The sequence below is a fragment of the Neodiprion fabricii genome, chromosome 1 (assembly GCF_021155785.1).
Source record: "Neodiprion fabricii isolate iyNeoFabr1 chromosome 1, iyNeoFabr1.1, whole genome shotgun sequence".
In the NCBI taxonomy this organism is placed as follows: Eukaryota; Metazoa; Arthropoda; class Insecta; order Hymenoptera; family Diprionidae; genus Neodiprion; species Neodiprion fabricii.
This window is the reverse complement of record NC_060239.1, coordinates 28,851,941-28,996,119: the sequence shown is the minus strand read 5'-3', so window position 1 is coordinate 28,996,119 and position 144,179 is coordinate 28,851,941. Positions and strand designations below refer to the sequence as shown.

The 144,179-nt window shown below is 41.5% G+C and overlaps 6 protein-coding genes across 17 annotated transcripts; 5 read left to right on the top strand and 1 right to left on the bottom strand.

Moving 5' to 3' along the window:
• The first annotated feature begins 25,577 nt into the window (after positions 1-25,577).
• Positions 25,578-32,062, top strand: LOC124175441 (odorant receptor 22b-like). The gene is made up of 8 exons (XM_046555705.1): positions 25,578-26,273; positions 28,484-28,599; positions 28,682-28,777; positions 28,853-28,952; positions 30,509-30,625; positions 31,000-31,155; positions 31,300-31,434; positions 31,805-32,062. Exons 1-7 carry the CDS (start codon positions 25,671-25,673, stop codon positions 31,360-31,362), a joined length of 1,251 nt encoding a protein of 416 aa, XP_046411661.1. The 5' UTR covers positions 25,578-25,670; the 3' UTR covers positions 31,363-31,434; positions 31,805-32,062.
• Positions 32,063-33,806: 1,744 nt separating this feature from the next.
• LOC124175432 (odorant receptor 67c-like) lies at positions 33,807-39,521 on the top strand. 2 transcript variants are annotated; one of them, XM_046555681.1, is made up of 7 exons: positions 33,811-34,764; positions 35,922-36,037; positions 36,120-36,215; positions 36,313-36,412; positions 36,976-37,092; positions 37,443-37,598; positions 39,198-39,521. In XM_046555681.1, exons 1-7 carry the CDS (start codon positions 34,165-34,167, stop codon positions 39,309-39,311), a joined length of 1,299 nt encoding a protein of 432 aa, XP_046411637.1. In that variant the 5' UTR covers positions 33,811-34,164; the 3' UTR covers positions 39,312-39,521. The 2 variants fall into 2 exon arrangements, with proteins under 2 accessions (XP_046411647.1, XP_046411637.1); XM_046555691.1 differs by lacking the exon at positions 36,976-37,092 and having other exon boundaries at positions 33,807-34,764.
• A 2,096-nt stretch (positions 39,522-41,617) lies between these two features.
• On the top strand, positions 41,618-47,077 carry LOC124175475 (odorant receptor 10a-like). Of its 3 annotated transcripts, none has more exons than XM_046555780.1 (7): positions 42,220-43,639; positions 43,756-43,871; positions 43,961-44,056; positions 44,116-44,236; positions 45,251-45,367; positions 46,350-46,505; positions 46,641-47,077. In XM_046555780.1, exons 1-7 carry the CDS (start codon positions 43,058-43,060, stop codon positions 46,701-46,703), a joined length of 1,251 nt encoding a protein of 416 aa, XP_046411736.1. In that variant the 5' UTR covers positions 42,220-43,057; the 3' UTR covers positions 46,704-47,077. The 3 variants fall into 3 exon arrangements, with proteins under 3 accessions (XP_046411755.1, XP_046411736.1, XP_046411745.1); XM_046555789.1 differs by having other exon boundaries at positions 42,221-43,639; positions 44,137-44,236; XM_046555799.1 differs by lacking the exon at positions 46,350-46,505 and having other exon boundaries at positions 41,618-43,639.
• Positions 47,078-51,110: 4,033 nt separating this feature from the next.
• LOC124187878 (odorant receptor 4-like) lies at positions 51,111-53,228 on the top strand. Its single transcript, XM_046580065.1, has 7 exons — positions 51,111-51,818; positions 51,879-51,994; positions 52,251-52,346; positions 52,415-52,514; positions 52,598-52,708; positions 52,826-52,981; positions 53,068-53,228. The coding sequence occupies exons 1-7, from the start codon at positions 51,111-51,113 to the stop codon at positions 53,131-53,133; spliced, it is 1,353 nt and encodes a 450-aa protein (XP_046436021.1). The 3' UTR covers positions 53,134-53,228.
• A 725-nt stretch (positions 53,229-53,953) lies between these two features.
• Positions 53,954-57,251, top strand: LOC124175447 (odorant receptor 22c-like). Of its 7 annotated transcripts, XM_046555726.1 has the most exons (8): positions 53,954-54,103; positions 55,023-55,444; positions 55,566-55,681; positions 55,764-55,859; positions 55,944-56,043; positions 56,284-56,400; positions 56,773-56,928; positions 57,061-57,251. In XM_046555726.1, exons 1-8 carry the CDS (start codon positions 54,040-54,042, stop codon positions 57,121-57,123), a joined length of 1,134 nt encoding a protein of 377 aa, XP_046411682.1. In that variant the 5' UTR covers positions 53,954-54,039; the 3' UTR covers positions 57,124-57,251. The 7 variants fall into 7 exon arrangements, 6 of the variants coding, with proteins under 6 accessions (XP_046411682.1, XP_046411691.1, XP_046411673.1 ...); XR_006869169.1 differs by lacking the exon at positions 53,954-54,103 and having other exon boundaries at positions 54,742-55,444; positions 55,949-56,043; positions 56,284-56,380; XM_046555735.1 differs by lacking the exon at positions 53,954-54,103 and having other exon boundaries at positions 54,742-55,444; positions 56,284-56,380.
• Positions 57,252-63,393: 6,142 nt separating this feature from the next.
• Positions 63,394-127,209, bottom strand: LOC124175416. 3 transcript variants are annotated; one of them, XM_046555654.1, is made up of 8 exons: positions 126,646-127,209; positions 103,327-103,591; positions 91,754-91,949; positions 69,497-69,952; positions 66,217-66,423; positions 65,794-65,978; positions 65,235-65,708; positions 63,394-65,144 (listed from the first exon to the last, which is right to left on the bottom strand). In XM_046555654.1, the coding sequence occupies exons 2-8, from the start codon at positions 103,537-103,539 to the stop codon at positions 63,942-63,944; spliced, it is 2,934 nt and encodes a 977-aa protein (XP_046411610.1). In that variant the 5' UTR covers positions 103,540-103,591; positions 126,646-127,209; the 3' UTR covers positions 63,394-63,941. The 3 variants fall into 3 exon arrangements, with proteins under 3 accessions (XP_046411610.1, XP_046411627.1, XP_046411618.1); XM_046555671.1 differs by having other exon boundaries at positions 65,794-65,957; XM_046555662.1 differs by having other exon boundaries at positions 126,914-127,209.
• Between the last annotated feature and the right edge of the window lie 16,970 nt (positions 127,210-144,179).

Here is a 144,179-nt window from a genome sequence, read left to right as displayed (position 1 = left end):
CAACACGATTATCGAAACGAAATAAATTAACCAGTTCAAGAAAATGTTTATTCGGCTTTTACATATCTATGGTGTAAATGCAATATTCTAAGCGAACACTTTTAATTGATAATTATAGTTCCAATATTGTTCCGACGTAAATAGAATCGTTCCTTCGTACGATTGATTATATTTGCATGAGTTTTGAGTGAGCGGAAAGGTTTTTTGAAGATTTGATTCAATATTTAAGATTAATGTTTTAGGATAATTTGCTTTGTGACGAGAACTTATAGTTCCAGCAAGGCGCGAAGGAAGCCTTTGACTCTGAGGCTGTGAGAGACTAATTTGACTAGTAAGTGTTGCAGCCAAAGGTAGAGTAAAATTAGCGGCAACAAAATTAGCGGATAATATTTGTCTAGATTATTTTCTATTAAACAGTTCAACCTAACCGAATTATGTAAAATCTCTTCAAAAACTCATAATATAACCTAACTGCTGTGAATTTCAAACCAACTTAACTTTAATAAATCTTCATTCGACAATAGATATAACTGTAACTCAAATGAAGTGAAAACGTTGCGGAGGTGGAATATTTATATCAACTCTTAAAAATGCCATCATAACATTTGCTCCGGCTTAACAATAATAAATAATTAGCTACGAAAATGAAATTGAAGATACTCATCAACGTTTGATGGTACGCGGAAGATATAAGACCATATTGAAATGGCATCGACGACCATCTTTGATCATCGTGAATAATTTTCATCTAACTCCGCATCGAATCAACAATATTCAATAATAGTTAAATTGATCGACAATTTTGTTTCCATATTTTTTTGTTTGTAACGAAAGCAAGAACGATCGAAACGCCACCTTCTCGTCTCAACATAACTTATAAAAATAAAATATATAATTTTTTTCCAAGAGCGATTGTTTCTAACTTGTCCGTGCGAATATATGTTTTAATGTTTATTTAATTAAATATAACAAGAAAACGTACCAATATTGTGCAATACTCTGAAAATTCTGTTCTATAATTTTACTTCTATAGTCATGGAAACGAACTAATAATTAACGATGAAAAAAAATAAATTGTTGACAAAAGATTTACTTTCACAAGTGTATCTTGTGAATATTATTTAAACTTTCCTATTTGCACCATGGCAAAATAAAAACAATAAAAATGTCTCGGATATTAGAATAGTTAATAGAATTTCACAGTTTACAATCATCCCAAATGAACTTTAATTCCCGGTCTGAAAACTAGGTCGCCGTTATGAAGATAGTTTACCTCGTTAGTAAAATTTCACAACTCGTTAACGTTTAATTTTCTACTCAAGCTAGGCCAATCTTGTATCAGCCCTTTGATGTCTGGTCCACGGAAGAGGCAAGCCGTTACTTTATTCCGATGAAAAATGTCGCTTCTTTTTCACACAACGTCTGACATTTAATAGAGCGACCTGAGTTTTCGGGTTTAGTTCGGGAAGATACCGACGTCATAGGAACAAGAAGGATAGACGAAGCAATTGAGACGAAGCGTATGGGTGTTATCTAGGAGAGGCAATAGCTCAGGCTACCGCAGTGGGAATGATAAGATAAGATTCGGCCCCAAGTGTAGATAAACCAACGTCGGCGGTATCTCATACCACCGAGGCTAACAACCCGTAAGAAATGACCCTTTATTCTTAACATGAACGCGGGTCGGGCTCGACTTCACACTCTGGTGGACTGAAATATTGATATACCGAAGAGTCAAGCCGCGCAGCGGCTGTTCGGTCACGTTTCTTCCTCCGAAACACGCGCAGATTCATCAGTGTCTGCAGTGATGCGTTATTGCTTCAACGCACCGAAATACACCAACAAGTGAAAGCTCCGATCTAACGAAGAAGGTCGAGTGTCACCGATCCAAACCCACGAGCACCAGTGGTAGCAATTTTATGAATTAATTGAGCAGCTCTAATACCCGGATAAGTGGGGTAATCTGTAATGGGATGTACAGCTCCGGCATGCAGAGTCTTAGACCTCGTTCGGAGCCTCGGGCACGTAGTAAACTTCAATTTAACTTAAGCTGGTAGCGTAAGACGCGTTCTCTACGTAAGGGCGTACACAGATCCGTCAACTCTGCTGCAGTTATGTTGGCACAAGCCGAGGGCATTACTGCCTTTACATACTACGGGTTTAGGGTCTAAGTACCCTGGGCAAACTTTGGTTTGACTCCTGCCAAGCCAAACGAATAAATTATAACTGTACAATCAGGAAGTGCGGAGCTTGACGCTTGCAGACGGAAATGGGCGGTTATCGATCTGTGAGAGTACAAGCACGACGCAACAACCCGACGGTTCAACAGGATATTCGCATGTTTGCACCGACGGTGGCATGCGACTCGTCAAGCTTTGTTCTTCGCGGAACCCAAGTGCAGAACATTATTCAACGGCGATGGGGAGCACAATGGGCAATATACACGGGGAATAATATTGTTCAAGGTTCAAAGGGGCGGGTTAACATTCCACAGCTTGTGTTACACCTCGCGTATGGAGGAATAATAAAAAATTAATGACCAGCAGGCGGCTTCCACCTCCCTTTCGACAGCCAATGTTCAACTCCATTTGAAGTTCTCTGACGTACGTGTATTCACCTTGGTTCATGACGAGGCACGCCAGAGTTTTTACACCCCTGTGATAAACCGGTGAACGAGAGGAATCCGGAGAAATTAATTCGGGCAGTCAGTTGATGAACACTTTTCACTTCCAACGTTTATGCAAAGTTGGAGTGATTACGACTTTTAAACGATCTTTTTCATTGCGTTTTATCAACGAACTGCGAATCACCGGACCTCTATTTCTGACGAAAGGAAACGGTGTCTGCATAACTGACAGAGAAGGGAAAAAAAGAACGACGATCACTTGATAGGTTACATTACTGCTCAAGCACTTGATAAGCACTTGATAAGCACAACTGTAGTTTTTGTAATGGTAAAGCTTTAAGGTCTTTTAGTATGAACGCCGTGAAAATACCCTGGAACTCAGGCTTCAACTCTCTTTGATTAGCGCAGTAAACCACAACATATAGTCCGCGAGACTTTAAACGGGGTGCTTGGACTCAAACTTCATCACCGAGAAGCGACAGTCCATGGAATTTTAAGTAATCCAATCGATCTTTGGTTCCGAACGTACCATCGTCTATTCTTCTTTTCTTCCTCCTCTGCACTTAGCCGGTATCACGGATCGCAATGCTAGGCTCTCCACTTGAAAAATAATCGGGATGAAGGAAGCGCTCGATCTGGTTAACGATCATCGGTAATTGGTGGCTATTGTCATCCTTTGTCAATAGCCCGGAAGTTAACGACTCGTCGCTAAAACTGATCGAAAATTTTCAACTTAGTCAGAACGATTAATCGGGACGCGAAGTAATTGAGAAATTTAATGATTACAGCCAGTTTGCGATGGTATATTTCGATGAACTTCGTGAGCTATTACAGCGGATGAAATATGTAGACCGTAAAGTTTGTAAATCTGCTTTCCAGCTATCGACCGGGGAGTGCTTCCAGGTTAAAAAATTCATCGTGCTGGCTACGCGACACGGAGCTATTATGCGACGGTTATATACCGACGACTCCGCAATCTGGGACATCGTTGTAGACTGGCTGACAGAAGGTTCTAAGTCTGAAGAGAATCTGCTGACAGATAGTCGTTGGCCCGGAGAGAATGATCACTCAGCTTTACATCTTTCGGATACTTTGTCGGTCCGATAGAGCGGTAAAAGTTATCGCGACCAGCGTGAGATTTACCCGGGATTTCTTGATATGATGGTTGATCACGACGATCGATCCGATAGCCGGCTTTCGAAACACTGACAAAGCTGTCCAGATTGAAAAATCGTCTTTCCGGTTTGTTGGTTGATAGAGCGACTCCGTGTCTTCGTGTTCAAATTGTTAGCATAATTAAACATCCGTGGCCCTGCTGAACCGAAATTTTGTTTTGCCTTGTTATCTAATTCGGCCGTCTTACCTCATTCAGGGTTGAAGATTCCTGAGCCATTCTTACGGGGTTGCGAACGACGGGGTTCAATGCGAGAAACATCGATATTGCAAGGGTGGGAATAATCGGATCAAATTTTCGCGGACCGCAAGTCGCTTTCAGTCGCCTTTACCGTAGCCTCAACACTCGTGCGTATAACAAATCATTCCGAACGTTGGAAGCTTCGATCCTTCGATTCTTCGATCGTTTCACGGGAAACTCCTTCTATTCTACGTTCAGAGATTGGGGTGGGCCGCGAGTAATGCGGGGTGCAAAATCCTTCTTAACGTATTTCCTCGCGGGTGGCTTAAGTTTCTGCGAAACGCTACGTACCCCGGGCGTAATCAATCTCAATTTACGGAAAAGACACAGGGCGCTTTGGAACCTACACCAGATGCATTATTCACCCCCGCGAAGTAGAGACGCTTACGCAACGGTGCAGCCACGGGGTTCTGTCCTCTACGTGTCGACCTCTGCTTCCTCCCCGGCGACGCAGAGGATGCTAAATTGCCGCCATTGTACTTTTAAACGCGGACTAAGCAATTATTCAACGATGACAAACGCCTGCCCCGTTCCCCGGGGGCATCGGGGATTCGGGTGTCATCGTTCCTTCTCCACCCCAACGCCCGACATCTATTAGCTTCGCGGAGGTTCAAGCGTTCGACTCTCATTCCATTTTTTACATTTACCGATTCATTATTCACACCTTTGCGGTCAGAGAGGTTATAAGAATGGTGAAAACAATGGCTGTCGCTCGATTAAAGTTGGCGGTGTCTTCTTGAGCAAACGGGTCTCAGAGCGCATCGAAGCCCATCATCCACCAAACAAGAATCCCTCGGATGAAGCTGTGTGCCGTCTTAATTGCTCGGTGTGTTCTAGAGATTGGATGAGCAAACTTGCCACTCGGGGCTCCATCACGCCGCCGTGGCGGGTTCTTCATTCTCGTTTTCGTTGCCGAGCTATTTTCTGCCAGCCCGATACCCTCGTACATGGAATTGGATTAAGCGATTTGCCTTATGACGGAGGAAAGGCAACAAGAAATAAAGCGGCAGCGTCGGGGTCGTGAAGAGAAGAATAAAGAATCTAAAATATCTGAATATAATATAAAACACAAATATTGTATGCGATAAAATGAGTCATAATAAAGGATAAATTGAGTCGCATCTCAGATGCCGCGGCACGGAAGAGAAACGGTGTTTATTGAAAATCATTACCCCCCCTGGAATATACGAGTCCGTTGCACGCCATTGAAATTTCACGCCAGCGCTTCGAACCGTCGAAATCTGAACCCGACTGATTTAGACTTTGTTTAAGACATCGAGTTATAAATTCGGTTCGGCAGGAGACTATTTTCCGGAGAGCCCGATTCGGTTGTGATTTCTTCATTTCCTTAGGCGGACAAAAACTGTTCGATTAGAAAGTCACACGAAGACTTTCCTGCCGTTTTACGCGCACCATGTTTCTCGTTTCGAATGTATTGTCGTAATAAGGAATCGAGGAACCCCTGCCTGTTCCGGGAGGACAATGCGCAATAATAAATCGCGTCGCGAACAAATTGCATCGGGAGGAATGGCGGAATAGCGAGAGGACAGAAAGAGCCACTCCGCCAGATGTATAGAGTGCGCCTGGAAACCAGGACGCGACTATGCAGCTTTTCCGAACTAATTTCACGCTGTAGGTAAAAATAACAGAGTTCTTATTTTCCGCAGGTTCGTACGTTTAAATAATTTGCGTCGTCTTTGCGTACAGTTTAAAACTAATTCGAAATAATACGCGCCTCGCACCTCGCGCAACGATCGCATTCTGATCGTAATATACTCCGCGTTAATTATGTTTGCTTTCTGTAAACGGAAACCACCCTCCCTTGATCTATAATTACGTGTCGCTAAGATCTATTACGCTCACGAACAAGAACCAAAGTTTTACCTTCAAGACACATCCTCAGACACTCGGGACGTACATTTGTCGGTGAAATACCCACGCGAGGCTGTGCAGATAAAGAAAAAAATAATTTCTGCACGAGTAAATACACACAAAAGGTTCTGTTTTCCTCTGAGAATAGAGGTTGTATATTTTTGGGTAAAAAAACGTTAGGGTCTCGAATAAAAGAATTAAACCAAAATATATTATTCAGGCAGCAACAATTAGCTCAAAGCCTAAAGCCTTAAGAATTCGTTCGGCGAATAAGAACGAAGTGGGATGAAATTCAACAAAAGGAAACCGCAACGCAGATTACATCCGAAGAAATTCGAATGCCCTAAAAGCAGAAAAACTTGCGAGGCGAACTCCCGAATCTTACAATGAGCGGCAGGCGCCTCCCTTAGAATGAAACATCTTCGTTTTACCAACTGTTGCGCGATTTGAGGTAAATTTTCCTCGATGATTTCGCAGAGGTGACGACCCGCAATGTCACACACGTGGGTGCCTGGAACCTGGATGCGAGCAGCCAGGTGGGTGGATTGCTTATTTACGTGAGAACGGGGGGGCTGAAAGAGGGGATGAAAGATGAATTTAACACCGAGAATATAACAGGTCATGTAAACCGCAGCTATTTTAACGGACAAAGGATGCTGGTGGTTGTGCGTTCCAACACAGGCGATGCGTAACGGCAAAGTGACAAATTACTCGAGTTTATCCGCAGCCTTTATCGCCAGAGCTCACAGAGGGCTGGGAGAACTCGCAGCCATCCATCATACCGGTGCTAACAATACTTACAATGTGCTTCTGCCATCGTATGCTTATACGTACATACCTATATTCGCCTACTATTTATCTTTCTCTCTGCCCACCAATTTCACCTCAACGCCCAACCAAGCTGCAGTTTCGGACCATCCTGTTTTTGAACTTGAAGAACAATATTGTCATTCAGCTTGGCTTCGAGCGAAGGCATTTTACTCTTTGGACTATGATGTCAACCACGCCTGTGTCTTGTTAAGGGGAAGTTTTGTCGGACAATCACCCTATCCGATTTGTTTTACCTGTGCTGAAAAAGCAGGAGTAAAATTTTCGAAAACCTTCGAAACATCGTTGTCTATGATCCTGTTTTACAACTCATGTACGGATGTGGCTAGTGAAACACTATTATGCGTTCCATTCAAGACTGCGCGCTTTTCAATGTTGCGGGTACCTCCACTCGGATACTACCATACTTGAACAACTATTTGCCCCGAAGGACCCTGCGAAGACTTTGACCAATTGGTCACAAGATGTAAAACAAATATCCTGACCACAGTCTCATAAGTTACGTATCATGGGCTAGCGACGGTGTGTGATTAACGATTTCGATTTCACTTGGAAATGAAAAAGATAACTGGTGTGCGCCTATGTACATAAATGATGAAAATCGAGGTGCTTCGCATCTTCTTGCTTTACTGTCAACACCATCTCCAAATTCCGGGGCGCCAGGCGCCACAGCGTGCTTTGTCGGGTCAAGAAGAACAGTAGGTTTCCCGTGTCAAGGGGTCAGATGTATACGAGCTAGTATATAATTACGTCCGCTGAACCCTCGTTGTCAACTTTGATCACAGTCAGCGGGTCTCCAAGTGAAACCTTGAGATTCAAACTATCCCGGAACGTCGACGAGCTGTTTGCCGAAACACGCTTCAGGAAATGGCAATTCGGAACTGCCGGACAATTATGTACCCGCGTTCTTGCCACGGTACCCAACGTCAGACGGCTTCGGCCCGTTTCGTTTGTTTCAAACAGGATAATGTTGTTTTCGAATTTCAGCACGCAAACGTGCCGTGAGGTCGTACAGATGGTTATATTAATGTATCATTCACCGTCGACAACGGGCACAAATACGTCACAATTCGACATGTAACGCTGTCCTGATAGTGAATAGGAATTGTCCAAGATGAAGTACATGCTGATGAAGCATAAGGGCTGGAAGATCAATTAAGCCCGGCCATTCCCAAGCTGTCGAGTAACGATAACTTTTCCCAGAGTTCGCTCAATCTCGACAATTGACGCGACGTAACGCGAAATTCTTAGGGTACAAAAATAACCCTCTCCTTTCGTATACCGTGGGTCTGTTCGAATTGTCATCCGAGACGTGTTGGGCCGAAAAGTGTCGCTTCGTGGTGTAGAAGTTATTTGCGAAATAATAAACAGTGACAGAGCAGTGAATTGGGCGCAATTAACTTGATCCATTTTCAAATAATCGTGTATGCGATATACTCTTGAACGTAGCTTCATTAGACGACGATACTGAATTGAACATGCAACGGGATGTGGCGTACATGTACATATATGCATATGCCGAGCTGATTTGAGAACCCAGATCTAACCAATTCTGAAAACTAGTCAAGTGCTTGTAGTAATATTAGAAAAATTAACCAGCGAAAAAGTCACACTTTTTCTTGTGAGAAAAAAACAAAGCAAATAGCTTGTCTGATCTAAGAAACGAATATTCACATTATCGAGACTAATTTTCCTCACCGCGAGGAAGTGTTCTTTGAAAATATTGTAACCTCGAGGAAAACTTCAAAGACGTAGAGCGACTCTGCTGTGGTGAAAAGTAGCGATCTCGAATGCTTTAATTCCGTAGTATACGTAGCTATGATAAAGGTATCATAAAAGAAGTAGAAATCAATCGGAGATTCGAGCCACTCGGGTGGATGTTCCAGACGTGAAGAAAGAAAGGTGACACTGTTCGTGAGAGCTTTTATTCTCACAACCGAAGGTTCTTGAAGCTCCATTATCAGCACGCTTCATCGATTGTTGGTTGTACGAGAGAGGAGGAAAAACAACGGGCCACAATCCGGGAGCGTTCAGAGCCTTTTAAGATAAGTCTACAACCTCTGGTTCCTCGCTCTCATCTTAAGGGTATTACCCGGAGTTGCGAGAGGTATTAACTTTTATTTGGGAAGTTGGTTTATTTCTGCGTTTTACGGCAGCCTTCAGCACCGAAGAAGGAAGGTGCATAACATACCCGGGTCCGTCCAGGATCTAGAATAATCTGAATTTTACCACAGCGATCGCGTCGCCATCGATTTTTCACCATTCGCGGTCTTTACGGAAACGTTGCTGCGACTCTACACCAGAAATTCGAAGGACCAAATCCTTCCTAAATTATAGCAATTAGAGTCGAGAGTGGTTCTGATATTCTCTCCCACTCTCTGACTCGGGGAGTATTGCGCCGATTTCTGTATGGATTAAGAGGGTGCCGAGGCACGGGCACAGGCAGTGCCCAGATCCATAGAGGATAGGCTTCCGCGAGAGTTGGCTTTTCGCCAGAGTAGTCCAATATTGTAGCGGTAGACAGTCTGGGATACAGCCACGTAGCACGGCACCGAACATCGCGGTGTATACATCACGTATATCGGAAGTATATACGTGCTGTGTTATGTGTCTAGATGACGTAGCATACTGTCTTACTTAGTCAGCGCCGTCTGCACACTAGTGCAACAGGATCGAGTCTACGAGCCGGCCACGAGCATCGCCCGCTCATCGTCAGTCCCTTAATTTACTACTTGGAGAAGTACGATGAACTTTTTCCAGACACATGATCGGCGCTATATCTGCCGGTAATCAAGTCCTTGTGCCGTAAATCGAAATATGTCACACCGCTGCAGCCGGTTTGCCAAATGCTGATTGGCGATTGGATTGCGACAACTGGGTCAATGCGAAATTGAGAGACAGGCATTATATCGCGGCTGAATGTGTATGTATACATGTAGGTATGTAGCTTGCGGCAACAGAGCTCTCGGGGATTCTGCACGGTGCTATTTTATTCTCTACACATATCCCGAAGAATTCATGAAAATGAACCCCCGCGGCTTTCAGGTCCCGTAATGAGTAGGTAGATAGGTGCCTACTCTCCTGCCTACCTTTGTGATTTTTCATTCTCTGCGGAGAGATTGAACGCTCCAATGAACCTGGACACGTACATATGCGAGGAGTGCTATTGAAAATTCTATGGAGGTTAGGGCACGTTCTAGATTTTGGAGGCAAATATTCCCAGGCCTTTGTAAAAGCTTGAGCTCGATGGGTGGTTTCTGGTAACGATCAAAATACGCTTCGTTCGAGCGATAATAAAAATGAAAAGAATTGCCGAAAGAATGATTCTCTGATGCAAGATTATCTACTTTTATTCCAAGAGAGTGTGAGGTAGAGAGAAAGAGAGAGAAGAAACGGTCAGTATGAGATATTTTTCGGGCATTTCAGAGCAATTTGAGAAAGCTTGTAACTTTCCTTCCCCGACTTCCTAAACTCGATTTCTTCTCGAGCGACGGTCTCATTCCGTCACTTTTGCACTTTCCCAAAAGTTCTCTCACCCCGCGGGTATCGAGGGAGGTCCAACGAAATGCGACAAGGCCTATGAAAGCACCGCCACGTTTTAGGCGATAAATTTTCAGGGAACAAAATTATTCGACCGAGATCACTCGGCGATACGTGAAGGACTATGTACGTATATGTATAGTCGAACGGCTGAGGCTGTAGAATTTTAAATCAGTTCCGTTGCTCTGTGCGTTACACCAATCAAATCTCAGTTCTTGGATGAATAAAAAGAAAAAATGTGACCGTTCGTCCCAACGATATAGGTACTGCATAAATATTATCCGACCATTGTTTTTTCTCTACTTTTGAACACATATGATACCGCACGTGTTTCGAGTGGGGCGTTTATAATGATTATCAAGTCCATAAACTTTGATGTTGGGAACTGCAGAAAACTCATTCACGCCGGAATGCGTAATAATTTTCAATGGACTTTGCGACAACGGATAGAGAATCGCGAATATTATACGACTGTAATTATAACAGCCATTGGTCGCTAAAAGTTGAGATTTTTGTCTGCAATTTTCTTTTTTTTTTTTCTTCGCCGAATGTAGAATATGAACTTGCAATCGATCATAGATTTCGTTATACGGTCCGCTATGACGGTTATTGCATCAACTAATTTCCAACGGCCGTCCGTCGATTCATCTTGGAAAGACAGAAATTCAATTCATCGAAAAAGAGTGCGAATTAAATTCCCGTTACTCAGAAGTTGCTTCGAGGTTAATAATAAAAAACTTTATTGCATGCTTGCAGAAAAATCATGCCGGTAAATCGTTTTACAATTTTTCGATCGTAAATTTGACCCCTTCTTTCTTTCACCAATCGTGAGAGTTAATCTACTGCAACAATATCTCCCAGGGATGACCCATTTCCGGTCGTACGTCAAACGGCTCTTCCATCGTCCCAACATCGTAGATTTGACATTTGGCCAAGGCTGTGGTCGAGGGATTCGCTGCAATCTGTCGCTCATCGATTTCTGGGACATAAGAGGCGCGGCTGAAAGGCAGGCAGTTGTCCCAGTGTTCAATCGAAGCGAAAATTTCGCCGAGGAAACCCTTTAGATTGAGTTGAAAATTCGCGTTGAAGCGATGAAATAAGACCGTCCGACGTTCTCCGCGGGGATAAATAATTTTCAATCCCAGTCTCGAGGGAGTAAATTGAGCTCAGACGTCAGAGGGTTAATTGCACGAAGCGAGATCCCTCGAGCGGTATTTTGCCGGTCGCATCCGGGGCAAGTCATCGAGAACTTATGCTCCTAGTCTCTTCTCATTTACCCGTCAATCAAGATGGAGAATCGGGCGGACGGGTGCGAAAGAAAAAATATAGAATAAAAAAATATCCTCCTCAACATTTTGTCGTCGGTGAAAGCTCGCGGTGATGGAAAGGCGCCCTACCTTATCGATCCATCATCCGACGTCTGTCTTATCGTGAATAATATATGTCGGCCTAAACCTATAAGCCTTGAAATATCAAAGCCTAACCTTCCCTAAAATCGGGGGTTGCCTTCACATCTGAAAGCTTTAACTAATCGGGTCTCCGATGGAAGCGAGCGAAATTAATTATTTTGAACCGAAATGTATCATGCCGCGAGACCCTTTTCAATTTCTGAATCATCTCTGCAATCATCTCGTGAAATCTCATTCGTTCGGACAAACAGCTGCGTACGTCTCACTGAGATTACATAGAGACGGACGTAACTTTTCTCTCGCACTTCTAAAATACTTCATTTCAATATCATTTTTTATACCGTCTGTTATCGGTATTCGTATTCTCAGGACAAAAATGCAAAATATAACTTTAGTGGAAAGTATTTCTGTGAAAATTTGAAAAACAATGTGACTTTAATTTCCTAACCGCCTTAAATCTTTACCCAAGATAAGCGTAATAATCTGTAACTGCTCTTTGATTGTACCAATTTTTCGAACCAATGCGAGAGAGTTTTAATTTCGTATTGAAAGATATTCAATATCGTCTGGTCATTTTTCTTAGGTATTTATTCCGGTTATGTTTTGTGTAATAGCTCGATAAACATTATTTGAATATTTCGCGATAGATTTTACAATTTTCGAATAAAATATTTATAGAAAGAAATAAAATCGGAACTGTGTTCACGAGACTAAAATCAGAGATCAGAGTAACCTTTAGCAAATATGTTTATGGCAGCGTGTTTTTCCACCTGAAGACAAGTCCTCTGATTTTAGCGAAAATGTGATTACGGTGCATAAAATAAAATCCGTACGCGCAAAACAACGAGAGTTTAATGCTTGCGGCGGGGTTTCTAACACTTTTATTGCATGTGTGCGTGTCTGTGTGTACACAGCTAATGGGTACAACCATCCTGTATTTGGCAGGGTGTGCGTCGGGAACAATTAGTTAGGGAACGTAAAGTTGATGGTTCAGGTAATAGGTGCATAAAAACCCCCAGGTGCTAGAGATAAAAGAAGCGTATATAGAACAGGGTCAAAGCTCGGATAGAGTTATACAGTGATCCGATCGAATCAAGCCGCAACATTGATCCCTACAGGATTTGAAGCTTCCGGGTATTTCATAAATTCATTTACTTATCATCTTTGGGCTTCTGCAAGCTCAATGGAGGAGTTATTGCCCTTTGTTCAAACTTCGTTTTGTCATTGATGAATTGACAGACGTTTGTTAGTATATTTATCTCTGCATTATATACTCTGGCAATGCTCAGACACAGCTTTTCGATGAATGCTCTCATTTTCTCTGATTCCCGCCCGTGATCAAATTTGATGGCCGACTTTAATTAAGGCGAAAAGCAGTTTCGAATAGAGTCTAATCACCGTTGCCTAAGGTCCCAGATTACGATAAAACCGTTGTAAGGATTATAACCGTTCAGAAACTGTATTGAAATTGTTTGGCAGCAGCGCGGCGTCCGAATCGAATCTGGCCTGAGAACTTACACGCAAATAGCTCGAGGTATAATTTTTTTTCAGCTATAGGACAAAGTTTCAGTTAACTATCATCTCTGTATAATTTTTCTTCCAAACGATTATAACGTGCTTGGAAATTTCCGAGAAAGTTGTACTTCTGCTCCTTTACATTACGGCGCGAAATTGGTTGAGCCGTTTTCTTGCCCGGGAAAACGAGGCCAATTGTTGCTGGTAATAATTTTTCACTGTGAAAAGTGAATTTCGTCCTCACGCAATTATTGAAATAGATTAAATGCGAAATCGGGCAAGTTCGCCAGGGGACCGATACTTCGTTTTTAAGGGGTGGATAACGCGGGCGGTTCAACCGCCCGTTTAGGAGGCCGAAGTAATCGCAAACAAACTCAACTTTCTAACTGCCAGCACGGGAATTTGCCGCTGAAGGAATTTTGCACGCAACATGATCTCAAAAGTCAAACGATTAATCAGACCCGTGATTTATCGTCGCATTTTGTCAGATTTTCGAAACTACCGGGACCCTAAGAGATTACGTTTCTCTCTCCCCCAGGATCACATTGCTCGAGTCGCTGATCACTTTCGCCTCTTGACTTATCTCCGAAGACCAACAACTCTGACAGTATCTTTTCAGAAGGTTGGTTGTGTCAAAAATTAATACATTTTATTAATTTTTTACGGGATAGATCTACATTCGTTAACTATCAATTTATTGTATTCGTAAGTTACGGGGATCGTTTCAAAAATACAAGAATATAAAATACTGGAATTTGAAAAAAAATCTCACACATCGATGCTTCGGTTAGAATCGTTTCGTGATCGTTGAAAAGTCTAGTAGATTCATTCGATTTTACTTCACGATGACACATTTCATTCAGAAGATTATTTTCCTACAACATGACTAAGAAATTTTTTGTTGTTTTTGTATTGCCAATTGTTGATCATAACAAATGTTGGTGCGATTTTGTAATAATTAATATTCAACGATGCCAGCTGGGTAGTTGAAGTGTTTCAGTTAATGAGTAGGAAAAAGTATTCTGACTAAAATGTACAATAAAATCGAACGAATTTACTGTATTTTTAATAATTTTGAAGTTATTTGAATTGAATGGTCGATATCTATTCGGTGTTTTTTTTTTTTTATTATATTTTAATGAGATCTTGGTGGCTAGCGACTATATAAAATAATTTGATTAATACCCAGTGTAGAATTTATAAAAAGTATCGATTTTTGTTCAACCAGCCTCCTTAAATTAACTGTTATCAGATAATAGCTGCATACGTATCACGGTCACGTGAATAACGATGTTTCGTCTTATTTTTTGCGTACGTTTTCTTTTTCTTTTCACGCATAGAATAATATATAATATAAATATTAAAACCCACCCAGCTCTGGATCACGGAATCATGCAGAGAATACTGACAATTTTTGAATACCGCTCCAAGGATGTAATTTAAAAATATGATACATATTTACGTATTCTATAGACATCCGTAGCCCTATGTACTGGCCTTTCAATATCCCCCCTCCCTGACTATTTCGATGAACTGATCAAATATCACGTTCGGTACACGCGACAGGAATTTTTCCGTCCGTCAATATCGCGGAGCGTATTAAAGCTACCCATACTACAGCCTCTAGCAGTCCTGAATCGATCTTGAAAAATTCGGGTAATATAATATCTGCTACCTTTTTAAACGGCTAATCTCTTTCCAATGCGTTAACGGTTCGCCAGATTTCATAACGTATTCAATAGACTAATCGCACTTTTCACAGGGTCTTTATACGCGAGAACTGGTAGAAGGGAGAGATTTATTTGAACCGAAAACCAGATAACATGGAATAACATTGCTGATCGAAAAACGCGACTTTCACAGTCATTCGACTCTGCCTTTTTCACCGATCACGGTCGCGTTGCTATTCAGTGATCCTTGAACATCTCCACTTTTCACAGAAGGAAAAGGATGAGGAGCAAAAAGAGGAATGGTAAATTAAAGGTACGCATAATTTCGTTTTGCCGAGATGCAAGAACCATATTTAGGGAACACAAATTGTGAGAGTAATTAGTTATAAGTTTCAACTTTTTAATCCAGTAAAGGCAAGGAATTGGGCACATCGATTTACCTGAAAAGTTAAGTTACCCATTCGAAATTGGTATTAGTATTTCGTATTGCTCAGAATATAGACGGCAACAGTATAGAAAATCACATTTTTGGGGAAATTAATAATGTAAACAAATCTAAAAATAAGGTTTCAGTAGGCTGGTTGAACGGGAAACTGAAATATTTATAAATAAAAATCTCGGTTGAGAATACAATAGATCTTTAAAAATGAAGAGGATCTGAATCAAAAAGGCTTTTTAACCGAAATATACAATACATTATAGAAGGAACAGTTGACACAAAAAAGTCAAAGTACAAAGTCATAAAGTTATAAAAAAAATTGTAAAACCCTGATTGAACTGCAACAGCAATGAGAACTCGCGATTATATTTCTATTACTAAGGCTTCCACATTTTGTCCGTTCTCGTTCGTAATCCATCCGTGCAGATCAATAATTTTCAATAGGGTAAAAGACTTGTAAATTATTATTTTCTAACTATCGCGAAATTCATTATCCGTATATCGCGCTGTTACGCTTATACCAATACAACGTAAATCCAATTCGTTTCGTCGATAAAGAATAAGAATCACAGACTGTGGAGTACGGGAAGAGCGGGAAGCGATATAAATTTATTGACAAGTGGTCCGTATCCGGGTTCGAAGTCGACATTGAAAAACGTTCGAGGATCGTCAGAGTCCGCAAAGTGTTATATCTGTTGTAAAGTTTTTCGAGTGAACGCCGCTCCGCAGAAACAATCCCCCCCATTCCATTTCCGTTCACCAAAAAAAGATTAGTTCAGAATTACGTACTAAGCTGCGACTTGATGTCACGGTTTCGGGACACCGATACAGCCGAGCTTTGCCAAAGTGGAGAAGCATCTGGTTCCGGACTCACCGTCAGCCATCCCACCCCGAACTCTGACTCCGTATCGAGCCTTGGGGAGGAGATCGGTCTCCGCGCGAAATCCTCCCCTCCCCCCCTCTCCCCCCCCCCCCCCCCCTTCCCAACAACAGACCCTCACCCCTCACTCTCAGGCCAATGTGGTGTAGGTACACCGGAAGCTTGCGAAGGCTGCGGTACCAGCCTTACAGACCTTCCTGCAAATTCAAATGGACGGAGGTGGCTATACGGGTGGATGCAATCCGGTTGGGAATAAATTCCGCGGTTCGCCCGATCGGGAGATTATTCCACAATTCTAGAATGAAGATAACGAGAAAATAGTAGAAGTAGTATTAACGGTTTTTATCTATATTTTTCTACCGTTTAGAATTATTCTGATACGAAATATTTGACGCGCAGTAAAATATCGCACTGTTACATCAAAGATGCGAGAGGTAAGATTTATTGGTGTGCTTTAGGCTAGTATCGGGTTATTGGATCGTGTAGCGGATTTTCACACTTCGATTCTTCTTCTTCTTAATTGTTGTATATTTTTGTGTTCGGTAAATCAAATTCCCAAAATGTATAAAGTGTTTTCGGAGAAATTCATTGCTCGGATTGTATCTGACGATGAGATGTTTCCAGTGATCATTTATCAAATATGGCGATCAAATAGGACGAAAGATACTTCTTTTTATGTAAAAAGAATGTGATTGTGACAATAATTTGGGATATTGAATGACACGACAACTGTTTGAATGAGCAGAGTATTTCTTTCAAAATATAGTTCCATTCAGCTAATCGTGTATAAAATGTGTATAGCATTCACTATACAGACAATGTATTTTTTTTTTTTTTTGTTTTTTGTTCGTTGGCAATGCAGCGATGGATTATTTGCATCGTTCGACAAGCGGTTTGTGACTAATTTATTATTTTGGCTCAGTAGGATGAAGCATTCGTCAACCATGTGAACACAGATTAACGGGGAGCTCGTTTTTTTACGCAGGTAAACAAAGTCCGCTTACAAGAAAAATTAGTTTGGTCTCCCCCTTTGATTTTGTTGCGATTCATGTATATTGCAGAACGTCGAAGTCTCAAAGATACGGATTGTGTTTTATCGGCGGAAAAAGGATTTAACGAGGTGAAAATGACTCCCGAAGATGAGCACCGAATGGAATGGTTTCTCAATTTTGGATAGAAGCGCTTAATGTATTTGAATGAAAAAGGCGCTGAAACGTTTCATTCATCAATATAAACATTCGAGCGTTGGTTTCATTAAAATACATAAAACTCATCAAGAAATTATCCCGTTGGGTGACGATTTTTGGGGGTTATTTTTACCTCTTCAAACCGTTTCTCCGCCGATAAGATAAAACGAATATGTGAGTATCAGTATTCAATGTTTTACAATATACGTGACTTACATCGAAGTCGGATAGGGACACCAAACCAATTTTCCTGGTTAAAATTAAAATTGACGATGAGATGCTCCGCGATCTCTGGGCTTGCGGATCTCCGGATATTACGCGGGTAATACAGAAATGTACTTCCTCTCATAAGTTTTCCAGTTAACTGAGTATCCTGGCATACACCGGTTATACATAATCGACCGGACGTTCTCCTTGCCTCTCGCGATCTCAATATTTCGCCTCGTTTCTCTCCGCGCTATCCGTAGGTAAACTCGATGACGTCAGTTTTACTAAGTTCAGTAAGCTTCGGATACTAGAAAATGGGTCCGTTGCAAAAATTGATGTCAAAATTGATTAAAATCGGACCGCGTCGACCACGAAAGAATAATTTTTGTGGGCGATTTGGAAGTGCCACGTTCACAGTGTTGGATTGACATCAAATTATAGTTTACAGCAGTCCCGACCGCATTTTTTTCACAGTCTACGCATGAAAATATGGCCACCCAATCATGGCGAGGGGCATTGATCGCGGGATTCTGCTGAGAGTCGATCACTCGAGAGAGGTTATCCAACCCTTCGAGAGGACTCAACACGTTCGTTTATTAACTACCCTCCCAATAGATCCTGGCGTGAGCCGTTTAAGCCTAATTGATACGCGTTGTTAGAGTGCGTAAATGGGGTTGGAGCTTCCCGTGGTCAGTCATGTATCAGACTGATCGCTTGTTGACCTTCGAAAAAGTTTCGATTACACTTCAACAAATTTCAATTTCAATATTTCGAAAGTCTTTACAAAGGTACTGGAGTGTTTATCACGGCAGAAATTCAAGTTCGTCGCGTTCGATTAAAAAGAGTTGATTTTCATTCAGAGGGATAAAAATTATTCTCTTCAATCAAATGAATGAGAATGTCAGTGATGGTCCCGTTTCATTGTAATAAATTTATTGTAATCTTAGATCCGAAACAATTAAATTGCAATTGTTGGAATATTGTCGCGTTATTAACAGATGTCTACGTGTGAAAAAATTTTAAAATTCATACAGCAACGTCAATTATTAATCGTTTGGATGAAAACTGCTGGATAACTTGACAAGTTCGATCCTTATGTGAAAAGTTAAAACTGTGTTACTTCTGTTTGTCTAACCGACGGCAAATAAAAAAAAGTGGTAAAAATTTTTTTCTCTCAATCTACTCTAAGCTCAGTTTCTCCCTCTGGTTGCCTTTGAAAATATTAATTACCGAAAAAAATCTTCTGAGGTATCTATCCGACAAAAAATCTAGAACGAAAAATCAACTGGACGTATAATAAAAGCTTGAAATTATCATCATCCAACACAGAATTTTTGCTATCAATTCGCAACCAGCTTATACAAAAGCAATAATTGAAAAGTTATTTAACAAACGAATATGGAAAAGCACACGAGTGTCTTCACAATCAGAACAATCCTTCCGTAGGAGGTAAACAAAATCCACAATTTGCATGTAATGCCCCCCCGTTATTGTGCTCTTATTACTTTCGTCGAGAATCGCGGCGTGGCTCGTTTCGCATATCGCATGTTCGGCCCGTTTCTCTCTATTTCTCTCGGTGAGGTCCGTGCAACGCCTCGACCACTCTTGTTTGTAATCTTCGTACTCTTGACAAATGACCTGTCCAGCCGCGTTATACCACGCGAATCCTCTGCCTTGATTGTTTTCTCCAATTCCGTTCTGCCCGCCCGAGGCAGTCGGTAGCTCCCGGTAAACCCCTCCACATGTAGTCGAGCTGCACGTATTCCCGGATAAAAGTGAGCCCAAACATGTACATGTACGCTGGTTATATCCGCGTATTTCTCGCCGACTTGCAGCGTTGGCTTGCGAGCACAACGGAGGGTGAAATAAGTGTAAAGCTCACCCCTCGACATCAGAGCCGAAAATTTCATACGTCAAACTTCGTTGGCAAACAATGAAAAGTTTTAAATTACGCCAAAGCAAAGAGTGTGCAAAATAAGGCTAATAATAATGATCAAGCTACACAGAGAGAAACGAATTTAGTATACCAAAGTATACCGGTATACATAATTGCACGGATTGCAAAAATTGGGATATCAAAAAATAGTGTGACACAAGTTGGAAGATTCATTTGTTCCGTGTGGAATTTTCAACCGACAATCAATCTGCAATCGAATTCTCTATCAGATTTGATTGCAGGCAAAAAATAAGAAAACCAAAGTTTTTCACATTTATGACTTTTGAATGATAATGACTTTTCATTTTTATACAGGTACTTGCTTAAAGGATAAACGAAAATCAATTGCAACAAGGACGAACCGTTATTCGTATAAGATCTGCACGTTTCGTCAATCGCTGGGGTATGTACGAAGTTCAGGTCTGTATCAAGTTGCGTGGCAACGAAAGATATGCACGGCAGGATTAATCGAAAAGTTTTGTAAAATGATTGCTCAGCGCAGTCGTCGAGTCGGCGATGCGCCAGGGTGTAATCGAGCCATAGGTGGGGAACCGTTCGCATTACACCACGTCATTCGGTTCCCTGAGTGGCCTCATTGCGTCATTCGCAATAATATTTTATTCAATGCGGCTCGAAGTTTGCAACTCTACTCTTGTGTACACAGGCTGCATCCGCAATTATTTCTACACGAACGAAAGGGTTTTATCGTCCAACTTGACTGTACTCTAGAGCCACGAATTACCAGTGGAAAATTGCGAGTCCAGTGATCAGTTCACATATATACTTTGAAAGAACTTTTTCCCTTCCTGATATCCGGACGGATAGTAAAGTTAGTTAATTTCATATGAATTATGAGCTGCAGAAATATACATTGCTGCAAATTGAGCAGAGTATAAAATTTCCTGAAATACGTCAATGCTTATCGTATTTCTCCGGACGATGGATATAATTTTACGGCGTACAGTTTATGATGAATTTCAGTCAATTGTTCAGTCATTACAAATTTAATTTTTTATTCCCGTTCCGATTTCGATTACTAGTTCCGGAAAAATTCAACAGTTTGTTGATAGTATTTTAATTGCAGAATCTAATCTTATGGTGAAAACAGATTCAGATGAATACTCACTGGTTACGAGAATGAGTATAGCTTTGAGTTTTCACAAAACGATACAAATCTTGAATCTCAAGTCAAAATTTTGTTCCGACTTTGTTTAGAAATTTTAAAAGTTACGCTGTGAACCTTACACAAATTTTTTAATGACATGAATACATGCTGCGCGAAATCAGAGACGTAGTGAAAACGAGGTTAAGAAATTTCGTTACTTCGATATTTCTTTTTTTCGAATACGATATTACTCGGTATGTGTGAAGCAGTTTCTTCATTTTTCCAATCATAACGTATTGATATGAAAATTTTAGAGCCGCTTTTGAAGATGCCGGGGAAAAAGCTTGTAGAAAAAATTATTCCAAAGTCTTTAATGGCGCCAGGTGTTTCAATTTTCATTTCATCTTCAGGAGTGAATTTGAAATGCACCGATGCGTCGGATTCTGAGTACCTCGATCAATTCCCAATTTCGAGGAAAAGTCCACGAGATGCTTCCCGACAATGATACGAATCCCTTAATTAACGCGTTTTAATTTTCAAGGGGAGTGTAAACTGAAAGTTGTCTCAACGAAATCGTTTCAAGTTCTAAGTTCCCATGCTTTTCTCCTCATCAGTTGGCAATTCGATGAGTCTTGAGCAGTGAATGTTGAGTTCCTGAAGGAGCGGTTTTGTTTTCACGGAGCATAAGGGGGAATGAAAGGATTAAGTTTCACGAGGAAAGTATGAGGAAAACTTTCTCAAGTGAAGAAGAAATTCTACAGTAACTCAGAAATTTGCCAGATGACGTTTTGTTATCTGTTGAAAGAAACTTGTCTACTGTTATTCGTTGTTCGCTATTACACGTGCACTACGTCTCATTGCCTTCTGAGTGTGAGTTCACATTTAATCACTTGTCAAACTTCATCTGGAATTGTTTGATTTGCGAACGATTATTCAAATACAAAAATTACTATTCCATACATTGAATATTAACCAAAATGGTCATTTATTACTGATGCAGTTTGCTTTTGTCTTTTTTACATTGATAAATAACACCGGTCAACACGAATTTTGAATCCGGGTTCCAGACGTCAAATTGTGATTCCTTCCACGTAACTGATAACGGAAAAAAATAATTTTATCAGATAAGGTTTGATTTTATAGAAACCAAAACGATATTTCGAATTTAAAAAAAAATTACATATTCTTACATCATCGGTCGATAGAGTAAATCGGCGATTCTAGGATACAATGCGATAGAGGAATAATAGCTGAAGCTTCAGATTTTACTTCCGGTACGTCAACCTTCGCAGTCGGCTTAAGTTTTTCGGCATGAGAATGAATCTTAGAAAGGTAAACAAGCCTTCGGTGTCATCGCGATGCATTGCGTCAACAGAACACTTCATCCTAAATCCTTCGCCGAGTTTACGTCTAGGTAAAGTTATAAGCGAAACTCTCGGCTGTGTAATAAAATTCATCGAGTCACGCGGCGCTATAAATATTTATCGGGCTCAATACGATCTTCGGGACCCGGCTGCCGGCGATACGTGGATTTTTATTGATGCGGGAGATCAGCCAGACCGACGAGAAAAACCTTGGAATTCATGCCAAAGTCTAGTCAAGATCAGACGATCTCGTGGTATCCGCAACAATATTTCAGACCAAGAGCATCTCTTTTAAGGGTTGTTTCTGAAAATTTTAGATTTTATTTCTTTTCAATAACTGAAAAGTAATCAGTTCTCTTCGTCTGTCGGGTTATTGAGTCACTCGGACTGAGAATATATTATCTTCTTAATACCACGGATACAAAAACAATTTGACGCGGAGAATGCCGGAGAAGCAATGTAAACATAAACTGTTACGATGAGGTTACGATATTCGTTAGGGTGTTTCTGACCATCAGTCACTTGGACATATCCGAAGAGTCGAGACGGTAATTCCTTGCGCGATAAAAGTGAAATAAAATGAAATTAATGCCAATTCACTGTCTTTCTACAAATATTATTCATCTTCTTATACCGGACATCGTTGATTACGGATGTCTCTATTTTCCTCCGGCATTGGCTTCTGACGCGGTTGTTGCTTGCAGTTATGAGAAGACGTGAACTCTAATTATGTAACGAGAAATTGCCGGTAATAATTCTTGTAAAATATTTGGCATCGACGCGTGGAATTGTCTATCTCATCCAAAATAGCCTTCAGTAAAAATGATTACCGACGGTAATACCATTTCAATGAACTTCTGTAGGTATTGTTACTTTCTTGATTAATCAAGTGGCGCGTTGATTACCGGGACCGGTGTCAGTGCGAATAAACGTTAAACACTCGGGAGCCGAGTGTCGGGAAATGAATTCTGTGGGACGAGCAAACACTTGGTGCAGTAGATAAAGCCCCGGTCAGGTCAGCCGCGCAGCGCGGCGCATCGAGTCGTCTGCTGCAGTGGGTAAGTTCGAAAAGCTTCTTTGACGGTGGTGGACTCGTTAGTTACCAGCGGAAGTGTAAAGTAATGAGTTCTATAAGTCAGGAATTGAGAAAGTTCATGACAAGATATATACCGCTATCCAAATACTCGGGCTTTTCTCGCACAATGTGTCAATTTTGATATGAAAACTTTTGCCGGCAGTAATTGTGACCGCCTTTCAACTTGGTCATCGGGTCTTCACCTGAAAAAATATCGGAATTCTGTCATGTGAAAGTATGAATGGTGTAAGGTACAATTCGGTGCTGAAATATCGTATTTTGAGAAAAGAAAAACGCAACTGCAAAGCAGAGCTGCGCTAATACTGGTACAATTACAGATGTATCGGTTCTTCTTTTTCTCTGGGCATTCAATTTGAGCTAATGGCCGTTCTATCATGGCCGTGGAGTTTGGAGTTCGTTTCACGCAGCGTGCGTCTATCTCACAAAAAGTTGTATTCAGAGGCTGAACCGTGGGATCAACTAATCATTCCGGAAATATGACACAACTCATTATTGGCATTGCGAGAACTGACAATATATTTCTTCAGAGCAAGCTCCCCAGTCTAAAAAAATCCATCAACACTCGCATTTCGAAAATCTCACCCGAGCTATCGACTATTTGTTTTATGATCGTCTCAATGCTCGACTTTCGTTGAGAGTACGTATTAATCTCAAAACTGACCATTCAAATCATAGTTAATGTTTGACTGAGAAAGCTCCTTCTAAAATCGGCTGATAGCTGTAGTTTCCGCAGATTTGGTATTTTGGTCTTGCAAGATACGACGGGACGGGCAGATGGATTGATCTCTTCTTGTCGTTCATGTTTTACCATCTCCTGTTTCCGAATTACGTCAAAACCGTCCGAGACGGATTTTCTTAATGACTTTTGATTTCCAGAAAATTCTTTCCGAAAAATACACAACCTTTCCATTTTACAACTTTTTTATGGAAAACGAGATCTAAAATACTTGATCCTAAACGGCAAGTGGAAGAAATCTGGAAATATTAGAAGCTGTATGTTTGGTGGCGTGGAAGTAGGAAATAATTCGGCGACCGGTTCGGTGGGGGTCGCTGTCAAACCTTGTTAACGTTCATTTGGACCACCCCGCATGTAGGTACAGCGATTTTAATGATTACGTGTTCAGAGTTCTTTCTTCTTTTGTGAGATCATTTGCAATAGCTTGAGATTGCGATCCAATCTCTTTAGCTTCCTCGTAAAAAGTTCTTTTCCACGTAGGAGCGAACAAGCTTGATCAAAATAGATCAGTTTTTATCAGCTATTTGGTAAGCCGTTATAATGCATGAGTCATTGATGTTGATATTCACTAGGCGGCAGCTTTCCAATACTGTTTGTGTTATATCTTTGTTTGTAGCGTCGTTGTATCTTACTTTATGTCAAACGAGCTTAGTAATTTCATTTCCCTGATTTCTGCCAGTACATTATCGATGCTAGTTTTCCGTGATTTAGATCAAATTGCATCAAATCGAATTTTTTCACAAGTATATCTCGTGAGGTCATACCTGATATATAAAAAATTAGCCGAAAAAATTAATGAAGATAAAAGGCCTTGGTAGATACGTCATTTCAGCACTAAGATGTATTTTTATTCATCACATCTGTAAATGGTACAATGTTGCATCCGAGGTTCTTGTTTAGCTCTCGTAGACGACGTAAAAATATTCTAAAGATGAAAATCCTCCATTTTTAGAAAAATTTTCAAACAATTTCGTGAAAATTATAATATAAATATTCTTCCATAGAATATAATAATATAATATAGATATTCTTCTCGTAAAAACAAAAAATATGCACATCCGCATATCAGTTATTAGACGGCTATGCTTGTCTTACGGGGCTTCCCATCCGAAGCAAAGAATTTCAGATGCAAACATTTCACCTACACATTATATTCTTACTGGTGCTTGAAGAGACAAAAATTCTTAACACATTATGGATAGTGTTTTGTAAACAATGATTAGTTCGGAGTAATAATTTCTGAAACACGAATAGCGAATGATGACGATTGAAGTTGGCGGCGATTCCGTTCAACAAACCACAAAGCTACGTAATCCATAATAAGTCTTCGTATAAAAATATTGACCGATGTGCTATGTCAGAAAATGCGAAAGAAACGAACTTTTTCGTGAAACGCATGGAGAACGGTTTATTTCTCAAAATGTGTAACGAACAACCGATATCTAGGGAAAAACGTTTTATACAGTGACGCGAACGAACCTCTATCGTACCTTTTTACTTTGAGGGTCCGTTTTTTCTTCAACAACTCGGGTGCTTTCAAACTTTGAAGAGTATGCAATTCTGACATAAAACTTCACCCTACTGACGGCCACAATTATCAGAGAACTGGTCGCATCAGTCCGGATATAAAATTTATGAAGCACAACCCTAACCCTTGCATCTTTGGAGGGTCTGTTACTCGCGACTGGCAGAGCAAGGCTTGCCTCACTCATACCCAGGCAACACGCAAGTTTCATTCCACACGCTCGTAGTTCCATCGGCCAGTCGCAGACGAACCTCAGCGAGAAGAGGATCATATCCTTTCGGTTTATCGGATTTTTAGAAAGTATCATCTGCGGAAACAGAAATGTCGAACAGCAGTAGGGCGAAAAGAATACTGGATCGCGATAAGTTCAGCGATCAGTTTGTCACTGCGATTCGCGCCTTACGTTGCCTTATGATTTATATGGGAATTTGGCCAGAAAAAAAAAATGAGAAGCTGTATACTTTATTGTGGTACTTCCATTCGACAATTTTTTTATTTCTACTTTCCGGTTTAGTGTGTGGCCTCGTCATAATTAGACACGACATGAATAAAGTTCTTTCCAATTTGAGCGTTACAAGTGGGTTAATATATTTCATTGGAAAGTGGTTCACCTTTTCTTGGCACAAAGTACTAATAAAGAAACTAACGTATTCTATGGATGAAGATTGGATCAACTTGGCAAATAAGACTTTGATTCAGGCTAGCGTACCAGATTCAGTACAAATAATGATGAAACACTACGGATCCTTAAATATTTACGTTTACATCATCTTGTTTGTGTTATTTATCGTCGATACAAATTTAATCGTCGATTATCTTAGAGCTACAAATCATCACGACAATCTTACAGATCTGGATAACATGTTACCATTGACTCACAGCTGGTATCCTGGTATCGATTACGATCGAGATTACATCATTCGGGTGATTATGAAATGAATAATTTTACTCAAAACTCAAATGAGATTGGATCTGATTTGTATTTGTCGCTTTGAATGCGATCTGAAGCTGTCAATCGTTCGAGATTCTGCCATTGGAGGCACCAGCAATAAGTAGTGGAAACAGAGCGACAATAGTGGATTGCAAAATTATTCGTCTGACAACGATCATTTACGAATTATTATTTCGCCAGAAGGTTCCAAAACACGTTTTAGCTGAGATAAACGCGGAGGCTTTCCCTCTTGGATGAGCTTTTGAAATAAAAAGTTGTCACTAACCTCTAGTTGATCTTAATGATTCATGCTATGCGAAGATCTGTGTGCTCGACGGTGACTGGATATGATATAAATTGACAATATTTACGCATAATTATTCTGGTTGCGACAACTGAATTATTGTCTCTATCTGAACGAATGAAATGTCTGCTAGTACTTTAGAATCGGCCGCTAAGCTTTCGAACTGTTATCTACAACGGGGTTTTGTGAAGGGGTTTTCAAGAGAACGAAGGATAGTTCACCAAGGCCAAATAGGTGCCGGTAATATACTATTTGAAAAAATTCACCACTGCCAAACAGGCGCCGGTGAATATACTAAAATAGAAATGGAGATAGTTTAATAGACTTTCCAATTTGATTTACTCAAGCTTCTGAAGGTAACTTATTTGGTTAACTCGCAATATATAAATTATACACAATGATCAAGTTTATTCAAATTTAAAGTGAGTTGAGATTATAATGATTGGATATTAATATAAAATGATGGTATTCAAGCAAGAAGAGAATTACGACATTTCTTCAGAGTTATTTAATTCGTCAAGATTTGAAAAGATTCTGTGAAATACTCTAATCGAAGGCTTACTTACGACGAACTGTTTTCGTTCAAAGATTTTGTTGAACTGCTCTAGTTGGATGAAATTGTATAACTGCTCTGTTTCTGCATACTGTAACGCTGTTCTGAGCTCATTCTTTAGCGTGTGGTTTTCTAGCGTGCTCCGTAGTTAGTTCCTTCCGGTTTTATGGGAGGAGGACCAATACGAAAGATTTACGTATGTCAAGATGGTATTTTGGGCCTTCATGGTTAGATGAATAGCTGAAGCCGTAAAAGGCATTGTAAAAGAGAAAATGCTTTGACCGTTAGCTTGCAATATCGAAAGGATACCAGTCGTTCTCTGATGTGGTCCATCTGGTACGCACGTGCACGTAAGTCTGTTTGGGATCAGACTGCCGTTAATATTATGTGACTATAGGATTTGCATAAACAAGAATAAACGTTTCTCAAAACGGTTAGAAGATAAAAGAAACCGAAACTTAAAGTGAAATATAAGAATGAGATAAAACGAAATTATAAAAGTTACAAGTATGAGAAAGGAATGTATCAATCCACGGAATTGAATAGGTGATGCAAAAATGAGGCTAATATTCAGAAGCGTTAGGCATCCAGGATGTGACACGTTGATGCCCACGATTCTCTCGGAACAATCGATTTATACGATGATTCATTATTTGAACCACAAATAATTACTGACGAATGTCGGTTTTAGACCAAACATACGAGTAAAGGAACAGGACTCAGAAAGTTTGGATTTGGTATCTTGTTTCGCTTGCAAAACGGCGAAGTCAAAATGAATGAAAATAAGGTCTCGGAAAATAGCTTTGAAGCTTTGAAATCACATCGATCCGAATTTATGATTGATCAAGCTTGATCCAATACTTATTATTAGTCATTAATACCGAGTTCAATTGAAAAAATACCTCACGATGCATTGAGTTTAGCATTTCGTGTTGTCCAGATTTCGATTGTCCGTCAAGACTAGTTGTTAGAATTCGGTATCAGAAAATTCAAGATTTCTGTTCAATTCGATCGATCAAAATCTTGGGTACATGTATCAATTGAAGTCACTGTGAAAAATTAGTTACAGATCAATGAATCATATCGCTTGCACCGTTATTTATTACGCAAAGAAAGATAACTTGAGGAACGATATCGTGGTGTAAGAAATAGACAACAGAAATATATAGAATTTAAAAAAAAAAAAGAAGAAATTAGACTGATTTGTCAATGAGTAACGGAATAATATATTAATTTTCGTGTAAAATTTACAATTAAGATTCCGGCCATTTTCCGAAGGTGCTTCCCGTTAGATAAATGACAGTTGAGTGACGATTCATTCATGTAATGGTATTGTATGATTCAAGTTTTTGGCCGCTGCTCAAATACTGTGTACGACATCATCATTTGTCGTAAGCACTGCAGTAGATGGATTCTTCGTTATTACGGTTCTACACACTACCGGTCAACTCGAGATTTTGGGGTACGTATAGACGCGCGAAAATGTGGTAGGCCTTTACGTATTGGCGGGTGTTTTACTTCACTGATAATTTTACATTTTCCAGACTTTTTATTGAAAGAATGAAATATGATTCACCGGATTCCGAATGCCACAGAACGAATGTCAAAGAGATGGTGAAGCGTCACCAAATGCTACTGAGGTAGGTTCTTACTTCTTCGTTTTGAGGAATTTCATACTATTGGATCTTGTGAAATAAACTCACTTTCAATTCCAGCGTGGCAGACGACATACAGGAATGTTTCGGTGCGATTACCTTTATGCGTGTGTCTATCTCTTTCGTAGGCATCTGTTCCAGCGCGCACACATTTCTTGGGGTAGGTAATAAATTTTTTCATTACGAATATGTTGCAATACTCAAACTGCATCGGTAATTCGAAAATTTACAAGTATGTGATCAGTTTTACTTGGCTCCCATTTTGATATACGATTGTACAACGAGGTGTACAACAATGTCAGTATTTCTAAATTTTAGACCCCTTCAATTTACTTTTTACGAAAAACCTCGTTGAGTGGCAGCACACAATTTCGATCGATACGCACTCAAATTCTACAATCCAAAATTCAGCTATATTCGATAAGTAAATCAAAAATCCATTCGAAATTCAAACCAAATTTCGATCAGTAGACTATACAACAAACATCTTTTATTATAAAAATGCGAAACTGTCACCAACTAGAGAAAATCGTTATTTATTGAAAGTAACAAAGTTATACAGTGAGAATGTTGATTTTCTGAACCTCGATTATCCGAATCATCAATTATTGGAATGATAGAAATAACAGTAATAATTTTTGGTGGTTATACCCTTAAGCAATTATCGTAGTAGATCATTTTTTCAATTTTCATGAAAACCAAAAGATCGTATTTACCAGTACATACGACCTTTTGCTTTTAGTCGATGAATTTATACTTGAGCCGAAGAAAGGTGAAAAGAGCTTATTTTTGCCAAATACGACCTTACGGAATTAGTCAACTCAGGTTTTTATGGCTGAATCAATAGCAAAAGATCGTATTTACCAGTATGTATGAACTTTTCTCTCAATTTCACTGCGAGTCAATTTCAACCTTTCTGACCATACTTTCATATTTTAAGTCTGGATAATATTAGAAAGAAGTGTTCACCCTTTTACCTTTTTCTGCAACAAAGGGTCGTGAGATGGCGCTTACATCCTTATACCAAACATGCGATGTGTTATTTTGTCTGCTGCGGAGACCAGAGTTATTTTCATACATAAATCACTATGGGTCAAATATTTTTTTTCCGACTGCAGTGAGTGCAAAAATCAATGAAGTAATGCATCAACGCGCTTCCGGTGTACCGTTGGGCCTATTGGTCCAATCGTAATGTTTGGAGGGCATTCATATCGTGAGGTACCTGATACATCAAAATAGCCGTTAAATGGAACTTCTGGCGCTAGATCGCTCACCTATAATTAGCGGAATAGTCTTTGTTTAACTATTAATTTGGACAATTATTTTCAATCGTGCTTATAGTGGTTTCGAAATTGAAACCAGAGAAAAAATCAATCTTGGGCTCGATCGCAAATCATCAAATTTGAACCGGACATCTCAGTAGAGCACAATTCCTCTTCTTTACATTTGTCGTTGCGAATAATAACTCTATTCCGAGGTTCGGAATGATTTATTCTCCAGAAATATTGTTGGGAATCTTGCCCACCATCTTTCGTAAACCGTTTGTTACTCCTTTTAATTACTTACATCTCCAACTAACAATAAACAGTAACTGATCTAGACCCAATCGATGGACAATTTCTGACTTATCTCTACCAAAATTACAGTTTGTGAGTGATGCGTAAGTTTATACAGTATTTGATATAGATTTTTCAACTGCAGTGCTATCTGTTATAGGAATTACAAAAAAGTGAACAAAGTCACGTGATTGCGCTGAAGTACGGGTTCGTCTGTTTCACAGCGCTGGCGAATGTGTTCGTCTACTGTTTGGTTAGCGATACTTTGACGAGTCAAGTGAGTATAACAAAGTCTGCAGAATCAAAGACTTCGGAAGAAAATTTCGCAATTCTTATGTCTGTTTTGAATTTATTATTCCGAATGAACTCGTCACGTGTGGCAAAATCGTTTGTCTAATTACGCGCTATTATATAAAGAGACGCTCACTGACCGGAAATTCAGTAAAAGCGTAGTTGAGATTGAATGGTTCGGAAGCGATTTCCGCTATTTACTGGGATACCCTTCGAAATTACTTGCTACCTACTTTTACATGCTTGATTCCGTCAATATTATAGCTATGCATGGGAAAACAGATGCACAGAATTGGTACAAAAATCACGTCCCTTCTAAGTGCTCCGCGTTTTCAACTGACGTAAGCCTTTTCATTCAAGGGTCTTGCTATCAGATCGCACATCTACAATTCAGAATGGTACAACGCTACGTCATCTGTAAATCTCTCGTTACCAATAGTTACGATAAAATCATCCCAACCGATAATAATTAGTGCAGCCAAAATCTTTCCTCTTACGTTGCAAAATTTCACAGTGGTGAGTATTTTAATACTGACATTCTGCGCGTGTTTATATCAATGTACGCTATCTGTAAACGACAATGTGTTTGGTTTGATTTTTTCGGTGGCAAATTATCTCACATATTATGATTAATACGCATACCTACCAACATGCTTACAGTTGATAAAATCGATCGCATCATATATTTCTGCACTGCGAGCAATGAGCGTGTCTCACATCTAGAAATATTCGAGTAAACCGATGGATCCGTACCTACGTGACACAAAGTAAGCGATGAGAACATACATTTATCGGGTGAGTCTTAAAATACACTTACAAATGAAATATGCAGTGCATAATTCGTGCGAACCTAATATAATACATTTTGTTGAAATTCTAACCGGATATTCACTGGCTTGCAAGATGCTCACAACGATTTTTCTTTTAGAAAATGATTTATCGGTTGACGGTTTATTTCATTGATAGAACAATACAAATATCCAGATTTTTCCTCATACACAAACCTGGTAGAAAACACATTTATCGTATTTCAAGTTTCTTTACGATGACAGGTAATTTCTTTGGTGTCCAAAGTAGAAACAGTAAATTACGTCACACAGTCTTTTCTCATGAATATTCATCGATGTTTACTCTTATTCAACATATGTTTTGTATTTCTGCACAGATAATCGAAAATGTTTAGCGCAACCTCCGTCGTTGATAGAAGAAAATTGCACCACAGGCTGCAAAATGCACGTCTACAAAAATGTTTCAAACTGACTGACCAAGCAACGAAAATACGTGTACACGACTTCGGCTAATGAGTATAAATGTTCATTTTTAGTAGTCAAAAATAAAAATTTTACGATTTCACGCACATAAAATTTGCAAATATGCATCTACGTGAGGATTAATAAATGTTCATTTGCATCCAAGAATACAACTTCGTTGGGAGTCAATCTTTTTGCTCAACTCCCTTTGTTTCTCTAACTCATTATTCTGTTTCTAAATTCGGTTGGTATTCATCTTATCTGTCCAAGATATACCCAAGAGTTCACGCAGCAACACGACTACGTAGTGCATTTCAGTGTCGTGATGAAGTTATCCGAAGAAGAAAACGGTAGCCATCGGTAGCTGTTGGTTCCTCGGATGCCGGGATCGCTGTTATTCTGGCACGTTGTTTGCTTGCGCCATAGCACGAAATTACAGAATTCCCAAAGCAAGAATCAGTGACTAGTATTTATGGCCTATCGAGTATCGAATTCGCTCGGATTACCCCGCCAGGAACGCGTTTTTCGGGAGTTTCCGTCAGCCACGTGCCATCGTTGCGGGCCATTCTAAAATTTCACGTTACAGCGTGCTTATCCACGACGCATAATGCGGCCCACGTTCGACCCGGAAATATCGGGCTTTTACCTCCTTGTTACAAAATATGCTATTCACGATTTGCAATGCTTCGAGCTTATTCATTCACACACTTGCAGCAAGTTGCATCGACCGGACGACTGCTCGTGCCGAGATCGAGCTTTATCGTGACCAATTCTCGAATTCGGTGATGTCGACCTTATTATCAAGTACATGAAATTTGCGAAAAGCTCGCATGCCAGCAAGGGCTGTTGCCCGCCACCGTATAACCCGTCAATACTGATAGAATTTAAAATTACTATTTTAAAGAACATTGGTTAACAACAGTCGTGCACGAAACATCGTAACGAGTACTACGTAATATGGAATTTTTACAGTCAGTGCGTGCCGTCACTTATGAATGAATGGATGCAACGTGCTTTCCATCGGAGTTCCATTCTATGTATAACTGTATAGTTATGTAGAAAATATTAGAACGAAATTCATGGTGGATCACTTTACGGGGGATAGTATGACGTCGGTGGCTCCAATTTTGGACCATTGATTCGTGATGTTTTGACCAAAGAAAAGAGAATTTCAAGTATACGAAATGTGTTGTTTCGGCTTCCTGAAGGAGATATAAGCGCCATTGTGGGTTGTCTTTTTTTTTCTTAAAGGTTAGAATAAGTTCAGCCTCCGTATAAGGTACCTTACCTGATTGTCCGTATCTGTGATTTTCGATATCTCGAAAAATTATCGAAACATCAACTTTTACCTCTGTTTAATTTTTGTTTATTTAGACTTGAAAACCAAAATTTCATCATTAAGATTTGGCGTCACGGAAATCGTAATCATGACACTCTATGTAGCCAAGTAGGAAAAACAGAAACAATTTCTTGCGACAGTCGTGACGGAACCCTGCTCAATTTCATTTGAAGTTGTTCGTGGACAAATTCTTTATATGACTACTTTCCAATCTGCACATGATTCGTAGCATCACGTATGTGCAAAGTCAGTTTGGTTTGGCATGTCGAAAAGCAATGACCCTTATGGACAATGTTTTGTAAACAATAATTACTTCGGAGTAATAATTTCTGAAACACGAATAGCGAATGATGACGATTGAAGTTGGCGGCGATTCCGTTCAACAAACCACAAAGCTACGTAATCCATAATAAGTCCTCGTATAAAAATATTGACCGACGTGCTATGTCAGAAAATGCGAAAGAAACGAACTTTTTCGTGAAACGCATGGAGAACGGTTTATTTCTCAAAATGTGTAACGAACAACCGATATCTAGGGAAAAACGTTTTATACAGTGACGCGAACGAACCTCTATCCTGTCTTTTTACTTTGAGGGTCCGTTTTTTCTTTAACAACTCGGGTGCTTTCAAACTTTGAAGAGTATGCAATTCTGACATAAAACTTCACCCTACTGACGGCCACAATTATCAGAGAACTGGTCGCATCAGTCCGGATATAAAATTTATGAAGCACAACCCTAACCCTTGCATCTTTGGAGGGTCTGTTACTCGCGACTCGCAGAGCAAGGCTTGCCTCACTCATACCCAGGCAACACGCAAGTTTCATTCCACACGCTCGTAGTTCCATCGGCCAGTCGCAGACGAACCTCAGTGGGAAGAGGATCATATCCTTTCGGTTTATCGGATTTTTAGAAAGTATCATCTGCGGAAACAGAAATGTCGAACAGCAGTAGGGCGAAAAGAATACTGGATCGCGATAACTTCAGCGATCAGTTTGTCACTGCGATTCGCGCCTTACGTTGCCTTATGATTTATATGGGAATTTGGCCAGACAAAAAACATGACAAATTGTACTATTTATTGCGGTGCTTCCATTCGGTAGGTTTAGTATTTCTACTTTCGGGTGAAGTGTGTTGGCTCACCAATGTTGAGGATGATATGGATGAATTCTTTGCTACCTTAGGCGTGGCATGTGCGTTATTTTACGTTCTCGGAAAGTGGCTTACATTTTCTTGGCAAAAAGTACTAATCAGAAAACTGACGAAATTTATGGATGAAGATTGGATCAACTTGGAAAACAACGCTTTGATTCCTAAAAGCGTACCAGATTCGAAACGAATAATGATGAAACATTACCGAACATTAAATATTTACGTCTGCACCATCGTACTTGTGTATATATTTACAGCCGGGGAGTTCGTCATTGATTTTCTCGTAGCCACAAACCATCGTGACAATGATACAAATTTGGGTAACCTCTTACCATTGACTCACAGCTGGTATCCTCTCGATTACGACCGAGGTTATACCGTTCAGGTATTTATGAAATGAATATTCCGACTCCAAATTCAAATGTATTTAGATCGAATACGCGCACTCGAGGAAATACGTCGCTTTGAATATATACTGAAGCTGTGATGGTAAAAACAAGGACCAAGAAAAGATTTTTCCGTTAGAGGTACTGAGTAGTGAAAACAGCGCAAGGACGATTAGTTGTGAAATCATTCGTCTCGCAGCAATTTATTTACAAATGGTCGTTCCGAAAAAAAATCCACATGATTTATTGAATTGTTGAAATTGTTGAAAAGATTATATCCACAAAAAATCTCAGATCCGTCAGAGCACAATTGAAGGTGCAACCAAGACGTGATACATTGCACATGAAACTACCCAATATTTCAAAGGGTTGAAAAAATATCGGTGTGGAAATGGTTTCGCGGCAAAAATTATCATCGACCGTGCACGTTTCGTCAGGTGCGAAAAATATGCATTTGTTGATTGTTTCGAGAAAATCGTGTTTCAATCGGTTTAATAGACATTGGAGTAATCATTATTTAAGCTAATAATCATTACTAACTAATGCCGATATCAGACGGAAACTTCAAGTACAAGAACAGGACTCAGAACATATGAGAATGTAAAATCTTGCTCCGTTCGCAAAATGCCGTGGCCAAAATGAAAATAGTTAGGCCCTTGTCAGAACAGCTTTCAAGTTTTGCAAGATTCATCAAACACTCAGTCATCAATACCGAGATCCAATAATGAGAACATACGTACAAGGCTGAAATTCAGCATTTCATGGTCTCTCTAGATTTCGATAATTCGTCACAAGCTTAGTGATTGGAACTCGATATCAGTGATTTCAAATTTTTCGTCAAACTTGATCGATCGAAGATTTAGGTACATCCAGCAATTATAGTCATCGCGAAAAATTAGTCATTCAGTGCGTGAGAAAGTACAACTTAAGAAACAAGATTGAGGTATTAGAAATAGCCTACGGAAATGTTTCGAGTGAAAAAAGCTAAGCCGATTTATCAACTAGTAACAAAACAAATTCTTACATTTTTCGTACAAGATCCGCAATTAAAATCACGACTATTTTCCGGAGGCGCGTCCCGTTAGCTATACGACAATTGAGAGACAATCCATTCGTGCAATGATTTTATTCTAAACTAAAATTTGAATGATTCAAGCTGCTGGCCGCTGCTCAAATGATAAGTATGGTATCAGCATTGGTCGGAAGCACTGTAGTCGACGGTTTCTTCGTTATTACGGTTCTGCACACTGCCGGTCAACTGGAGATTCTGGGGTACGTACAGATGCGCAATAACTTGGTCAGCGTTTACGGATTGGCAAATATTTTACCCCTCTAATTATTGGTAATTTTTCAGAGATTTTATTGAACGAACCAAGTATGATCCAATGGACTACGAATGTGACAAGACGAAAGTCAAAGAGATGGCGAAGCGTCACCAGGTGTTGTTAAGGTAGGTTTTTACTTACATCGTTTTCAGAAGAACATTTCGAGGCAATTTATACTATCGAGTCTTATTGTTAGTAAAGGTAACTCTTTTTAAATTCCAGCGTGGCAGACGACATACAAGAATGTTTCAGTGCAACTATCTTGCTGTGCGTGACTGTCTCGTTAATCGGTACTTGTTTCCACGCGCACGCATTTCTCAGGGTACGTAATAAATTTTTCCAATACGAGCTTTCTTGGAATGCTAGAAGCGTATGAGCAATTTTGAAATTTGAATGTAAGCGATCAAGTGGCGAAATTTTGATTTAACTGTTATTTTGGTGTATTATCCGGTGGACAACGATGTGAATATTTCCAAAACTTCCAAAATTTTCTTGATTTAATCGCTTACGAGAAACCCATTTGTGTGTCAGCACACAATTTTTATTTCATTTGAATTACCATATATTCGGACTATGGCTCATACATATTGCCGACAGCAGTAAGGGCAAAAACCAATGGAATAATTAATCAACGCGTTTCTCATGAATCGTTGGACTTAGTGGTCTAATCGAATCTTAACCACTGTTTTCCTTGAACTGATTGTCACTAATATTTTAAGAAGAATTCAAACTAACAATAAATAGTAGCCAATCGAAACCTAATCGATCGACAACTCCTCGCGCATCGTTAGAAAATTTCAGTTTGTGTATTTCAGCTTTTAATTGATGCGTGAGTTTATACAATAATTCATCTGCCTTTTAAAACTGGAATGCTATCTCTTATAGGAATTAGAAAGAGGTGGAGATAATCAACTGATTGCGCTAAAGTACGGATTTTCCTGTCTGGTAGGGCTGATGAATATTTTCATCTACAGTTTTGTTGGCGACAGTTTGACTAGTCAAGTAAGTATAACGAAGTATGCAGAATCAAAGAATCAAAGACTTGGGAACAGAAAAATTTCGTTATTCTCATCTCTGTTTTTAGCTTATTAATTCAAATGAATTCGTTACGTGTGGCAAAATTATATATTTAATAACTCACTACGAAGACAAGTTTTCTGGCCTGAAATTCAATAGAAGTATAGTTGGAATGTTTTGGCAGTGATTTATGCTATGTACTAGAATGTGCTTCAAAGTTATTTGTGGTACTCTTACACTTTCGACCCCGACAAGTATTATGCACGAATATACAAACTCAAAGAATTGTTATAAAAATTTTCAATTTCAACTGTGGCGGGCTTATGTTTTTCAAGGGTCTTGTCATCGGGACGGTTACTTACAATTCAGAATGGTACAACGCTACTTCATTTGTCAAAGGCGTGCTGTCAATAATAACGGCCAAAGCATGGCAACCGATTATAATCAGCGCAGCAGAAATTTTCCCCCTCACGATGCAAAATTTCACAGTGGTGAGTAAATAAGTAAGTTTATTGATTTGTTCAGACAGATATTGTATATAAATAAGTGTCGATTTGACATGAATATACAAACATCTATTCGTCATTCCCTTGGTACGTATGAAACTTAAATTATTTTAAACTTTTGGGCGTTTTTTGCCTGAGATACATAACATATTATATAGTTGAATAAATCGGTAATTTTGTCTGTCGTACTTCGTTGTAAAATTCTTAGCCATGAGCTTTTGTACTGCTGGGATTAGTCAAATCAAGTATGCGCTCATTGCCTTCGCTATATTTTGGACATTCTAAAAGAACATGCGTGAGATTTTCGCTGAGCGACTGGAAGCGCATGATTCACAATAATCGCTGTTATTTAGTTTCGGCTTGTAGTCTGTAATTTTTATCGAAGGAAGATATTGCAAACCAGTCGACATTGAGCTAGAACTCTTATAATATGGATAGGAGAATTTAGATGTAAGCAGCTGTGCTCAGTGAAGTCCACTAGTGGACAGAATTCTGGAGTGGAGGAGTTTTTTACTCTACAACTACCCAAAAGCTTCATTTATTTTTATTCTTTTTATTAGTCAGCGATAAGTATGTCTGCTTTTGTATTCGCGATATTATAAATATTCGATCGGTCTGCCCGATATTCAATCTTACCATCAGTTTAATCATCAGTTTTGTGCATATTTTCGGAAGTCTTTCATCCTTCCTGTTGACTATTTTTGTAATCCAGTTAAGAGCCTTCTCCAGGACATTTGCCAAAATGGGATACTACTCTATTTCGTTGCAAATAGCATAGTTAGCGCAGTGTTGTCTTGGGAGCACCATATTGATTTATGATAAGATGTTGTGTTTCGTTTGTGTATCCAAGTCCCCAGATCTCCACACTGTGTGAAAAAACGCTCTCCACCAATGCCCTGGATAAGGAGTTTACAGTTTCCCAGTCGTTAGAGTTCACTGAGCGTAAAGTATATAGTTTAGAGTTTATCACCGCTTGAGGTAAGCTTTCGATTTTTTTTTTTTGTCAATTCAGCCAAGAATAACTCAGGGCTCGTGAATCGAACACTCAGGTAATCGTATCCTTTAACTATGTCTATCTTTTCATTTTCGGAATTGAATGGCCATTTTTGGAGTTCTTTGTGCACTATCAGGATTTTGGATTTTTGTTTATTCATATTGAGACCACTGGCGTCGCAAGATTATTAATATATTTCCAAGGTCAATCTGGGAACTGCCTAACCTGAAGAATGAGATAACTTTTCGGCTAGGTTGACTCAGATGAATTTGAGTAATCGTGTTCGGGATGAAGAAAAAATTGTGTTTTAGCTGTATTTTGCGTATTATAAGTTCGAAAGAAAACAAATCTGAAATCAGTCGCAAATTTTCCCGGGGAACACGATCCTGTTATTAGTTTTCCAATATTTCTACGTGGAAACTCTGAAAATCGGAAAACACGTGTATCAAAATTGTCGAGACCAGCATTTCGTGATTAGTCGGAAGATAGATAAACGCAAGGGATTAAGCTGTGTCTGTAAATTCATTGTCGAATCGTATTATTAGCAGCAAATTTATTTTTCGATCAAATGTGACCGATCGGAACTTCAGGTATACAATGCGTGCTATGTGCGGACGCCAATGTGTTCGCTTCTGTTTCCTCGGTACCAAATGATCTCGTATAATTTAATCAGAACGCATACCTATATGCTTACAGATGGTTAAATCGATCGCATCATATCTTTCTGCACTACGAGCAATGAGCATGTCGGAAGATGGTCGAGTCAACCGATAAATTCGTGCAAGAGTAGAAAACACGTTTATCGTATTTCAAGCTTCTGTACGATGACAGGTGATTTCTTTAATTTCCAAAGCAGAAACAGTAAATTACATCGCACAGTCCTTTCTCCTGAATATTCATCGATATTCATAGTTATTCAGCATATGTTTTATATGTCTGCACAGATATACGAAAACGTTTAGCGCAACCTCCGTCGCTGGTAGAAGAAAATCGCATCATAGGCTGCGATATACGCGTCTTCAAGAATGTTTAAAACAGGCGATTCGACTTCAGCTAGTGACTATGAATACTTATTGTTAGTAGTCAAGAATTAGACTGCACGACGTTGTGAACACTAAATTTGCAAGCATGTATTTCTGTGAAGATGAATAAACGTTCATTTGTATTCAAGAATATAACTTCGTAACGAATTGACTTTCTTGCTCAAATTTTTTTTTTTTTTCTCAATACGTAGTAAAAGAGCAACTCGTGTCTATTGGACTATTCAGGTCGCAAGTTACAATGAAACCTTAGGTTTTTTTCAACAATTACGGGGTGTAGACGATATTTATTGCAAAACAAAGATGCCTGTTTAAAAAACTTGAAAAAGTGTTGGGAAAATACGAAATTCTGTTGTCATTGCGATCGAAAATAAGAGGATTCACTTGTTTGTGTGAAATGTATTTTTTCACTTTCCAGGCATCACTTTTATCGAGACACATGGTTGCACTTTTGCAGGGATTTCGTTCCATATGCATTTCGAGGTGATTTAAGGATTGAAATTCTATTCAAGTCTTATTGAAGGTCGCTTCAACGTATCCCGCAAAAACCGTATCACCGTTTTTTAGCCATCATTTTTTTTCGAGCAAATTTTTGGCTAGAGAAATATAATATCCCTTGAAAGCACCTCCGGTGCAAAAACCTTGCGCCAAGTACATTAAAGTGGAAACTGCCAACAGAAATTCATTTTGCAAGTTAGAAACCACTGAAATGACAAAGTACACAGTGTTATAGTCTAAGTTTAAAAAATGTTTAAAATCAAACCTTCATATGTGGATACTTTTCTTTAAAAAAGCTTTCTTTACACAAAGTATCGTATGAACTGTAGAGGTCACGTAGATTTTTTCCGCGTTGCCAATTTGCAATATTCGTCCTCGTCTCGTATACGATTCATATTGCAAACTTACATTCAACGTGAAAAGATCTACTTTGCTTCTTTTTCGGATAAAAGAGGAATCTGAACTTGAAAATGAACTTATACGAACTTGCTGTCCGAACAATAATGTTTTTGTCAAAACGCGTAATTTTGTCCGAACACGTAATTTCACTGTCGATTTTGAATGACACGATGAATAGTAATATTTGAAATCCGTCCGTGACCGAAGAAAGTCGAGATTAATTCTGAAGTTGCTTCAACGATTAAACGTATAATCTCATAAATACTAATTTTAGGTGGAGATTGTCAGTGGAAAGAGTTGTGTAGAATTCGTCAATCCGATTCCTTCTGCATGGAAGTTGACTCCGTACAAAAACAGCCATTTATGGTGGAAACGTACCCCTAATTCGTACTTATACACGCCGCTCCATGCGGTGACGTGGTCATCCTTTCATCAAGTAATTTTTAACTTGTGAGACGATTTTTTTTTAAGCTCAATAGCTTAGGTAGCCTCAAACTTGGAACTCTCGAATGCACATTCCCAATTAGTTGAACAAAGTGTACAATTCTGGTACGAAACTTTACCCTACCGATGACTACAATTCTCGGAAAACCAGTCGCATCAATGCAGATATAAAATTTATGAAATCCAACCCTAAGCGTTGCATCTTTGGAGGGGCTGTTACTCGCCACTCGCAGACCAAGGCTTGCCTCACTCATACCTGCACAATTTTCATCCTCACGCTCGATCAACGACCCAACAAACTTTCGTGTACCAATTTTTACCGAAAACCAAATGCTTTTAGTTTTTCTTCTACAGCATACTGAATACGCCAAATTAACATTATTCACTCGACGTAAAAAACACAATTCTTAACTTGATATATCCTAAAAAAGAATGTTATCGAAATGAGAAACAAATTGTGCTCACAGGCACTATTTCTTGTCAAGATACAAAGTTGTCCTGTGACACAAGTTTTTTTCCCTCATTTACTTTGAATCAATTTGAATGCCGAAACGCCAATTTTTTTTTCAAGTCGTACCGACGGTCACCTTAGTAAAGTACCTCAACATTGAATGCCAGCCACCACTACTTTCCGAGCAAGTTATCGGCGAGAGAAGTGATACTAATGGATCCATCCGATCCCTATTTAAACGGCCGCAGCTCGTAAACTATACAGACCAAAGTTTATTACAGCGATGCCGATATAATATTCGTCAGATGTTTAACACAACTTTGTTATAACAGAACTGAACTTTTATACCCATACTGAAAAATGTTAGGTTGTACAGTGAGACAATACACTCCCGATGGTATAATTTCCTTTTCCACGGTCCATTTTTAATTCACCGCTTTGTGAAGCTCCGAACTTTTCAATGCAAACCTGGAATCGGTAAGTTGCACCGAGTCGCCGATTCTGAAACCAAACCTCACCCCTCCAGCCAATAATGTTACCCAGCACATGAAATTCATGCACAGCACCCTTATTGCGCGTATCTCTGCGGGAGCCATCACTTGCCACTGATCGGCTCGATTTGCGTTGTCCGTGTCGATAGAATTTGGAATCCTCATGTGCAGGAACATGCGTCAGTCGTGAACAAAGCATCGTAGCCACTGAACTACTTTTTTTGGTCGTTCAAGCTTGTAATAGTCGGAAAGTATGCAATGCAATATGTCAAGGGATACCTCTGCCCGAACGGGGAAGAAGAACAATGAGCATATACATTAAATAGAGGAAGATGGAAAACGTTCAAGTTGAATCTAATGATTAAGGGAAATTTATGTGTTTTTTCGTAACTGGATTTAAGAAACTAAGGCGCAAAACTTGGAAAATCTAACACGTTTTCATCGTTCTACAGCGAATGAGCTTGTGAAGAGGAGATAATGAACGCTTACCGTCGTTGGAAGTTAGGTTCAATTTAAATTTTTTTGTAACAATTAAATGTATATTTGGATGCTTTTTATTTTGCGAGCAAATCATCAGTTAGAGAAGTTGTACTTACGCATGCACAATGAAATCAGCCCCATGCGCTCGCGCAAAGTTGGGGAAACAACAACGCCTAACAGAATCGAAAGTGTTCAGCTTTACCCACCAGATGCAAGTTTTCTCCACACCACGACCAAAGTCTCCCCTCCATGAAATCATTCCCTCCGCCAAAGCCTACTTTTTATTCAACGCTTCGCGTCGTCCCCAACTTTTCAATACCCATTGGCAATTATTTGATCCGAGTGTGCGATTCTGACGTTCAACTTTGCCGTGATACTCCCGATTCCGTGTGCGCCAGACACGCCGCAGAATATCCAAAATTCATGAACTTCGCCCATAGCGCATGCATCTCTGCGGGGAATATCCATTGCCATAGCCTGATCGCAGTGTGCTTTCTTCGTATTGACAGTATTTCTAATCCCCACTCTGACCGCTTTGGTCAGTCGTCAGCAAAACTCCGCAGCAAGTGCATCAATTTTCGTCTTTTAACGACGAAATTTTCTATCGTAGAACAGCGCAGAACGCAATATCGAACGAGGCCGAAGTCATGATCACACCGAGCAACCATATTTTGAGCAATCAATTCACCAGGGCAATTCATAGTTTGCGTTGCGTCATGATTTATTTAGGTATTTGGCCAGGAGAAAGACATCAGAATTGGTACCTTCTGTTGTGGTTTTTTCATTCGGCAAGTTTAATATATCTAACCACCGGTTCGGTTGGCGGTCTCATCGTACTCAGACATAACGCGAACAAAATCATCAACAACTTGGGTATGTCGAGTCCAACAATACTCATTGTCTGTAAATGGTTCACGTTTGCTTGGCGTAAAAAACTGTGCAAGAGGCTCATGCATTTCATGGATGACGATTGGGTTAACTTGGAAAAAGATACTCTCATCAATAAAAGTGTACCGGATTCCAAACGAATAATCATCAACTTCTACAAGACGACGAATTTTTTCGTCTGCACTTTCATAATTTTGGCATCTGTTGCCACCGTGAATTTCCTGGGACAATCTTTTCTTTCTCTCAATCGACGCGATGATAAACCGAACAAGGACAACATATTCCCGATGCCTTACAGTTGGTATCCTGTCAATTACGACGGATTTAGTTATATTATCCAGGTAAATATGAAACGCAAATTTTGACCAAACTTTAGGATGAAAATAGATTTGGTGCATACTTTTGAAAGTAATAAGAAATAACTTTGTGTGGTTCGTTAAATTTTCAATACTTCAAGTTCCTAGTGTTCGCTCAAATAAGTAGTATGCTATCAACGTTTCTCGCGACAACCGCAATCGATGGCTTCCTCGTTGCTACGATTCTACATCTCAGCAGTCAACTAAAGATTCTGAGGTAGGAAGTGCATGTGTGAACATTGAACATAGATAACATCTGTCCATTTGAAAGAGTTGGATCCCACTAATAGTCTCGTACTCTTCCAGACTTTTCATAGAGGGAATCGTCTATGAACCGTGCCATCCTCAAAATTACAAAAAGAAAGTGAGAGAAATGGTGAAACGCCATCAAGTGCTGTTGAGGTAAGTTGAATTGCGTTGGCTATTGTTTTAAAAAAGCCCTTTGTTCACTCACCTCTCAGAAAATGTCTCTTCAATTTTAGTGTGGCAGCCATGTTGCAGGAATGTTACAGTCTCATTGCTCTGCAGCATGTAATGGCGTGTGTGCTTGCTCTTTGCTTCCTTGAATGTTCATTTCTCATGGTATGTACGCAGCAAATTTTTTCAATTCTGATAGCAGCCCGTAGTCATATTTCCTTCTTGTCGATCTATTTCGCACAATTTACGAGACCAGTAATGAAAAGCCTGCTGTATTCGATTTTCATTCCACGAAATGATATCCTTACAATTTTCCGAATCGGATGTTTTAACATGACCGTCCGTTTGACATTCGATGATTTATGGAGAACACTTCTGAAATATTACATGAAATTTACTGAAAACTAATTACACTTACTCATTTTCGGCGCACTGTAAAGTTTAGCTTTGTGACTTATCTGGACTGTTATTAAAATCTACTATTCTCATGGTCACTGACTGATTCAGAAACACCAAATACCACGACTCACTCACATAAACCAAATATGTTTTCACATAATTGTATTCGAAAATTTACATTGGCTTCGATCATACACAGAATGAATCGCGTGGGTATAGTTTAAGGTGCGCGACAGATGAATCTTTCTCGTTTCCAGTCAATGTAGCATGGCAGTTGAAGCTTGTTCGTCATAAATGATCGAATGCCCAAGACACGGACTGCCTTAGTGCTACCATTGTACAGAGATCACAAAAACTGCCCCGTAAAAATTGACTACAGTATCCTTCTAGGGTAATTTTCAATGCGTCAGGCGCAAGTGACATTATTTTCAATGTAATCTTTATGGCGTATTTTGATAGACAATCATCAGATTGCAAATTAGATAGTAATTTTCATTCCTAATGCTATACCAGAATAATAGTATTATTTATTCTTTCACTAGAAAATTGTGACATATGGAGCTTTTTTAAGAACAGCAATTTATGATGCTAGAATGTCTCGACTGATGTCATAAATATCTATGTGTCGGTAAATAATAAACTTGCCAACTCAGTGTGATAGTTCCAAACAAACGGGCAGAACTCCTCTCGTGAAACTTTGTTGAAAATTACAATTTTATGCCACTGGAAAAAGCCACAGGAGTTTCACTAACAATTCCTCAACACCTAAATGTGGTTTAGGAATTACAAGAAAACGAAGCGAGCAGAACGAGTCTCTTAACGTTCGGACTTTTCGCTATCGGATCGCTGGAGACTGCCTTCATCTACTGTTTTGCCGGTGATTCGTTAACTAACGAAGTGAGTAAGAATATTTAAATCACGATGTGCATTTTTATAATTTGCACAAAAATTCCACTCCCGTTAGGTGCACGGATATTGCGGGATAATCAAAACTGAGAACGATTTTGGAACAAACTGTGGATTTATTGAAATCAGAGCCTAATCAAAATGTAATACAGTACAATTTCGTTCACCCGAACGTCCGTCATCCGAACCCCTATGTCACCTAATCTACGTTTTGTTTCGTCAGAACGTTGTATAATCCGAGAAAGGATCTGAAATTTCGGAATACAAATGTGCGCTGTCAAAAAAAAAAAATTAATAATTAAAAATCGGTTCACGTGTATGAGCATTATTTCGTTGAAATTAACGATATTTTTGTCAACTCTATACGTAAATGGAGTACAAATATAATGCGACGTGTGAAAGCAACAAAGTATGGTTATACCATTAACACAAAAATATATTCACTGCTCTGTTACACGTATAAATAATAAACCTAGCAAAAAATCAATTCCTAGAAAATATCAAGGTGGTGTAACTCCTTGATTCGGATCATAGAGGTTCCGTAATACACAATATGATTTTCAATGCATGGCAATATTACAGAAGAGAAATTAATATTGGTATGATTTCTCCCGTTCCGCCAATTTTTTTTTTTTGTTGTAACATAATTTGAATATAAATCTGCAAACTTGCAACGATCGGCTGACAGGAATTAAATGCTTGCCGTTTAGGAACGAATGTATGGTAAGGCTCAAGTTAGTGACATTCACGTAACGGAACGTTGAAACGAGAATTAGTAATTTGCAGCTTTAGAATAACTGAATGAATTGAATTTACGAAATCTCAGTTTTTAATGCTCTCTTACGATCGACCGAATCTCAGGATATTCTAAAGATGCGAAGCAACGGGTTTTTGTAAAAACGCATCATTACAGTAACAATCTTGAACTTGGTTATGTATTCGCCTGAAATTAATGCTACTCATCATGTTCAAGGGATTCGCTATCGGATTGGCTATCTACAGATGTGAATGGTACAGTTTTACAAGATCGGCGAATCTCTCATTATCAATAGCAATGATCAGAGCACAGAAGCCGATAGAGATTAGCGCCGCCCAGATTTTCCCTCTCACGTTAGAAAACTTTACAGTCGTGAGTACTTGAATTTAAAAATTAATTCGGCCTTTATGTCTGCGTATACTCTTTACGTCTGAATGCCAATTAGAAGTTCTATTACGGCTCTTAAACGTCAAATAACTCTATGACTGGTAATTGTTTCGTTTACAGATTGTCAAAGCCGCTGCATCGTATCTCTCTACTTTACGAGCTTACAGTATGGTGGAAGCCTGAAGATAATTAAGTCAGCCAAACGGTGATGGGAAAAAGAAAAACTCGTGGGAACATTCACTGAGCAGGCTACAGAATACATTAAGTAGAACATGAAATCCAAATAATGACGTGCTTATGTCGAGACTCGTTCGAGTGGTAATCATTCGCATCTCATGAGATTTGTGCGTGACGATTCCTTTGTGCAATCAAATCGGTATTTTATTTAACGACTTAAGCAGAAAATGAGTGATTGAGGCATATTCTACACTTTACTCGCAGGTATATGAATTATAAACGTAGTAGATAATATTTTCTCGATTTTGTAATTTCGTTATTGTATTACCTGAAAAGATTTCGCAGATGTTTCTACAAATAATATATCTATTGAACGTCAATTCAATCTTATAATTTGAAACGTTCGGCGAAATAATTGTCCGTAACCTTGTTCGAACCGTAAGTACAAGGTACAAAATCCGATTTGCTTCACTCGTCGTTTCAAGAACGTTATACGTGGTCTCTGTAACAAGCTGCCATAATACAGTCGAAATTGTGAAAACACGTAGAATGTTCTTCAGCGACCGATAATTTCACTCAAGTCTTCGGAAATGCCTGCCTATCCGCCAATTCATCAGCAATCCGTCGGGCTGCAGTAGTCAAAGCTCTGGTCAAGTCAGCCGGACGCTAGAAATAACTCGTGCCTCGCAAATTCTTAACAGGCCGCATAGTGCTCAACTACTTACCAACACCGGATTATTCTCTTAATTGACTATATGAAATGAGCGACGACAAGATCATTTGCCGAGATGTAGTGTTTATTAACTACACTTATGCGTATTTAGTACACCTTGAAGAACATATTTCCAAAACTGACCTAACTCTTGATGTATTCGTACTAGCTGCTGATCATGTGGTGTAAGTACTGTGCCATTTAGTCTGATGTACGACGTTGTTGCAATGGATGAAAGCATTTGTTGTCGCACGGTAGATGTAATCAGACCCTTCGACGTAGTTTTATTGTACACATGACATCATCGAGGAGCTCAATCACCCTCCTCGGAATTACCACAAATTAATAACGCTCGATAGCCAGCTACTGAATAGGCAATGGTTTTGTGGCATTCTTTGGTATCCTGTAGCAAGTGGCGAGAGTCAGTGCGGCATTTAATGGGATTGAACTTCAACGCGCGCTCCGTGTACCATGATAGATGGTTTTCCAACGTTCTTCGCAGCTGCACATGTCGCAAAATGAAGCAGCAACGGGACAGTCGTTAAGTTCCAAGGTGTTCATAAACGTTTTCTAAAAACTTCTACATACATAAATGCATTTCATGGCTTTCTTTATTGCTGGTGTCAGTTTTCCCAAGCACCGTAATGTTTACTGGTAATATTAAATTACACTCGGTAAAATATTCTCACCGTTTGCAGATGCGCAGCGGTTTTTAGAGGGATCCTGAAACACCGGTGACCATTCACATTTCCTCGGAACGGGATCAACGTACCCTGTGAACGCAGCTTAATCCACACACCGGACCATCATGGCGATTGTTGACACTCACGTGACGAATCCTGGCACGGATTCACCTATCATAAACTCAGGGTGATCGATTGCGGCACTGACTAACTTGAAGGACACCACTTGAACCAATTCGTAACCAACCACTCGCCGAACAACCCGTTGAATATTTCGGACACACCGGGCACGAGCTTTTCGCCATGACAACGATACCGCGTACAGCTTGCGATCAGCTGGTTCTTGAGGCAATGGGTGGCTGTTCCGGTATGCGGTGCTTCCATCTCTGAAACAGTGGTCGAAATCTTCAGGATCGTCGAGGGTGCGCTGGCCAGTATTAAATTGAGGGTGGCATCGGGGGCTGACGGAAGGTAAGGATTTCGCGAATCACTTTATCCCTGTTGACGGTACGCGGTAGAAATCGATGCGTGCTATCTGCTGCCGAGCGAAATGTGCCGTCAGGGTTTGGAAAATTCTCAATAGAGAGCATAGATGGTTATTTCAGTTTCTTACTTTTCGAGCGATGAGTGGGAAAATACCGATAGCGGGACTTTTCGCTCCTTGTCATTCGAAGACAAGATATTTGGCATTTGCTATTTGCCTGGCATCATTCTCTATAAATTTGAACTTTACAGCTGATCAGATTAAATATTAAATTCAAATTGGATACTTAAGAGTCCGCATGTATGTGCGCCGGAAAAATCTTCTCCGTTCTTCGCGTATCTTGATGTTATATATTCGTTATCCTCGTAGTTCAGTGGAAAAACTTTTAAGTGTGGTCTTCGACCGTGCGAAGGATCATGTGATAAATTGGTATTCAAGCCTCGTAGTTTGATCGATGGAAAAACGATGTACGTGGTCTATGAGATTGAAATAATACTCGAAGGAAAGAGATCGAGATTAAATTGAATATTTTACTGTATCAAGGATATTTATTACATTAAACACAAATGTACCACAGTTTTGAAAATAATGATTTATCATTTTGGAGTGTATCCGCGATCTGATTATCATCGCTGCAAACTCATTTATAACTCATATCTCGGAAAGTGTTAAATTCAATTAATATGGAAAATATTCAGTTTCATCGGCACATTACTATCAGAGAAAATTTTGTCTAATGGAAACTTGGGGTTTCAGTGACTTGTTCATTGAAGCTTTTATTCGGAATCGTCCATTTCACGGGCAGACGATCATCATGCGTTAACGTATGACTGTGCATTTATTGATTCACCCAATCCTATTGTGAGAAAGTTGCCTCAGGCAAAAAACGCACCGTGCAACTGAATCAAACCTGTATCCAGACAGGGGAAGGATATTTCCTGGATATTGCGACTCCGTCATATGCGTGATACATTTTTTATTCAACGGTCTGTCAAGTTTGAAACATTTCATTCTGGACTTGCAATTAGTTGTATCAACCGTGCACTTCTATCGTTCGAGTTTGTCGTGATATCTTCAAGTTTGGCGGACAAGGCACACTGCAGGATTTAAAATGCATGAACTTTTTACCCGGTATTCATTCAGTACGTTCGCGGAGGAAATAAAATTTAGCATGGACTGAAATCGATCTGCATGGACCACATCGATAGAATTTATAATTTGGTCAAAGTCGTTGATAACCTAGACTCAGTAATAACGATGAAACGTGTCTTTCAAATTTGTTTAGTTGATTACCCGTAAAAATATGACGGTGAAGCTTTCACCTACAGTGAAAAAGCATTCAAATGACATTGAAAAAATTTTGTTGTTAAGTAAAAGATTGTCGGATAGCAAAGATATAATGGAAATGTACTCTTGCATTGCAATAGTCTTCTTTCATACATACTCATACAAAATATGCAGTACGTTATTAAAGTAAAGTCGTTCGAAATTTTTTGAGAAAATGAAAACCTTGTGGAATAATTTTCATATTTCCTGTTAAGAACTATGACTGTCAGATGATTCCTTATTTTTTTCCCAATCTTGAATGATTCAGTTTCTCTAATATACGATTTATTTGTGCTTCTAGCGATTCTGCTCTTGCACATTTTACAGAGCATTTTTATGCACGCAATACTGAATGGTAGGAATTTCGGCAACTGACAGACCTCTGGTTCTTCTAGGTCTAAAGAAACAGTAAATATGTCTGCAACCAAATTCTTCACGTTATCATTGAAAAATAATACTACCTTCAGTGATCCTCTATTATATGTGGATAATATTTACTCTGCGTTATTATAGTATATCCACTATCCGAAATGAGAAGTATTCTTCCTCTCCCCTACAACTATCACAAGTTGTGATTACAGCTAGTATAATCGAGTGCGTTTCGTCTCTTCGGTTTGCGACTAGTCTGAATCAGTGAATATTACAATAAAACTGCACCAAGAATAAAGTAAGACGTGTGAACAAACGAGAGTAGAAATCTAATCAAAAGAAGGTCGAGTATATTTTCGGAGGAAAATAAAAGAACAGAAGTTAAAGGCCCCAGTAAATTGAATGTATTAATGATGCAAGATTGAAAATACAAATTTTGATTAACAAGTTGCGACAGTCATTTTTTCTACGAATCACAAATGCTGATAGAAATGTACAACTGTAATAATATGGCAAGTAAATTATACCGCTCTAAAATATAATTGCAATCATGAATAAAAAAATATTGCGCAGGTTACTTCAAGAATAACAATCTATTAATCGCCATATGATTGGATTCTCAGTTATGCAAGAAACCACCTGTATTTTTACAGTTAAATTATGCGCTATTCGTCCGAATCGAGATACTTTGAGAAATTTAGTGTCCATTATTCGGCTATTATTTGTCATCGTTTATGGTCACGCAACCTCGTTTATCTAATTAAATTTAATCGCGTCGGTATATTTGTGACTCGATTCATTGTCAGTGACGGCCATAAAGCGAAACTTTTGTGACAGAGATGTCGTCTCATACCGACAATGAAAGTCCGAGCTGCAGCCAAAAATCTGGGACCAAAATGCTCAAAGGAAAAGACGACTTCCAATCGAATTTTTCGAGCCATTTTAGAGACATAAAAAACCTCCGCCAGGTACACAAGATACCATGGATCAAGGAAACGAGTTTTAACACTGCAATGGGGGGCGTGAGGCACGGATTGAGTCTGATTGCATCTTGGCCAATGATGATGGAAACTTGGAGAATGACGGTGATTTGGTTGTTTTACGCTGCCGGATTTTTTGTGTGCGTGTGCGGTTGTTTGGGCGGGGCGATTACGGCTAGGAAGGACCTCCAGCGTTTGGTCGCGGCGCTTGGTCAAGCCATCCCAGTCACGGTGATAGCCATCAAATACGGGCTATTCAAGACGCAAGTGAAGCCGCTGAACCAGATCCTGAAAAGCATGGAATCGGACTGGGAAAGTGAAAACCTGAATTCACGAAGGGACGATCCGGAGGCGATACGACGCCGTGAGATAATGACGAATCATGCCCGAGTACCCAGAATTTTTTTCAACGTTTATACGTCGGTCGTGACGATTTGTTGGATTTTGTTCACGATCGCGCCAGCAACGAAGAGAATATCGTCACGTGATCAATCCGCACAGAATGCCAACAAACTCCCTCTCAATTCGTGGTACCCTTTTCCCTTCAGTCACAGCCCCATTTATCAGGTGAGTTTCTGAGTCGAGAATGATTTAGAGTTTTTTTATCGTGGGTCATTTCGATGCCAGATCATGTACGTGTTCGAGGTATTCTTGGGGAATGTAATGGTCATCGCACACACCGGCATAGACAGTTTGCTAGTTACCATAATTTTTCATCTCTGCGGACAGCTGGAGATACTGCGGTAAGGATGGAATTCAATTCACATTACAGGCTCAGTGAGAATCCTTCCGAGGAATTCTACGAGTTTATTAAATGCATGTTTATACGATGGGAAATTTTAAGTAAAATAAACTTCAGGACTTTCAGAACATAATTGTCTTTATATGATTATTAAGCCACACTAACGAGTTGCACACAAACATCGAATTCTCTTTAAATATTATGAAGTGAGATCTGCTCATACTTTATTTTCGCTTTTTTGTTGATCCTACTGCAAGGAGTTGCATTGAGGAGTTTCGAACTGAGGAACGGAGTGAGGAAATGATGTGGGCCGACGTGAAGTTCATAGTTAAACGACACGAATGGATAATAAAGTGAGTGACATACGATAAAGTGACTCAGAGGAGACGAAGTATTATATTTTAATTTAAATGTTTTCCAGTTCAGCTCGTAGTCTGGAGAAATCCTTCAATAAAATTTTATTCAGCCAGCTACTTGCAGGCACACTGCACATTTGCTTGGCAGGCTTCAGTGTCCTACAGGTACGCTAAAATTTGAAATCGCCTACTCAAAAAGTTCAATCCTAATTCTGCCGTCACTACAATTGGAAAAATATCATTTACAGGCAATGGAATCCAACAACACGTCAGTTTTTGTGAAGTTCGGCCTTTTACTTACAATGGCTCTGCAGCAACTATTCATTTATAGTTTGGCTGGGGATTACCTAACGTCCCAGGTGAACAGTCTTAGATTATAGAACGATGCCCAGAATCGGACAAATCTTAATTACTTCTGATGCGATTTCTGGCATAAGTTGGTGAGCACTTTTTCAGTGATCATTCGTTTGATACAGGGTACTTTGATCCGAGTAGCTGCCTATAAAGCCACCTGGTACAAACTACCACCATCTGTGAGCAGATCATTTTTATTGATCATGATCAGAGCAACAAAACCGATTACACTTACTGCGGGAAAATTCTCGGTCATGTCATTACCCAATTTCACCTCGGTGAGTTTTTGTTTCAAATATTTGGTGGAACGGATTTTAGAATGAAACGACTATTGACGATATTTTAGTTTTAATAAAATTTCCAGCTTATCAAATCGGCGGTGTCGTATCTCTCGGTTCTGAGAGCGATGAATACGGACAATTCTAACTAGTTAGTCAGGACTGTTGAAGCAGTTTAAGATACTTGAATTCTACTTTATTGACGTAGTTAACTTTGTGCTATTGATAAATATTAGGAAATTTGTTAAAGGGCTATAGTTTACTGTATTCATGTCACAAACAATTCTATATTTAATTCTATATTAAACAAAATCATGCAATTGATACATGTCGCGCTCTAAGTAATTTTACTGATCATTTCGAGCACTCTTATTCAATTTGCTAAATACACACTGCAAGGTACTGCATTCAAATAATAGTAGCATGAACATTTGATGGTAACCATCGTCATTCAAACTTTTTCCCTAATCCATGACCAATGATCGATAAAAAAACAACTGTTTGTTGATATTTTTTTCCCAAGATTTATTCTCAAGTGTAGCTGTAAGGAGAGAGATCGTTTGATGAATTTAGCACGGTTCAGTTTTACTTCGACTTCAAAACGCAACGAATATCAAAATTCACTTCAAACATAGTGTTTCTTTTCAGACACTCGGAGTTTTGTTGAATATAACAGTATTGCTGTTGTGCTTGATAGGAAACAGATTTTAATAACACTCACAAAATGGCAATACGCGTTACTTTTGATTTCATCAAGTTCTAAAGGTTTTCCAAAGTTAATTCGTTTTACCACCATACGGTCACATCGCCATTTCACATTATCTTTCAACCAAATTAGCAAGGCGTACGATATCGTGATTGACTGGCAAGAAACAGCAACAATTAGTCTATCGATCAATAAAAATTTTCCCTATTATTGGCGAAATTTCGACCCAAGATGCTACCATAATTAATAGCAGGACCAAACCGAACCTTGTACGTTAGTCAACAAACGAATCTGTACAGCAAGTGAACACCTTTTATCAGTTTAGGAAGTTCTTGAAAGTGAAAAAGTTTATATGAAATGGAGAACCTTGCCCAGATACAGCAACCCAAACGGAACTGAAAACTTAGAAGCTGATGGTGAGTATTAAGATTAACGATACAGTTAATCTTTCTTTATTCTATCTAACCCTGGTAAAAAAATAAAAAAGCTAAACACGTTTTAACAGTTGCATATTACGAATAATTTTGAGGAAAAAAGGTGATAAGCATTTGCTACGTTTCGATTCTCTTATAACAATTGAATTCGCATTTCCTTGTCTACTTTTTTGCGAGCAAAATATCGGCTAGAAAAGTTAAGCATAGATACAAATAAATCAGCTCTATCTGTTGTTACAAAGTTAGTTGAACGTAAAAACTACACATCGTGACAAAATCGAACGTACACAGCTTTACCCAGGCATACGCAAAGCGTTTTACATCAAGACTGAGTCTCCCCTCCATGAAATCATTCCCTCCGCCACAGTCCACTTTTTATTCAAAGCTTTGCGTGTAGTTTCCAACTTTGCAATACCCATCGGCAATTATTTGAATCAAGTTTATGATTCTGTAGTCCAACTTCGCCTTCATACTTTGAATTCTGTGTACGCCAGACATATCTTCCAATATTTAAGATTCATGAACTTTGCCCACAGCGCATGCATCTCTACAGGGAACATCCCTTGCCATTACCTGATCGCATAGTGCTTTGTCTGTATTGACAGAATTTCTAATCGCGAACCTGACTGCGTGGTTCAATCGTGAACGAATCTCCGAAGCTAATAGATCGGTATCTCCTTTGGCCGATGAAATTTTCAATAGTGAAGAGTGCAAAACGCAATGCTGGAACAGTCCAAAGTCATGATTGCACAGGAGAACCATAATTTTAGCAATCAATTCACCACAGCGATTTGTGGCCTGCGTTACGTTATGATTTATTTGGGAGTTTGGCCAGGACAAAAATATCAAAACTTGTATCGTTTCATTTGGTTTTTTCACTTGGCAAGTCTGATATTTCTAGCTTCCGGTTCAGTAGGTGGCATCGTCGTACTAAGACACGACATAAATAAACTCATCAACAACTTAAGTATGTCAAGTCCAATGATACTCATTTTCTGTAAGTGGCTTACATTTTCGTTGCGTCAGAAACTGTGCAAAAAGCTCATGCATTCCATGGACGAAGATTGGGTCAACTTGAGAAAAGATACTTTGATTTATAAAAGTGTGCCGGATTCTAAACGTCTAATCACCAATCATTATCAAGCTTCGACTGTTTTCGTCTACACCTTTTTGATCGTAGCTACTATTGCAACCATTAATTTTGCGACTGATTCTTTTCTCTCTCTAAGCAATCGCGGTAATAATACTGATCAGGATAATCTCTTGCCAATGCCATACAGCTGGTATCCTGTAGATTACAACAGATCGGGTTATATTGTTCAGGTAAATATGAAATGTTAAATTCTTATCAAACGCTTGTACCTACAAACGTAGATATGACACGTAATGCTTAAAGCAGTAAAAAATAGCTCTCCATCATTCATCGGACCTTGAATAATTCAAGTTCTTGGCGGTCGCTCAAATAATCAGTATGGTGACAACATTTCTGGCAACAACTGCAGTAGACGGCTTCTTCGTTGCTGCGATTCTACACGTGAGCAGTCAACTCAAGATTCTAACGTAAGCTATGCATGCATGAATACAAACAACATGTGGCAATTAAAAAGAATTCGATTCCGCTAATACTTTCGTACTTTTCCAGATATTTCGTCGAAGGAATCGCTTATAGACCGTCACATCCCGAACATTACAGGATAGAGATTAGAGAAATGGTGAAACGCCATCAGGTGCTGTTGAAGTAAATTTCATTGCTTCGTTTCCTGATTATTTCGAAAAAAAACCTCATTCCCTTATCGCGCAAGTAATATACTTTTACTTCTAGCGTAGCTGCCACGCTGCAAGAATTTTACAGGCTCATTGCTCTGCAGCATGTAATGGCGTGCGTGCTTGCTCTTTGCTTCCTCGAGTGTTCATTTCTCATGGTAGGTATGCAGAAATCTTTTTCCAGTCTGACGGTACTTCATCGTGACGCCACAAGTATTTTGTAGTAAATGCAGTTACATAATTATAATAAATCGGATAAAAACTTTTGTTGTTTATGCTATCAAGGTAACCGTGAAATCATTTTCAATTTTTACAAAAGAAATCGTGACGCATGGTGAGTTTGTAGATCTTAAATCTTAGACCCCACTAATTGATCCTTTTAATACCAAAATGTTCAGGAACTACAAGAAAATGGAGCGAGCAAAACAATTTTATTAAAGTTTGGACTTTTCGCTATCGGATCGTTGGAGACTGCCTTTATCTACTGTTTTGCCGGTAATTCGTTGATAAATCAAGTAAGCAAGAATAACTGTAACATTATTTCTATTTCTGCAAATCACAAGAAAATCCTGTGTCACATGGGCAAACATTTAGCTCAGGACTGTGGCTACAAAATCCAAACCGCGAATGAATGAGTATTCACAATCAGGATATAAGACATATTGCAAACAGTGCTACGTCAAATACGATTTACGATTTTTATCTGTTTTCCACAATATCGCACTGTAGCAGAAATAATACCTATCACCTTGACTTGCTGAGCTTCTTTTATTTTTAAAAAAGAATGCAAATCTGCAGACTACCTACAAACAGTTAACATTAGTTTAACGCTTGCTGCGCGTAACGGCTGTATTTGCGTTCAATCAATGCATCTTTTCGCATTCAAGGGCTATGCTCTCGGATTGGCGATCTACAGTTCCAAATGGTACAATTTCGAAAGATCGATAAATCTTTCATTGTCAATAGTAATGATCAGAGCACAGAAGCCGATAGAGATTAGCGCAGCCAACGTTTTTCCTCTCACGTTAGAAAATTTCACAGTCGTAAGTAATCTCATTGCATTATCAATTTGTCATTTATATCTCTGCCTACTCCGGCTGACTCTCAATCAGATATTCTATTTTGTTTCCTGAACGCTCAACAATTTTATAGTCGTTATTTGTCTATGCTTACAGATAGTCAAGGTAGCTGCATCATATCTCTCTACTCTACGAGCTTACAGTATGGCGGAAGCTTAAAAAAATTTCATTACAGCCATTCAACGAGTGCAGGACAAAACAAAACTGACGGGAACACCGATTGACCAAGCTGCAGAATAAATTAAGTAGAATATGAAGTGCAAAATAAACTCGAGCATCTCTTGAGACTTGTTTGCATTGTAATTATTTGAACCTAATGCGCTGTGCGGTTGGCGATTCCTTTCTCTATGTGCTTGAATTCCCATTCAGTTTGTCGATTCACATACAAATTGAGTCAAGGAAGTATATTTTACATTCTAGCCATAGGTACGAGAACACCAACGTACTAAAAAAAGTATTTCCCAATTTCGTTATTGTGAAATCCAAAAAAGATTTAGCACATGTTATTGTAACCAATACAGATATTAAACGTGAACTCGTTATTTCAATTTGCATTCATTCGACTAGAATTGAATCTCACGCATATTGCAATCAAAACCCACAATATGAAAATAAAAAGTGTGGCGTAATAGGTATCCACAAATGTGTTCCAACTGCAACTACATGATGCGATTTGCTTCGCTCGTCGTTTCGAGAAAATCATACACCGTCCCTGTAATTACACAATACAGTGGAAATTGTAAAAAACTGTTAGAATGTTATCCGACGACCAACAGTTTACACCCGAGACTTCGGAAATACGCAACTTTTAATTCATAAGCAAATCGTCCTCGCAGTCAAAGTGTCAAGTTAGCCCACCAGTAGGATCGACTCACGCCTCACAGTTTGCCGATAGGTCACATAATAATTACAGTAACCAGATTATTTTACTGAAGAAATCCATTGCCAATGTACAGTGTATTTGAACTTTCACTTCGAAATCTGTGAAAACGATATTGAGATTTTTGATTAAGCATGTAAGCATATCACTTGTCTAATGGCATAAGATCGTAAACACCATTACGTATATTTTTATATATATATATATATTTTCTGTGTTTTTCGGCCAAATACATTGTTCACATTACCTGCTACAGAAAAAATTAACAGCGCGGTCACTAGGCGATACGTGACAATAGTCAAATACATAAATTACGTAAAGAAATTGGAGAAGTTTCGATCCTGGCGTCAGTCTAGGTATGTAATATCTCCGATTTAATTATTCGTCAACGTAAGGCATTTCTAAAATGTTAGTCAAAATTATCGCGAAATAAACTGGAGTGATTCACTATTTCTAGTATGCTTTGTAAAAATGAAGGATCTGTCGTAAATCGAAAAGACGTACGTTTATAAGTTTAATGGTATTGAACCAAAAAAACTATCAAGATGGTAATAGATAATTTTTAAATTAGCCACGTGATCATACATTGCATTTAATATGTATCAAAATTCATCAAAAATTGGTGAAATACACATTTTGACATGTCCTGGTCCATGTCAATAAATAATAAAAATATTTTAGAGCCTTTTGATGTTTATATGTGATATAATTTATTAAACGATTTATATAATTGATCATTTCAATAAAATCTCTTGTTTTTTGAATCCTGTCATTAAAATTTATAGATTAGCGTGGCCCATTCTTCTTTGATGTGAAATATTCTGATCCACGAGCATTATTCCCAATTTAAATTTCAGTCACAAAGTATCCGAGGTTTCAATAACTCATTCTTTCTTCAGACCTACCTCTAGAACAGTCCGTTTGGTCGGAAAATTACATAACGCAAAAACCAGACCGTACTATGAAATTATAACCATTTACCCAGCTAAGAGAAGGTTATTTCCTGGACATTGCAACTCCACCACATACATAGTACATTTTTTATCATTCAATGCTCGATCAAGTTTCAAAGTTTTCAGCGTACATTTGGAATTAGTTGTATCAACTGTGCACTTCTGTCGTTCGAGTTTGTCGTGATACCTTCAAGTTGGATGGACAGGACACAATGCAGAATTTAAAATGCACCAACTTTTTACTCGGTATTCATACAATGCGTCTGCACGGGAAACGCCGCGTGCTATCGATTGAAATTGATTCGCGCTGACTGCATCGATTGAATTTGTAATTCATTCTGAGTTGGGTGGGTTAGTCAAAACCGAAGCTTCGCAGTGAGAGGATCATCCTTGCCAATAGCTGAAAATTTCATATTCTTCCTTTTGCAGAAGGAGAATCCATGTTTATTATTCGTCACACAGTGACTGTCGAAAACCGAAGTATGCTCCAAACGATTAAAACCACAAAGCACACATGGTGAATAAAGTGGCGGTGAATAGACGAAAATTGGGACAAGAATAAAGTAAAAGGTAAGAGTAGATAAGATCAGTAGTGATGTAATTAAAAGAATTTAAAATATGATTTGGGGCGAAAACAGAGGGAAAGACGCTGAAGTGCCTGTGATTTGAATACGTTAAGTATCTATAAGTTACAAATATTACCTTTTATCAATTTTCCCAACAATTGTTTTTCGAGCAAATTATAAAAATTTATAGAGCCGTACAATAGCGATACGATAAACTTGCACTGCTGTTGTAGCGCTGCCATAAAGTGCTATTTAATTTGATGTCTAAAAGAATAATACACAATTTAGTTAAAGAATAATTAAGCTATCATTCAGTTTCGCTGAATTTTTAATCATGTGGGCAACCGGCTGTATTTTTACAGTTAAATTATGCGCGATTCGTTCGAGTCTAGAAGTTCAGATACATATAGCATCCATTACTCACCTATTATTTGTCATTATTTTCGATCACGCGAACTCGTGTATCTGCTCAAATTTAAGCACAACGGTATCCCTGCTGGTTCTCTTATTGTTACTGTTAAAAATCAAGGGCGAAATACTTAAAAGAAAAGAAAATTACAATTCGACTTGCGTAGCCATTTTTGAGAAATGAAAATTGTCCGGCAGATTCAATCGGACTAGAAAAATGGGAATCTAAATTCATCTAAGAATCATGCCCGAGTACCCAGGATTCTTTTCAAATTTACTGACGATTGTGATGATTTATTGGATATAGTTTACGATCACACCAACAACCAGGCGAATATCGTCACGTGATCAATCGCCTCGTATCCTTTTCCCTTCAATTACAGCCTCCAAGTACCAGGTGAGTTTTTTTTTTCTTTTATCAAGGCTCATTTCAGTGCCAGATTAATTACGTGTTCGAAGTATTCTTTTGGACTGTAACGGTCATCGAACACACCGGCATAGACAGTTTGGCAGTAACCGTAATTTTTCATCTTTGCGAACAGCTGAAGATACCGCGGTAAGTATGGAATTTATTTCACATCGTAGCTTCAGTGCCAATTCTACCAAGGGATTCCGCAATTCGATGTCAAATCTTCAGTTTTTAGACCAGCAATGAGGGTATCAAATGCACGGGGATGACCGGTTCATTCACAATGGCACTGCAGCTGAGTTATAGTCTGGCTGAGAATTATTTTACGTCGCAGCTGAATATTTTTTTCATGATACCCTGAATCGAGCGAAAAATTGATTACTCTTAATGTGATTTCATGATTAAAGTGGCGAGTACTTTTTCGTAGGGCGCTCTGATCCAAAGGGCTGTAAATCATCTGTAAATCCACTTGGGACAGGCTAACACCGCTTGGGAGTAGGTAATTTTTTTTTGGTTCTTTTCAGAACAACTAAATCGATTATACTCATTATTGAAAAATTTTCCGACGTGCCATTATTCAATTCCATCTCGATGAGTTTTGAATTCGAATATTTGATGTAGTAAAATCTAAGAGGGAACAGCAATTGCCGATATTTCACGTTTGGTGATATTACCAAGTGATCAAATCGGCCGTTATCATATCTCTCGGTTCTAAAGGCAATGAATACAGACTAGTTAAACTAACTATTCAAGAGTGTTAAAGAATTCCAAAATACTTGAATTCTGCTTCAATCGCGAAAATAGTTTTATACTCCACGTAAAATTTTGGAAAATTACTTATCAGTGTAGTTGTCTGTGCTCAAATAAACGTATATATAATAAATGTACTTAAATAAACGATAAAATTCGTATCACAAACAATTACATGATCAAGTCAACTTCTATTTCGATCGTCGTTACACAAAAAACATTATCAAGTTAGTCATAGTATGCAAATTAATCATTTCTCTGAGTGAAGTATGCCACCGCAAAGTACATTCAATATCTGTCCCTAATCCGAAACCGGCAATCGATGCGGTAGCTTAAGCTTGTTGACATTTTTTGCCCAAATTCACACTCGGGCGTAGTAGTGGGGGCGGGAACTATTTACAAGACTTACAAGGCACCGTTCAGTCTTAATTCACCTTCGGAACGCGTCGGATGTCAAAATTCACTTCGTACAAAGTATTCGTGTTCGAGACGGTCGGCAATTGATCGTAGTAGCAGCGTTATCGTGATTCATGGAAAACCGATTATAAAGCGACTGGTTTATAGAGTGAGAGACAATCAAGCTTCCAATTGTGGTACAGAATTTGATTTTCTAAAATGGTCGTAAAAGTCGAACACTGTGTGAATCTCGTCAACCGCTTTCTCGCCAATACGCCAAAACGAAGAGTGGGCAATTCAACGCGTGCCTGTGAGAATACGCCTAAGCAACAACAAGCACACTAACTTTCACATGTTTGCAGAACGCGAAAACAGACGCAAGAAACAGTGTAGAATAGAAACATGCTTCCGGATGCATTAGCGTCCGACAAAGCTGCACCCATCTAGGGATTCGCGATTCAATGTATTGTGGAGGCAAGAAGCCTCCCATAATATAACGTTTTCTCCATAAGTGTATCCTCTCATAATTTATCACCACCAACAGCACATAAATGCGACTCGGTTTCGCGACTTTGGTCCTTACGCACGTACGTTTTTATTGTTCTTGCTCACCATGGTGAAAAGCTTATATCATCAATTCAGTGCAGTGAATGTAGTGATGATGAATCGCTGGCGAATTCGGTGGGATTTACCGGAACGAGAGGAAACATGAATCAACGACTAGAGGTGAGTGTATACAATGTGTATTCATATATTTTATTGCGTACTTCCATTATTATATTAATAATCAGATTATACAATCGTATTCTAAAAGTTAGTTTTGATGAAAATAGAAAGAGATAGAGGAAAAAAATTGTGAAAAAAAGTGGCACCTCTACAAAAAGGTAACGCTACGATTAACATGTAATTAATATATATGTTATAAGTAAGAATGTACAAAATAGTACCTACGCACTTAATTATATGCAAACGCGTCTCAAAATAATTCCTACCTTACCGTAGCAATTCTTTCATAAAGAATAATAATTCGATTTTTTATTCAAAAATGTTTAACCTTCGCATTACAATTACGGTCGCCGTGTTCACGCTGAGTCGCATCGTCTCGGGGATGATCAGTTTTCAGTATCCCGAATGTTTTCCTACATCCGTAATGGACTTTGGCATGAACGCGATGTAAGGCTGATCACACTCCGAAGACGTTGCCCGCAAGCATGCGATTCAAGATCGCTTTGATGTGTGATCAGGCTCACAGACGATTAATTCAATATTTACTACAGTTTTGGCACTTGGATATATAAGATTTTCGATTGCACTATAAATCGGTATGCATCTCTATACCTACGTAACGCGTTATCATCGGCGATAGGCCCTTGATTGGACCGTTGCAGATCAAAACACCGACGAGGGTAGCCCCCCAGGCACCAATCATTTTTCGCAATTAAAAAGTTGCATTTTGTTGCTCCGTATAACCATTTTCTTTCAATGTAATAATCGTATTGCGGTGCAAGATAATTATTTCGCAAGAGATAGAAATCGAACGGCAAAAAGAAAAAAGAAAAGAAGAAGAATGAAGTTGGATCAACGTTACCTTTTTCCAAAAGTTGAGATACGGTAACTTCGCATTCGTTCGGGAATTTCAAATCTGTCCGAGGTTTCGTTTTCATTCGTTCGATGTTCCGCGTTTGACGAAAGGGTAAACGACTATTTTCATGTTCTGCTTCATTGTGATGCTTTGACAGACCACTTTCACCGGGAAAGCGGTGCAAAACTGCGTGGGCAGCATGGCAAGGAACTCTTGTTTCAGAGTCGGCTGATAAAACGTGCGTATATCTGATTGTCGGTCCGGTTACTGTAGTTGCGATTTGAGTTCTGTTGCATTGTATAAAAAATTGAACAGCGGGACTGATGGAAACAATAGTACAATTAACTTAGGAGTATGAAACTTAAATGAATAGCTTAACGATATAGTAAACTAAACTTAATCATACGGATGACGATGGATATGGTGTGGTTTTGCCGCCCTCCACGAGCGTGTGAATAATTGTGCTGCGCTTATGACGCTAAAGCTAATTTTCGTTTCTTGTATTCTGTTTTTATATAAATAGTACATTTGAGAAAATGGGGTTTTCCGATCTGGTCGAACACTAGATGTATGTCACAGGCAACTGAGATTAGATTAAACGAGCGTTGGAATGGCTAGCTATGCGGATAAATCTAGCGGGAATATTGCTTTTTTATTTCCATTGCAAGGATTCCGAGTTTACTGGATCAATAAAAGCAAATCTGTAGGATAGCTCTAGCCTTGAAACACTTGAACAACAGTTTTGAGTATATATAATATATATCATACAACATATATACTAATCAATATAATACGGAAAAATTCCACGTCAACTTTGATTGTTTCGTAAATTTTCAAATAACCGTTAATACAAAGCTCGTATAGATTAAAAAGAATAGTATTTACATAATTTTTACTCAAACACCATTCCAATTTCATGTGACAGGAAAGCAATGATACATTCCTGGACTGGTTGTTGCAAATATATAGTATCAAAACAAAAACAAAAGGAAGAAGAAACTAATCTCTCGTCTATAAAAACTGGCCGGCGTCTTTACACTAAACCAAAATCCGTGTGAACTGGCAGATCGCAGTTATTTGGCTTTTCCGCAGCCGCCATGTTCACCTCGACCAAGGTGTCGACGCTGTTGATTGAGCAGCCCTTGAGAATTTTCTGGGCAGCTAAACTGGTGAACTGTACCTGGAGGTCGCTCAAGCTCGGATACGGATAGAGGTCACCGCGACTCGGTGATTTCTTTAAATTGGGTTCAGAACCCTGAGGTACGCGCTGTTTGGAAGACTCCAAATTTTCGATATAAACGTTGTTGAACGAACCTCCAAAACCGTCGAAGGACTTTGTGGGTGACGGAGGGTTCGAGGCCAGATTGCTCTTGGAGCCCGGTCGCAGTAAATTTCTGTAGCTGAGTGCGTCCTTTGACAGAGAGAGACTCAATTTCCTAGAGTTGTTCATCGCGTCGTTCGTGTTCTTAGAAGTCGGTATTGTGGAGGGCGGGTTTTCGTTTGGGTGAACCAGTGAGATTTTTTCAATATGAGGTGAACCGTCGATTAAATGGGCCTGGCTGTTGTTAAGATGATTCGTTAGCTTTAGTTTGTTCGGAGGATCCTCGTCGACCTTCGGCTTGTTTTCCTTGTCGGATTCAGATGCTAACCTGACCTCCTTGTAGCCATAGAGGGAGGTTGGTCTCTCCAGTTTGATCGGCTTGTAACGCTGCTCGTCCACCTTCATCGACTTCAACTGCAAGTCCTCGTCGATTTTGGTTTTGTATAATTTCTCCTCCCCCATTTTGACGATTGTCGGCTTGTAGAACTTCTCGCCGACCGTTTCCTTCTCCTGCTTATCCTTCGCTGACGTTGACTCTTTGCCGGCGTTACTCTTGTTCAGTCCGTTCTCGAAGGTGATGACAGACCTCATCGGCGAGTTGTTTTGATGCACGTAGATCTTGGTACCAGGCGCCCCCGATATCGTGGTCGTTGTACTGGCATTCGAAGCCAACGTCACACTGCTCTGTACCCTTTCCTGGGGTGGACTTGTTGGGCTCAGATTCGTCGATAGCTGAAGTGTAATCGAATTCTGCGCCTCCTGCAACGGCGTGAGAGCTCCCTGCTGGATGATCTTGAGAGGTGACGACTTTGCCGGGAGTGTGGAACTTTTCATTGGCGAAGATGAAAGCTTGCCGCTCGATGTTGACTTTCCACTAGAGTGCGTCGAGTGACTCGACGAAGTCTTCTGGAGTACCTGAAACCATCACGTATGGCATAATCAATTGCTGAACGCGTGATCATCGCATCAACGCATTCGTCATCAGGGATCGCGCGTATTCCTTACCTTATGCTGTGGAGAACTATTTGAGGACTTCGTGCCACTTCCAGTTGAGTCGTGGCTGGGTCGTCGGGAGCTGTGACGAGTGCTAGATCTACCAAGAGTACCAGTTTTCCCAGGACTTCCATTTGAGGCTCTGACGGAACCGGAACTTCCTCCACTTCTGCTTGGCGACGAGTTCGCCGAATGTTTTCCCGTCTGTGTTTGGCCTCGGTTCTGATAAATGTCCTGCGCTCCACTCGGTGGCAGGACCGACGCTCTCGACGTGCACCGACTCAGGCTGGAACACTTCGATCTGGGCAAAGTCGAACAAGGTGATCGATGACGCCTCGAACTTCTGGGCGTCGAGTTTGCGAGCAGGCTGGATGAGTCACCGCTAGCTTGGCGCCGGTGGCGCCTTGGAAGCGTCGCTGATCGGGCGGAGCTGGAGTCATCCCAGACTTGAAAACTGGCCTGAGACTGGTCCAAGCCTTCCATCATCTATGAATATAAATTTAATCGTTGTATAAGAAAACAACACCCGTATAAATGCATGGCCAGTGAACTGGCCTGCTCTGATATTTACCGAAGGACTAGCTGCCCTGGTTTGGGTAGCGACGCTGTGCAGATGAACAACACGAGGGTTGAACCACTCTGTCGGTGGATACTGGGCACTGAAAGTCCCCATAAGCGGACTGCCCTTCCTGCGTGAGCTGCGTCGAAAGAGTCTCGACAGTAGTCCAATTTTCTCTGAAAATATGTTTGAGAAGCCTTAAAAAGAGAGCCGATCGTGTAGGAAAGTTAAGCGCCGAAGGATACTGGGAAGGGTTTGCTATCAGCTAAGGTGACTAGAAGCTCCGCGACCAACCAAGGTGTCATACAGGTTCAAAGGCAATTATACACAGGGCAATATAATGTAGAAAACTTGAAAAGCCAGTTTGGTATACGTTAAAAAATTGCAGAGTTTCACCACCCGTCACCAAATCAAACCCTTCCCAATGGGACTCACTCGTTGGACTGTGAGGGGTGCTGTCTGTGCTGGCGTACTCAGCACTCGAGGAGGTGTCGCTTCTGTCCGGTCTTCGCGGCAAGGATCGAGAACTGCCACTCCTGTGAAGGCGTCTGGCGGACCCCCAGAGACGTAGAGAATGCCTTCGCTCCAAGCGTCCAGGAACTGATCGACACCTGGCGAAGAGGACCTTGTCGTTAGGATTTCCTGAAAAAAAGAGGAGCGGTCAAGATCACTCGTCACTACGGACACCGCATTTTCGATTGACCCATTCACAGTGCAGCTATAAGAGGTTACGTTTTCACATTAGTAAGTACGAATGCATTATCTATGATTGCTGAGGGGCTGACCATTCTGAAACAAAATATACATACACCTGACATCGAGTCTTCGTGAATTCTAATTGCCACGTATTTCCAAATGAATTTACGTAAGTTTAAGTGCGTCTACGTAACTGCTTGACTTCATGAGAATTTTCACCAAGTACACACTTGGCTTCTATTATGATTAATACCTAACAGTTATTCGAGAAGGTGGATATCATTCGCGGATATCAGCCTCTGGGTGCCGCATCAACCCAGCGGCGGTAACTAACGGTAGAAGATGTCGTGACCAATAGCTAATGTACATCGTTGTGCTAAACGCTTTCCAAGCACACGGGTATCAGAGACTCGGGCACAGGCATCGAGCGAGACACACGTGAGATCAAGAGAGCACGGAACAATCGTGTCAGCGAACGTGAGCTCGGCACTGCCGATTCAAACGTAGATGCAGGAAAATCATGGAAATCTAGGACCTTTTGTACGGAGTATCGTATTGGTTAACGTCACTCTGTTCAATTTGCCGCCTCATAGTCAGTTAGGGTTTATACCTACCGCAGACTTTCATGGCTAGCCAGTAAATTCGTTGCTTCCAAGGCATGACCCAGATGTCACGTCGTTTCTTTGTGGAAACAAAAACGATGGTGAACGTAACGAAGTTTTATTTTTGGTGATTCGAGAAATATACGAGCAGCGTTTCAGGATTTCAGGACAGATCAATAACCTGAGAAAATGCAGTGTAAATACATAGTTCACATCATGCTCTTACGAAATTATATCTAAAAACGGGGAAACGAATCTTAATCAAACGGTGCTTGTGTGTTTTTTTTTTTTTTTTGTTTTAATTGAGGTCATGTTCACAGAGGATTGTTTTATTTATTGTGTTTTTACAGTTTTTCATTGAACTCGTAAAAATTTACGACACTGATCATGTTGCAAAAATGTTGTGACTAGGGCAATCATCCTTGAAGTTCTGAGTTTTGGGAAAACAATGTTTTTTGAATTGGGCATTTCTCTGGCAGACTATGTATATTGATGACGGACTTAACAAAATATTTAGATAAAGTTTGAGATTTCCTAAATATTTTCTCCGTTAAAACAAAATTCTAACAACACTGCAAAGCTGCTATACGTGATATGCGTTCCAATTTCATCTAGTTTGTAAAGTTTCTCCAAAGAACCCCGCAGAATCCTTATGGGAATTGGCTCTTGATCGAATTGGCTGAAATTTTAAGTATGTTGTGAAATACAGGCCTCGGAAAAGGGGTGCGCGGATTTTTTGTTATCTCTGGATTACCCGATTTTTACGAATTACAAAACTTCGAGGGGACTAAAATTTATACTAAACGACATACTAAAATTTCAGCCAATTCAACCGAGAGCCGATTCACATAAGGATTCTGCAGGGTCCTCCGTTGATTAGTTTTTACTCCATACGGACTTATCGCTATTCTGCGCTGCCTTTCAACTAAAGCAGTTAGTCGAAAGTGTACAATAACGCGAACGGGATCGTTCAAGTTGGTAAAAAACCGCAACAATTCAAAGAACCTATCCACGAATCTTGTGTAACTCCCGCTTTGCACTGAGATGAAAAAAACAACTCCTCGTCATAATGGGCAAATCTCGACATTGGACATTCCTATTAAAAGCACGACCAATCCAGACCTTGAATGGACCGAGGTATAATCTCAGTCTCTCTCTTATGTGTTAACAACCGCGTATTACGAACAAGTTCCATGGTCTGCGTACGTGCCCGTGAACAAGCGTTCGTCCTATCCTATCCATGCATAAGAAGCTGTCCGCATTGCGGTATGAAGATAGGCGCTCGAAGCGTGTGACGCTACGGGCGCTTTCTCGAGTAAAGTGGTGACTGTAGAGTATGCATGAGTGCACAAGTCGGGGCAAGGTTTCAGAGTTACTCGGGAAGGAGATACTTTTTCGTCCGCAAGTTGGGTATTTTCGCTTTCTTGTGTTTAATGCGCATCACAGCGCTCGGAAGAGAGTACATACAACAACAAATGGGCACGGAGATAAGAATTTAACAGGTGAACGTACGTCAACAGGAAGTTGTCATGAATGTCATGGACGTACATACTCGTGGCAAAATTCATATATGGCTTTATTGTTCAAGATACATTTCAAATTTAGAAACAACTTTTTCTCTTTCCGCATCTACCGATCCAGATTTTCGTTTGCTCGAAATCACATGTAGTGTCCAACAGTTTTCAGCCATTTTATAGCCGCCCACGTAACCAGGATACCATTACAAATGCTCGATTCTGCAACTTCAGGCGTAGAACTGCGGGGTTCAAATACCCGCCAAGGATACCACGTTACACTTCTTCGTGTTCAGATATAGATATAAACTGTTTAAGGTCGTGAACTCTTGTTTATTCGGCTGATTGTGGCCAAACATCTGACTGCAGTCCCACTCGTGGGATATTTCGTAATTTCGCTGCGTTTCTCTTCTACCGTACGTGACTTTTGTACCCGACCATTTACACTAATTTTCGTATGTTGATCTTACCGCATCTAACCTTCAAATCATCGTCAGCTCCTCAAAGGACAGTCTTTTCCTATCTGCTTATTGAATGATAAGTAATGCCATGTTCGCAAATTCTTCTCACCGGCGGTGAGGAATTTTTTTTTTTTTAACGATGTAACGACGCGCCGTTTCATATGGCAAGTAAAAATGCCGCAAACCGGTTATGCTGTTTAAAATAGCCAATGTTTCAGCGCTTTGCTACAACGGCAGCCCGACTTGGGCTACGTCTACCATGATCAACTAGCGCGATGTTGAACTAGAAATTTTCATTCACCTATGCGAAACGGAAAATCCGACATAATCAAACTGAAGTAGGTACATATATATTTATATCTGAATAAAGCTTTATAACTGCACGCAAAAGGAGAACTTGGGAGAAGAGGCGAAATTACGTAATTTTAGAAAGTCCGCATACCTCCACAGATTACGTCTGCCAAATTCGTCTGCACGGCCTGGTGGGTGACGTCACCGTCTCTCAAGGTCAGCATCTCGCCGTGAACCAGAGCCATAGCTTCGTCGTTGCTCATTAGCATCCCGCCTTGTCCTCTGGAACCGTGAACTTCCCTGGAGTTCCTCCTGGAACTCCCGGAGTCCCGCCTGAGCCGCCTGGTCTCGGGGGTGACGACAAAGTAGCCCTGAGAAGTGTGGTAAATTTTCCTCTCCTGCATCAGCTTGGCCAGCGCGTCGTAGACGAGATCGCGTCCAGGTCTTTGCATCGCCGGGAACGCGTTTCTCAGGGCTGTCCTAAGGGTGTCCAGGGTGGCCGCCTGCCGCTGGGACGTCAACTCGAGGATGGCCCAGCAAAGGGCTTCGGGAAGGGGCGTGAATTGGCCCTGCGACACGGGCGCGACTAAACAGTCCTCGATATCACCTGGAACAGAAGATGAAGAGAAGGTTTCATTATTAATACGGAACCTGGGGCGAGATTTTTGCTCGGTCGGTTTCCACCGCACGTTTCGTCCGTCTGCAGGAACTTGGCCTCATCCCTTCCGGAGCACGTGTCGAGACTCCCGGGATTCCCTGCCAACTTCTGATGACATTACAGAGCCACACGAGGAGAGTCCGGAGACTCGACTAGGAAGTCTGAACACGTTTGAGACTCTGAGCGAATCAATACGTAGCGAAAACACTGCGGTGTGCAGGATGTATGAAACACGACGTATTTATACACCTAAGCCATATCAGCTGCGGGGCGAATTCCGAATGGTTCTGTTCAATGAAAATCAAGTTTCCTTCGAGAATCAGTTGGACAATTAGCTCAGATGTCTTCGGACATTTGTATCTACCTTTCGTGCGTAGAATTTTGATCCCCGCAACTGTTGTTGGATTAATTGTTAATAACTCAAGTACAATGAGACGTTGGCGTTTTGGCATCGCGTGACGAATGGGTGAAATTCGTTTTTTCCATGTCTCTTACGATTATGTTGTATACATGTTGCATACGCATGTCGGATACGTAGGAGAGCAGCCGTGCGACTCTAGGCCTGACAAACCGCGCTGCAAGAAGACGGTGTGTGGCTGGGTATAATCCGGGCAGCGAAATCGTTAAATAAAACAAGACTACAAGCGCGCAATTACCAGGCCACAAGAGTTCCTACCAGGGCTCGCCTTCTTCCTAGCTCCTTAACATACGTAGTGAGTTGAAACGCAGCTTCTGGGAACACCGAGCTGCCAGCATGGACTTGTGCTTGCAGTCGACAGGCGCCGGTAGAACGCGGCTGTTGCGGCGTATGCGCGCCACCAGGACGTCTTAATTAATTATTACAGATCACGATTTATGGCGTGCGAATTGTTTCTGGGGTATAAGCCTGCCAGCGCATGCCACCGTTACGTTTTATACTTTCTAAGGACGTGCTAACAAGATCTCTGGGAACTTGTTACACCGCGCTGGTTACTCCGCAGCCTCGGCAATATCGCAAATCCATTAGATCTGACAAATGGTGCACCGCCGCAAGTGCAATAATTGGTTAGCTCTTGTCGTCGCGTTGCGCGGCGAGGCAGCCATTTGCATTCCCGAAAGAACTCGAGCCCTCCGAATACCAGCGTGACTGTCAGCTCGGCAAATGTTCGCCGCGTGCCGGAAAACGCTCGCGTGACAGTCAGCAAAAATTTGCTATGTGCCAACGTTGAGGTATTTCACACGGTGAGAAAGAGGAGAGAAGAGAAGGACAACGCAATCGTGGCTGCAAATTATCCGCGAGAATTCGTTCAAAGGCCAATCGTTTCTATTGGCTAACGTCGACTACGGGCAATTTTTCTCCGCGAACGAGGTTCCCAGAGATTCGGTTCATCTCGCCAACCGCCGCCCGACTTGCGTTCGAAATCGATAGTCGCTCTTTGGACGCATATCAAACGGTGAATTGGGGTGCGACTCACATCATGGCAACCGCGTGGCGCGGAGCGAACTGCGCCACCATCATGAAAAACACGTTCTCGTAACAGAGACCGTCAACCCCGCAAAGCCGAAATTGTTAAAACTCAGAACGTCGGCCACCCTTCGCAGTCTCTCCCTCAACTACGAACAGGTTTTAACTCCGACAATCCTGCGACGGTAGAATTTCCAATGCTTGAGGCTTAAGCGTGCTTACCATTAATAGGTGCACTTATGTCCCGTCAGGATCGTACGTTATTCCGCGGAAAACACGAGTCACGAAATATTGATTTCGTCATGCATCAGCGCAAACTTGTTACAAGTACAATATAAGTTGAGGGATTTTTATTTTTATTTATTTATTTATTATTTTTTTTTTTTTTGGAATGGGGGATTCGTGACTTTAACCCTCTCGATCGAGCTCGTCACGTTCATTCTGTTCGCTGTGCTATAAAAGACCTGCTACATAGTGCATATATCAGTCTGATCCACCCTTTAATTCTTTCCTTTTCACCCCTCGGGGCCGGTCGCGTTAACAAAGCCCGTCCAACAATCAGGTGGTCGATTCGTGTCCGGGAACGAAGCGCAGGGATCGACCCCTGGTATTTGGTCGACAGTATTACGACTAGACAAGTAATAAGTTCGGGTCGGAATCCAAGAATTGGATTCACTTGGGAGTGTTTTTTTATATCGAGCATTGTACGGCCGAGGGTCTTTGCACCCTTGCAATAAAAAAAAATTGATGCAAAAAATCTCATATCGGTGGAACGTAAATATACCCTGCGCCCGCAAAAGTAGAAGGAATTGCGATTATAATAAAGCGGTGTGGCGTGTCCCTCTGCACGCATCGCTCGTCGACGTGTCTTGAATTCTTATGCACTTTGTTCCGACTTAACTAGACGCTCGGAACTGTGGAGTCTGGATATTTCCAAGCACCAATATTCAAGAGAAGAGAAGTTAAAATAAAACGAATTACAATACGTGTATATAAATCCTCTATGGATACTCGAACTGCAATTAGTTTTTTCAAAGGCTGCGAACTGGGCAGGATGAGGTCCGCAAAGTCGAACCTCGTCAATCATGGATTTCTGTAAGTAGAGATATGGAATGCATCTAATTGATTCCCGACCAAGAGGTACTCAGCTATCCCTGGGGAAATATTAAAACGATATCCATAATTGAGCCTGCCCAGACCCTCAGCTTCGTCATTTGTTCGAGGGATCGGATTCCCAGTAAATGGTATTCGGCAGCGACACCTTGCCGCCGTTCAAGGTCGTCGGAATAACCGTGGCGCCAGAGGTGAAAGAGGCGGATCAGAGGCAGTTAACCAGAGAAACGAATGGGAGGAAATACTGCAGGGTAGCGAACGAGCTAACGAACGTACAAACATAGGGAGAGACGGACGCAGTTCTTTCCCACGAGAATCGGTACGGTGCACGGTATGCATGCACGCATGCATGCATGCATATGTGTACGCACATATGCGCAAGTAGGCATCGTGGCACCAAGGGAGTGGCTCGCCCACGCAGGCCGTTAGACAGCGTAAAAATAAGGAAACTAAAACAGGTGCTTTGTGCCTTTGCCTCTGACCAAGCCTATCGCGCGTGCAGCTCTTCGAGAGATTTTCTCAACCGAACAACCAAATCGAACCAATCCGCGCGCGGTATCGCGTGTCGGGTTGTAAAGCCGGGCAATATCTTGGTGCTAAGTTATGACGTCAAAGGAGTGATACGCCTGCTGAATGAAATCGACGAAGTAGTAAAGACGGGTGAAAAGGTGGACCGAGGGCCTGAATTGAGGAGAAAACGGTGCGCAGGTTGAGCACATTTTCATGGTTGGAACGTCACTCGAGTTTTGTATGAGTTACGACTTCCAGTGGTGCAACTCTCCTCGATTATACCCTGAACCGCGTTATACATCGCCAGATCACGTCAGTCTTCCTTTTGTTCTTCCCTACGCGCAGCTGTTTATCGTCTGAACTGACCTGATTTATCGCCCTCAAGTACAACCTTTGGGTGTCAGGCTCTTGGGAACATTTCATAACCATCTCGCCGAACGTCCGCTGGTTGTTCGAATCAATTGTTAGGCGTTGGCGTAATTGCCACGACGCTCTTATACTTCCAACCGTCCAGCTCGTCTCTTGGTAAATTATCCTTGACACGGTGTCATAAATTTAATAAAAACAAGATTCACTCCATTTTTGCGTGTACTGATCATCCCACGCACGTTTCTTTCACTTTTCACACTTTAAATTCATCATTTCCGGGTGCAGATCTAGATATCGAATGGTCACGATTCAGATTGACCGTGTACAGTCCTTCGAGTATTGTTGATTTGACGAATCAAAACTCCAAATGGTCAAATGGATCGTTATTGCAGATGTTTTCAAATTATTTTTGACAAATTTGTCAGATGCATTGAAAAAATTTTCCCCAGAAACTTCCGAAAATCGGTACCATTGGTAATTCAAACCATTCAACACGTATACAAAAGAGATTCGGAACAATGATTGACCTGAATTTGATTCGTTAGCAAATTCGAGCGGCACCGACGTTGCAGCATCTCGTGGTAGGCGGCCAAATATAAAGAACTGCGGCAAAAGTTGAACCCAATGGAATTTCGCTCGAAAGCCTTCCCACCCTCAGAAATTGACTCGGTACCTGGTTACAGATGGGAAAAATGGTGCCCGGCTAATGCAGGAGTACGTCTGCAGGTCCGCTGCGGACGGCTTCAGACTCGGTCGTGACTGTAAATCACTTTTCCTTTCGTAGTCCCGTCGCCGTATAACTGACAACAACCGGCCTTCGACATAGTTTTATGGATGCCACAACAGTACCGACCCACCTAAGAGAACAGTGTGTATGTAATCACGTAATGCGGTGCCGGTTGCAGCGGGATACGGCTGACGTGAAATCACGAAGAACTCGCGCCCGCCGAGAGCAACTGTCCGTCAGATTGTTCTGGTGCCTTATAATGTGCAGAGCCGGAATTCCGACGTTGCAAAACAGTCTATATACCATTCGTGGATCTGGCGCGTCGATCCAAACTCGCGCTAAAACCGTTTTCTAATCCTGCGGTGACGCGCCGATCGTGATCGTCGTTGTACAGATCGGGTTGACCGTATCTAAAGAGACACTTTACTGTCATGATTAAGGCCGACAGCCACCGATTGATAATGTCAATAATTTGTACCGCGGATTCAGCAACTTTTCAGGGAGTTATATCCCGGAAACTTTTCTTCTTGAGTCACTCTTGAACGACACGGCTGACGATGAAACAGATGAGCTTTTGCTAAACATTGCGGCGTTGAAGAGGAAAGTCGAGTTTTCAAATATCACACGAATCAATGCAAAAGGTCTTGTTTTTTATCTTCATAAGTAGGTATAATAATTAGATTCTTGATGCAGATTTTTTCGTATAGAATGCCAATTTCGCTGTTACAAATCTATAGGGCGTAGATACGTGTATTATACGCGTATATGTTTTTTCGAGCATTGAATTTAGAGTGGCAAAAAAGTGACTCCGATGCGTTATTTGACGAAGTTTTATTGAAACCAAACAAGCTGGAGTTCGCAAACGAAGCTCACTAAACAGCCTGAGAAGTTAGCCGCGTTTTGAGCTTGATCATTTCGAACCTCTACCAGATTTTATTCTCCAGCCAACACTGCCGTTTACCTTAAACTGTAGTAATCAAACTATCTGCGATGTAAGACTTATTTCTTAAAAAACAATAATTAATGTCCATTGTATTACGATTGTCCAGTGCATGTAGTAGCTGCGTTCTACAAAACGGTAGCTCATATGAACCAGCAGCATCGTACATCCGAGCTTCTCTGAAGCTCAAAGGTCTCCCTTGTGTGCAAAGTACAGTGATCCCAGTAACGTCCCATACAAGTAGAACAAATAATTTGAAGAAGAATTATCTAAGATCGAATCCTGCAAGTTCAATATTCTGCGACAGTGAAAACACTCGAGTCGCCACGAAAGAAAAACCAAAGACTCCATGGTGCGAGTCATTAATAGTGGCAACGAACGTGACTTTCCGGATTGAAAGTTCCCGCAAGTAAAACCATGCCGGGTTAGATTTACGCTCACAACTAAATAGATAAATATACGCACGGTGAGTTACGCTAGCGTCGATTCCGGAACGACGACACATACACGCAGACTCCGGTGGGAGGAGACCGTGTAACGTTTCAATCTAGCCCAGATCTCATACTTTCGTTGGACTGCTGCTTCCATCGAGGCAAAAAGCCTGCTCAACGCGGCAACGATAAAAGGCCACCATAATCCTTGGATAGTAAACCACATGCGCTAACGAGCTAGTCTGAAATCGAAACTAGGAACATTTTTGCCATTTCCGCGCTTTTCCTCTCTTGTACTTTCTCGCGTACTTTGCCTAACTTGCACGAAAACTTTTCAGAGATTTAAGTGTTCGCACCGGCTCAATCCCTCGGGCATTGAATTATTCAGGGAGAAGTTTACTCGTGTCGCGAGGACACTTTTTCCTCCCCATTCTAACGAAAAATTATCCAACTCAACCATTACCAAGTGTATAACAAGTACTTCACTGCATTACCATTCGAATCCTGCCATGAAAAAAACTCTTTACTAAGAAAATTTCCTTGCGTTTTTTGAATCCGTTTGCAGATAACTCAGAAATTTCGGGACAAGACGTGTTCTTATTTCCCCGATTTGATCCCACTCTAGAAGCGTTGACGGGGTAACAGAGCTGCAGCGATGAGCAGAAAAATCCTTGACACACCTGCGCCACATACGATCCGAACGATAAAATAACACGTTCAGCAAGTAGCCAGTCATTTTCCGAGATAGAAGCGCAAAGCCGAAGCCGAGAGATGGATATTTTTCTTAAACGAGTATAAATTCCATACGATTAGCGACGCTAGCTTTGGACTCAGCAGCGTTTATCGGTTAACTCATTACACGCTCTAATCACATATATTGCATGATAGTTATACCTAGCTCGGTTTACGAGATGAAGTTTTGAGTGTGCATATCCAGTTCTCCTCTTGCGGAGAATATGAAAGTGCGCAATCAAAATGATGTTGCAACTGTTAACGCGAACGAACGTGAGGAGTCAAAAGTTCATATTAAAATACCCCTGGAAAAGTCAACCGACCTGTGATGATTTTAAACAACCGCGCGATGCGCGCTGTTCTCCACACGCTGTTTAAGATTTCTCCGCATATCCGAGCCACAATGCATGCGCAGTCTTCGGACAAAATCGTGCAGACAAATATCTGCTCGGTAGAAATGTGCGCTGCGGTAGTTATGAGGCCCTGCTGATAGTAAAGACGAAGCAAAAAATGCGCGTAAGAGTTGGCCGACCACGATGGCGCACATGCGATGACGGGAAAGTCGAGTCGAGGAACAAGACGACCGGGAGGTTGACATTTTTTCATCCTTTCGTTACGCGATCATCGATACGGGGACAATGGAAGGACAGAGTGCCACGGTATAACTGAGCGATGAATAACTGCACGGTGCAGAGTGAATCTTAGTATCAACTTCCTGCGGGCGACGCGACGACTGCACGGTCCGACCTTTCGATCCGCAGAGAGTCTGAAACAGTCGGCGTGGTTTTATGCAAATCCGAGACGTGCTCTAGGATGTAAAGCAGCGTCTGTCATCTCGGCGAATGCCAACGCTGCAGCTTGAGCGGGAGCCGCCTTATGCACCCTTCCCTTCGGTACCTGTTACATGACGATATTGGCGAATCGCGCATCAATCGGTTCTGCATACCGGACGTTTATCGTTGTTATTCGCCTTTTCCTCCATTCTCGGGATCGAGAGAAAAATGAAGACGTAAGAATTTCCGGAGAAATTTATAACGCCCCGCGCAGCTCCGTTCTCATTCGCTGGGATGATTTTTTGTTCGGAAAGCCTGTTTCTCCATTGACTGACATTTCGTGACTATGCAAGAACCACGGTACGACGGAGCTTCGGATGACTGAACGGATTACGAAAATCGTACAATCATCGCGAGTAAAATGTTCATTTTCAATTCCAACATGACGTAAAAGACAACAGCGAGACTCTTGATCGCCAATCGACGTCGGATACGAGAGAGAGAGAGAGAAAAAGAGAGAGAGTGATATGGGAATTTGTCACAGTATCTTCGCTTTGTTACTCGACGTGGGCGAATCAACCAGATCCCTCTCACCTTTCCCTTCGCTTCTACGTTTACATCTACCGCATGCTTATACGCGTTTTCTGTAGGCGGAACGAGCCGCTTGGGCAAAGGTTTCAACCGATAGAAAGGTTGTTTCTAATAATAGTTTACTGCCACTTGTCCGAGCAGGTGTCACCGTTGGTTACAAACCGATTTATACGCTATGCGTCAGGATATTTGTTACGTGATAAGAACAATAACGCTACACAGTCGCTTGAAAGTAACGCTCGGTTGATTTTCCATAAATTTTCGTGAAAAATGACGGAGTGATTGAGAAATATATTGTCGATATAAATCATCAATTTGCACTTCGCGCATATACTTATTGGGTTCGGTGCATGGATATAATTATGGCGATTCGCAAAGAAAAAGAGTTTCCGGGTCAATGATTTCAACGAATAGGGTATAAAATGATAACGCCCGAATTTGCTTACCAAGTATCCTGCAGTCTGAGAGTTTCGTTACGCTCTTGAATCCAGAGACGTTTGTTTGTCGAATAAATTTTCTTACGCGGTTAACTCGGAATTATATAGAAGTCTTCGATACCGTTACACACGATGCGTGCGTGCGTGTGTAATTGGCAGGGTATCGTGTTCCTTACATAAGCTATTTGCATTTGATTTGGTATCAGTGGTAGTAACAAAATGCCTTCAAGTTATCACGGACAAGTGGGACCGGCCGTTAGTATTGATTGCGGACGGTATACCGGCACGCATAAATCCCATCGTGAGACTCCACTGTATTACATGGTATATACATTTCTGTATTACATATAATCTGTATCGAGTAAACAGGCAGAGATAGATTATATTGTGCAGGGCAACAAGGCGTACTTAAGACTCGTGCGCGGTTAAACAGTAAATGGTGAAACACATATATCGGTTCCGGACAGGTGATATAGGTGGCGGGTAACCACACCTTATTCGTGAGCCGGTACATCTGATTTCAGTAAGACAATCGTAAAAATAATAAGCGACGAACGGTGTCTGCAGAACGTTTCGCGCGCCGTGCACCAGTCGCAATGTAGGAACTGGCAATTGCGCAATTTAATGTCGAAACTGTGAAATCCCATTGCTAAACATCGCCGTGGACGTACTTTGCATTCTTCATTCGTTAAGAATATTCACCGATCAGCTGCCGATCTGTTGTTGATTTTCATGCGTTCGCAGATTTCTAATCCTTCGTTATACACGTGGTCCACTCGACGAGTGACAGCAAATAGTGGACTTCTGACGGCGAGCAAATGCATTTGAATGTTTCTACGGGCAGTCCGATGCTGTATCGGTAGAAACTTGAAAGGTAACTCTAAACTCATCCCATGTACAGTGCACATGTCTGCCGTATACAGCGCGTACATACATTATACACGCAATCGACAGGCAAAACAGAGAGAATGATTTATTGCGGATGAATGAGTTGAAAGTAATGAGCACAGTTTTTACCGCTCGTTGTCCTTTGTTTTTGTCGGTAACAGGTATCGAGAGCATGAAATCTTCGTCTTCACAGGCGAAATTCACTCGCATACACGTTCTGCAGCTGCTGCTGCTGCAGCTCAGTGATCTCGAATTTTGTCCAAAAATTGTTAATCTTTTCACGGTCACGCTGTCGGGCAGTTATTCTTTAACACGACAATATTGCAGCGTGATATTGCGATGCGGTCATGGAAGAGATATTTCGTTTTATTCGCAGGATGGCAAGTGCAGCCGGTAGGTGAAAGAAATAAGGAAAATGGAGAAATCGACACGGAAATGAGGACATCGCATCTTCAAGCTTTCCACTTGAATTTGCATCGTGCAAAAGTATGAGGGACGTACGGGAATTCGGTAACTTAAGAGAAGGTAAAAAACAGATCGAGGGCGATCGGCGGGCAGGTGAAACGATGACCGCTGTTCGTATTATGCACAATTCCTAGAGCACGCTTTCGTAATTGGCGAGCTGTTGGGTTCAATGAACGAATTTCTGGGCGAACAGGTGATGCACCGAGCGACGGATGAGCGCAGAATTCATTTGCGATAATTCCGTGAGATGTTACATCGCGAATCATGATCGCTGTTCAAAGATATGAATGCATTAATTTTCCGCCTCCGCGTAATAAATTACACCAGTAGCGTTCGCTTCGTAGATGATACATAGGTACTTACATCCGCGAGTCACTGTCGAATGCAAATTTGATATAAATCACTGTCCAAGTCAATCCTGGAGTCTATGGTATAACCTTTGAGTAATCGTGACGAATGTTTACGGCCGAGTACAGTCGTGTCGTGACCACCGGTTCAAATTACAATTCCAACTTTAATCCCGTTTCTAATCGTGAGATCGGGTCCGGTTCGTCATGAGAAAAATTTACCGCGTAAGCCACCCAAAGAGACGCTCACATCCAATCGGCACGGTTTCTAATGTAAAATATTTACCGGGTACAGTATGACCTTGAAATTTTCATCCTACAATTTTACTCGCTTTATAAATACCACATTGGACTGATCGAAACGCCGGCTGATGCAAGTTCAAGTCCAACATTAATCCTCAACAACTTTGTCCTCATACGTAATTCATCACGGCCATGTTATAATTACCAAAAAAATACCGACGATCCGTTTTTCGACATTCTTCTGTGGGCTGGAAGAGCTTATTTGTCACCATTAAGACTGTCGCATACTTATGAGAGTCACGAGTTGTTTTCAGACCTGTGACTACGCGAAATAATTTTACACACCGAATGACGAGAGATGTCGAACAAAAGGAACTAGAATGCTTTATAGCTTTTCGACTTGCCTACCTTATGTATTTTTAAATCATATCTCTCATCACGTCGGCTGCAGTACAATTAATAAAGCAGTTGGCTATCCGTTTCGTGCGACATTGTGCAATTAATCACCGTTTCCAAAATTCGTTCACGACAACGGAGCACTGGTACAGTAAAATAATAATCAGGTCTCTGATGGTCTTGAATTCGGGCCTGTATTCGCGTAGAAATTATTACCATGAAATAGACGAGGTACGAAAAAAAAACGAAATATGTACAAAAAAGAAGAAAAAAACAGTTTTTGTTGCGGATGAAACGAGCCAGACTTACGTAAAATAACAGTTTTCGGTCGCAAAGGTCGTTTTTAACGGTCGTCGAAGCGGCTAAATGCGAAAAATAATACATATGCGGTATGTGGATAAAAAATTAGCAAAACAAGAAAGCCATAATTGCAAGCGATACAGCGTTTGTTACGACAAGTATAGGCGTGTATTTTTATTATTATTATTTTTTGCTGCGAAAGGTGTGTTTTTTTCCCAAGAGTTCGCTCTCGGTGCCGCGATTATGCCAATCCCTGTATGCGTGGAATTATTTATGAGGCGGCATCGCGTGGGCTGGACAAGCAAAGAGAAGTGTAACATTACTCTGTTTCACAGTATCGAAGTTGTCGAGAGAGTTAGGAGGTATAAATGTATAAAGAGTTAGAAACAACCGGGCACCGGCTACCTACACAGTGTCCATTCACACCTGGGCCGCATTCGTAAAGTCCATTGATATTTTCAGTTAAAAATTTACCGTCACCCCCGACCGTAAGGCAAGGCGTATATGTATCCTCTATATATATATATATTATATATATATATATATATATATATATATGTGCATATGTATGTACACATATAGAAGTTGTCGCCAAGTGAGAGAGCTGGGAATTCTTATACATTTATCCCGAAACTGGTTTCAGCGATAAATCGAGGACCGGACACGTCACCAAGCAACGATACTTGTACACCGTTTCGCGCTGCAGACGCGTATTACTTGCGTAAAAGTCATTTTACAGTTACAAGCGCTTTTGCAGAAGAACAGATGATGCTCCCAGGGCGTTTCGGACGCGATATAGCAATAATGGCGAATTGTTAGGTCTCTTCGTTCTTGTTTCTCCTGCGTGACTATGCCGATCACAGATCCACGGTATACGTTAGGTATAGGATGTAACGTTTGCTATTTAACTTTTACTCCGACGAATCATTGCGGACATTTGCCACTTTCGAGATCCTAATTTTGCAACTCGAATGGAGTGTAACAACAAGTAAAAGTGACTCAGAGACCGCATTAGATAGTCGCCCGATACTCCCGAAAGAAATTGTATTATTACGAAAGGTGGGCTCCGATAGTCACCCGTGGACTGGAAATAATAGGTACTCAGATTCTAATTATTCGCAATTATACAGTTGTAGTGCGCAGCCTGTTATAAGGAAGCAATTTCTTCTCAAAATATAAACTCTCAATTGCGTATAGCGTTATTCTATTTATTTTTGATAATGAAAGTAGGTACAAGCGTGCCGCTCTGTGAGGTGCAATTAGGTACCACCGGTCGAAAAATGAAAGTTTGATATATATTTGCGGACAGGCGCATCGCGTTGGCAACGGTGCTTTAACATTAGCTACGTATAATTGAATTCATGCTAGAATTAGTAACAGACTGGCTCAGTCCGCGCCTTGACGAGGATTTGATCTGCAAACTCTTTGCTCAGTCATATTCGTGTGGAAACAGACAAGTCAGCGATAGCGAATAATGCAGCAGGCATCATGGTTGCAAACCTGCAATTGTGTAAATTTGCAGTTTCAGATAAGATTTTCGGATGTATTAATGCCAATGTTGACTGGCAAATGAAGTCGTCAATCCGTAATTAGTGGACGTCATCCAGTGCGAAAGAGAAAGTATAGAGGAGAAAGAAGTAGAGGAAAGCTCGGCTACAGTGTTACGGGATGCTGAAAAGCATAAACTTCAGCGCCATTCCTGCGTTTTGGCATTAAAAATTGAGACAAGTCGGATAGCTGAGTATCAACCTCAGCGAAGCGAACGCGAAGGTTGAGTTGAGCGCAAAACAAGATTACGGTACGTGACCGTGGGCACGTTCATTTTCATTTCATTAAACCGCATTCGGCAAGATAATTGGCCACCCGTACATTTTGACCAATAAAACCGGAGAATTAACCCTGTGCCGAAAATAGAACCATGGAACTGTGATACTCGTATATTCACGGTAGCTGCTGACCGCAAAAATGCTTATTATTAAATTCATTCGCAAGACATAGACGCAAGGCACCGATTTGACTCATTGGAGGATGAAATGAGTTTGTGAGCATAGCGTTATTATCTCACACCGTATTACGAGACCTTGCAATGATTGAACCTCAGCTCATATTTTCCAGCCTGTTTTTACGATAATTGTCCTCCACCATGGTCGCGGGATGACAATAATACGCCATTTTTTCTGTCTCTCGTATGTGCAATTTTTCTGATAACACCTTCTCAGCCGAACGTGTAATGACGTTAGCCGGACTGAAAAGCTATCGTGGCTGCGACTAGTGTAAGGCGTGCATTTACATGTTATCTTGAAAGGAGTAATAATACGGCTATTCATCAATCACACTACGCGCCACCGCCTCCTTGTCATACTTTCCTGGGGTATTAGCCTACATACGATGCGCGATGGACGCATGCAGGGCGGTGTAAAATTGTACCTTTTAATCGTGGAAATCTAGAACTAAGCTGCTAGGGTCCTGTACTAACTGAGCTATAAATCGGATATCGAGCAAGACCTCGCTATTATGGTATGCATGTACATTGTACATATACAAAGATGCATATTTTTCACAAGAGATATGATATCGAACTTTCTTGTTATGCTTTAGACGCGTAGACGCGTGTGTATGTATTTTATCGTTTATGACCTAGACGGTGTGAGCTTTCAATTAGGAAACCGCGGTAATTGGCTAACGTCAATTCCCTCACCTGCGACCGGCGATAATCTCACCTATCACGCAATCCGTTCACGATGTACAGTGCACTCCAAGAAAGTAATAAATTTTATCCGTGATTCAGCAAGTTGCCGACAGTGAAGCGAGCCGTTATTTATGTACATAACACCGGGACGAGAAAACAAACCTATTGATGGCGTTTGCAGCAACAACAAGGATCGAAAAAGTATAAATAAACAAAAAAATAAAATAAGTACCAATATGTACCCACAATCGGATTTCAATCGATTCAATTGTCCTCTACCGCTGATAACAGTTCTTTTTCTTCTTCGAAGAAAAGATACTTCGATCGATTACAGGAATTATTTTGACTAGAGCGAGGTAATATTTCATCGAACAAAATTTATTTGTCCTTATAACAAATTGCCGTGAGATCATAACCCGCGATGCGGAAGCGCTTCGATTCAAGGCTCTACGGTTATTCATCCATCTCATTTCTTATTGTTCATTGTAGTTTGAATAGCGCAACACGAATAGAAGCTTGAAAAAATAGAAACAAAAATTGAAAATGTATGGTAAGAAGCAAAAAAAAAGAAACGGAAAGAAATAAAAAAAATGCAGTACACGCCGAGTTCGGGCCATGTGAAATAGTAATTCGACATCGGAGATGAGGTAATAGTTTTCTTAATGCCCTGACATAACAATGAGATCACAGCCCACGCAAGAAATTAGCAAATACGCACGGAAACGGTCGAGAGAAGGTGTACCGAACAGGCAAGGTACATACGCTAAATTATATTTATCACCTGCAAGGAGAAGGCAGGTAGACTGGTTGGTTTGTATATTTGTTCCCGTCGTCTTGCGACCGGTCCCAGTTTGTCAAACGAGCCAACGACACGTACGACTTTTTTTTCTTTTTTTTTACTCTTTGCCGAAGAGTGGTCCAGTATCTTCGATATACGCTCGGCTCTGATCTCCGAAGATTACGGGGCGCTGATATCCTCCTGAAATTTATGCTAATGCAAAATTTAATCCTTGACGTAAGCTGCAACCAGTTCGCGTACGAGAGTCTCTTCGTTTTCGTATTTATCGTTACAAACTCTATTTTCTCATTATTTTGTCAGTTGTGAAACGTATCTTGAAGAAAACACCTTCAGACGAAGTTGAAGCCGGTCGTTTTTTTAAAAATGTTTTCGATCAATTTCACGGGTAATTTCGCGAGGCAGAAATCGGTGGTTAGAACCAATATCGAAGTATGTATTATGTGCCTCGACCAAGGATAGGAATCCCGAAAACAGCTGTGCGTCCGTATTTTTTCATTTCACGAGTGATTACGGAACTGGTTTTATGAGTCACAATCGGAATTACGATGGCGCCCGCCAAAGAGAAACTCTCGGTGACTTAGTGACCAAAATGACGGGCATTAATCAAACAACACGAAAAAGATATGAAGTATGTATAGATTTTGTGATCGAGCTTGTTCCAGATCCTTGATCACGTCGTTAAATCACGGACGCAAAGGCCAGGCCTAATCCGTCGAATTCGTAACCGATGAAAATTACGTAATAGTTGAGCCATCGGAATCACTGACCTCAATGCCATGATCGGAAACAGCGTCCGAGCGTACTGAATAATAAGAAGAATGAAGAACGAAACGAGACAGTTTGTAACAATACGAGATAGAGGCATGTTCCGAGTTTGATTGATGAGAATATCGTGAGATAGTGGCTCGAGGGGGCATCCACCTTAATTCACTTCGCTGCACTTCAGTTAACTTCAGTTTGGACAGTGAAAGGCATGAAAAGCATAACGTCCTGCAGGTTCACGTATAACGAAACAAACCCTCCACCAACCCGTTGCTGAAACGGTGAGTCCAGCCGAGGTGAATAGGCTACACTTCCTTTTTATCCCCAGCACGGCTAAGCCGCGAAAGAAATAAAAACACCTTAGTGTATTCTCAGCGTGCGACTCCCAGAGATAATAGATAATGTAATCTACACGGAGGCAGAGATTATGCATCCTCGAGATTCACGACAGAGATTTCGCGGTGATCTATGGACATCGGGAACGACGCGGCGACGTAGCGAAGCTCCGGAGAGGAAAAGAAACAACAATCGCATTGCCTAGGCGTCGAGGAAGGACTGCGTTCACACCAAGTGCAGGTCTTCACCCACGTTGAGGAATTGCTTCGGCGATTTCCTCTGAGCATTGTGTGTCCGCGCGCAGCTCGAAGCTTCGAGCAATCGTACGGGTGCTGTTTCGACCGGCGAAATACGGTCCAATTGAACAATTGTCGTCACATGACAGTGGTGGGCACGAAGAGGAATGGGACTGATGGATACGTGACGTCAGACTTTCGCCGGATATTTTCGTGGGAGAGAATTAATACCGCGGAGTGACTCAGTAGAACTTGACTCCAGCTTCCGTCACGACTGTAATACCTTGAAGATGGACAGAAAGAAATTCCCCGTGATTTACGTAAGCAGTGGATGTAGAGATACGATCCGACTCTCTAAGGAATATTGTAATCCTCGGGGCTAAGAAAGATAACGTGCCCACATAATGTATACCTTACGTACAGCTACTCTCGAGTATCGCGTTTTTACCAACGGCAAATGTCATTAGCAAACCTAATTGGCTGATTGGGTGCAGCACTGCTTCTCCGGTGTTTTATGTCGTTCGAAAGGAAAAACACGCAAACCGCGCGAAATTCACCCGCCTTCACTCACTTTCGGCCAAGTCACGCACTCTCGCACCGGAGGAGAGGCTCCAACCTTCCGGCGTTGAATTAAATCTTGGAAAGTTTTCCCACACAAACTCAATCTCCGCACATTTATGCTGTATTCTAATTGATCGAACGTACGTCGGAGAGATCTTCTCACTTATGATCGCAACCGTCAAGAATTGAGCACTCTGTTCTCATTTCAAAAAGCCTATGATGACACTCGAAACTTCTCCAATTTTTTCAACGCACATTCTCCGATTCTATAGAGAGTAGGGAACTGCATAGTATAGATAACGATGCAGTCGAAACCAGGCTACGGATTGACGCGCCCATCGCTTCGACTTTGTCTGGTGCAGTCCACATCCAGCCCCAGTTCCCAGGAGGGACTCTGATCGTTTACCGTAACTCTGCACGACTCTGCGTTCTCTCCGGATCAGCCGTGGTTGGTCATAATCCGTTGGGTACAACCCAATGATTGTCAAATCAGTTTGGCGATTGGAACCCCGGTTTTGCAACCAGCTTGGATCTGGTACCCATCAGAATTGGTGACAGAGAGCGCGGCAAAACGTCACGTTAAAGTCGCACGTACGTATAATTATCTCGACAGATCTGCGATATCAAAACTGTTATCTTTGGATCTCGATACTTCCTAGTTGTCACATCGAATTACAGTTTTGCTATTCGCCGATCCGAGGTCTACCGCGATATGTCTTGAGAGGATAAAAAGTCCGCGAGGTGCGGACCGTCGATTCGAGGCATGTTAATTGCGGACCGTGGCCAGACCAGCATTGTTTCATCTGAAAAGTTTGTCCTCTGACTTCATCCCATTCGTACGGGACTGGCGAATCAAAGGTCAGAGGTGTCACGCCGTCGGTTAAAGGTGATTTGGCAAAACTGCGATGTTGCAAAGCGACTGCCATTACCTATTGGCGTGGAGGCAGGCTCAGTCATAGGAATGCTCGCCTATCTTGTATGATCTAAGAAATCACGTTAAACTACTGTGAAGCCCACACGCGTGTCGCGCATGACTTGAAGAGTGCATAAGGAGGGAGAAAACCAAATTCCGAGGCTGTTATAGGAGTGTCTCGATTCGGTTTCATAAGCTTAATTCATGAGCTCTCCAGCTATCTCTGTCTTGCTATTATACTCACAATTTTACACAGCTCAGAAAGACGTGTGCGCGTGTGCGTTTACAACGTGAGTATTTCGCTCAGATTGAGACTGCCACCGCCTACCGAGGCGCTCGACTATAACTGCAGCTCGGTTTAATGATCGGTCTTTAGAAAGGCGTGTATGAACTACCGGTCTTAAATAATCATTGATTTAGTTAATAATTTCATTCGACGCGGTAGACCGCCTCGGCTTGTTTAATCAATGGGTTTAGCACGATTCAGAAACACAATTAGCGCCGCTGCCTCAACGCACGAAGGCATCAATGGAATTTCAACCCAGCTTTTATCCCGTTTAAAAATTCAATGAAACGACTTAAAAGGTTCTTGTTACATATTACACCGCCTATCATTGCTCTGCATATATACACCACGAATATTAGCTAAGTCGGATTCAGAGAACAGAGTAGAAAACGTGGTTTTCAATCATCTGCTGCTCCAGTATGGGTCATCGATGCATACTCTTTGTTGAACAAGTAGTCACATCTTTTTCCTCGATGAATTGACAATCATTTCCCACAGTCAACTCTATCAACTTTTGAGTATTTCAAATCAGTGAATCAAGATAAAGACCGTAGATCCCTGAAAATTATACACCTTAGTGAACCGAGTAAAATTCAAGGGACTAACCGTTGGACCGAGGTCGAGGAGAATACATAACATATCTCAACTTTCTTTGACCTTTTTCTTTTATCATCGTCACACAGACGAGGCTCTCCATTTCATACAAACAGCCGGAACACTCGAGTTCGACGTTGAAGCATTCACGTCGTATCCAACTCCAGATACAATCGCCGGGGAACTAGGCGAAGAATGGTGACTCTTCAAGCGCCCTCGAGTAGTACAGGCACTCGAGCAGGATCTTTCCAACTCCGATCCTCGATTGTTTTTACCTACGAAGTTCTCGTCCTCTTTATCCCGGTCTATCGAGTAAATGAAAAAATTGCGAGAGGTATGTTTAGCTCGCGTTTTATCAATCCGCTTTGCTGGTTTTAATACAGAAATTGCAGAATTGTCAAGCATCCGCGGAGTGTCGTGAGAGAGTGACCTTATGCTTGGCTACACCGTGTGGATTGCCCTAGGCCCCGCTCACAGTGTCCCACTCAGAGGCCTCACCGCACATTTGATAGAGGATCTCAGATCTGACCTAGGTAATTACTATTAGCTGGCTGGATGCACGCGTTCGCCTATGTAACGAGGGCAGGACACTTTCAAACGCGAGATGGTGCGCCGAAGGAGAGACCGTACTTCCACAACGTCGCTCCTAAGTCGTGAACAACGTCTGCGAACCGGGCTCAAAGGTCAGTGTCAGAACTCGTGTTGAACAATGCAAAGTGGATTTACACTTGGTGCGGACAAATGCACGTTGGTATACCTATTTCCATACGGCACTCACCTTTCCTGCCCAAGTCGTCGAGAACATGACCCCGTGACTCGACTGCTATAAACATTACTTGTGAGTCAACTGTCGATGCGGTAGTGAGAAATGTTTGGAAGCCTTGAACCTTCGCTCAAGCATATTACGTCTTTGGTCATTTGGACCGATGATGAAACCTCTTGAATTGAACGCCGGTGCCGTGAGTTGAAAACTGACGATTGTCGATCTTTGCCAATACGCGGACTGAAAAGTAACGACAATGTATTTCGTGGCGTCCGGTGACGTGCGCGGGTTTTTCTGCTTCCTGCATTAAAGTTCTTGTAATCTTTCGAGGCAATCATCTCGGTGGCCGAGCTTTAATGTTTCATGGCGAAATCACGCGGAGTACACACCACGATGGCAAAGAATGGATCGTTGCGAGATCGATCGAAACACGATATCCGTACCGAAAGAGAATTACACTCGTTGATCGCACACATGGGCTTACGAACTCTGCATGCGTGTAGGTATTATACATTGTACGTACGTGCCATATTAATATCTTGGGAATTCATCAATTTCCGAGTCAGCGAAGCGGATAGAAAGTATAAAACGGCATTTCTGGTCACACTCGAGCTCCTCTCGCTGGCCAATAAGAGACCAGGTGTATGCGATACGTCAAATACAGGCTCATACGCGATCACCGTACAAAGAGATTATTCCGAAGCGTGTCTCCGTTTGGCACGCGCCAGCCCTAGCCGCGTCTCTCAATGTAGACGTTGCATAATACAAACGCCCTCGGAATGCCGCTACTGTCTTGTCGCGATTGATTCATTGCCTGCCTAGTAAAACAGATTAAATTCCTACCGGCTGTGGTCCTGCTACCGATGCGAAACGTGTGAAAGGTGCGTCCATTGGTCTGCAGATATACCGACGGATGCGTGTTTCGCGGACGCGTTGTCGCGAAATTGAAATAGACGGATTCAGCGAAAAGATCGTTCTTCTCGTTCGTCGGCATTAACATTTGTCTACAAATTTGTCAGCTGTTATAAGCGGACGGTGAACTCGAGCTTTCGCGGAAAGGAAAAGGAACGATAGCGGCAGAAAAGGGTGATAAGTGAAAAAAAAAAAAAAAAAAATACCGAGCAAGCCGACGGATAAACGCAGAATAAACGCTCTGTGCAATTGTGCGAATACCTTGGCCAACTCGGTGAAGCTACAAATCCGTTGTCCATATATATGCAAATTATCTCAACCAACAAGTCGGCAGCGGTCGGCCTCGCCTCTTCGGCGATTGAACCTTAAGCTCGTTTTACACCTGCCTACTTTTGTCACGCTTTTCTCGTTTCGCTGCTGCAAATGAATTGCCAATGGCGTTTTGAAAAATATCCATAAAGCACTTTTCCCGAAAATTCAAAGACAATCAACGACATGATTTGGAAAGTTTTTCTTTTCCGTGAAATACCTACGGTAGTTTTTTTTCTCGTTGATCCTTGTTTTCTGTTTTTTTTTTTTGCAAAAATATTCACATCTCTGGTTCTTTTGGCAGCAGAAATTTTCTTCAACAATTAAATGTACCCTACACGGGTGTAATTTTCTATACCGAAAAGAAAATAATGTTTACACAAATCGTTTCGAGTAGTTGTGAAAGAAATTGACGATGAATTTTTAAGGTCTTTGCAAATGAAAAATAAACTGAATTTTGCAAAAATTGACTTTTAGAATACCGGTAAATGTAGAATTTTTCTTCCGACACTGCCACAGCTGTGTCAACTAAACTATCCATTGCGCACGTGCAGGTACAGACTTTACATTCTTCCAAATAGAGGTTCCAAGAAATTAGCATACATACTCGGTATTTCTACAAGCCGTTGCGTATTCCCGTTTCGCGACCAAGGATTCGCACATAAAGTCCCGGCTGACGCCCAGGAATTGCAGCCGCGTTTCTCTGGGCTCTCCGATAAGAAATAGGTACCCGGTTAACATTGTGTCAGCATCTTGGGCCTTATCGGTGCCGAGGCGAGGTGATAATACGCAAGCTAAGCGGTGCGCCGGATGGCCACCAGCGATAACTCGACGAGCCAGCTGCAGCCTCTCGTCCAGGGGAAGATGTATATATATATATATATATATATATATATATGTATATACAATACATGTATAAGATCGAAGGCGGCATTGCGTCGAGAAACGAATCCGATTGCCGATCGGTTTTACGCTCATCATTCAACGCAGTAATTTCGATCCCTGCAATCAGCGTATAACCGCAAAGAGAAAAGAGGCGCAGATTCACACGAAGCTGTAACGCGACTTTGCCCACCTGCACGGATTGGTCATAAAATATGAACACTCGTAATGCCAGCGGGTCTTGTGACTGCAACAAAGTCGAGAGAGGCTAGCCTGTGTACTATTAGCGTTGTTGCTGATGTTGGGGGCGGGGCTTTGGTGTCATAAAAATTTCAGGAGTCAAGTTACTGCTATTACGGTTTCTACTTCGACCCCGAGTGCATCAGTAAACAGAACAATTTATTGCTGATTATGCCACTCCGTTCTTCTTTCCTTCTTCTCCCCATTTACCTTGAAGACTTTGATGTTTGCGAATATGTTGGTTAGTTTTCTCATGGGTACCGTTAACGTGAGACGTGGATCAATGAAAACCCAACGTAAATGTTTAATATTTTCTGCAGACCTTGTCAAGAAATGGAATAGTCACAAGATTCTTACCAGTCAACTAAACATAATCAACCTATTTTTGAGTTGTAATTGATGTTACCAAGAAAAGAAATTTCACACTCGAGACTTTAGTTTTGAAAATATAGTTGCCATGTTTTCCAACCTCTTACGCGGAACAAAGAAAATTGCACACGATGTATAGTATTTATGGTTGATATGAAAAAGAAAAAGAAACGACTCCAATAACAAGTCGGATCGTCAATTTAAAAAATTTCAACAATTTACATTCCTTCCAGAATAATATTCTGGCAAGTTTTCAGTTTCCGAGGAATACGAAAACAGTACGAAATCCCTGCAAGTACGTCGTTCCCACCGCGAAGTGCTTCGCCTGCTGAACGCACGTGCGTTCTCATATACATGAGGTAGATTTGATCGACCGGAATGAAATGAACTTACCAAGGCAAGTTATGGCGTGATCAGCGGGCGGCCGTAGAACGTTGCGGGCCCAAGCAGCTCGTAGTACTTCGAGAGCGCAGGGAGGCCCTCCTACGACGAGCACCCCCGGGGATACGTGGCCCTTGTACCGAAGCTGACGCGCCGCGTCGACCAGGGCTGCGTTCCACCAGCACTTGGAATTCGCTTCCAAGAAGCTCTGCAATCCACAAAAAGGAAAATCAATTAACATCAAAACGAGCACGACACTTTGCGTTCAGAGATTCAATTTTTTTAAATTTTTTCTTTGATTACACTGGTCAGTGTATTTTTTTATTTTTATTGATTACGCAAACAGTGGTTTTGTTGCCCTTGATATTGGTGTGGTTTTCGTAAGATTTAATGTCAACGATCCTAGGATCAAGTGAGGTTCTTCGAAATTAGCTCTAGTTATTTATTTGATCGACATTTTCATGTATGACTGAAAAAAGCGATATTTAGATGGAAAGATCGATTTTTTTGAAATATCTCTCGTTTATCAAAAAAATACCACGCAGCTTAACAAGAAATAAAATTTTTTCATTCCCCTGATTTTTTCCCTGAATTTTGATGTTTGAGAACGAAGAATTTACGAGTAAAATTATGATTATATTAGAAACTATCCCCCTTCTTACAATATTACAATAACATAAAAATTACAGCCAATATAATAGTCGTGATTTTATTCATAAATTCTACGTTCTCAAACGTCAAAATTCACGGAAAAAATAAGGGCAACAAAAAACGTCTTGTTCATCCGGAAATTCTATTGCACGTAAGTCACCATTCTCGGGAGGATTTATTTAGCCAAGCTGCTTGTATGAATATTACATTCGCAAGCTTGAAAAATAACGTATGTTCGCTGTTTCAAACGATCACTGTATAATGATTTACTTATGTTACTTACTATAAATTAACGTAGTCTTTTGCCAAACTGTGTTTCAAGATTTTGGATTTCTTAATAGTTTTAAATACCTGTACGTTGTAAAGTACGTAAGCCATTACAATCAAGTACATATCTAAGTAAAAACCGCGAACTTGAAAAAAAGGATCGACAACTGCCTGAATTTTAGATCCTTCGATCTCTAACCACACGAAAAAAAAAGTAATTTAACCAAACGTGCACTGAATAAGTTGCGCACAATATTGCAAAACTGGTCAAAGCTCTCGAATTCGTTTTGAAAAATATTCAAACGTTCGAATCTGGATGGCGAGTTACACGCAGTGTTTTTCGTCGAAATTCAACAGACTTTTACATTTATCTGATTTATTACGTTAATCGTGTTTCGTGAAAGAATGAAGGCTAAAATATCTTTAAAGCAAATCGTACTGTGATATATTCGTCAAAATATTCTATTCTCGTTGAGAAAGGTGATTCGCAACTTGAAAAATATTGAGAAGCGAACTGGGCAATGAAAATCAAATTACGTGTTCGAAAGCGCCTATGCAGCAGGTCTTAGCCAAATTGCGAGTCACGAATCACGGTTGTATTATTCCAGGCAGCGAAACAAATTCCAAGTTTTTTTTACTTCTTTTTTTCTCCTCTTCCTCGTCGAAATGTTGGGGATATTTTCGCCACACGCCTTGAGGCGGTTACAAAAAGAGAATCACCGAGACGGCCGAGAAGTCTAGCCTGAGTTATCGAATGAAATATGTCGGCGCCAGTAAGTGTTTAGTGCCCGAGGGTGAGGAAGCTTACTTAGCTTCATGAGCTATTCGACTTTCCCCGCGAGATTTTCAACCCCTCGATGTGGGGCGAAGCTCGGCCAGACAATAGACCATAAACGAACGCCCTTCCATGCAGCCCAGCCTCGATAAAAGTTGTCGATCCCTTGGGCGGGTGGTTCCCTCAAGTAGGCACTGAATTAGCGAGAATTTCCTATTGATTGCCAGATTTATCGCCACTGTCCGTAATACGGGCTACCAATTTTTCACACTCTTCTTTTCCCGTACGCTGGGGAATTTCCCAAATTCTTCTCGCAGTTCTTGATTCCGCGATTCGAAGGTGATTGGAAGACATCAGTTTACAAATTCTGTTATTCGAGTTCCACGAATCTTTCACGGTGATTCGAAATTGACGGAATTTATGGGAATCGTACCGCCCTGCGCGCGGTCTGATTAACGTCGAAGTTGTCGCTCGATCGTTCGTCGATGTGAACCCCACCGATAGGGGATCTGCTACAAGGTAGAGTGGTCGGTAGAATAGTTAATTGATTTACGGCGGCGGTGCCGCAGAGACAGACTACTCGGATTAATTTTCCACTTGTTGATTAAACCTTTGTTTAATTAGCGCGTACACGAGGAACGCGTGACTACGTCACGATCCTGGTCGATACGTGACAGCAAGAATTTACCGTGGATTAAATCTCACCGGCTTTATGCGATACCGGTCGGGCACTTCTCATTCCATGACTCGCACTGAGCTGGGTAGTGAAGAATAAAAAAACAAAAAAAAAAAAAGAAATAGAAAGTAGCAAATACGCGGTTGAATTTTAGCAGCACAGCTGATGAGGTAATCAATATTTTTGATATTTCCGTTAGCAAGCGAGGAATGTTTGCGGTTACTTTTTTTATTTGAATTGTATATTGTTTTTAGTCTTCAGACTCTTCGGTCAAGTTTCAGAATACGCGAAACATTATACACCGAAGTTGAAAACGTTCCAAGGAAAAGTATTAAAAATATATTCACAGCTGGAACGGAACGTGAAACATGAAAAAACCCGGTACCATCACTAAAGAATTGTTTGAACGAAATTCTGTCTTAAGAAAACAGTCAGCACTTAGAGAATCCTAAGTCGAAGTCTAAAATGAGTAAATGGAAGTGAAAAAAAAAAAATAATCGAGTGCCTCCGTTAGTGTCATGTCTGTGCTTTGGAAGAATGTTTACATGTTTTCAACAATATTGGGTGCTTTTCAAAAACCCCATTTGAAAAAATCGTGTTACCGGCAGTACTGCCAGCTCGAATAGACCCTGTGCCTTAACTTTCCCTCTTCTCGCATTCGTTCGAGGCATTTTCAATTCAACGGGCACTTACGTCGCACCTCGGCGGCTCCAGTCAAGCTGTAATTTCGCGTCGGCTGCTATGGACGGGACATTTTTCACCCTAACTCCGAGTGCAAAGTAGAGTTTTGACCTTGCGTAGTTGTCGATAAAATTTCATCATCGTGAAGCTATTCATCCGCCGTAAGAGCTACCAAAGCAAATAACTTGTGCAGTGAAAAGCAAATCCATCGACATTTCAGTGACCCAGAATTGACGAAATCCGTCGAGCCAAAGCAGAAAGATGTATTCCGCATCATGCATTCCGACTCGCTTAGTCGGATCAGTGACCTGAACCGAAGTAAGAATCGCCTGCTCTGTTCACCGACACAACACTAAACTCATCGGCATTCTGGTCACGTCATGTTAGTCTGTTCTAAAATTAAAGTGAGGAAAAAATATACCGATTTTAAAGCGACGAATACTGCAATGGAGGCATTGTGGTGATTCGAAATATTGGATGTCGATATTGCGCGTTGGAATGCTCCTGGTGAACGACTGAATCGGGATCAGCGATCGAACAGCCTCAGAATCGATGCTAAACTAGACGTCCGGTACACACAGCTGACACTTGTTCCAAGTGTATCGTCTCGGTTGCGAACGGACACGAATATCACGAGTACAACAAACAGTGTGTAGTAGAACTCCGTTCTGGGCAAATGACACCGATAATTACTTCAATCTAATTTATTATCGTAAATTGGACGCTTTTGTCCGTTGCGAGTCCGTGTAGAAAGGTCGAATGCAGACGGATGGATTCAAGGTACTTGAGGATATAATTATTCCGATCAGCACTTGCGGGTTGAAAAAAAATTAACACCGCGATTTCGAATCGAGACAATATCGCTGCGGTTATATCCTTTAGTCGTTCGTCTTCTTCGAAAATAATGCACAGCGTTGAGAAGGTGAACATCGAAACTCCACGAAGAGACGCAGTTGAAGGCTTGGAGGTTTAGTCTTAGTAAGAAATATCTACCTACTCACGCGTGCCGTGAATCTATTCCGTTGTATTTTTTATCCATCTCTTTTTTCCACTCCTTTTCGTTTTTCGCACTCGGTGACAGGCGACAGACGCCGCGATGGAATAACATGAATATAAAACCGCTGTCATCTGCGTTTTTCCATTCACGTAGGCTACCCGCACGTTCCGATAACAAGAACGAATCTTTGTTCCGTCACGCGCCAGACGTGAACAACTCGGCTTGGAAGATCCTCAACGGTAAACACATCAAATAATGGTTGCGTCGCAGAATTCATCGCTAACACTTTCGAAAACTGCAAAGGTACAGCCTTTCCTTCATGTCCAAAAAATGCGATGCGCGAAAGCGAAAAGCAGAGCCGGGTCGTTGAAGTAAGTGTAAAATTCCAAACAGCCTCAGACATGTGTGTACAAATGAAGTGAAAAAACAAAGTGGTCCTTGTGAAACGGCCGTAATATACAACCCAGCATCAATTCCGTTTTGCCTAATTTCACCAAGCGTTGATGCTAATCATCCATTACCAAAACTTCCGTATCTCTATCGACCATCCAAACAATTGGATATCAATTAAGGACCACCGCGTGAGTGAATTCGGGAAGAATGAACCACTGTAGTCTCGTGCTTCATGCTCAGTGAAGCGTCGTCACTGCAGACCATGGAAAGGCGATATTTTTAACTGGAATACCCGCTCGAGCACTGCGCGTCGTTTCACCTTCTCCCAATCACACCGAGCATCCCCCTTTTACATTTTCAGTTTTTTTCGAGCCTCGTTGACTTCAGACTGCTTATGACACGGAGGAGTGGGAACTCCGACCCAAGTTGAACCGCAGGATGCGATTTCACTTTCCGTTGTGCCTCGCTCAATTTTGCTTGTAACGTTACGAGTGCGCTGTCGAGTCTACAATTGTAATGCAGAAGTTCTGCATCACGAACGTGTCTTGATGAACCCAGGCTTACATGGTGATATGAAATATCCTAACTTTCGATCTATCGTCTCGAAGAGATGAGTCTAATTACGAGTCACAGTTTATACGCATTGTGCTCTGGGTTTGCGACGTCCCGCAGCTCCCGTAACCCCGGTTAGCTTTTCTCCCAGGTGCAAATCACGTGAATCCTAGAGCTTTATATACGCGGGTTACTTTCCCAAGTACTTATGGCTAATTTATACAATTAGACGTCCAGTTTAATCGACGCTCGAGAACGTCCTGTGAGTGTTGTTTCATTCGATGAAACATCGGCTGGAGACACGACAATCGGATATTGGCGCCACGGTTGAAGGAAGTTTCCTCTTAAGGAAGACCATGGCCAACGAGTAGGAGACGCGTATGGAAGTAATAATGACCTCTCTAACGGATCTTTCAGAGCCGTGAGTAAAACTCGGACGGGCTTTCGGGTCAGGGATGCAGCAACTGTTTTGGCTGTCCGCAAGATTGGAAATTCGCGAAGTCGAAATTCGTGACGTTGGTAGTAACCAGACATGAAAAAGATAAAGAATTTTGCAGTTTCAGAATCAGTTTTTAAAGGCTACAGTTTTAAAAAAATTTGCATCACTTGATCCTGAAAACTTCAACCTTGAGTGTGAGTCAAATATATTTTTGTAAATGGGATGAATAAGGAATCAAAAACCTTAGGAGCTTTTGTAGTTTTCATAATTTCTTTAGAAGAATTCAAACATTTGCGGTGAAAAAATAAAAAAAAAAAAGAAACTACGGAAAATATTCGTATCGCTGTATCTTCTTTTTATAATTAATCGTGACACCAATTCCAGACGTAAAAATTTATCAAGGACAGAAATTCAGCCGCCTTGGTAAACAAGTGCAGGTATCATTTAGAGTGAAATGAAAAAAGAAACTTCTACTGTCCCTGCAGTCCGAAGTATCCATTGTCTTTCACACCTACGACCTAGACTTGGGTTATACTGGTTTAAACAACCTGATATATTTAGTTTTCCACTCTACCGGTGTCAAGAAAATGAGAAAGTGTAAGAAACGGGTTTATCAGATGCTTTTGATAAAATGGGAGCATTCATGTCGTGAGACAGTGAAATTAGCCAGAAATTGGACTTTCCATGTCTCTTCATTGGGTGATCCACAAAACTTGTTCCGATGGCATTTTCGGAGAGTGAACCCGAGCTCACGAGTGAAGTTCTGAAATCGCACAGACTGAATCCAAGTCGTTGTTATCACCTCGATGAATATTTTCAACGGTCCGCTTTCATGCGAGATTTACGTCGTAGGAGTATAAAAGAGTCACCGAGCGTAAAAGTAATTATCGAATGTGACAAAACAAAATGGTGACCAGAGAAACGAGTAAGCCACGCTTAATCTGGCGCTAGTAAGTGAGGATAGTTGTTTCGAAAAAATTTGCATTCAAGATCTCGTTCGAGATAATATTATAAGACAGTCAGCGTCCGCGTTAACGGCCTGTAATATACGCTTTCACGTAGAAATTGTAACCTAGCCACTTGATTTACTGACGAAGCGGCGGACGGTCATTTCCTTGCCGCGAAGTGATTGATATCGCACAGATATCTGTGACGTCGCACAGTTCTGCTGCAATATCCGCAGCTCGCGGTTTTCTTTCATTTCGGGCTTTTTTCACCCACGCACTGTTAAATTCTTCAAAGGATCTGTCAAGCGTACAGTCCGGTTGAAAAATTGGTAAATCAAAAAAATGTTAGAACAAGCGGGCTCGTAATGTAAACTGACAATGAAATTGATTGATTCGAACTCCATTGAAAAACTTTTCCTCAACACGCAGGCAAAATGATTATAAGTTTGAATAAACAAGTTATTAAGTAAACATTCTGTTCGTAAATGAAGCGCAAGAATAGAGACACATGTATAATGCGAGTAGTTACAACCTGTATTGTTTTTGCATGCAACGTTTTTTGTGCAGAGTAACTGACGATTTGTTGTACAGAATTCCCCATTTTATGATTAACATCATTATTTTCATGGCAAAACTGCACTAGATAAGCTTACAATTTCTCATAAAATGTTTTTCTCTCTATGCATGGGAAATCATCACGATACGATAATATAATTTCTTGAAAATTAATATATAATGTTTTTCGAATTAAAGCTCGTGGATTACAAATTTTCTTGATCATACGGAGATAATGTCGCGATAATATTTATCTTGTTTCATTTCAATTCCTGTTTTCGAACGCTTGCTTTGCTTATTTTAATTTTTTTTCTCTGGTGGCACTAAATAATTTTAAATGTGTCATATTATTCAACCTGTGAATTAGACGGGAATTCGTGAATTTTGACCCGACCGATCCGGTTTGTGAAATTTTTCCGCGCATCTTGTGAAATATTCGAAAAATCCAAAGGAAAGAATGGAATTGAGAAAAGAGATTTCGAACCGCAACCGCCGACGGTTGCCTAAATATCTATATACCCCGTGATAAACATTCGCCAGATATGCTTCTGCCCTTATTGTACCGAACGTATGAAACGCTTCGTCCGCCGTCTGCGTAGCGCGTTGCGAGCATAAATCATGATAACATAATTTATATGCTAATGCGCAAATGGCACCATCGGTACGTAGAATCGTCCCTCCGAAGGGCGAGGCGGTTGTAACGCGGCGTTCTATGAGATCGTAAAAGGCAACTTTTCACAGTCTCGCGGAACGCGCAAGCGTGGTTAAGCGTAAGTTATAGGAAATCTTGAAGGGTTATTTTTCCGTCGAACAACGGATAAAAAGTAAAGAGGCACACGGTGTATCTGTTAAGCGGATTACGGTCGTAAAACAAGAAGGAAATTTAAGTAGGTACGCTTGGAAGCCTCGCTCCTCGACTGCACCTGAGTTGAACGGTAGTGATTATATACCCGTCAATTTTCTACCGACGAGTATAATACACGTCTTGTGTATTCCTTGCCACGGGGATAGAATTTTTGGTGGATTCAATCGGGCGGCGCTGATTAATGAATCTTATCACGACCGTAGCTCTTCACACTCTACCTTTTAATCTCCAGTTTGATCTTTGTTTATTAGAACTTCAAAGACCGGCTTTGAGGTACTCGCCGGTTAATGTACGAACACCGTAGATGGTTAACGGACAATAAAACTAAAATAGCGCCAAGTGAAAGCGCTCTACACTAGGGACTTAAGCAACGCCCGAGTAGCGGATAAATGGTTCGCGACGCCCGGCGTCTCTCGATGTATTCATACATTTTTCCGCTTTGTTCGTTGCCGTGGATTCACGATTATACCGGAATAAAGAAACAGCTCGATAATACACTTCAACACTGACGGATAATGAGAGAATAATTCAAGATAATCGCTAAATGCGGCAGACATTTGCAGCCTCTGACGTTGCCCAATCGCCTCGGAGAACAATGGGCCGTGGATTAATGAAGATTATTAGCCTGATCGTTGTTCCGATTTCTACCAATAACATTATTCTCTTAACGGAGAAAAGTTTTACCCGAATTATGTAATGAAAAAACGCTACATTGCGGGGAATTTTTCAATCCGGTTACAGAAGAATCTTCTCATTCTCTTTCATCTTTTTCCGTGTAAAAGTCAAAATGATTACGAAAAATCGAACGCATCTCGAGTTTTATTCATGTTTATTGCGATTGTGTTCTGGTGACTTATGCAAGTAATTTGGTATTTTAAACGAAATTAGAAAATCAAATTCTATTTCAGTTGGCATAGTGCATCGTTTTTAATATCCTACGTGAAGAACTTCAGCAAGCTGCTTTGACTGACGGTGAATAAATACACAGATCCGGCTGTTGAACCTTCCCACGACTTTTCTCACCTCAGCAAAGTTGATTTACGATCTTTTTTAATTTATGGTGATCAGTAAAAAACTGCAAATTTCCCGACAAAGATAAATGATTGCGTGTATATTTTTTATACGCCTACGCAAACTCGACCACAGATATCGATCTTGCAATAATAACGCTGCGTGAAAGTGGAAGGTCGATAAAATTACTGCGCAGCTTGACTCGGGAAATTTTTCAAAATCACGGACAATAAAGAATTCAGGACTTGATATATCACTCAGAATAACGTCAACGACAAAACTATACAGTCGTTAAAGAGAATCTCATACTTTCCTTGCTAGTGTAAAATCAGTTTCGGCTATATGAAAAGAATCGTGCAAAAATATGTAAATTTTATCAAATGTGCAGTTCCAGTAAGGGAGAGATCTGTATCCCTGTTAAAACCGAGAATATCTCCGCATTGTATCCCCGGAGAAAACAATAGGGGATCTGCATTATTCGAGGGTGTGAAATGCCGATCACGAGGATTTTTGCCTGCGTACAAGTAAATCATTTGCTGCGAGACGTGGCGCAGCTAGTCTGGTTAAATATATTTTCAAATCAGGTGAAATTTGTTACGTCGCTGCAATGCGTGTAATCCATTCTCTCGCGTTGGCTGCGTCAGACGGCTATCATGCGTCGTTTAAATTAGTTTCATTTGTGTAGTTTTTAAACGATGCCATTTACCGAGTTATGCGATGTACGCGAATCGTCACAGCGATTCCTTCCCATGATAACGTCCAATATATAAGGGAAGAAGCAAGTACGCTTTGTCTTTCGAATTGAAGCGACGACACTGTCATTTCCGGCCAATTAACCCTTCGCTAACTAACGCAACGCCGCCGCCGTCATCGTTGGTCGTTTCAACACGCGGCGCGAAAAATTATCAACTGCTCGAATTTTCTCCGAATAACACGCTGAGCGCGGTTTGAACGTTGCATGTATACTCAACGATAACGCGCAATGGACTATTATCGACAATTGTGGTGAGTTATTTATTTCTAGACCTGATTAAATCGAAATGAAATATTTCAGCTACTGGACCGAAACTCGAATCGTGACGCTGCAAGAAAAGTTTTTCGGGCGAGATTTAACGTCTCTAGATATGTAGTAATTTGATTTGGTAGACGGCATGGGCTCCTATAGACAGGAAAAAGCGAGTGGGCGGAAGGACAGATCGCGGATTGGGGAAAGCCGGGTGATTTTGGAAAATGCGTTGGCGATAGCATCCTTCTCGTTAGCGGGATATCGATTCGCCGGATATCTGATTGCAGTGCAGCGAAGCAAACCGCACACCCCATGCAATACGCCGTAGCAAAGCCCCTCTTTCTTCCTTCCTTCCTCATACCCTCCTCATACGCCGAACTGCAAGCTCACTCCCCTTGAACAAACTTTGCTCTCTCGCCTCGAGGCCCAAAGGGGGAATCCACCGTCTGATAACGTTTTATTACATTTGCACAACGTAGCGAAGTGCCCCCATCGATCCCGTATTTCGCATCACCGACCGGAAGAAACGCAGGAATCAACGCGGGAATATCATTCCACCTGACCACCGAAATTCGAGAACTAACTTGATCGAAGCTTTTTCGAGAATTCCGAAAGGCAGTGACGAGCTACGGATCTTCCGTCAAAAAATCGGAACTTTCTAACTATAGGTACCTTCGACGGCGAGTGATCAACCTGTCGGGAAATTACTCCGGCTCAATTTGCATTGCAAATTTTCCCGCAGACTGGTAATCTCGATCAAGACTAGAGTCAGCCCCAGACGCACTCGCGTGTATCGCCTGTATCGCCTATTACCGAGATAAAAAAAAAAAAAATTCTTACCCAGACTAGACTGTATGTACAGAGGCAATCTATGTGTGCGCAGAAAGCTGCGGAGGCAGGTAATTGCTGTCTTTATTGAAGGAAAACATTATCAAGAGATCCTTTCTTGCTGCAGAAATAGGTACGCGATACTACATGGGTACGTAACGAATAACCGAAGAACATAAGCCTAGGTTACGTAACTGAGAGCAGGTGACGGGAATTAGTTTGTGGAATTGTATACAGACGACTCGCTTCAAGGTCGACAAAAGAAGTCGTTTCAGGAATAGACGATGTAACGATATCGATTGCTCGCAACTTTTTGTTACTTAATACAGCCAAGTTTCATACAAAACACGTACATTATTCACGGGTACGGTTTTAGTCGATGATTTTATCCAGAAATATGTTGACTAGGTCACCAGGTCGAAGGCGAGAGGCTTTGTTAAATATTCAGATGCTCAGCGTCGCCTTGAAGAGGGGTTGTACTCTCTTCAACCCCTATTTTGCTTTGAGAGATCGGCAAAGATTTTGAACATTGTGCTTCTCTTGCATAGGGGTCAAACTCCAAGGAGTGCTTCTCGAGTTGAAGGCACTTGTGAAATTTGCCAGTCTTCCTACGTTCAGTGGGATATCATTCTGCATAGTTTACGTAAGGTCTACAAGCTTAAAAATCAACATTGCGCATAAAATGAGTAGTTTCAGAAGCTTTGAGCAGGGTTACATCGAAGAGGAATTAATCGCGTCCGGGAGTCGCTGTTTCCTGCTCCCATAACCTACATGGAAATACCACGTCTACATTATCGAGAGGCGTTATCTTTGGTCTATCTCTCGTGTACTTGACCGTCTGCTGGACAGTTCTGTTGCCCGTTTGCCCATCCACCCTCACTGCAATTATCTATAATTTACCAGAGATTTGAAACCGTAAAAGCGAGTTGGACTTGGACTAACCTGGAACAGATTGTACCCCTTGTCGTACATCCACATCTCGTCAGCCGGATGATCATTGTGCCTGTCTCTGTGACTCTCGTGATGCGCCGCGTTGAGAACTGGAGATGGTGGTCCCCTGGACAGCTGGATTGCAAGACTCCTCTGGAGGAGCAGGAGACACCGAGCCGGTCCTGGACCACCATGAGTCGAACCATCCCCCAGCATCGAGGCCATCCTTGCGCCTCGAGCTAGCGGGTCCAGGGATTAGGAGGCGGCATAATGGGTCCTGGAACAAAAGTGAAATCGGAAATTATAATCGGGATAAGTTGTCGGGACAGCGACGCGCCTGTCTACGAAATAGATTTCCCACCACGAGCCACTCCGGCGAGGAGAAAGCTTTCTCGAAAAACTTTGGTAATTCTCTTTATCTTTGGGGAGTAAAGTGGTGCGTCGGTTCCTGCGAGCCATCAGGCGGTGACAGGTTCGACGTTATATTGTATCAAGGCCGTCCTAACCCCGCCTTGTTCATCATCTAATCGAGTTATCCGCCTGCAGGCGTCTGAGTTTCCCTTCCTCGAACTGCGCGCAAGAATAACCCTCCTAATGGCTTCTTTGTCGGGATTATAACCCTTGCGTCATCTCGAGTGCCGAATTATTTCGATTTGGGACAATCGAGGCGTTTCACGAAGACCATTCCGCAATCGACGAACCTTGTGCCTGATCTGTACGACCGGAAGTGTCGCTCTGTCGGCGTGTGGAAAAACGGTTTCCTGTCGACTGACTCACTCGACGACTGGCCAGTGCTGACGGTCAGTGTCCGTGACACTGTGCCGATCGAATTACTCTCCGCAACCTTTTCAAGGCTGCACGAGAATAGCTCAAACATGGAACTGGGACCACGTCGGGTGGCACCGCGGTTCATGCAACAATAACCAGGCAGCATTTGCGCGAAGCCGATTTACAATTACGGGCATGTCCATCCCGCAGTCCCGATGGAATACAAGTTCCTTCATCGTGCTGGGGAGAAGGCAATTTGAATGCATTGCGTGCAACTATTGAATTCCTCGCAACGCGTCACTCGTAAGGTACGGATACCGAAATCCAGAGATTCGTTTTCACCTCTGAGTGCGACTGGGACCTGGCTTATCTTCAGCGTCAGCAAGAACTTGTAACGACGGTATAATGATAACCTGGACAATGCTGAGTGGGTGCAGGAGGACTCCGTGAGTTAGCAAAGCGTCTGTTCCGCCGGAGCGATTATCTCGCAGCCTCGACGAAACGACGTGGAATGATCGAATTCACTGGCACCGTGAGAAGGACGAGGTTCTTCTTGGTCGTCAACCGTCAGGATTATCTCCGGGCACCGCTATGCTTACCAAATTATGCGGGAACGATCGAAAGAGGGAACAACGTTGTGCCGAGGAACAAGTGGGGAGATAAGAGCTGCATGCGCAGGTGAAAAAGTAGGACACCGAACACCCAGCGCGCTGATAAACAGCTTGGCGTTTGTATATCTTGGGAAAGGTGGAGTTCGGTCCACGTTCACACCACGGAGCGAGAACACAGGTCGTATTTTTTCCTCTCCTCGTTAGTTGCTAGTCGTATAGAGTGGTTCAGAGATAGAGATAAAGCAGGTTATGCACCTCGGTTTACACCGATTCACGTGTATCTTGAGCACCAGCTACGGCACAGGAATCACCCGCTTTGTAGTCTGACAGATTCGGGTTTGAATCGTATACACAGAAAACCAAACGCAATGACGTGAGTTTAATCTCTGATCGTCAATGATGTAATCAGACCGTACAGTTTCATTTCAGAATGAACCGAAGGAACGAGAAATGAAATATTCGTTTTTTATACTCACACTGATTCGCGGCCATGGCGGCAGGCAGGCGGTGCCTAATGAGAAGAAAGATGCGTACTTGCCTGACAGCCACGTCAATTAAGTTGTCGAGGCTAGAGCTGGCTGGAAGCCGCTAAATGGGATGTGTGAGTTCGCTCGCGGGCCAACCTAGGTACACACAAGTTCGTACGAGGGAGAGGGATACCGGCCGTAATAAGATCCCAGGAAAGCCAGAGGAAGGCGAACAGGAAGATGAAGAAGAAGAAGAAGATTTCCAAATCACTACAATCTCGGTGTGTCTCTTATATTTGGTACCTGTCAATATGACCAGAGTAAATAATAACTCAACTCATAAGCGTCTCATATAATACATTCTGGTTGTTTGTTATCTAGTTTTTCAATACCTTATATACACAGCTACCATGAGAAAATGGTTTTGACCATGAGACCCTTGTTACGAAATGCTGATCTGTGTCAGAAAACCGTATCGCTTATTGAACTCATTTCAACTGCGGATTCAACGGGTGGTCAAAAGTGATCAATAAACGGCTAAGCAGGTGGTTCAACGGATTCAGTGACGTCCGGTAAAACAGAAGCTTCGGCCAGCACCCATTTATTAGTGATTGTTAGTTATTACCAGCGTTATGACTCCAGAAAACTTTAAAAGCGAGGAGTACAGTTTGCGTGTTACCCGTGATGTGACGGAAAAATTGCGGCGTTGACAATGAATATCTCAATCAAACCGAAACAGAAGAATGTGACGACTGGTCAGTCATTACTTCTCCGTAGATGGAAGCATGGCGGGTATTCCGGGAGTCGATTGACGATTGTGCTGTCAAATTGGTAGCCGAATATACATTGGGTTGAACGAAAAAGAAGAAAAAAGGAGGACCGAGTGATTTATAAGCCCTGAGTCTGCACGTGCGCACACCATTGTTATTAGCGTAATCTACCATCCTTTACGATAATCACGAAAATGACCCGTAGGATTGACTGCGAACCTTTTAAGCCAGTGGGCGTCTCCTAATGCTGAGGGGATGATTTTTACACGGTGGAAATTCGCTTTGGAGATAAATCAAACACCTTGCTTCGTAAAACGAAGTGCAGTGGACCTTTCTAACCAACAGTAAAGCGAACCACAGCTACCTGCGACGTTCCAGATAGGAGATGATAAGCTCCACGGTGTGTGTATGGAGAAATTTCATTTTCATGGGAAGATGAAAGAGCGACAGAGCTGAGGGTACGAATGACCCATGGTTGGAAGTGACGCCAAGCTTTCTACCACGAGACACAAAGTACCAGTATGCTTGATGTACATGCCGGATGATTTATCGAAAAGTGCGATCTGGGAAGCTGTAATAAGTGACTTGGTTATAGCGGACGCAAGCCAACAACCTTGCAATGGAAGTCAGAGAGACGCCTGGGTGGTCTCGTACCCTGCAGTCCGAGCATCGTTTGTTGCCCATGCTTATTTCACCAGCAACAAACTATACCTCGGGGGAAAAATAACGCTGATAATAGTTTCGGTCTGGCTGAAGCGACGGCGTGAAACGACGTGAGCTATCGTTGGAAAGTTATGTTTATACGAGTCTAACGACGAAGATGGACACAGTGTAGCATTGGGGTTTCGAAGCGAGGTACGCACTGCTGTCAATCGTAAATTCTCTGTTACCTAAGGAAAATGGTTTTTAATTAAACGATTGGCAACCTTGTGGCCTGCAGCCTCACATCATAATGATACTTGTATGTTGGTATTATTCAACGAGATTTTTTAACGCTGAATCAAACTTACAGTTCAACCATAAACAGTTTTAATTCGGAGCCTGTACGCGATTTCTTTCATTCGTTCCATCTTGAGATAATTATTGTAGGAAGTCGAATTAACCCTATCGTCTCATCTTTTTAAACCCCTTTAAACAGGCCGTGTACTTTTGGCGAATATTCTTGTACATCATATGCGAAATGTGCACAATTTTCTAATCACCTAGACACGGAGGCCATGCATTCAACAGTCAGCGCGGTAAACTGCAGTCAATAAAACGGTGTAAAGGAATAAATATATCGCCGGTAAACGTTTTCCATTGCACGTGACAACTTAACGCTTCGACGTATGAATAATCGCCGCAATTTCAAGTCAAGTGCAGCAGCGTTGTGAGAAAGGTTAAACTACGTGCATTTTGCTTTCAGGGATGAATAAACCTATCGTTAGCATAACGACGGTCAAGTTATTCTCGTTGAGGTCGCGCGATGGGAATTAAGGGGGAAAAAGGAATGGGAAGAAAATCGTGGTCTGACCATAGATCAGAATATTATCCGCGATCAAGTTTCCCCCACGAGTTTAGTTGAAAATTAATGACCTCAAAGTGAAGACAATTTCTGTGCCACGTTGCACGGACAAGTGCCTCGCAGTGATCGTTCCATGGCTGCGACTTCCTCATCAATCAAATGGGTATATAGACTCGTCGGTAAAAATTTCCTTCGGATTCGTATAATTTATCTATAATTATACGCCTTGCTCGAGTACGCTTACAGGTTGTCATTAAGCCGTGTTTAATAATCGATGCGTTGATCTACGTGCGGTGAGACACACGTGAATTCTGTTCATATAGGATGATCCAAAAATTGACCAACTGATTTAGTCCATCATTCAGAATTATTGGCTCAGATGCATTCATGCGCCTCAATAACGCAATCGAATCTGTTGTCAAAAATTCGTACGAAACTTTTCGAAGTTCTCAATAAAAAAACGATCATCGAAGCCGTGTCTACATTTATCGATCAAATTTGAACCACGTTATATACCGATATTTACGCGTTGATGATTGTCGAAGGTGCGCATGAGAAGCGGGTTAAAAATCGTGGTGATTTACGTACAATTTAATATAATACTTGTGCAAGGCGGACACGAAAGAAAAACGGAGTTGCCAATTTATTTTCACTTTCATTATACAGCTAAAGCACTACAGCTACAGCACTTACAAATCGAATTGAAAGTGAATTTTATACGTTGGCAATGCGCGACTCGGAAGTTTCTCTTCGTAGGGTCACCTTCTGTGCTTCTACGTGTCCACTGCAACGAACGGAAATCCAGAAGTGTTTTTACTTCACCTCTTTTTTTTTCTCATTTCTGAAAACGTTCCGATCGTACGCGGCGGAATGATGTCGAACTAAAATGCTGATCTCAATTTGATCTCAAACTTTCATAACACAAAATCGACTCTACGTGTTCTCCACGCTCAAACAGGCATTCAGAGACCATTTATGACGTACAGGGGCCAGAATCTTTGCACAGAGTCAGAGTACCAGGGTACGAGTTCCAGTAGTTGACTTGGCCGACACACGATTGCCCCATGGACCAGGTACCTCGTCCCCTTTGTCCGGATGCTGCACTGCAGCTAGGTGAAAATCTCTCCGACTGTCAGCAAGGTGATTTGTGGCGATCGAACCAGCACGTTGCACGCCACGTACGACCCTCTACTCGATTCGATGCACAGAGCGAACTGCTCTCAGCAGCTCATATATTATGCGGTACGAACAATGATCACGGCGTCTTGAAATCGTAGGAGAGAATTAACAGTACTTTTTGCCTAGACGAGGGCACCCGCCGACTTGTGAGTCGTAATCACGACGTGTCAAAACCGACGACTCACTGTGCCCGGCGAAATGATTATCACCGCGAGATACGCCGACAAGAGAAAATCGTTACAGTAGATGCCTGGTTTGCAGGGATTATTTTACACACGTGTAGCATCGCGTTGCTGGGAATAATAATAGAGCAAATCCTACGGTACATTCATCCTCGGCTATCGTTCTATGAAACGAGCGCCAACTATCCTGTTACCGAAAACTTAGGTCCGTACGTGACGCGATACGGATCACGGGCGATCGTCGTGTGTGCGAAATGAGTGAAGCAGACGATACCTATAATACCCGTAGATAAAAAAACTCCTCGCGGTATGAGCTTGCACCGAGGATGTTCAGCGGTGCTCCGTGACTCTGCAGGTGTGGCCTAAAGTCACTTTGTGCGAGTTTGCTGCTCGAGAAACTAGATACAAGATCATCGCCTCGGGCAAACTTATGCTGCACGGATGTAGAGCCGCGCGTCCAGGCAGCTTCTCCAGCCCCGTACCCAGAGCCCAGGAATCTTGATGGGTACCAACATCAAGATGCCGCACCGTGTTCACGACGCTCCTTTGCTTCGTATTATCCTCCACTTCGGGATCAATTCGCAAGATTTTATTCACAAAAATCTACTTCACGTGTGATTTTTACGGTACCGTATATTTTAGGTAAAAAAAATCATGAATTATGATTGAGGACTGGCAAAGCTCGCTCGCTAGTCAGTGAATGTACCGTATTTACGGCTCAATCCGACAGTCAGGTGTTATCGAAATCTAAAGTAGTTACATCTGGGAAGCAGAAATAAGTCAAAATTCTAGAAAATTTACAGTTGATTTACAACTCCCTTAGGGCGGTATATATTAAAGTTTGGAACAGCTTAAAGGCAACTGCAGCATGATCAGCGATCATCATATTTGAGAAACGTAGGAAATACACAGTCGCTATAAATATTTTCTTTTTATATGAATATCTAACAATTTTCAATTATTAACGAGAAAATCGACCACGCGAACAAAGGTTAAAGCTTCCCAAAACTGATTTCACTCAATGATACATAATGAAGAAATCAACAAAACGGAAATTAGGTTTCAAGTTGAGAATTGTTTAGATTCCTAATTTTAATGGACGTTAACTATCAAGAAACAAAGCTGATGAGATGCAGTTTTTTTGATACCTTAGAAATTTGTAGATTGAACTTGAAATGAGTTGAAATAGTTTAATTATCACAAACATTTTCTGTCAAGTATTTCCCGATCTCGTATGATCGATGAGGTTTTGTTCCGGAGATTTTGCGATCGCAGCAATTGAAATCAGACCAATATATCAATTTAAAACTTTGAGACAATCAATTAATTTTTCTGAAAAAATATATCACAATTTCTTCTTATTCGTGTATATTTGTTAATCGCTGCTGACAAAAAATTGCCAAATTATATATCAGAAAGCTTCGTAAACTCCAGTGTTTTAAACACCAACTACATCTCAACTATGAATCCCATATATCGTTTCGCCATTTGATACGAAATGAGCTGATACTAATCCCGACCAAGATCACTTTCGGCATGAACATCTTCAAAGTTATTATCCTCGGCAGTTAGTTACGCCTGACAATTTCTTCTCTCGTACTCATCACGAAACTCATTAAAAGAAATCATATCATCGGTAACACACAGAAAGAGAGAGAGAGAGAGAGAGATAGAGCCCGGGGGGTTCGAATCATTTACAGATGTATGTACACAGAGCTCGGTGTTCTATTAGCCCAGAATCCTTCGGCGTTGGTCAGCTGCTCCAGAATCCGAATCCTTTGTCAAGATAACCGATGGACACGTAGGTCCATCGATATTATTACGAGTTAACGCTGAGCCAAGTGTGCGCAATTAGACGAGTGTGTGAACATACTTCATACACAGGAGTATCGAGTGCCGGAGATACAATCATGGACCAGGGCAATTCTCTTCCTCACTTCGCTTCACTCTCACGCATATGAGTTTCATTTGCGTTCCACAGCCTGGTATCCCTCTATCTTAGACCCACTTAACCATCCATTTGGCCGGTCCTTCTCCCCTAGATCAAACTGTAAGATGACTCTCGTGTATGAAATTGGCGTGATTCATTCGACTGCACCACTAAGAGAATAGCGCGTCTAAGAATCGTCCACACTGATCGTACATTGGTGACGTTGTCCGTGGTGAGAAGAAATTCTTTATTCACTGTCGGGTCTTTCACCCGGGGAATTCAATCGAATTCAATTTATTTCGCGTGGGGAATTGATTCGCTCACTGACAATTAATAGAAAGGTTGTGAATTCTGCGTTAGAATGGGTGAAACCTCACCGTTTCGTCTTGGCCTTTGCAGATGGATGGTGTCCACTCTAAACCTGCTTTCCTTGTGTTCCCGAGAGAAAGAGAGAGAGAGAGAGATTGAGCCGTGATCGTTAAGAATTCTAACGCTTCTAAATTTCGACCGGATATGAACGATTCGCGGTCAACAGTCTAAATAACACAGCTTAGTACACGCGTCAATTAGGGTACTCATGTGGCTGCAAGAGCGGATGAGTGTGCGTTATACGCATATAAGTGAGTATTAGTGCACATGTGATTGAACAACAACGGAATAGAAAGTAAACACAAATTTAACATCGTTGATTGCTGCCTCGTCCAAACGTGCCGGTGTATAACATTGCGACTTATCTTTTTTTATTTTCACTGACAGTACGTTGTGCTTTTTCATTGGTCATTTGTGCCACCCGCTGTTTGTTTCAAACTGATAATCTCTTGTTGGTCTCCGGTAGACAAGAAGCACGGAGAGATTATGTTTGTTGAAATTTAAAACAAGAAAGAAATAAAAAACGTAGATACGCGAACTGATATGACAAAATAAAAAATAGTCGTAGAAAGCGTGCAAGGCACGCAGTGTTAATATTCGTACCTCTGTTATGGCTGTATTGTTAATTAATTACAAATTATTCAAATTTTTTTTCTCCTGTTTTGAAAACGCTTCTCCGTTCGATCGGCAGTCATATCGTTGAAACGTATTGTACGGTTTAATTGCGAAAAACTAGTAAAATGACGCAATCGCATCGTCCAAATTTTACCAAGAATAAAACAGACTTCAAGTTATAGTTGAGAGACAAAAAACTAACCCGTGAAAAATTCCATTTCAAACTGACCCATACGTGCTTCTTGTTTATCCACGTATCACTTTTTTCGGGCTACTGTAGCAGGTATACGTTCATGGATTTGTGATGTATTCAATAGGCAGATTGATTCTTATAGCTTCGATACGTTGATGGTGATTCAAGGTATTCAAATCATCTGCAAATCTGTTCGAATTTTCGACAAACCGTTTCTGACCCTTGAATTTGAGATTCGCAATTCTGGAATCATATTCGTAATAGATTGAAGCGAAAAATTCTATACCAGATGTCACGTCGGGAACTATTCACTAACTTTACCTCTTCTATAAACAATCTGAGAAAATTTTGATGCCATTTTTTACCCTTCGAAAACAGTTGAAGTTGAAGGAACTTGTTACTGAACTTGAAAGTATCACACGCTGGAGAAAACTCTAACATTCGAGAACCACGAGGTAACATTAACGTAAAATGAAACTGTCTTACCGAAATAACGATTTCAAACGTTGATCGTGATTTCCACTAATCTTTGTTTATAATAAAAAAAAAAAAAAATCTAACTATTTTTTACACCATTAGCTAACAGCGAATAAAACTGATCGATGTACCAGCTCTGGATTCAATTAACGTACCGTTTAATAGTTTTACTAAATATCCGCTCTGTTTGATCGCAGGTAAAATATGCAATTGATACTCGTTGAAATTGAATTAAACTTTTTACGAAACTGAACGTACAGCGTTCGTTTTATTCCACCGAAGCGTAATTTATCGTTGAACGAGAACGCCTCCTTCGTTTTTCCGCCGCGTTTCTTGAACTCGAGGTATAAACCTGCAGCCTGCGCCGGAGAAGAAAGATCTGTAGCATCCGGCGAGCGGTTGTTTCGTCGATTATTCACGGCCAGCTCTTTGTGTGAATAGTAAATAAGCCGGATACAGTCGGGGGTCGTCTGCGCCCATTTGAACCGGGGAAAGTGTAATCAACGGCCTTCTGTCACCTGCAGGCTTCACTCTCCGCGGGTTGTCACATCCCGGAGAGAGAACCACCTTTTTGTCTAATTGTCTCCGATCCATCACGTCCCTCGACCCCGCGAAGCTTTCGGCTGCACGCGAAATCGGCCCGCACGCTTTGCATTCAAATTTAAAAAGAGAATCGAATCGCCACGCACGAACACCGTCGGTCTTGTCGGCACTTTTTACAGACAAATAAGAAAATCTCACTAATGTATGGGACGATACAACAACTTTCGGACAGCTTTTTAGGGCCCACATTTCGATCCGGCTATGCGATTTGAATGTGTATACCAAGTTGTAAAAATTCTACAAGTTGTAAGACCTTAGGACTTATTCATGCGATTTAAGAAAAACACTTTTATCAAATTTGTATCACGTTTCCGAATTCAACCTTTGGCACTGATTCTAAACTAATAAAAAAAAAATTATTTATCGTGTTTTTTGGGTGAGCAAGAGGCTGCGATTTCCGTATTTTTGACACTTGCTGCAAATCTATATCTTGAAGTCGATTGGCAGCAAAGTTGGTGAATCAGCCCCTGTACTAAAATGCTGGAGACACAAATCGCAATTGTCGTCGACTCTCTTTCCGACTTTCATTATAATTCACGGACCAGCGGTTGGATATTTTCAAATACCGATTCACGTTCACATTCATCGTGAATCCGGAGACTTCTGTGCGTGAATTTTTCAGTAGTATACTATATTGGAAACGGGTTGTGCGAAAGATCCCAGTAAGCAAACTTTCTCGCTCCTTCCGGCGTTTCGCGGTTTGTAGATAGAATAATTACAGGCCGAGCGGATATTGGGACGGCATTGTCTAAGACGAAAGGCCGAGGCCGCGGTATTTAATTGTAATTTAATTAGGCTTTGTTACCCGCTGTGTCGGCCCAAGAGGCCTGCGGCTTTTGAACGTACACTGTATCCGGAATGTGGACCAATCCGTGCGGATATTTACCGTAACGAGATCAAGAGGAAGACGGAATTAAGTCTGAGGAAAGGTTACCGCGATGCATCTGTGTAGGAGGATGCATCAATTGCTGCACGCATTGTTTCCGTTTCTTCAGGTAAGTCGCTTTCTAACTGTCGAGATACACGCGAGTGACAGAGCGAACGACGCACGCACGACTCGCCTAAATGCAGGAAGGAAAGTTGCGATGCAGTTAAAAATTCTCAATCCAATATCCACCGGAAGGTCAAGCTGTACCACCTCGGACAATGAAACCGTTTGAACGGCTCGATCATCGGATACACTGTATACTTAATTGCGACCTTATTGCCAGCGATTTGACCCTCGATTCAAACTGCCGCATACCAATGTTTCAACTGTTGCGAATGATCGGCTTGCTTCCTGAATTCGAGAGGAGACAAAACTTTTCACGCTGTACAGTGTGTTAGGAAAATTTTTTACAGACGTTATACTGAATTACCACCGTTTTATTTGAATCTTGTTTCGTAAAAAAAACGACGAATCTGCAATTATTGGTACACAGTTAAACAAAAAAATCATTAGAATTTCTCTCGACATGATTAGAGAAATTCGATTAATCGAATTTACTTTTGCATTTGTTCCTTTGATTTTCACACAATTTCACGACGATATACGGATGAATTAGGCAAATATGTTTTATGTCGTTGGGTGGATAATTATTGGATCGCCGGATTTGCGAATAAGTAAATCCAAGAATTGTATATCGAGTCACGCATTAATGGCACCCGCGGTATTTGCATGGTTGCACTTCTACCGTGGTGAATATCACACATGCCGTGCAACATAGTCACAGTATTAACTTTCGGAACATACTTCCATCGCAATTCATGTGAAATGCGATTTTTACTTTTCATCTTCTACGGTCATGTACGAAAAGTATTCGTTTCGATCGAAAATAATTGTTTCTAATTTCAATAAATCTTCATGTTTACGAGGCTCTATCATCCAAAAGACGGGCTTTTCAATAATATCTGTCTACCCAGAAAAACTCTCGCGATAATCTCAAAAATCGGAAATTTACAGGACTTAAACTTCAACTTATTGGCATGAAAAATTTCTGTGTAACATTTTCTTTTTTTCTTAACTTAAATGCTACTGTTGCGGAAAATTTTTTAATTTTGATATCTACTCATGAGTGATTAGATTTTGAATCCCATCAGTACAACAGTTTTTGAGTTGTACGAATGACAGAATTAATACAAAATTGAAAATTTCGCTATGTAAATGTTTTATAAGATCGAATTATCGCATCCGAGCTGAAAGTTCTTAGACTAGCCCATCAAGGTCAGCCAAGTTGACCACTTTTTCTTTTTAAGATCATTATTTGTAATTAATAGCCACGGAGAGTTGAAGCGGAGGGACCTGGTCCAATTCCTCCGATAATTTTGACGACAGAGCACATCGACTGCCGGCAAGAAAAGCTCTACAGCGATTCGCGTTCGCGTTATTAAGTTTCACTTTTATTTGGTGAATATGGTAGATGCGCGAGCAAAATTTATTCGTCGCGGTCGATAACCGTGAAGTTATAATATCCGTAGACGGGGAGTAGAGCCGTAGTGCCGCACACGAAGAATCGTACTAAATCGGATGAAGAATTTTTCAAAATAGCTACCGAAGGATACAAAAGCACGCGTGCAGCACGTACGTACAAGTTAGGTATGAACGCATATACCTACCTATAACGGCACGGTGTACCTGCGATTTGTAGATCATCATTTAATATGGATTATACATTTGCGAGGCAGAAGAGGATCATCGCTCGGCTTGTAATTTCACAGATGTTATCGCCGCGTGCAAGTACCAGAGAGCATCGGACTTCTCCCGTAGACATACCGTGCAATTATTTTGTTGAAATAATTATCCCACGTACCGCTCTTTACGTACAAATCCAATTCATTCCTACTCGTGTGTACCAACACACCGCTAAACTTTCTGCAAGACTGCGACTAATTAGATTAGGAAGTTCTGTATCCGGCCTTCGGGTTCCGCGACCCGTTCAACGCGTGCAAATCTCACCGTTATGTATGCGCTGAAAATAACTATACAGCAAGGTCGAATAGTTCGCATTCTCGGCAAAAATATTCATTAAATCATACCCGCGGCACAGGAAAACTGGTATACCGCGAGAGACTCGGGTTATATACGTCTCGAGGTGATATTCAAGCACTCAGTCACCGTGTCGCGGAAATTCTCACTGTGTATAATGCAAATTGCTTTCATGAAATACGGGAATATCAACTTCACCGTCGTGAATTTAACGCGATTGGCTTGTCGAGTGCAAAACATCGCTGTCCCCGTTAAAGAGAACTGAAAGGAGGCTATCATTGCTCATCGGCGGTGAAAAACGATAACCTAAGCCGCGCACATCTTCACGCCTAAAGGAACACCGTCCGTGAGAGGAAAGAGAACTTTTCACACGCGAAACTAATTTAACAAAAAAGAACAAAAAGTTTATATGGGTCTACGAACAGTCTTTGAGGGACAACGTCATCGGAAATTCACTTGTGGGTTTTAATTCTGAGAAGGAACAACATTTGGCGTCTTCTTGTTAACGTTCAACCATGCTAGACTTTGAACCTTGCGACGAGCAAGACTTCTTTGTATGCCAAAGTTGATTGGTTTTCACTATATCGTGCGGAAAAAATTGGTCCTCTGGTACTTGAAATTGTGAAAGTCTCAATTCTGAATTTTACAAAAAAAGTTGCCTAGAAGTCCCTTAAGTTCACTACCATTTTCGATGTAGTGACGATAAAGATTAGGTAGGTACTAAAACCATGAAAAACATGTTACTCACATGTCGGTTCACAACGTCACACTTAAGGTTTGGATTAAACACGAACATGGATTTATCGGCTTTCTTATATTACACCAAAATGTCAAGTTTTCGAAAAATCCCAAGACCGATGAGTGGGGGTCGAAAAAAGAACGGTTCAAATGATTTTTCTGCCTTGTTCCGAAAGTGAAAACAAAAGAACAACTATAGTGCATCTTGGGAAGAAGGACCTTGTACCAAATGCAAAATCAAGGATGTACAAAACGATGTCGCGATTTGAAAAGAAAATTTGATTTTAAATAATGTGGTTCAGAGTTTGGAGCGGACATCATATTGAATTGACACCGTTCGATACCGTCGCAAAGAAGCGAACGTGGGGAACCGGAATACCGAAGTGGTGAATGAAACGGTCGGAGATCTCGGACGGAGGATGGAAGCGTTTCATCGTTGGTTGAGAACCTTCAGGATTCAGGTTCTACCTGGCCACCGGCGTCTTGGTATACCAGAATCCTTCGGTGAGTTCCTCTCGGCGAGTTCCTCGCGAGTGAGACGGTGTCAAGACTCTTGGGTGGCATGCATGTGGTGTGGTCACGCCCTGCGCAAACCTTAACCCAACCTAACTTCACCTAACCCGAGCCAAACCTCATCTGCACCGCTGATCGTGGAAGCCAAGAAGTTCTCTCATGCATGCATGCATCGGGTACAACACGGAAAGAAAGATCGAACCGCAGCTATACCAGTTTCTTTCTCCTTTTTCAACTTGTTACTCGGGAGGAAAAGCCTTCGGATTTAGCCTTCGGGAGTCACCATCGACGATTGGTTTCAACCATTACCCTAGACATCGTCAATTTGTTCACCCTTTGCGAGACAGATCATCGCACTAGAAACCATCTAATTATGCACTGCTTTTCACAGAATACGTAAGTTCTCCATTCCTGGAGTCTAGTAAGCAGTACTAGTAAAGTTTTTAAGTTCAAGAACTTGTTGTTCGAAGTGTTATTGAAGCACTTCGATAAAATCTTTACTCGAGTCTTGCAAAATATTCATTGCGGTCACAAATAATTACTGTTAAATGTTTACACTGCATTTTTTATTGCAGTTAACAAACTTATTTATGATGCTTGTGAGAAACTGTGTACGCTTTCAAAGAAAACAATACCTTAGATTTTCGGCGATGATAAGAACACTAATATTGTACCGAGATGTGTACCAATAATCACTTGCACACATATCCTGTCTACTGTGAATTATTCCAAGTGAGTCATCTATCTCGGTTCAAAGGTATCCTCGACGATAAAGCTTTACGATTTGATAACGCGTCCTTGTGGAAAAATTAAGGTTTCTAAGGAATATTTCTACGACAACATTGGATAAAACATTCTCGGGACTTTCGAAGTACATACGCAGCAATTAGATAGTTCAATCCGATTTCACTATACGATTCCTTATAGATACGGATTAGAAGAAATCACGTGTACGATGAATACTCGACGTGTACAGAGTGGACGATAGTGATATTGAAAAAGCTTCTCACACTCCCGAAAGCTTTTAAGTTTTATCTGTAAGACCTTTTTCAATGTCCCTTTAACTGGCTTCTGACCGAAATACATGATCCGTCCGAAAGATCGTTAACGATACACGGTGACCCGGGGTCAGCGATGCCGTTTAAAGATTTCAGATTTTCTGAAAAAAAGTACCGAAGTGAAACGCGGGAGTCGGTTACGCGGGGCTTGGATTCACCTGCCACAACTCGTGGGAAGAGTCCGATGACCCGAGGGGCGAGACTAATAAGCCGGCATCGTAATAGCGTGTGATTTTGAGTCATTCGGAACAACGACCGAGTGACAACGAGGCTGCGATCTTCCATCACAGCGCGGTGTCTCTGAACCTTGTACACGTATAATGTACATGAAATTATTCCTCCATCCTGCACGGATCTCACGAGCTGCTTTCCGCGCCAACTTGCGTGCAGCACATGCGCCTTTCCTCGATCCTCCCAACGTCTCAATCTCCCGGCAATGTCCTGCACGGCAAACAGAATTCGACCCTCGTCGACCACGCGAGCATCCTGAATATCGAGAAATCGGCACCGCTCGACGTCACGAAGAGCGAAATCCCACGCGCGGTATTTTCGACTGCTGAAAAGGGTCCGCAAGGATATCGGCGAGGTGTGCGTCGCGTTTGGCCCCTGGACCAGAACCCTGTGGGATGTGTCATGGTGTCGACGCCAGTGTTCCACAAGGACCCGAACAAGTCCTGATGCTGGACTGCGTGGGATTCCTTTGGTCGAGACACCAGGAATGCGATAAGGTTTTACTTTTCATTTTCTTACGAGGGTCGAAACCTCGCATGGTTCAGATACGTTCGAACGATTCTGATTGTGAGTTGAGTGGCCGTCCGCCTTTTACATGTTTATCTCAATTATTTTTACACGAATCATTCGGAACTAAGACAACAGAATCTGAATTTTGAAGGGCAGACTCATTTTTCGTATAATAATATCGATTTTTGAAAACAGCTCTTTCTTTCGTCACCTGCCTCGTTTGGCAATCCTGAACCCTGCGCAGTGGGCATGGATAAGTGATTCTGCAATGAAAACTACCGCGAGCTTGTTAACTCCAGTTTAAACTCCGCGATAGATTTCATTGAACTTGTTTTTTCGGTACTTCAAGGTTCGAGGCATTGGCGAGAAATAGAAGTGCAAATGTGGGAACCAATTTGATCCACTTAAAGGGCAGGCGGTAACTCGGTGCGAATAATAATTATGCGTCCATTCTCGACTAGCTGAAGTGAATTACCCGCAAATTGATTGCCACTTACGTTAGTCGAAGTTGAAATTCCGTGCTAACTAAATTGCCGGCATCCTGAGACGGTAGTTTATCACGTGTTGCGAATTTATGTACTCATACTCCTGTGTTTTCCTCATAGACAAGTGACTAATTTAGATTCGAAAATTTGAAAACAATATGCGTACATTATTATCCAGGGAATGGAAATTAATCGCAACAGCGATCAGAACTTGAGGCACAATCAACGTGTCGTGATGTACTGCTCATTTCAATTTGATATTCAGATCTTTCAATGTTATTATAAGTATGTCCGTGGAAGACTGGTAGAATAATATGTTAATAAGAAAGAATACGAATAGATAGACAATCTTGGAACAAGTAAAGTAAAATTATATACCGTGTCCTAATACCACGAGACAAATCATTTCAATTGTTTGAAAAGAGATCCGATCGTTTCACCAAAATGTTCCGAAAGTTTAACGAATATGTGTAATACGTCTTCATACCCACGGAACAATGGGCGTATCGTGAAATAACAGAAACGTACACATTGTATTAAACCCATCGTGAATAACGTCCGTGAGAAAATGCTGCGCGTATATTACGGGTGTATTGGAATTACCGTATATCGGTGTACCGCGCGTACCCTCGGGAGGTATGGAGCACTTTGCCAGGACCGTTACGAGGCTTCAAGGATATCCTCTGTCGCGTGCAATATTATAGCCGCAAAGGCCAGTGTGAATTACTACGGGCAGTCATAGACACCGAGGATTACCGCCGATCACCGTTTGGTCGGCAAAGTGCCGGACAAAAAGTCCCGACGATCTCGCAAGTGCCTTGCGCCACATCTGTGCGCCGATTTTGTTTCGCAGGATTCTGTAACCGCGGGCATAAGAGGAACGATCGTGTCTCAGCTTCGTTCCAGTTCTTTTTCAACTTCACGCAGTCCATTTCGCCGTTTACCATTTAACCATTCGCCGGATTTTGTTAGTAGTTTATCACTTTTAGAATCAAACGTGACTGCGTTGTATACCGAATGCAGAGGTATGGCTGCACAGCCGGGATATAGATAGGCGTTGTAACGGTGATCATGTGTGCAGGACTGGTTATGGTTAATCCTCTCTAGCAGACAATATTGAAGATCATTTCAAACCACATGTCCAAGGATGAACAGCCATGAACGCGGCAGTGGCAGCCAGCCTAGCCAATTAGTTAATCTTTGTTCATCCATCGATGCAGCTCGTTCGAAGCTGCTGCGGCAGTAGCAGCAACAGCAGCAGCAGCAACATCAGAAGCAGCCGTACGATGAGCAATAAATTCTCATTCCCCGGTAATTAATGGTATTCAGAAACTAGCGGCGTGGGCTTAGTTTGCGTCAACGCAGTTGTACATACATACATATATGTATACATAGTTCTTTAATTACATATCTAATTGAATTTCACAATTATTCAATTATCGCAATTAACAAACTCGAACCTATCCAACGAGACAAATAAAACGACATTGTAACGCAAAATGTGGAAACCTATTAGATCGTCTCTGTTATAGTTTCTCTTGCGCTTTACAAAAGGAAAGCAGGAGAATCGCGGTTGCACAACTCGTCTCGCAAAATCGGTACCACTGTCACATTTTTCATGACCTTCGAAATTTAATTACTTGACATTTCGGGTCCTTGTTGCTGTTGTATAAAAGCCGCGGCACGTTACGCTACGACCAATTTTTAGTTGACACTCGCCCTCGATTATCGTCGACATGCCATTATCATATTCATGTTTCTGCCCTATGGGCAAGAATCTCGAACTGATACAGCGTTTATGTTAAATACGGCTGGTCGAAACCCTCGGTGATCTTATAACTTATACTGCTCAGAGTTCGGGTCGCTTTATCGCTTAGCCGCCGCGCCGTCTAAATATATGTACAGTCCATGCCTGTAGGGCTTGGGCCATACCAGGGTTATTTTTACGCCGGAAGTCGAAGGATAAAAAAGATGTTTAGGTTATCTGTCTATTTAGCCAGGCTCGAGCTTAATTACGAAATTATAAAACTGATCCTTATACCGTACGCAGCGGCTCTTTGCCCAATGATTACGCGACATGTGATTATTATACTTTTTGGACACCCTGGGTCTGACACGATGCATCGTTGTCCAATTACCAGAAAAACATCGATGTTCAACGGAAAAGTTGAAAGAACGGATGAAAATCTGACATCTTCTCCGTGGAATTGATATAAATCCGTATATGGAAGAAAAAATATAATATAGATTGAAAAAATAAAAACACACACTTGACTCGATGAATTAACACTTTAACTCGAAGAAATTGATGAGAGTAAACAAAAATCAGAAGAAGGAAAACAAAAATTTACGCATACATGTGGAAGGAAAGCGAGCTTGAGATAGATCCTGAGAAACCTGTTTTCAAACCGAATATCGGTAGGTACGTCAAAGCTATCATTAAGGACCGGAGCCCAAAAACGGGCTGATGCATAAATGGACCGCAGCTGCCTTTGTCGGTGAACGTGTGTAAAAAATGTTACATTATACTTTTACTTTTGAACGAGCAATTTTTCAACGCACAATATCATTTTGCTTCCATGCGTTATTGTGCGTAGTACCTACTTATGGTTTGAGCTAGTGAGAATTTATACACGTATCTTGTACTCGTGACGAAATAATTATACAGCCAATTATACCGATAACTTATGGATAAACTCGATATCGATGAAAAGAAAACCTGTTCCGAATTCTAATCAGGGTATAAATAATAATTCTTAGTCCTTTTTCAATAGTTTAAATAAGAAAACTTCCGTTATGGCCAGCGGTATGCACACATGATCATATAAATGTCGATCTACGGTCGAAATGTGTTTCGTAAATTTATTCACCCCCTCCAAAATGAAATGTCTTTTCTGTTACGGAATACCTATTAATTCGAGATTCCTGACATACGAGACCAACGTGAGTGTAATAATTATTGGTCAATAGTACCTGCGGCTAAGCGTAAAAATATAACTCTCAATGGAGAACATTTATCCCGTGCATTCAAAGTATGAAATATTCCCCATCGTTTGGAGGACAAAGAAAATGAGTCAACTTTAAAAAATGTATTTTTCACTGTAATTTATTGAGGGTTTGAACTCTGTTCCTTTTTCGAATGCGGTAGATACATCTCCAAACACAGGCGCCTAAGATCTTAATCTCGACGTCGCGTCTGCCGCTTCACTATTTCTGAGGTATCTGTACTAAGGAATTCTAGATATACATGTATATAAATTGTATAAATGTATGATCGAAAAGATTTTTAAGATTCGTTTGTATTTTTACGAGCTGCATTCACTTGGAAGATCCTAGGTCAGCAACAATTCACAGAATATTTATTATACAGTAACTCTACCAAAAATTTTAATAAAAACTCATTTGAAGTTTGGACGCATGATTTTCGACGCATCCGTTGGAAATATCTTCAACTGCTGGAAAGTTTTAACAGTCGAACTGTAAGTGAACCGGTGAAGAGAAAAAGATTTGGCAACATTCGTTCTTAATTTCTGCTTCGTCTTTCAGACAATTGGAAATGGTTCCGATCTCGAAGAGTCAAGACCACCATGTTTCCGGCTAACTGATCTAAACTGGTCAGGCCGACACTGAGGCCCAGTCGATCGCTCACGACGATTAGTTTTGGCATCAAACCGAGTATTATACGCTCACGGAAAGAAGTACACAAAAAGAGCAAAGTGCGAAAGAAATACAGGTAGATACCAGAAGCGTGAAATTATACCAGCAACACGACATCAACAAGGTTGGCGGTCAGGGATCGACAACGTGTAAGCGTCAAAAGTGTGATTTCAAATTTTCTTATTGCCCGCTGCTCTTTGCGCTCATCTCCATCCAATCCGATTTAGAATTCAGAACGTGATCGATTGCACAGAAACTGCGAGTACGACGCAGACTTAGTGTCGCCTCGTATTCGCTTGGAGCACATAGACCAAATGTATATAGGCGGTAAGTGTGAGTGACGTGGCCTATCTGCCATTTTAATTAAAACTTTCAAATCCTCGAAATAATGGCAACTCGTTGCAGCCGATCAACTTCCGATCGGATTGGAACTGGGTGAGTGCATCGATATTGCCGTCTGCTTGTTACGCACTGGCTCAAATTGACCACGTATATGGATCACACCGCGTGCAGCGTGAGCTTTTTCATGACTGACTACACAATTATTTATAATTATTTAGAAAATCCCGTATATATAGGTAGATAAATACATACGTAGACGCTCGCCGCGACACTTGGTCTCGTTTCCATCAGGTTTCTTCAGCGGTTCAGGTCTGCCTTGACCGTATAGAGGCAATAACGCGTTATATCTAGGTACCGCTGCGGGTTACGTAGGACGCGTCTGCAGTTGCCGGCTTGTCACATCGTGAAAGGATCGATCGTCGTTTTATAAACTCGCGATACAGCACCATATGTACATAAATACATACGAGCACCGATACGTGGGAGAAATCGGATGTAGGTATGTGATTTGGGAAGTGGTGATCATTTTTAACGGTTTTCTTAGTATACGACTTACGCTGTGCACGAAATCAATTACCAAGGTAAACCAGCTGATTGATTTCACTTTAACTTCCTGGCACGCCTCGGCTTCGCCTATTCACAATTAACACCTCGCCGCCCACGCAATTACACGCGACACTAGATTTGGAAAATATGCAGTTTGTTTACCTTAGGTTATAGACACGAATTGGTCGCTGAGTTTAGTGTCGTACAGATTTAGCTGTATGACTGAACATTCAAAGAAACATTTATGGTTCTATCGATTGGAATGAAATTTCGTATCTTCGGACCTTAACAGACTGCAACGACGACTTCCAGTTACCAGACTGAAGTCTTGCTTTTTCTTAGGTCTGCAACGGCTAGCTCACTTTCTTGAAACCCAGTCGACTTCCCTATTTTTTCATAAATCTAGGAGATATCTGGATCGATGAGTTCCCTCGAGCAACGCCGTGAAAGCGCAGGACAAAGTTGTTATATTTTTCCAGCTTCACGGTGCCGGTGGATCCGGCGCGGCTAATGAATCAAATGAAATTACGGGCTAATTGCGAGGCGCGCAGTAGGAGTAGACCGAGCCATTACGCCCCTACCATAGACGATCATCTCGAGATAGGATGTCCGGGCGTCTCACTGACCGCATCTTCAGGGATTGCCTATCTTGATGTGGGACAAATTAGCCGACTGAACTGAACACCAACTATCAAGTATAACCGTAATTATCCCGTATTTATTCACACTGTGCGGTGGATGTGTACCGTAAGACCAGCTGTAAACGTTTTGTAAATACAAGCAAACGAATAACTTATCATTCTGCGGTGTTTATGAGATGCGGAATTCTATCTGGGTCAGGCAAGATTTTAAAACCAACTCTATCGATCTTAAACTGTACCGCCTGCATCTTCTTTCGGTTATGCGCATGCGATTGAACGCATAGAATCTTCTACAAGGCTATGCATGTATCCGAATTCCTGGTCAATTAAATCACTTGAAATTCATCTTCTCAATGTCAAAAGACGTAACGGTAAATTACCTGATAGCAAAATTTCGCGAATCGATGAAATGTACGACCATCGTCATTAGCGATTTATTTGGCACGTTCGCTTAATGGATTCCATTAATGTTTTGAGTGATATTACCAATCGGTTTGTAACAGCTTCCATTTATCAATACGTTTTTCATATTCCTTGTTTATAAAGCTCGAAAATGTTCAACGTAATTCAGATATTATTCACGATACATTACGTTTCTGCAAAAAGTAGCTTTCCACCCAGTTGAGAATTCACAACTTTCAATAAACTAGATCGAATTCGGAACCATTGCTTCAACATTTTCTTTTCTATCAAACGATTGTTTGTGATTGTTTATAGAAAAGCCACGCCCAACAAATAATTACCTATATGCAGACGTACTTATAAAAGAAAAAAAAAAACAATTTCATACGACTCATAAGTCTTTCTGCTTAATGAACAAAAACATTTTTATTCAATGAAATAAACGTTGTCTATAGGTAGAAATAAAGTCGTTTGTTTGGTCGCATAAGTACTCAACAAATTTAATTGAAACGATTTTATTCTAAATTACTTAAAAAATTACATTGTTGTCGCAATAAAACATTCTAACAGTTTGTTATTTATTAAAATTGCTTTTCTGATTGAAAAACATTGATAATTTATTTTCAAACAACCTCGATTAGCGTAAATCGCAGAGTCATTTTCACCTAATAATGTGTTTATCCATATTCTCGAAATAGGATGGGATATCGGCATCCCATTAGCGCTCGCAGAGCAGTGACATCGGCACTGTAAAAGCCGAGAACGGCTTGGAGCAGCACGCGACTCCGCACATCTGACTGGTGGAAGCCGCAGCTGATGACGTAGAGTAAATTCTAGATTCACGGCCGACTTCTCACGTTTTTGCGCGGCCCTTTCATCGGCTTCTTCCAGCTAGGTATTCTCAGGTGCCGTTGCCTACATTCAGGCGAGATCACGATTAAGGCACGGTTTGATAATCATTTGAATTGAAAAGCAATTACGACGGATCTTTCACCGTGAAGCCCATTTGACATCCTCGAGCGAATAAAATCGCGCAGTGCGAATTCGTGTCGATTGCGATAAGAAGTGCAATTAATGACTGAGTTATAACAGCGCTGTTACCTCAATAATTCTATTACTCTAGTGATTATGTTCAGCAAAGTTGTGTCCTTGCGGCGCAATGAATTAAGATTAATCGTTTTATTCCTCTACCTGTCAGAAGATATAGGTATATAAAACAGTGCGACAAGGCGGTTAGATCCGAATGATTGTATCGTTGCACAATTACACCTCAAACTGTTAATTGAAAGGATCGAATCCGGCTTACGTAACATTTTACGACACTTGGATTTGCTGAATGAGAAAGGGAAAATCGGCTCTACTATCACCCAACGCTCCGTTCGCTATATTCACCCGTGAGTGGCTTGAAAAAAAAAAAAAAACATTATTCTAGACACAATTTGGGTTTCTGGAATGCGAATCAAAATTTCACCTGTGTATGTAGGGACAATTATTTTTCGTAATAAAAAAGAGAATTGTCATATTCCTCGAAGAACCAAAGATTGACTAATTGTACTCGATTCGTTAAAGACTCACCAGTCAAAGTGTTTAATATCCAAGTTGGTAAAACGACATGTCGCTGCACTCTTCGACAGTGATAAACTCTTCTTACAATAAACGGTCGTACAAGTTTGCCAAAGTTTCGTACTTATACTTGTACGTATGAACGTATATTTACGTGTGTGTATCGAATCTAAAACTTGATCACTGTTTAAGCACACGTGAAATTCACTTGTAACTGGGAATGCGAAAATCCACAAGGAAAAATTCCGCCCGATTGGTATTTTCCAAATAGTAAATGTACCTCAAGCCACCCGGAATTCCAGCTCGGTCTCGATTGAAATACGGGAGTGAAACTAGACCCTGAGATGATCGAGGAAACGACACCAGCCAGCGATGGGCAGAATAATCCCCGACTCGTTCCTGGATCTGGTTTTTCCGCGAGGAGACAGCGCGACAGGTGCAGGCGGTTCGATTGTCGGCGTCATACTAAACGCACGAAAGGCCGGAGGAACTGCGAACGACGGCGACAGAGCGGCATTCGAGAGTCGGAGGACTTCGGGTTCGGCGACGGGAACGGCCGCTCAGCGGAGGGAGCCAACAAACTGGCAGCATTGGCTGCCCGCCGGCCCCAACTCGAGTCTCGCCTGTCTCAGAGGACGCCCGGATCCCGTCGACTCTCCCTCCTGCGATCGTGGCCGCGGTCCACGATACGTACGCCGGATGCTGGATGCTAGATAGGGACTGTGCCGTGCACTTCATGGCTTACCCCGAAGGACTCTGCGTTTCAATCGCCGGAATCTCCTGACTAACAATTAGGAAAATGGCTGAGATATACCTTACCGATTTTTTTTTTCTTTTGGACATGTTGTTGTGCATCGTCAAATATTGGACAAGAATGTTTTTGCAGGTGCCAATTCGGCCGTTTAAAAGGTGGGAATCACTCCTAACGTACACCCAGATAATAATGAATGCGACCCTCGAATGGGAAACACTGTACTGCGCATATCGTTCTTTTTTGATGGTGAATAGTGTGCGATTGATTTTATTCCTAAATTCCTAAAAAATTGTTTGTTGGGTCCGAGCCTTGAGGGTGGTTTTTACACCTCAGAATTACCGAATCAGCAATCGAACGAAAAAACGTGTTCAAGTTTTGTGAATTAAGAAAATCCATGAGGTACACCTCGGGTGCTTTCCTTGTAGGTGCACATGGTGTCTGATGAGCCCCTTTTGCTGAATTCTTAGGGATAGTTGATGTATGATCATTGGTTTTCAGACAAATCGAATCTCAAGCTCTGAACACGAGTCAAAGTATAATACTCTCTCGTTATAAGTCCGATTCTCTACTCGGAGTTAAAAACCCAGCAAAAGATGTGAAGAAGAAATCCCATCTCCAAGAGCCCCGAGACCAGTCTAATAACGCGAGAGGAGTGTAATCAGAGTGTTGAGAACCGGTTGGTCAGCTAGTCTCAACGTTAGCGGAACGCGCGTTACGAACGCGGCATAGCGAAGGGCGGAAGAGGGAGGGAGAGGCAGAGAGAGAGAGAGAGGTGAAGATGTGAAGAGAAAGAGAAGAAAGAAGGACGACAGCTGTTTGAATGGGAAATAGATGCAGGCGGTTCACATGCGTGTATCGTACGTCGACGTACAGGGTGAGATTTGGATAGGGGGTGTCGATTTGGGGGTTGCCTGGCGCTTTAGGGTTGCCCCAACGTGGCGGAGCCGCACGGGAATTTGAAGAGGGTTGAAAAAGCGATCGAAGGAATGGCTTCACTCTTGTTTCGAGCATCACGAATTAGGGGAATAGCTGGAACGGATTTTACGGAAGGGGGGGTAAGATAAAGCACAAAGCTATCATGACGGGCGAAATAAAAGACGATCCAAGTGAAAATGCTACTTTCGGCAAGCTATTCGTACCTGACTCTGCTACCTGGCCCAAGCCAATGCTGCGGGGCGATGGGCGCCCGGGAAAAAGGACTTCGCGGCTACTTTTAACCTCGGCACGAAACTGTTCAACGCTTCCTTTGAAACCATGACGGCAGGACGTGAGTCGACAAATGTCCTGGCCACGCCTCCCGGACAATCGTTGCCGGTCGGCGATGTTCGAGTTTTCGAAATTTTATCCTTCGATCCGAACTTGTTGTTGAATAGAAAATATCTCTATAATCGGATACGCGTTTAAATCGCAATTTAAAAGCGATGAGTCAGTGCGAAAGCCATTTCCTTACGAGGGAAATAAGGTGAGAACCCTGATTCTTGTGTATTCTTACTGTTATAATTATACTCGTTGCTAGATAAAAGGAAAACTGAGTGCCTGATTGAACAATTTTCATGCTATAGAAACAGTTTTCCTAATTAAAATAAAGGTTGACATCATTTAGTGGCATAAAACCGACGGTGAACTCTACAAGATCTTCCGGTTTGAATTATCGTTTTATTTCTTACCTTAGCATACTTGATTTCCCACTTATCGAGCATGCTTTGATATACTCGAGTGCTGTGGTTCGATTACTAAAACAAACCGAGTACCTACTTTGAGCACCACCCGCCATACCGGGGATTCCTTTAAGGTTGGTTACGAATAAGGATACCTTAACTTTGATAAACTCTCCTGATGGTTATGTGAACCGGAGCTCGGTGAGTGAATTTCACTATTTCCTTATACGCAACTGCACTTCCCATACAATCAGTTGTAGGTATGGACCGCGGTGTGCAACTACTGTTTATGCAAAACATTTCAACAATTTCTCACAGCTGCCTTGACGCGTTCTCCTCGACTATCCCGCGTCCAGATCTGGATTACCTTCCCAAGGCAACGTGCGATAGACCAGCAGACTTGCGCTGGGTACTGCTTAGAAATTCCACCTCCAAACAGTCGAACGGCCCTCGAGTCTTGAGACGTACTTATGCAAATCGGGAACGAGAGAGTCTCTCCTTTCAAATGAGGTAAATAATAAGCGCATCACATACGACTTGACTTACGCCCAGGCGAAGCGCGGCCAGCGATATGGGTGCGGGTGTTCCAATATGGGAAGAAAACACGGCCGAGGAATCGAAGGGAAACTGCTCGGTGAACCTGCAAGTCGGATGTGTGGCATGTCTCGCTCGTTAAAGGGGAAATCTGCATTTCCCTCTTCCGAGAACTTTTCTTTTTTACTCCCCTTTTCTGGATCTAATTTATTCACCCGGTGCCCGTAACTGAACGCCTCGTTGCCACGATCATCGCACGCCTACGAAAAGTAAGACAACTACGATGGCCCAGAAGTGGGCCACCTCTTCCTGCTCTACGACTCAATTTATGCGAAGGGGAACCACGAAGTGAATTAATACTTAGCCCTGTTATAGAAAAACCTTAAAATTTGTGGAGGTACGACTACTCGTCATCTAAATTCTTACTTGGAACAAAGATCGGACGAACACACAAGCTTGTAAACAAATTGCAGCATTGACTTGATAAAATGGATTGCCATGCATATGTAGAAGGGCCTGTTGGGGACAAATGCAGCTAAGGATGACATCACCGGCGCCCACGTAAGACTTTATTGGATGCGGTAAGCCATTAATAGCGGCAATTCTGTTTGGCACGAGCAGGGTGACCCTTACAAGGTAACAGTGGTTGGCATGCTCTGCGGAAATGCACAACCTGGTATCTGAAAATATCCGTAGCGTTTCCTTATCGATTAATGAGTTAAAAGAACTGTGTCACTGAGAATTGACGTGAGTGCGGTAAAGTCGATTTTTTCATCGATGAATGCTACAACCACCTGAGATAATTCTATCAAAAATGAAAATGTCTACGTTTTCAACACTCCTCTTTAGTTGTATAATGTTTACTCGACGTTACGTATTATTTTGAAAGTATACGCGTAGCGCTAATGAGGCGCTAATCGGTTACATCAAACCAAATACTTTCTGAACGCTGTGCGATAAGTGTTCCTTGCAGCAAGGCTACTCAGTACTGCGAGTGAACGAAAATATGGTCAGGTACGCACTTGAGGTGACTTGACCGTAGCTTCCAATCCTGGACTAATACACATGGGAGATAGATGCAATCACCACAGGTAAAGATGTCAGTCGTACATTGCGTAGTGTACAAGTACGTGTACCCTCTTGGGACGGTTTGAATGTCTTCTTTTCCTTAATATCTTCTGAATCGCAGGTACAACTTCAACGTCAAGTCGGTACGAGATCGAATCGGTAATCCACGAAGACGTGATAAAAAGGATGAATTGACATGCTCCCTTTCCACAACCGGGCTTCGTGTGTGTGGGATCAGTCAAAAACCTGGGGAAACGAGTTAAAAAACGACTTTGCCGGGTACTTGGAGAACAGGGAGAGTAGCTCACCAGAACGGTGAAATTGGGAATTGATCGGTTCTGTTACGGACGAGAGTCTAACCGCTGAACATTTGAGAGCTGATAGCCGATTTGGCGAGCCGGTTCGGCTGGAATGCGTCGAATGTGTCAGAAGGCCCAGTGGCTCCCTCCGTCACACACGCCTCCGGATTACACGAATCTTTTGGCAAGACGCAGCTCCAAGATACAGTGTTCCACAGTAATCACGCCTAAAGATAGACGTCAATGGGTGGATGGTACATGTCTATTAATATTAAAGTTCGACACCAAAGTTTGGATGTTCGGATGTTCAGACGTTCAGAAAGTGACGTTACCCAAAATTTTTTTTTTTTTTGACGTCATCGATCTATAGTAATCGTAGACGACGAAAATCAGCTAGCCGAATTCCTCAGTCTGGAATCAACCGCGCAGTAGAGAGGACGTATGAGGATCGCGCTCCGCAAATTTCGAGTACCGGGTTCTCTACCTCCTGATCCTGCACTCCAGGTCCGCTACCTGGTGAAACTCGACGTCCAGGACAAGCGCTCCATGGTTCCAGCGCTCCAGGTCCGTTATCTGGTGAAACTCGACTTCCAGGACAAACGCTCCGTAGTTCTGGCTGTCCAGGTTCTTGACCTGGTGACTTTCGACCTTCAGGACTAATTTTCAAGTTTACAAGTTTGATTATTGAAAACGTCATGTTTTGTACTATCAAACCAATATGCGTGCTGCAGACGACATTTTGAATCGAAAAAAAACAGAACGACCTGAATCAACAAATTGTAATTGGTGAGTGGTCGGCATAGTATACATAGGAATACATGACAATAACGTCGTTCAATTAGAGTTAAAATTGCGGTGCGTAGTGTTTCAAATCTGTCAGCACTTAGCTGATTATTCTGTGGTATTTTTTGACGAAATTTATTGTCATAAAATCACAATACGTTATACTTACATGCATTCGTCAACCGGATTTATAGCATTATATAGAAAAAATCTTACGGGCGGATTCGGTTTGCGTTACATGCACAAAAACAATGTTCATTCTGTATACTGTGAAGCAAATACCACAATTGATTGGGGAATCATCGTGCCCCAGTCCCCACTTTAGCGAGCGAGTGTTTTAAAACTAGTGTCTATTAATCGACCATATCTTGACTATTATTATCCCTGATCTCAATACGGCGACACGAAACCTTTGCCTCTGTAATTATGCGACTCGTTATCCGGCGTCTTCGCCTGACTGCGGATACCTTACCTCAGAATGGTTCAGAATGTCCCCGACCCGGTCCAACCGCTCCTTCTTTGGTCCGTCGTTCAGCCCCCCGGGTCGCTCCAGGTCCCGCGATCTTCCCACCGACTCCGGGCCAATGTGCCTCGCTACCGATCCTCTTCTTCGGTCGGATCCTCGGCCATCCTCTTGCACGCGCCAACAGCTGATCGACGAGCCTCTAGACGACCCGTTCACCGATCATCCTACGTGCTCGGCACTCACCTACGTGTATGCGTTCCGTTTTAACAGTATTTCTTCCAGAGAGCCCGGGTTTATCCATCATGTAGTGGACCGTGCGTTTATGGATCAGTGGTGTTTTTTTCTATTCAAAATAGATGTTTTGACTCACCCGCTACATTGCCGCCTGTAATTGGGTGGGTAACTTGGAAAGTTGAGTTGCACCGCAGTGTCACGTACTTTGATAGGTATACTATGTTTTTTACTGGTGTGTAGTGAGTGTAGTGAAATGCATATCTGTGATATCCTCAAGATGTTGTGCGACTGTGGAATGACACCAAAAAAATTTAATCACAAATCCATCCACAGGCTTAATTTGTAGATTGGAATTCAAAATGGTCACTTCTTGTACACGTCGCCGGTGGAAATGAATATAGTGGAACAAATCGAACAGTGTATGAATGAAATCCAATATACATCGGTTTGAGAAACGGGAAAATTACGGCTGTCTAATACATTATTGAGAGACCCAGAAGAGAGAGAAACTGAAGTTTATTCAAAACCGGTAACGGCACACTGTACGAAAGATGGAAGATGAGAAGAAGGTACGATGGCACGCACACAAGTAGCGAATCCAGTTGAGTGTACCGTTTAAAGCCGATATGAATGAGAAGAAGTTCTCTAACTCATCGCGTGTCACGACTTAAGAGAGTATTTTAAGTAATGGTTCATTGACCGATCTGACTAATCCCGTGTAAGGCGGGATGATTCTAGGGTAGACTTTCAAACGTTTTTGCTCATCTACGCTCCGAGCACAGCATGTGAGAGAGAGAGAGAGAGAGTAAAAAAAAGATTAAAAACAACTTTCAAGCCTGTCTGACAATAATTACTGCAAAGGCAGCGAGTCTCCATCAAATAAATATAAAGTCAGAATGAGGCACTGAGTCAACAGCCACGTGTCTTAGTACGGCGGAAGATGAGCCGAGGTGATCAACTCGGCAAAAGACCTGCGGGGAGCAGTTGGCGCTCAAAGACTTCTGTGAGGAATGGCAACAGCAATTCAGGATGAATTGGAACCAGGAGTCGGTGGATTGCTCGGTTATCATTCGACTATTATTCGACTCGGGATGTAGATTTAGCCACTGACCAACTCGATATCAAAGCTCTTTAGCGTGTTGCCACTCATTGTCAGTAGTAAAAGCCGAAGAGACAACGGATCACAAAACTCAATGGAGAATGACTTTGACAGAAGTTAGGCTCGTGGCTCTTCGTCCATATGGTATACAGAATATTACCATTCATTATGTCAGAGTATTTGCTCTCTGACGCAAGCGCCGTAAATAGTATATCGATAATTCAAGTTGCTTATGAAGTTATACAATCCAACCTGTCCGAAGTGATTGTATCAATCCACTCGATAAAGCCTTGCTTCTAAATCATCGCCGCCGTCTTATGGTGTTTATTTAATGCAAATGTTCGATGCTTTAATCCGATAACATGTTCAGGTGTATATTTACCGTTCTCCCACAAACCGTATGGCTTGCCAAAAACCGTCAGCCTGCCAAAAATAGGAACAAAGAAAAAAAAAAAAACTGAATTTGCTCATAGAAGATAGAAATCAATACCAACCTGCTTCGCTCGAAGTCACCGAAGTTAGTTCGTAGTACTGAGCAAACATTGCGAAGTTACCAAACCCTACCACCATCTATTCTGACCCCAAAAAGGCTGCTGCACACAAGTTTGTGGCTGTGTAACGAAGAACATGGATGAGCCCAGTGATGTTTGCACAATTGTTCTCAAAGTGTTGGTAGAGGTGCCTCTTCTGCCTATTATGCAACCAGTCGACATTTTTCGGTATCCACGTTTCGTAATCGGACGTAATCGGGTTTCGAATTATTTGCAACTACGACGTTGACCACCGCGTTACATTCTAAGAGAAACTTGGAAAAAATTACGTAAAAAATACAACAATCTTTGAATCAAGGTCCGCTGGCGGTATTCTTACAACCAGTCGGGAATCCAGAAACGACAATGCCAAACCTCTGCTAAGGTAGATGTAATAGCTTATTTGCTAATTTACAGAGCTAATGGACTGAACTTGTTGGTAACGACAGTGTCGGTTTGTTTGACCAAGAACTTATTTTTCGCTCTTTAAACCACGCTTGGATAGTCCGCCGGTAGTTCTCGAATCATCGGTTGGGTGAATACAAAAAATTGCAGAAAACATTTCTGCATGTTTGGTGCGCTCATACCTCACTAGCCGAATGTTTGCCAGGCTGAACACCGCACCTTTGACCATGCAAACACTCAGCGTTGTTTAAAAGTCGGAATTTCCATGCAGGATGGAAGGCGCAGATCACAGGCTTCGCTTTTCTAAGTGGTGTGCTTGGTGTATCTGGAGTGCCAATTTATCACCGGTAGATGATGCAGAGTTACGTAGCGGTAGGTCCGCGCAGGTAAGAATTAGCGATTTCTCAAGCCGCATACACGCTGTGCGACGATCCAGAGTTTCGTGCAATCCGGTAGATAAACAGAGTTATTTAGCCGGTATATTCTTAGCGGTTGGGTTCCGGAACCGAGTTCACGGTTTCCGGATTGCCGCGCGAATGCCTGTTACTCTCTTACGCTGGGATATTTTCACCCGGTATTGTTGTTTTCCCTCGTTATGCCACGATGCGGCATATATACAATAATTCGCAATTAATCCAATGTAACTTCACGCCACTTCAGTGAAAGTCACGCAAGTGATATTTATATGCATTTCGGCTTTCCATTTTCGTCCTCAGTATGTACTAGACCATTCTAAATTTTGTGAGAATAACTAATGTCTCGAAGCAAAGTTCCAGATATTTTGGTTACTCCTGAACTTGCAGTCTGGCACCAGAAAAACAAACGTCCGGAAGCTGTTTCGTCGTGGAAGGTTGGCGTTAATTAAAATCCTCTGGTATACCTGAAACACGACGATTTTGACTGTGGATAATTGCTTCAGCAAAATTAGTACTTTTTGTGCGCTTCAACCTGACTGTTATAGGGGACCATAACTAATTCACAGTCTGGTAATTTTCTACTGTCAGTCACTATCTGATCGTAAGATATAAAACTCGACATTGTATCACTGGAACTTTACGGTAAGAGAGATTTGTTCAAAAATAATCCGAGTAGATCGTTCTCAATGTGAGATAGTCAATACTTAGTTGATTTTTTTCCAAGTGTAAATAACTATACTCAAAGTGTACAAAATCACTTCCTTGATCAAAAAATTATATGCAGCTATTTTTATCTTCCATTGCAGATGTAAAAGTGACCTTAGGTTCACCGTATGACTATCGAATCTGCGAGCTGGAAAACGTCTCAAGAGAAAATAAAGATAGCTCCTAAACCGTTGAAAGTCCAAGTTGAGGAATCCCGCTTCGGCGAGTTTAAAGGCGACTTAAATCTAGTGGAGCTGCTCTCGCATAAAGGTCTTCAATTATTAGGCGTTAGAAATTTTAGCTGGAACATAACGCGCTCTGTTCACTTAGTATTCAGTAATTTCCTGCACAGAGGGAAAGAATTAGCTGGCTAACAGCGAGGTCGCCACCGAGTCCGTGACTGAAGTAAAGGCAAGTTGGCCAGTGTTACGGAAGGAACGGGGTGCGGGAGCAGAAACATTTATTCTACGGACGTGTTGAAGATTTTTCAATACGTCTCTATGCCTGCAGCGAGTACCTATGAGGCGATGCGGACAGGAGACGAAAATGTAGTCCAGGAATCCAGGAGTTTCCAGGTACGGTAGACGGGGCTAGCAAACGATTAGCAGCTACAACGTGTGTACAAGTAACAGTATCTCATGGAGCAACTCCTAAGTCGGTGTTAACCGGGAACCTGGCAACCCCGGTTAAGTCAAACTGGCAATTTTGACGCGACGGATGGAATAATGCAATTCCAGGCCGGCAGTATTATCGATTAAGGCACGCGGCCTTATTCAACTTATTTGGAAACGGGACATATAGGATATGGAACGGAGAGAAAAGACCCCAGGTGCCCGGTTTCAAGGACAAAGACGGAAGAGTCTGACGTTGTGATTCACGTTCATGAGGACGATTTCTATTCTAATGCATTGGACTGGACCGTCTAGCAAACCATCGTCGAAACTTCTACCCGCTCTTAAAAGGGGACAAGAATGAATCAACTTTGACAAATCGGGAAAATACGAAATCGGTCACGTTATATTTGATTTCTTAAACACGCCATTTCGTTTCCTTGAATAAAAGCAGCCGCAACGCGATGCGATTTTCGATTGGGAACACTAATTTCTTCATTTCTAAGAATCTGCAATTTCTCGGTTTGACGAAGGTAACTGAGAGGCTGTTTTCTATGAACCAAAGAAATTTAAATCCGAAAAGGTGAAGACATTTCCTCGTGTCGATGAAACGGTGTCAGCATTATCCATCTGTAAAGTGGAAGCGAATTGGGGGGAATAAAGAGTGGCAGACTGAGTTATCCAAGGTACCAGATGTAAAAGTTTGGTGTAACGCGTAACGACGGCTGAGTCGTTAATTAACAGAGGTCACCCAGGTATATCGCGAACAGAGATCGTTGCACGGATCAGCTTTTCACTTGTTTAGCCTCAAGCAATCCTTAAAATCAACGATCTAATGACTCGAGCCAAGTAGCGAGAATTGCTATTGGGTAACCGGCTGCACTCCAGGCAGCAGGCCAGACATCAGCGTTTACTTTTGCTGATAGAAAACGTTGTGGTAAGCGGAAGACTCCACTGTCATTACACGCGTACAGGGATTTGCATTACATTATGCAGCACACGTAAGTGCAGCACATACGCAGTTGTAACTTGCACGCAGGAGGTAACTTGAAATTATCTTCACAAACGGTTTTACAATAGTTTCGGTCCGTAGTAAAATAAACGATAGCTGCTTAAACCGCGGCTTGTCAAACGGTGGAACTTGACTGTTGAGTTTTGATCGGCGTGCCTTCGGGCATAATTAATTTATCTCAAGCACTCATGATGCAGTTGATACCTTTCTACGCATGGCTGAGTTCGCTGTTGATCTAGCTGCTACCGCTATCGCCAACGACTTATGCTCATAAACCTTTGCGAATGCAATAAAACTTGAGCAATTTTATGATTCAGAAGTTCACTAAGGATTCTTACTACTTTACAGCCAACCGTATTGTTTTTTACCTGGTATCTGTGCTCGGTTTTATTGGCAACTATTAATTAACTCCGACATCCGTTTAACCACATAATCAATCGAATTGCATTTCTCTATCGTATACAAATAGCAATTCAAGCAGCAGTGTTGATTGCTTTTCCTGCTATTCGGACTTCGGTCGCGGCAGAAACCAAGGTGCGAAATTGGAGCTAATGCTGACTCAACGTCAGCTGACGAGTCGTTCGCCTGAAATAGCTAAAATCCAACAATGTGCAGAATTGACAAATAACATAGCTTAACGCTGCTATTTATTGAATAATTTTCTAATTGCAAGATCAAAATAATAAACGCGATTAAAGATATTTAACGTGCACCCATACCTCGCTTTTTAAACAAACCCACACAAATTCAATTGGATCTATTCTAATTTTTTATAAAATATGTTTTTAGTTCGTGAAGTATTTTATTCTTTTTATTTCATATAAAAATGCTTACATAAAAATGAGTTTTTTGGCCGTATAACGAAACATTGTGGTCTGTGAATCGGAAAAGTGTCATAATTGAAAAAAGGCGTTACAACGTAATGCCGTATAAAGAACGGCCATATAGAGGGGCATAGATGTATTTCAAATTCCAAAATAAGAAGTTAATTGAACTCGAAAATTTTACTGTGTTAGAAAATACCTCGCAAAATATTGCATTGTGTATTTAATTTGAAATGACTTTCCGTGGAAAAAGTTTATTAGACCATTTTTTCTTTGTATTTGCTTGTTTTATTTTAAAAAAAAAAAAAACAAGGTAAAAACAGAGATCAGTTCACACCCCTTGCATGCAATTATCTTGGTAACGGAAGAAATGAAAAATATGACTTCCAGATGAGGAGCTGCGCTACGAGTTGGACGGTCACGCGTTGTGATCAAGCCACCGTACGTACGTACTTACGTGCATGTCAGTGGTATCTCTCCCTTGGGAACGATGGCCTCGGTAGATAAAAGCTGCATGTAAGTACGGGAGATGAATACAAGCCGATTCCTTCTGTCGCGTGTTTCCTACAAGTTGTGTTGTATACCTGCGTACAAGAGGGGGGACATTTGGTGGACGCTGTTACTGTTCACCTCGATGATGTAACAGTCGTAACTGAGAGTACAAGTGCCCTCCGTACACGAAAAAAAAAGAAGGAAAAACGCTGAATCAACGACACGAATCACACCGTAGCGTATCATGAGACGTGAGCCGAAAACAATGCTTCGCTGCTCGAAAGAAGAAAACTCTAAATTCCTCGTTAAACAGATGAGAAACATTTAGAAGTCTTGCAAACCGACCGTACATCGCGCACTTAAAAAGCTCAAGTCTGTTTTTCATTAACGAAAATTTTCCGACGTGTAGAAAACTAAAAAAGCTGCTTCGATGTATTTTAGACGTAACGTGGGACGCGAGTTATGAGCGCATATATGCACACGAACATCAACATCTCGGATGTACTTATGTCTTCTGACTTCCTGTCGGGAACATCTGAGCGAAACCCGAGAGCTACTGAAGAATACACAGCGGATTACGAGGGCATGTCATCGACCCCAGGGAACTTTGCACTTTATTGATTTGCTGAACCATTATTGCACGTGTAACGTATTGTCCTCAATATGCGGCGAAAGTTACTCTCGGATCTCGACCTGCCTCCGTGTGCTTCTGCCACATGCGATTAGTCCACACTCTGATCGTCACCGTGGCAATTCGAAACTTGTGCAATATTTTAACAACCTTTGACATAATTCTTACTTCCTCGTCTAGCCTACGTGCAAAATATTGTAGACTCGTCTTGAATGAAATGTGTGCTTGAATTCGTGAGACTTATCAAATGTCTCATCGTTGTGCCCTGACCTCGTTTCGATGCAAATAATTGTTACGCTGTGTTGAAAATCACGCGGATTCTCACAAAACCGTCTAGCATTGAATCAGAGATAAAATAGATAGAAAAACAGCATGCCGCATCTCGGCTGAAAAAGTTAACGAAGTCAGAAAAGAATAGTTGGAGCTGTCACGAAGACTGTATTTGATGGTAATTGGGTATAGCTGGCTCGACCTTTCCTGAACTCGGCAAGAAGAGCGTTTGCGTTGTCAATTCTTCACGTTTTCCACGAAAACCTGGCCGTTTTACAGTTAGGAGAAACACATCACCGCTGCACTGGCAGGATGTTTGTGTCCGTCTAATGGACCCCGTGGACAGTGAGTTCCAAGTTTGCGCATATAACGTAACGTAGCAAGCATTCTTCGTAACTATTTTGGTGCTTCAAGGCGGAGACTTGACACATACCGATCAGACCTTCTCTTCGACTATGTAGAAAATTCCTTCATTGGCCAAACGAAGGGACAAAGTTTTATACCATTTTGTCAAACCGATCAATGAATATTCCGATGAAAGTGTTGAAGGAAGTTGTTTCTAGTGATGAAAAACTTGAATTCCGATGTGAATCGGTTCGGATTGATGTGGCAGATTCCTCTCGGCTACAACGTGCAACACGAGAGAAACCTTGACGGTTAACTATGTACCTAAAACAATTCAGCAAGAGGGGGGAAACAATCTAACCATGGTCACGGAGCAACGGGGAAGACAAAACCTGAACGGTTATATAGCTAGTAACTGTCGTAGATCAGAGAACACTCAATAAAGATCTGTGTATGTGTAGTTTTATGTCTGTACCTCGTGCCGCCGCCTGCATCCCCAGACGTAGTTTTTGTCTCTTCAACACGCCTCATTAACTCCTGGCAATCAGTTGAACTCCGCGCCATTATAGTTCTCGGAACTTCTGCAAGACACGGAGTGACTGTGCCGGTGTTGAAGATACCCTACCAAAATGTTGCACGCATCTCGATCCCTACAGTTTTCACTCGTTCGCATGAAACCACGTGGACACCATGGTGAAAGCAGGTTGCGCATTGAACCCTAACTTGCCCAAGTTGTGCTTGAGTCTGGACATGTCGTTTGATCTCCAGTAACCAAGTGTGCCGATACATAAGAAGTTGAACATTTGCGAATGGTGACGGTAAATATCGTCTACTTCTTCAATAATCTGTACAACTGGAATGCTGCGGGATTGACAGATTGTGTACCCGTGATGGTGTGCCCGTGATGTACCCTCTTCTCTCCTGTTCAATGTCTCAAGAATCCACGAACTCGCTTCTCTCGCATGATTTGTGCCAATGATGGTACGGGATGTAATTGCAGAGGGAAAGCTCGTCGACACGAGAGATTGATCGGCATGTTTCGAACGCGAGGACTGTGTGACTTGGCGGGTATAAATTGTGGAGTAAAAAGTGCGTGAAAATATACGTATACAAAACCGCAAGATTACGGTTCGCCGTGATTGAGAAGCCTCCGAAATCTGTTTCGAATCATTCTACGAAAGCGTGTGTGCCTGGGTTTGATTCGTGCATGGTCTCATCGCACATGATCAGAGATGAGCGGCTGTGTTTTAGATATTTTTTGTTGTTGTATGAACCGCGACGAGGATTCGGAAAGATGAGGAAACCCGGAGTGGCGACACGTGACCCAAAACTCTAAAATCCAGAGTTCGTTGGTGTTGGGTGGAGTGGCGGAACGCCGGGTACCTGCCTATAATTATCGTGCGTAATGAGATCGTGACTTGTATCCGAGTCAAGTAGTCACTTTAATTAGCTTACAACATCATTTCCATAAAAAGACCGCCCGCCGCATAACACCTTCCCATACCCGAGTACGATCAACATTGTCTGTCAAGGTAGAAAATGGAGCATGCAGCAAGCCGATCGAGTGCTAACTGGCATACCCGACCAGCAAGACGCGTCAGCATGCAATCTGCGTAATCTTCGATCAAAAGAAGCCGTCGTTTCAGAGTATCGGCGAATGGCGATGCTTGATGAACGAAAGCCTCGAAATGAAGTGATAATGTATAATAAATTCAACAAGTGAAATATTATACCGGCTGGTTGACAGATTCTGGTATCGCTGTTCGTAGTTTGAGATAACGTGTGGCATCTTCACTAGCGACTGATTTTTGTTCTTTCAATCAAATCATTTCTAATATAGTTAAACCTTGATTAGATAACGCCAGTACTTAATAAAATAAAATGAAAAGTGTCCCATGAACAAAGAGTGATTGAATACAATTTGAATTAACGTAACATTTGATTTGACTTCAACATTTGGTATTTTCCATCAGAAAATAGGCAACTTCGGGAACACTTAATTTTCAATGATTAAAGTGGGGCAGAAGTTCTAAGAACTAAATTAATGTGTATAAAATAAATCAATGTATAAGGGATCCTCGTATGTATGAGGATTTAAAACAAAAACAAATAACTAACAATCAAAAGGTACTTTGACACATTCCTCACTTCTCGCCTATGCTCAAACTTGCGTTGTATGTAACAGCCTTCCGTATTGTTTAAGCGTCAAAAACGCTCACCGTCGTACCCATCCACTGGAATTATTAACTTTCAATTATGGAGCGCATGTTCTATGCATCAGATACCGACCATCAGCTGCTAAGAATCACCTGACTAGATTCCCAGCGATGCTGTTTGTTCTCTGATGAAAACAGCAAGTGATAAAAGAAAGGAATATACATCGTGATGCACAAAAAGAGAGATCTAAATATAACCTGCTTGTAACCGCGTTACGTATGCACCCGTATAAAAATGTGCATAATAATGCAACGCTTACGCAATGTGTGTGCAGCCTGAACGTGAGCCCATTACACTACCCGAATCCGACAATCTCTTCGGTCAAGAACTGCATGTAAGCGCGGGATTTGCTTGGGCGAAAGGCACCACTTCATTTCGAAGGCACGAATGTGGTCGAGGCAAAAAAGATTGGAACAAGTGATATTTTCAGTTGCATATTACCCCTTCTTGACGAGCAAGACGGTTCTAGATTTTGACATGCATCTATGGAAAAGTTGATGGTACAAGTGAAAGCCAGAATCTATTGCACGTATAAGTTTTTCTACAATTTTCTATAATGGATATTAATGACCAAATTCAAATTGGGGACACCTAAGTCACCGTAATGAATTGACTAATTAAAAAATTTAGTTCAACATTTGATCTTTTGACCCATTTAATGGTACATATGTGGTTGAAATTTCTTGGAGATCGTGCTAAATAAAATAATGCATGATGCATAAGCGACAAAATATTTCCTCGGCTTAATTTTCTAACATATTTAGTCTTATAACCTAAGAGCCATCGAGATGTACTGTGTCTGAGTGTACGGTTTCGGATTTCTTCTAACGGGAAGCAGGTAAAAGGATTACCGGTAAAATTAACATTAGCACGCAGTTTGTTTTCATCCTAGTTTTTATTGGGCGTAAAGAGAACACCATTAGTTGCGGCGGATTAGCCGATATTATTGATTATCTTCTACTAACGTTCGGTACCTACCTGTCTTTTTTGGTAGCGGTCCAGATATTGATAACTCGCGGTAACATCGCCATGGATCGTACTTGACCAATCTTGCTTAACGTCTCGTTTAACGGGCCCATAATTCAATGCCCTCTATTTCTCATTTATTGTCCCAAACCAATGAGACATAACGCAGCAATCAGGACACTAATTCATGCTTAATTAGTCAGGGTTTTTGCAACAGTTGATAAATTTTGGGACCTGTATATAAGCGAGAAAAATAAACAGAGACGCATATTGTTCACCAAGTTTTTAGCGCATTTATTCAGTCGCCGTTACCAGCATGCTTTATAACGAGAATGTCATCCCTCCTCCTCTATCGTACACAAGTTACTGACGTGACTTTGCAACAGCATACAGCAGTAAGTTAGCTCCACCGTGAATTCTAGCAACATTTATTTCTCATCAGTGCATAACGAATACCGCGCCTCCATATGGCGTCTGTGTATAATTCACAATCACGTTGTTGTTGATTTCAGTGCGTACACAGTAGCAATGCAAATTGCGTCTAGCACTGCAGTTGGTATAGCGACTTTTACGAGCTATAGTCATAATAGATTCTTTAGGGAAAGTACAGAAATAGTCACTTAACTCTGTTATAGCTGAGACCAAACGGCCTTTCAATTAGCTTTAATAACGCCTATTATACTTACGCTTATGCAACCAATACCGCTAACTTTCTTATAAACGATTGTTATTACCCTAACAATTCAATCATGCAAACAACAAATGTCGGCACACGTTCTTCATACACGCTCACGAAAATCTAGCCTAATAGGCTATTAATTACCCCGAAAATGACATATATCGCCTCAATTTTTCCGTTCTGCAAATAGAAAAAATACACTCCCACTTCCGAATAGTTGGAAGAAAAATTGTTACCTCATCACAGATACCTTGATCGGTACGCGTAATAAGTTAGCAAGAAAGACTCGGACTATCTGACTCGAGAATAACTAAAACATTTTTTATCCTGTCCAATGGATTCATCATCATCGTACTCTTAGACGTTGGTTTTGATTAGCACCATGTTTCGCTAAAGTTGGATGCGAATCTCGCAGCCGAGTGATCATTGCGAATTGATTTGAGAATAAAGTCCCACGGTTAAAGTGTATGTAGGGCCGGTAACCTAAATCACGAGTTAATGACCCAGATGGCGTACACGTATAAGGTCAATTATCTAACCAATTTGGC

Coding starts and splice junctions, on each gene's coding strand:
- LOC124175441 (XM_046555705.1), top strand. CDS start 25,671: ATGTCGAACAGCAGTAGGGCGAAAAGAATACTGGATCGCGATAAGTTC. Junction 26,274..28,483: donor ATCGAGATTACATCATTCGG/GTGATTATGAAA, acceptor GTATGATTCAAG/TTTTTGGCCGCTGCTCAAAT. Junction 31,156..31,299: donor CGTTGCAAAATTTCACAGTG/GTGAGTATTTTA, acceptor ACATGCTTACAG/TTGATAAAATCGATCGCATC.
- LOC124187878 (XM_046580065.1), top strand. CDS start 51,111: ATGTCGTCTCATACCGACAATGAAAGTCCGAGCTGCAGCCAAAAATCT. Junction 51,819..51,878: donor GTCACAGCCCCATTTATCAG/GTGAGTTTCTGA, acceptor TTTCGATGCCAG/ATCATGTACGTGTTCGAGGT. Junction 52,709..52,825: donor GGGATTACCTAACGTCCCAG/GTGAACAGTCTT, acceptor CGTTTGATACAG/GGTACTTTGATCCGAGTAGC.
- LOC124175447 (XM_046555717.1), top strand. CDS start 54,842: ATGCTGGAACAGTCCAAAGTCATGATTGCACAGGAGAACCATAATTTT. Junction 55,445..55,565: donor GATCGGGTTATATTGTTCAG/GTAAATATGAAA, acceptor GAATAATTCAAG/TTCTTGGCGGTCGCTCAAAT. Junction 56,929..57,060: donor CGTTAGAAAATTTCACAGTC/GTAAGTAATCTC, acceptor CTATGCTTACAG/ATAGTCAAGGTAGCTGCATC.
- LOC124175416 (XM_046555654.1), bottom strand. CDS start 103,539: ATGGCCTCGATGCTGGGGGATGGTTCGACTCATGGTGGTCCAGGACCG. Junction 69,953..91,753: donor TCACGCCATAACTTGCCTTG/GTAAGTTCATTT, acceptor CTTCTGTTCCAG/GTGATATCGAGGACTGTTTA. Junction 65,709..65,793: donor CCAGGGCAGCTAGTCCTTCG/GTAAATATCAGA, acceptor TTATATTCATAG/ATGATGGAAGGCTTGGACCA.
- LOC124175432 (XM_046555681.1), top strand. CDS start 34,165: ATGTCGAACAGCAGTAGGGCGAAAAGAATACTGGATCGCGATAACTTC. Junction 36,413..36,975: donor ACGCGCACGCATTTCTCAGG/GTACGTAATAAA, acceptor TATCTCTTATAG/GAATTAGAAAGAGGTGGAGA. Junction 37,599..39,197: donor CGATGCAAAATTTCACAGTG/GTGAGTAAATAA, acceptor TCGGAACTTCAG/GTATACAATGCGTGCTATGT.
- LOC124175475 (XM_046555780.1), top strand. CDS start 43,058: ATGATCACACCGAGCAACCATATTTTGAGCAATCAATTCACCAGGGCA. Junction 43,872..43,960: donor AGTCAACTAAAGATTCTGAG/GTAGGAAGTGCA, acceptor GTACTCTTCCAG/ACTTTTCATAGAGGGAATCG. Junction 44,237..45,250: donor TTGAATGTTCATTTCTCATG/GTATGTACGCAG, acceptor AATGTGGTTTAG/GAATTACAAGAAAACGAAGC.